Source organism: Trachurus trachurus (assembly GCF_905171665.1).
Source record: "Trachurus trachurus genome assembly, chromosome: 13".
Classification (NCBI taxonomy): Eukaryota; Metazoa; Chordata; class Actinopteri; order Carangiformes; family Carangidae; genus Trachurus; species Trachurus trachurus.
In genome coordinates, this window is record NC_139892.1 from 32,167,724 (window position 1) to 32,311,902 (window position 144,179).

General features: G+C 42.4%; 5 protein-coding genes across 10 annotated transcripts in view; 1 reads left to right on the forward strand and 4 right to left on the reverse strand.

Annotated features, from left to right (window-relative positions):
• Nucleotides 1–1,404: 1,404 nt before the first annotated feature.
• Nucleotides 1,405–68,189, reverse strand: stx1a (syntaxin 1A (brain)). Of its 3 annotated transcripts, none has more exons than XM_083984755.1 (10): nt 67,776–68,189; nt 52,995–53,072; nt 40,691–40,790; nt 22,225–22,299; nt 18,811–18,884; nt 18,520–18,628; nt 11,324–11,397; nt 11,095–11,229; nt 9,209–9,319; nt 1,405–2,240 (listed from the first exon to the last, which is right to left on the reverse strand). In XM_083984755.1, the coding sequence occupies exons 1-10, from the start codon at nt 67,803–67,805 to the stop codon at nt 2,148–2,150; spliced, it is 879 nt and encodes a 292-aa protein (XP_083840881.1). In that variant the 5' UTR covers nt 67,806–68,189; the 3' UTR covers nt 1,405–2,147. The 3 variants fall into 3 exon arrangements, with proteins under 3 accessions (XP_083840881.1, XP_083840882.1, XP_083840883.1); XM_083984756.1 differs by lacking the exon at nt 1,405–2,240 and adding an exon at nt 4,320–7,860; XM_083984757.1 differs by lacking the exons at nt 1,405–2,240; nt 40,691–40,790; nt 52,995–53,072 and having other exon boundaries at nt 8,835–9,319.
• Nucleotides 68,190–68,586: 397 nt separating this feature from the next.
• On the reverse strand, nt 68,587–76,271 carry bud23 (BUD23 rRNA methyltransferase and ribosome maturation factor). Its single transcript, XM_083984295.1, has 12 exons — nt 76,043–76,271; nt 75,831–75,868; nt 72,910–73,005; nt 71,410–71,492; nt 71,192–71,288; nt 70,993–71,089; nt 70,821–70,871; nt 70,644–70,729; nt 70,338–70,383; nt 70,179–70,240; nt 69,428–69,517; nt 68,587–69,247 (listed from the first exon to the last, which is right to left on the reverse strand). The coding sequence occupies exons 1-12, from the start codon at nt 76,088–76,090 to the stop codon at nt 69,193–69,195; spliced, it is 849 nt and encodes a 282-aa protein (XP_083840421.1). The 5' UTR covers nt 76,091–76,271; the 3' UTR covers nt 68,587–69,192.
• Nucleotides 76,272–76,781: 510 nt separating this feature from the next.
• dnajc30b (DnaJ (Hsp40) homolog, subfamily C, member 30b) lies at nt 76,782–79,589 on the forward strand. Its single transcript, XM_083985387.1, has one exon. It carries the CDS (start codon nt 76,800–76,802, stop codon nt 78,006–78,008), a length of 1,209 nt encoding a protein of 402 aa, XP_083841513.1. The 5' UTR covers nt 76,782–76,799; the 3' UTR covers nt 78,009–79,589.
• Nucleotides 79,590–82,988: 3,399 nt separating this feature from the next.
• Nucleotides 82,989–103,449, reverse strand: sh2b2 (SH2B adaptor protein 2; the record flags this gene model as incomplete). Its single annotated transcript, XM_083984544.1, has 9 exons — nt 103,281–103,449; nt 91,767–92,730; nt 87,908–88,009; nt 87,571–87,662; nt 87,106–87,206; nt 86,279–86,440; nt 85,960–86,162; nt 84,815–84,989; nt 82,989–83,332 (listed from the first exon to the last, which is right to left on the reverse strand). Exons 2-9 carry the CDS (start codon nt 92,697–92,699, stop codon nt 82,989–82,991), a joined length of 2,112 nt encoding a protein of 703 aa, XP_083840670.1. The 5' UTR covers nt 92,700–92,730; nt 103,281–103,449.
• A 9,949-nt stretch (nt 103,450–113,398) lies between these two features.
• Nucleotides 113,399–144,179, reverse strand: part of cux1b (cut-like homeobox 1b) — a 62,389-nt gene continuing 31,608 nt past the window's right edge. Inside the window, exons 6-22 of one of the 4 annotated variants that reach the window (XM_083985215.1) lie at nt 143,744–143,867; nt 140,428–140,504; nt 139,796–139,862; nt 135,042–135,090; nt 133,070–133,174; nt 132,352–132,540; nt 132,194–132,252; nt 131,829–131,871; nt 131,554–131,650; nt 116,952–117,155; nt 115,871–115,983; nt 115,622–115,738; nt 115,409–115,492; nt 115,240–115,296; nt 114,782–114,862; nt 114,629–114,693; nt 113,399–114,502 (exon numbers count right to left, since the gene is read on the reverse strand). In XM_083985215.1, the coding sequence (XP_083841341.1) occupies nt 114,454–114,502; nt 114,629–114,693; nt 114,782–114,862; nt 115,240–115,296; nt 115,409–115,492; nt 115,622–115,738; nt 115,871–115,983; nt 116,952–117,155; nt 131,554–131,650; nt 131,829–131,871; nt 132,194–132,252; nt 132,352–132,540; nt 133,070–133,174; nt 135,042–135,090; nt 139,796–139,862; nt 140,428–140,504; nt 143,744–143,867 (1,580 nt within the window). In that variant the 3' untranslated portion in view covers nt 113,399–114,453. Of the gene's footprint in view, nt 114,503–114,628; nt 114,694–114,781; nt 114,863–115,239; nt 115,297–115,408; nt 115,493–115,621; nt 115,739–115,870; nt 115,984–116,951; nt 117,156–117,206; nt 123,509–123,886; nt 124,152–125,616; nt 125,806–125,987; nt 126,276–127,043; nt 127,186–127,322; nt 127,874–128,000; nt 128,103–129,484; nt 130,286–131,553; nt 131,651–131,828; nt 131,872–132,193; nt 132,253–132,351; nt 132,541–132,929; nt 133,017–133,069; nt 133,175–135,041; nt 135,091–139,795; nt 139,863–140,427; nt 140,505–143,743; nt 143,868–144,179 lie in introns of those variants that run through there. The other 3 variants (XM_083985213.1, XM_083985212.1, XM_083985214.1) reach the window with 3 other exon arrangements.

Consider the following 144,179-nt stretch of genomic DNA (forward strand, 5'->3'; position numbering starts at 1 on the left):
CCCACAGGCCGTCACTACTAGCCTGACTCTCGCCAGACCCTTGTAGTTCCGCAAAGCTCCACCAGAGGCGCTACGCTCAGCTTCACACAAGGGTCTGGACTCGAGGCCAATGCAAACTTCTTCCCCGGAGCAAAAAATAATGAACCAATCAGGATCGCCGGGCGGGACTTTCTGAGGTGTGACGTAGCGCTGAAGCGACTGTTTGAGTCAAACAACAATGGCGGCTCGCAGTGAGTGGCTGAAGTAGCACGTCATTCAAGATAACGGACAAGTGGTTTATCCAATCACATACAAGATTTTTTTACAAGGCCCCGCCTTCTGAAATGAATCGCCTATGGAGCAGTCCCAGACCCTTGTGTGGAGCTCAGCGTAGCTTTGCGGAACTACAAGGGTCTGGCGAGAGTCAGGCTACGTCACTACAGGGTCCCTTTAGCAAGAACAAACTTAAAAATCATTCATCTCATCTGCCATCAACATCATCAACAACTCACTATGAAATCTTTTAATGTTCTTTTAAGGTCTTACTTTGCATTTATCTGTGCTATTCTGTATCTATCTGTTGTTTGTTTTATGTTCAAAGAAAAAAATCCACTGCTTTTTGCAGGGGACAATAAAGGTTTTCTGATTCTGATTCTGACTGACCTTTCCTTGTCAGGAAATAAAAACTTGTTGGCCAGCAGAAGTCTCTATTTCATTAATAACCAATAACAGCAACAGATCATTTCCACAACATAAACTCTCTATGTTGCAAGCAAAAGTGACCCGAGATTAAAGAAAAAGAAAAAAAGACAGAAAAACCAATGGCCACTGATAACACACCAACAATAAAGATATACTGACAGCCTTCAAAGTAAAAAAAAAAAAAAGACATCTGGTCCAGTACATCATGTTGTACAGGTTTAACAGCTCAAGTGAACTCTGGAGATAATGAAAGTAAATTGACACTGAAGGATGAAGACTGACTTCCGACTAAGAGGATGGACTTTTTTGTGCACTCTAGATAAGTGCCTCCTTGTTTCACTATTTTGGTCACACTATTTAAAGTATAAAATAACTGTGGTTACAAATCTAAATAACATAAAATAACCTCTCTATATAATTATGTAGCTACAATTTAACTCCCCATAACATTACAGTTACATCATTCTTAAATTATGGCATGGTTGTATTAGACTGAATTAGTTTCAGTGAAGTGGACCTAATAAACTGCCAAATGAGTATATTTGGTTAATAAAATTAATAGAATATAATGTTATATAGAACACACTGTGTGTGATACATTGACCATACCGGCAGTAAAATTCTGAGAATAGTTTAAAATTACCATAATATCCCTTTGAAGGACTGAGAGGAACATCCTGTTTTTGTGAACACAAATGCAAATCAAAGCACAAACTCTGAGTGTCATTTTCCAGAGAATCTTTACTTGAAAAAAACAAACTCCGAAACAAACCAAAAATGAACAAAACAACAACTCTAGAATAAAACAAACAAAACCGTGTCATCACAATACAACACAAAGGCAACAAGTTGCGTAGGCAACATGGTAACATGGTTGCAGTCTGTGCATGTCTGTATGTGTCGCCAGAAAACTGATAAGTCTTTCACAGGGCTACTTTGAGCTCATATTTACGCTTCTTTGACTCATTAAGTTCATTCACACAAATAAACAGAGTAGTAGCTTAACAGGGATATGCTCTGTTTAAAGCTCAGGATTTATAAAAAGACATAAAACAAGGTTTACAGACAAGAATGATCAACCCAACCGGACTAGACTCCATGTTAACAGCTTATTTGAACATACTGGCAGTGTTAGAGAGCTTTATATCTGTTTACACTTAATACAAAACAAAGACACAGGTGGCTATAAACAAGCACTCATGTTCTCATCTAGTGATTCACACTCGGCGCATTCAAATGTAGCTACAAATGAACACACACCTAAACCCTCGGTTACTTAGTTGATGCATGCATGCACTCAATCACACCCAACACTGGAGCCACAACTGGTAAGGCCAGATGAAATTAATTACCGGTACATTAGCATTGCTTTAGTGAACCACAAGTGATGACATTAGAAAAAGGTTTGGCAGTGTGATGAATCTACAAGCAGAATATCCCACATGAGTGCTCTCTTATCTCTCCCTTTAGCGATAGGATACAAACACTACTTTACAGTGAACTAAGTCATGCAGGGCTTTGGAAGGGAGGAAGAGGACATCAGACATCATGTAAGAGAGCTAGAAAAGATAAAGTAAATAAACATGTAATGAACGTGGCTTTGAAAACACTGCAGATTAGTGGCCTGTCACTTTGCCTGTACAACACAAAATAGACATTACAACTGAATAATTGTCATATTTGGAAGTTGGAATGTATTAGTATAGCGTCACATAGCATTTAGTAACTTTTTCATTCAAGAATTCACTTTTGGAAACATCATATCTTTGACAACACTCAACACTTTTTGCAGCACCACACATTTACAAAATAGCAACTCATGCGAAAACACCTCTGGCCCTGTACACTGTGTTTAAAATGTATCATACAGTAGGCAATGCACCTTGTGCTAAATATTTAATAGATTGCATTCATGAAAACTGGAAACTAAAAATCTGTATCTGCTCTTGTTTTGCTCTGTTGTGTGTAAATATGTGTTTAGTGTGTCTCTTAGTGTTACTGTGGCTGAGGTTTAGGCCAGAGTTCCTCCAACAATGGAAGCAATGACAATTCCCAGAACCACACAGCATATAATGATCATAATTTTCTTCTAAATGGTGTTAACAAGAACAGATAAACCATCATCCAGGCAGCAAATTGAGAACAAAGGAAGGCATGTTAGAAATATCACATCTGCTTCTTAAACATATCACAATATTTATATAAGAACAAAATGCAGTTTGGAGAAATATGTTGTGATTGACTTGAGTTGATGTTTGAATGTGGAGTGTGGATTACATTCAAAGGAGCTGCTCAGTTTTGCTATTGCTACTCAGCGTCAGTGTTAGCATTAATCTGCTTTCCAGGGTGGTAAGTTAAGCATCAAAGATGTTTCCATAGAATGAAAGCAACTTTTGTGTTTTGCCATTTTTTCCCTGCAATTTCTTCTTCTTCTTTTTGGATGTTAGCACTAACCAGCTAACTCCGTCCCAGTTGCCCTATCCCCTCACTTTCACTCAGTACGTTTACATGCAGAGCTTAATCGAGCTATGCTCAAAATTCGATTTTGGCGTCAAGTCGGACTTCTGTCCTTGTCTCAATATACATGCAACTGAGAAAACCGAATTACTGACGGGGTCCGCCCCCTCATGCGGCGTCAGCCGTTGTTTCAGCGGGTTAATGCGCCCCCCTGTCCTGTTGACTTTTCTGTCACCTCGTAAAAAACTGGATATAAACAACTTAGTAGCTTAATAATAAATGATCAACTGCAGTTCCCGACCAGACGCGTCAGTCTGGGCTGGATGCGCGCTGAGAATAGGATACGGGCTTCCTTTTTCCTCTCTCTCTCTCTCTCTTTCTTTTTTAATAAAACACTCTTGCTGGTCGCGCTGTGTGAAATGCATTGACTCGGCGCTGATGTTGGGTTTTTTTCTTTACTTTGCCGGGTTTGGGCGGCTTCTCTGCTCCACTTTGTGCCGTCTCTACTGTTGTGGAGCATGCGCACATGCATTGTCCAGTTATACTCCGACTAAGGTGTATACATGACGGAGAAAATCGAATTCCAATCGCATTATCTGGGTGTCTTAATCGGAGTTCTCAACTCCGATTTCAGTCGGACTAAGGTGTTTACATGCACTTCAGTTGTCCAGTTATAGTCGGATTAAAGCAGTACTAAAGAACTTTCAGTTTTGGTTGAGTTTGGCGGCGCCTGTGGACCAAAGCGGTAGTGTTTTGCCTGAAGGAAGACTCCATTTCCCATGAACACTAGCGTGAAGCCCTGTAAATATCCTGCATTAAAATTAACAGAAGACATCAAAACTAAGTTTCTGTTTCCAGTGGATCATTTCAAAGTGAAAACACAAACATAATCCATTGCTAAAGTGCCGTTTTGCCTGTTCCCTCCTTGTTGTGACTCGCAAAAGTGAAAGTGAAAGTAAAGTGAGAGCCGGGTTCCTACCATGCTCCTCAAAGTTGCTTAGTGCCAGTGAAGGCGATACAGACCCCCTCAGACCACGACAGAGGTGTCATTCAACTTGTTGTAAGTCGATGTACCATCACAAAAGTTATGAAAATATTTTATGAAGGTTGAAAAGTTCCTTAGTGTTGGTTTAAGGCAATAATTCGGTTTTTTCAAGTGTCATGTAAACGTACTGACTGTAGCATCCAGTCTTCCCTGAAGAATTACCTTAACATTTACCTCTACTTATAAATGCAAAGATGACTGGAGTTCGTGGCGATACCAGCATGCAGGCTAAACAGCTGTAAATGCTAACATTAGCAAAACTTACAAATAGCACCTTTAAATCAATTAATCTTTGTTTCCTGCATTTTATTCGTAGGACATAACAGACTCACATCATTTTAACACATACCACACACATGAATCATTAAGTTTTTAAAGCCACTGCGTGTAGAATATGGGAATCATCAATTCTGTACAAGAGGGCATTGCGTCAGAAAACCAGCTATCCCTTGAAATAAGATGAAAGAAACATATTATCCACAGGGATTGTTTGATTTTACTGTTAACACAGTGGCTTTAAAGCAACTTAACTTATAAAGCATGTACTTTGACATACATTCCTTCACATCCATAAACATCCAACATTCAACACTCAAATTATTTGTTTGAAATTTCTGGGAATACACTTCTTTCAACCAAGGGCTAGATGAGACAGTTGAATCAATACCATCCATATGGATGATGAAACCAGCTCTATCCCGTGGTCTTTCTAAGCTAACATAACTCTTTCAATCTGTGCAAAAACCCAAATATGAAAACATTTTGTATTGTTGCAGGGATTCAAATTAGACAGTAGTCTTTTTTATTCATTTTAGATAGATAGTGTTGTTGCCAATTTGTCCCTGTCTCCACTTGAGATACTGCAACAAAAAATCCCCTGAAGCTGAAAAGTATTTCCTTGTTTACACTACAATGATTGTGTCTAACATTCCTGATGCAACAAGTGCACACATGATGATGAATGAAGGTTAATAGTGATACGATAATTAATAGTGATACGATAATATAATAGAGGTTGAGGTTATATGCTGGACTATTTCTTGGAAATGGGCAGTGACTTCCTGGAATAACTTCATCAATGTAAACATTTCAGACAACTAGCAGAGACTTTAAATACTTAGCACACTACACCACAATCCATACATGACATGTTCATATGACAAGTAGTCACTTGTTGTATGACAAAAAATGAGTTCACATAAGAAAAACTAAATACCACAACAAAAGATGCACAGTTACAGAAATGTTTTGCTGTCCTTTCTATGTTTATCTTCATGTTTTATTAATTAATTATTTTCTATTTTCTATATCTTTCTTCTTCTTACACTATGGTGTCAATTGTGTGTGCATGTTCAGCCCCACTGCCTTTTTTATACTAGCAATCAAGAAGAGATGGTAACACTGTGACAGTGGATCTCATGGGCAGATGAGACAAAGAAGAGTTGTGGAAAAGAGCGGGGTTAATCAGGGACACATATGCTTGTACGTATCTGCAGTATTGATACGTGGACCACATTTATATCCACAAGCACTATGGTTAATCTGCCGAGTCAGAATTTAAGAATTATTCAGCAACACTAGCACTAAAGCTGAAAAATCCACACCAGTGAGATCAGTCTGCCACTGATAAGTAGAAACAGAAAATCACAGCATGAACTTCATGAACTGCATGGGGCAATGTTTCCCCCTAGAATGCCTGCAGATGGTGGTAGAGAAAATTGTGTTATAATGCAATGCCTTTTATTGGCCTTTTGTGTGGACTGGAGACAGACAACATCAAAGTTATTTTGATGAATGTAAGCTGCAACTAGGCAAGGCAAGGCAAGGCAAGGCAAGGCAATTTTATTTGTATAGCCCGTTTTTACAAACAGTTTGACTCAAAGGGCTTTACATGGCATCGTAACAACATCCTCTGTCCTTAGACCCTCACATCGACTGAGGAAAAACTCCATGGAAACTAGCTGGGACAATGACAGATTTGTGCAGAGGAAATACAATCTGGAAGTTCAAATATATCACAGACTGTGTGAGACCAAGGCAGGAGGTTAGCACACTGATGTTGCAACATCTGGAGAGCTGAGAGAAACTTTAGGTAAATGTGTTTTGCTGCCAGCCGCATTCCTTTGTCAGAAACAATTTTGCAAACTGGAACTACAGGGATGACAAGTGTGATGTTTAGTTGGGCAAAACCCTCTTAAATCGAAAGCAACTGGACTTAGTTATTTGTCTAGGAAAGACAAATCCTAGACAAATAACTAAGCCCAGTTGCTTTCGATTTAACCTCCTTTGAAAAAGGTTGCAAATCAACCACACCCAACTTGATCAACAAGAAGCTACGACCTACAGTACATATCATTTACATGCCACTTCCACACTACTGCAGACTTCTAGGAGACAGCACCACCAGCTCTGACAGTTCAGGGAGCTGCCCAAGAGTAAGAAGACCGAGATCAGCGCAGAGCGAGAGCAGGAGCTCCTTTCACTGGTTCAGAATTAGGCATTCCATTCCCAGGGTGGGAGAGTCAGAGACACACACACTCATGGCAGAGGGGGATGGCGTCACCGGATGCGGTTACAAGGAAGGAAGGTTTACAAAAACAATCTTGTACAGTGGAATAAGTAGTGACTCCAGAGACAGGAAATCTGTTTCCCTACAGTTATTAGGTCCCTAGACAATGTGAGGTGAAAGCAGCAACTGAAATCACAGTGTAGGTAAGACATGAGATCATACTTAAATCGGGTAACATAAATATTATTTTATTTTAATGTTGAAATTACATATATTAGGATCAACTGACAGCATAGAAATGTTATGCTTAATGCACACAAAGAGGGTTTAATCAATATAAAATATAAAGTTCAAGTTCGCAATAAAAATCTTTTTAAAAATTGGTGAATTGTACTAAAAACAATAGTTAGGAAATTTACAGTGCAATACATATTAGGTAATTGTATACAAAAATATTTGGTTTGTTGATGATGTTGAGTTAAACTGACATAAATCATTCATGTCTCTTTCCTGGAGGGTTTTGTGTGCAAGCCATTTCCAAAAAAAAGCAATTGAGATTTATTGGGGATACTTTTAGTCTATTGCCCAAGAAACAGTCCAGCAAATAAGCTCCTGTAAAAGCCATAACTTTATGTTTTTAACAACAGTTTTTAATGTTTTCTCTCACATCTAACACTTGGCAGAAAACAGGTGTGCATTTTCCCCGAAATGTCCAACTATTCTTCTTCTTATTGGAGTGTTCAATGATACAAGTATTGAAGAGGGTGACTGTTTATGACGTATATCTAGTTTTCACTCCTTCTTCCTCTTGACTGTCAATTAAATTTAGAAAAAGCATCTATTAAAAAAATGCATCTAAAGGTTCATGTTCATGTTAGAGTGCACAGAGACCTATAGTATTGGCTTAGCTCCAGACCAGCAAAGCAAGTCAAGCTCTCAGTTAATGAGAAGTTACTGACATCATTTTACAGATCCCAATTAACAATTCAACAGCCGAACAATTAGTGTTTCTATGGCAGTCATACATGCGTGACATTAATAGACAGCATCACGTCCTGCCCTGTCTGCCCTCAGTGGATTTCCGCAGGTCCTAACTGAGTCCAATTGTGAGGGAAATAATGAGGACGGTCACACATACTGCAATACAACCTCCTATGAGGATCACCTTCTGGACAGGGGGGATATGGGAGGGGAAACAAGAAGGCCAGAGTGTCAGATAATGATTCAGTGGACTTTGGAGAGACTTAATGAAAAACAGATGGAAAGAGGGAAAGAAAGGAAAAGGCAGAAGATAAGCCTTGCACTGTCTTTGAACCCAGCAGTGAACTGGGGTCATGTCATGTATGAAATTCCTTTTCCCTTTAGGTGCTGTTACAGATATTAACCAAGAGGTGGCAGAGTTGTTCTACTGTGCTGGAGCTTGTTAAATGAAGGAAGGAGGTGATCAATTTCAAAAGTAAGCCTGAGAGTTAAATGAGGAAATTAATACCCCAATTACATAACGTAAATAAAAAGCTGGGGGCAGCAGGTTGGCGTAGCTTTGTATATTAAAAGGAGGGGAAAAAAGCGGATACAGCTAGCCTGGCTCTGTCCAGAGGTAACAAAATCCACCTAACAGATGCTTGCTGATTATACTTAACATAACAATAGTGCCCCAACTACTTAAATCCTAAAATCCTTGTGTCTATTTCATGACAATATATTTTGGCTTGTCTAATTTTCACTTATTTATTTCACAACCTCTCATGTTCAGGTGATGTTAGGACATTACAGCTGTTCTGTGCAGTCTATACTGTACATGTGTAATCAAGAAAGCATCACAATTTGTTTCCCTTACTTGTTTTTTTTTTAAATTTTTAAATTGTTTCAATCTTTTAGATAAGCTAAGCTCTTTCTATGGTTTTTCAGGTAGGCCCTAACTCCACTTACTGTATTGGGAATCAATGTTGTAGACAATGTTGAATGCACTGACAACACATATCCTCCACATGCAGCATACATGACAGGCGAGCATGCACACACACACACACACACACACTAATGAAAATCACTGCACCACACTGTACACAGTACATGCAATGCCTGTGACATTACCTATCTTTAACCTGTGATAGCACGTTTGTGCACATGCATTGTTTTGTTGTGTATGTGACTCACCCTCCGGGCTTTACTCTGGTATTTTACCGCCTTCTTAGTGTCTGAAACTGCCCTCTCCACATAGTCTACTGAATGCTCCACATTGTACTCTATGCGGTCTATCATTTCCCCCTAGGAGAGGTTAGTTACAGAGGGGGTGTGGAGGACATGCAGGCAGGAAGAAGAAAGAGAGAGCCAGATGTGGAGGCAGGAGGAGGAGTGGATAGAGATGAGGGAAGTGGCGAGGGAAGGGATAATGGGTGAAGGAGGAGGAGAGAGAAGCAGAGATGGGAAAGGAAAGGGAGAGAGAGAGAGAGAGAAAAAAAGACAAATAATGGCATGAGAATCAGTTTGTAGACTGTGTGCATGCTGCATCTCACCCGTCTGCTGCTCTTTTTGAACTTTTTGCATTTCGGGATGCTCTCCTTTGCCTGATCCACGTACTCCTGAGCCTCCAGCACACTCCGCTCAATGTTGTTCACCAGCTCACCCTGCACCAAAGTAAGAGCAGGTGGTGTAGTGTGAGTTGGTACCACTTTTCATAGATGTGTTTTTATATGATAACTAGAAGACTGGTCTGATGAATGCTTAATAGCTCTTTTATTTAGAAACTTTACCCTGATACCTTGTTACATAACTTATCAAAAGAGCATTGTAGAGTCTAGACTGTATTGTGAAGGCTCTGAAAAGATACTAATAGATCTTTTCTTCTCTTTATTCATGTATTTATCCACAATTTCCTTCTTGCTGACACTTGTATTCATAATGCCAGCAGATGTCATGTTTAAATCAGCATTCATCAACAAAAAACACAGAGTAGAGTGACCAGAGTATTGTACATTCAGCATTAACCCAGGATTAAGTTTCCCTTTGAAAGTTTAATAAGAAGAACCAGTGGATACAATTCTCCATGTGTGCACTGCAGCAATTATTTCTCAAAGAATAAAAAAGAGAAGATGAGGAATCACAGGAAAATTACCTTGCCAAATTAAAGGGGGAGCGCTGTTCTCTGTTCTCGAAAGCTTAGAGTCATTGTTGTAGTGACAATTGAGGAAAAGAAATAGGGAGAGAGTTGGAGGGAGAGAGCAGAGCTGAGAAAGGCAAAATTAACAAACACACCACACTCATCTTCAATAATGTTACTCATTAAATAAAAAAAGGTTGGTTAGTTGAATTATTTGAATTTAAAGTATTCATAGGTGTGAAAAGAGAATAAAAGAGTAGCCTACATGCACAAAAATACACATTATATTATTTACGTAAAAATGATCTTTCCCACACCAACATTGTGAGGGAAAGCCTGTTATTGCATTGCGCTTGAACTGAAATTCATATCACTTACATACAACTATTTAGCTCCGTATTCATCATTTGGCATATGTTTTCTTTCATTGTGTTCTTGCTCAGATTTCCTTTTGCATAATTCAGACGTGTTATTTCTGATGAGGGAAACAGTTAATCTCTGTGGGGGTTCAGCCAACATGCTCATGCAGTCACACATGACAGCAGGTTTGCAGATTTATCTGAAGCTCTACACTGTACTGAGAAAAGAACAGGTAACTCATACACTTGAGAATTATCTACATACGTGGCTTTGAAACTACACCCTCACCCTCATCGATGCAAGCCATTAGCGTGCAGCACACACCACAAGCTAATTCTGTATAAATTGCAACTTACAAAACCAAACCATCTACAACAGTCGAGCTTTGTTGATAAATCAAAGATGTGATAAAACAGCAACTCTATTTAGTTGCCAACTCAGAAGTCTCAGATGTCAGATTCCCCCCCCTGTGCATGAACATAGAAAGTCTAAAAAAAAAAAGGTCTAATAGCAGAAAGTCCAAACTCAGATAATCACCTAATTCAGATCAACTGATGATTGGGCCAATAATTATCTGTCCCCCAGATTCTGTCTACATTTTGCGAGATATTTTGCAAACACAAAACCAGACGGAAGTGAAAATGCAATCTCATCCAACTTGGTTGGCAGATAGGACTATATTTTTACTAATTAACTCCACAGCTTGTGAACACAGTGTCTTACTGAACCTCTGAATTAGGCAGAGCACCTGCTGAAACCACAACTCTGTATCTAGTACACTGAATTAAAACTCTTTTTGTGCCTTTTTGTGTCTATGTTGATATATGGATAACCGGTTTATGGATACACAATTAGCTCTTGCAGATTTGTTTCCACAGATTTTGACTCGGTGCCAAATCACACAGCTGTAGGTTCTGAGAGAAAGAGGATCCTTGTTTTCACCTGGCTCTCCACCAGCATGGCCATGTCCATGAACATGTCGTGAAGCTCTCTGATACTGTTTTCCAGCTTGATAATCTCATTGTGCCGTGTCTCGATCTCATTCATAGCCTGCTCGGTGATGTTGTCCATAATGATCTAAGATGGTGTAACAGAGGGAAATGATTAGACAAGGGTTTAATTACATTAAAAACAAGCTTTGCATTTATTTTACATTTGTCGTATCACTCACCCCTGAGGTAAAGATAGCTGGGTTGTCACTCTCCAGCATGCTCTCCAGCTCATCATTTGTTGTGTTTCTTCCAGCTAGAAGGACAAACACAACAACACATAGTGTGCTCATGGTTGGTGTGAAGAGACTTACAAAGTGTGTTACTGTCATGAGTTAAGAAGTGTAGTGCAATGGTTTCCCAAACTGCAACCATTAGGAAACATGAAAACAAACTCACTGGATGATAATAATAGCATGTCTGTCTGAGGATTAATTAAAATGGGAGCTGCGTGCCTCCTTTTTCCAGAAGCTCATTTTCTCTATATCCATCTGTCTCTGTTGTCTCCACTTTAAATTCTTTATGCTTCCATGTCCCACAAAAGTGGATGCAATGGAAAAATAATTTGTGCCATAAGCCGGTGCATATTCTCATTTGCCCAGGTCATAGTATTTCAAAGGAGGTTAAATCGAAAGCAACAAATAACTAAGTCCAGTTGCTTTCGATTTAACCTCCTTTGAAAAAAAAAATTTGTGCCATAATTCATCTTGATCATCTATTGCACAAGAGTGATTACATAACAGTTATCAATCTACACCATAATGGCTCTCATGTAGATGACAACATGTGGTACCCTTCATTTTTCCTTTCTGCTGACGTGAATGTTAGCCACTTGTCCTGTTTTCAGCTTTCAACCAGGCATCTCAGTTATATGTAAATCCAACCTTAAGCACAAAGCTCAGTTAGAAATGGCGCTGTCCCAGGACCTCTAGCCTCACACTCTCAGTCAAGTAAACCTTTTTAAAAACATCTTAGTGTATTTTTATCCCACCCCATTCATTCTGTCCAGTCAGGTGTGATCCTTCATCCTGTGTATAAAACAAGTGTAATTTATTTTTTAACCTCTGTTAGAAGAAAGTATGTTTTGCACAATTCAATTTTTAATATATACAAGACTGGTTTTCTTTGCCTTTAAAAACATGCCCAGTAACCTATAAAGTGTTAAAAAGACAGGCCAGGTTCACATAGATTGGAAATATCAGTCATTTTCTGATAGCATCAGAACAGCCTGGGTCAGTCTGTACATATTCTTCGGTTGTGTAGCTATTTTTAGTAAAAAACCAATCACCTACTTATTCAGAATCTTATTAAGTTTGCCTCAATGCTCCACAGCCTCAACTAACTTTGTATCTCTCTTTCCACTGACCCTGCCTGTGTGACAGCACGTCTTCCTGCTCCTTCCTGCTGATGTGTGTGCTCCTCATCCATGTTTATTTCCCCTGGCAGAGTTGTCCTACTTCATAAACATTCCCCCACACCTACATTAATATCCCTGTATCTGAGCACTGTGTTCTCCTGCAGAGCTGCTTCTCTTGGGCTCCATTTCTGCCCCACTGTTACTGTAAGTCAAAGTCAGACCCTGTCAGCATCGTCTCCAATCTTTCCTTTGCACACTGTCTGTATGGCCATACAATACACACTTTCTCTTTCCTGTAACGACATCCCACAACCCCACAAACAGTTAGATGGTGTCCAGAGCTGAGCAGCTGGTCTAACTTCTCCCAGATGTTAAAGCTCACTGGCTAAGTCATATTCATGACACTTATGATCCCGAGGGTTTGTAGGAAAGAGAGACTGTGTGTTTCAGACAACACACAATAGAAAAGAAACGTACTTTACTTACATATAATAATAATAAATGTAGCAATACCACAATGAGGACATGCCCCACTAAAAGTTCCACATTCATAGTTATTATCTTACCAAAAACATGTAAGGACCAGCCTGTAGGATTTAATGGCATCTAGTGGTAACACTGCAGATGACAATGAACTAAAAATCTCTCCCTTTCCTGGTGTATAGGAGACCCTCCTATTGTTCTCTGCAGGTCTGGTGAATGATGCACTTCATTACTTTTCACACTGGTTTGTGGCATTAAGCTATTATCAATGTACTACAATTACTTTTTTCCCTCTCATCCCGTTTCATTTTTTGGATTTTTAAGGGCCCAGCAATGTTAAGGATCTTTCTTTATGAAAAAACAAGGAAAAGACGACAAAACTACTTCTGTAAGCAACAGTGGCTTTGCTACTTACAGTAAGTGTGCTGCAACAATGACAGAAACAAACGAATGCTGCTGTAACTGCACTGGAACTACAGCAGCTGTAGCTGGAGATTTTGGAGGCAATTACCAAACATCTCACCATGACCTAATCAGTGTGTGTGTGTGTGTGTGTGTGCATTGTGTTCAACACGCGTGATGAAGTCTGGTGGTCAATGTGGAGGCCTCAGTGGCAGAGCAGGTAGCTTGATGGAGAGTGATGATGGTTGGGAGTCAGAGCCAACGATGGCCTTCATGAACAGAATACTGATGAAGCTGCTCTGTAACAATTACAGAGGTGAGGTGCGTGCCCATATCATTTCTTTTTTTTTGTTAATTTCTCTTTACTTAGCACATCGTATCTAATTCAAACTTCATATCCATATCACACCAATGAATTTCATTTAGTGGTGGTTAAGTGGCCCCGCTGTTTCATTACCATGCTAAAGAATCTACTCGTGTTCAGCGATGACATTTTACAGCTTGACAAATGAGAGGATGTAGACAGCACACAAAGGCGTGAGAGACCACATTCACCACATTACTGTGATCAATTCCCTATTCTCCCAGCCTCTGTGATAATAAATACTCTCTCTGGCATTAAGGCTAAAACTATAACATTAAAGAGGGTCAGAGTTAGAGTTGAAGGACAGACAAGAGTGACAATGACTCATGGATAATTGTGAAGAGAAAAAAAACACAAGGCACTCTGGTGCTACCCAACCCTATTCATCTCACTTCCCACACTGACACACACACACACACACACACACACACGCTTCTCATTGGCTTTTTTTTTTTTTTTAAACCCTGACAGGCTCAGAGGGAGGCTCTTATTTGTTACCATGGAGACCCAAACCCTGAGAAGTCTAATATGAAGCCAAGAAGTCTCACTTCAGCCTCAGTGTTTACGGCCTATTAAATCATTCATACTTTGTTGCTACCAGTAACAGTATTATTTCATTTCCTTTGTTATGTAACACAAATGAAGTGAGACCCCCAAGGAACCGAGGGAAAAGGCAAAACCACACAAATGTTCACGCACGCAGAGCGAAAAGAAACGAGTCATTTTCATGCTTGTGTTCGCAGCAATTTCACCTACAAAGGAATGAGAAAAGCCTGCATGACTTATCATATTGATCGATCTGTTTGTCGTACAGGAACAATGCGTGTGTGTATATCTCTGTCTTTTTCCCTGACATTGTGTCTGCGTCTCTACCAGTGAAAGTAGTGTCTGCTGGGAAATAAAACATAACAGTCAAATGTCAAAGAGGCCCTGCGATGCCTGTGACCAGCATCCCCTCCATCCTGCTGAGCATATCTGTCTACTTGCTGCTTATGGAAATAAAGAAATAAATGCGTGATATTCAGGACTCTCAATCAATAATGAACTAAAATGTTACTGAATTGCTAATGCACATGATTTTAATGTGACGTGACAAAAGCTTTCCCGTCGAAGAGATGTGGCTGACATTTGGAGGAATCCATATTTACTTTTTTGACAAATGTACGACGAGACGACTGTCAATCTGTCAATTAAAGGTAAAGTTACAGCCAGGAGTTGGCCTGAAATCAGGGAAACAGTTAGCACAGCTCGGTCCAAGGGTAAAAAAAACAAAAAAAAATCAGCCTGCCAGAACCTCTACCGATCATTGATTATCACACGTCTTGTTTGTTTAACTTGTACCAAGACTGCAGTGTGAAAACATCACATGGTTTTTATGGAGGGAGGGTTATGTGGGTGTGTGGCCTACGTGCCAGACTATTTCTTGGCCGGGATAAGAAACTTCTTGGAGACTTCACCAGTTGCCATTCATGTTTTAACACTTAAAAATGTGGATGAAATAAAACCAGATACATAACATGAAGTAGTAAAGTTCAGAAACACTGGTAGGCTGGTAGACTGCTGGAAAGAGCGAGGCTAGCTGTTTCCCCCTGTTTCTGATCGTTGTGCTGAGCTAAACTAATCATACCCTGGCTAGCAAGTTTAAGTGTACCATTTTCTAAAATGTTTGAACTGTTCCTTAAAGTTAAAAAGCACATTAGGTTAAATATCATGTAACTCTGTTTCTAACTACAGTAGTATTGTAATTTAAAATAGTAGCCAACTGCTAATCGCTAATTCTTCAGCAAAGTCTGAACAGTGAGAACATTTTATCATGGTCATTTTAAAAAAAGTGATGGCATCAAAAATGTAATCCAAGTTACTTTTAAAAGACCAGAGCAAAACAGATTTTTTTTGTATAACTCTGAGAATAAGTTGCTGTTTTATTAGTGTGCCAGACTTTATATTTCAAAGATGTGACAGAAAATATTTTTCTTCCTTACTGCTGGGATATAGAAATCCAAAAGAATACAATGTAGATAAAGGCAATTTATATCTGGACAAGGGGTTATTGTAGGACTGGTGACCAGGCAAATGAGGGCAAGAAATAGCTGTTGTATTGACAATGACATGTTTCCAGTATGTCACCGTTTCTTGTTTCTCTGCATCCAACAGGTTCAACAGAGAAGCAGCAGAGGAAACATCAATAGTCAGTCTGACGGACCAGACTAGATTTCCCTGTGTGTGACACACTCTTATTGATTCACTTACAAACAAGTCAAAGGGGCTGGCACATCAGAGGCAACTCTCTTGCTATACAACCCTAAAGGAATTAAATCGTATTTAAATAGATTGGATTTTAGATTAAATGTATTCAGAGGGGAAAAGCTTTACTGAATACTTCAATCCTGTTCATTTCAAAACAAAAAAACTGCTTTTCTGTCCTGTTCCTTTGTGCTTTCGTTCCATCTCCAAACTCTCCCTGCGTATCTAATCCCTTCCTTGGTGACAGGTGATGTCAGCTAAGGCCTCCTGTGACTCCACCAGCTGACAAATCAAATCCAAATGGATGTGGAGGAGCTCAAGGAAAAAGTGAGTCAGGTGTGTTTAGCTCCATAAGGAGGTTTGGTCGAGCCCTTTGATTAACCTTGGAAAGTGTTGTGTACTGCGTCTGCTGCTCTTTTCAGTGGGACCACGTTGAGTTAGTAGATATACTGGGTGGAGCTCACACAGACTCAGCTGCATATGTCCAATCTAAAGTGACAGATGGGCAGAGGAAATAATGTCTACACCAAGTGCCCTGCAACACAACTACCTGCTCTGCTCTGCTAGTACTCCTTGTTATTCTGTTTGTGTGTACCTGCCTTTGTGTGTAAGGTGACTCTATGAGGATGCCTGTAAGGGCAGCTGGCTCAGTGCAGCCTGCTAGGATGCCGTGGGAGAGGCCATGTCAGTAGTCTGGTCCAGGAGCCCGGGGGCCTGCAGCTAATACCTATCAAATCATATTACAGATAGAGTGTGACACGAGTGAGAGGAGCTGCAGCAACCTGGCATGTGCATGCATATGGGCGTGGGTGTTGGTGATGTATGTGTTTTGGAAAGAGGTCTCAGTGTGGGAGTGGTTGTTTTGGTACAATACACCAGACAAAGTGAGAATAAAATATGGATGGGATGGACTGAAAATGTTCTGTTAACAAATCAATACAAATTGAATAAAGAACTATTTCTTTGGGTGATATAATAACAGCTGGATGTAGGTTTTATGTTATGTTTTCACTGGTGAACATTGTTTCATCTTTGTTTTTACACATTTGTACTATGTGTCTCACATGTTTTATACTCAGGTCTGTGTTCTGTGTTTCACTTGTCAGTGAGACAACTTTCCCTTTTGGGACAATAGAGTTGAAGCACATGGTCAACGTCAACAGGTTGGAGCTGAGGTAGTTTGTCTTCACAAGTCAAGATGAAGCATCTTTTTCCATTAATAATACATATAACAGACAGTGAATAAGTAACATGACCACAGGAGAATTAATGCATTTACGGTAAGTATTATGTGTGGTTTAATAAATCAAACTACATGTCAGTGCATCGGAGTGAATGAGCGACTATTTATCTAAGAGGGTTTCTTCCGCCAGAATCCTCATAGCAAAGTATTCAAACATCTAAACTGCAGAAAGGACTGGCTTCTCCTTTCACCACACAATTTTAACTGACTGAACAGTTGTTGTTAACTTTTTGGAAAAGTTAACAACAAGGGACTGGTCTTACAGTAGCGGTACATCTTCTCCTCACATCCTCATGCTTCCATCCAATAGACATAGTAACCCTGATACCGATCTACTCTGCAGAAGTAAAATACAGTAATTTAAACATTTTCTTTAAACGGTGGAGAATGTGGGTACAGGCTCTATCTTAGATAATTTATCTTAAAACTAACATCTGACAAAAAACGGCAGCAGGAGGAAGGTGAAGAGGATGATACTTGGGCTGAGGATAAAAGACATGCAGAGACATAGAGGTAAGGTTTTCTAATATCTCCTGTTTTAACAAGGACCTAGTTGACTGAGTAAAGCGATCATGAAAACCCATTATGGATGACCAAAGGTTGCACCTAATCGGCACTTACCTTTGCAGAAAAAATATATTGTAGAAAAAAAAAAGATTTGCACATTCAGTGTGTTCAGTAACCATTTGAGAGCATGTCATTTGCCCATGACATACTGCGTTTTGCAGTGGCAGACTGAAGCCCTGAGGGTGTGATCAGACCAGATCATATATGACTGATCTGTCAAACACAGGTCATCAAAAATGAAAATGAGCATCAAGGGCGACAGTTTTATCCCCTGCAGTGTGATTTGTGCGTGGAAGTCGCCCAGTGTGGCATCTGGGGCACCGGCGCCGACACCACACACCAACACAAAAAGTACCATGTCATGATTATTTTTCACCCTTGTTCTGCAGGTTTGACAATGTTGCCTGTTTCTCAACAGTTTTAATTCCTCCTGATTTGTTTCCCAGTCCCGTCTTACCTCTTCCTACACAGACCAGGAAGTGTGAAGCGTGTACTGTCAAGTGGCCAGGGCATGTTTAATGTTTAAGAGGTGATTGTGTAGCCTGACTTATGACGAGCGCTCACTGCTTAGCTCATTCAATCTGCTGGTATGCTCTCAGGAATCTCAACGTTTAAAGAATTTTGAGACACAATGCGTCTGAAAATAGATGCAGATGTTTAAGAAGCCTGCAGTGTTGAGATGTGCGTAGTTAGTTATGTGAGGGTGTGATCTACTCACTGATCTCCAGCTGTCTCTGAATGCGCCCCTTGCAACGCTCCCTGTAGTCCGACTGGGTGGTGTTGTATTCTGACATCACCTCCACAAACTTGCGAGACAGCGTGGAGTGCTACATACACAGTGGGGAACAATAAAACACAGCTCAAACCTACATGGTTTACTACACATTGGTTGAAGGCTTGTATATCCATTGTTGAACATGAGTTGAACATTAAATGCACGAGAACGAGAAAGCTCCACACAGACAGTAACATTTGGGAAACAGCTGTTGACTTTCCCTTCTGAACGCACCTGTGTTTTACGTATCCTCAGGTCAGCTGATGATCTGTTCTGCCCTTCTTCTTGCTCAATGATGTGCTGGATGCCTGGACAGATTCACAAGAATATCCATTCATTCACCCACCGACTAATGGTAACGCCTAACCTTTATCATCAAGAAGACAAAATAAAGTCTACGGCACAACTGGGTAACATATTCATGATTTAGTGTCCAAATGAGTTTTAGCAGTAGACAATGAGTTTCATAAAATCCAAAAGAACTGTAACAGGGATGTACTCTGAAACCTCATGACAATCTGAGAAATAGATGAGGAGATAGATACACTGCTTTATGTTGTGTACACAGTTCACATTTTGACCTGAGGGTGGTGTAGGAAAAAAGTTCAAAGGTCATCCAGAATACATCCATCCAGTCTCAGGAGACAATGATAATATATGCACAGTCAGTGAACGTCTTATAAATCCAGCCATTGGTTTTTGAGATACTCTGCCGTGTGTTTATCAAGTGAAGGACTGAACAGATGGTTGCATGAAAGAAAATGTTGGGGGATAATAATCACAATTGATAATCTGGTGGATAATTCCCATCAGATTCAATGGTAATCTGGTCACTAGTTGTCAAGATGTCTTGCTCTGAACCACAGTGTCTGACACAAAGAGAGAGAGAGAACTTAAAGGTAGAGTCTGTAGGATTTTCCAAAAAAACAAAATATAGACCTATACAAAAGAAATCCTGCTTAATCATCACCTATTATGTTGCTGTATAATAATATAAATATTAAAATATGAGAGTGCCGTTAGTGTAAAGAGCTCCTACATCCTTACATGGTACAAATATCAACTTGTCACGTCAAATCAGTTACTTGGATGGAGAGCATATAATTGGTGGAATGTGGATTTGTGGAAATGGCTGACATTTATTAAAGAAACATATAAAGCTGCTCTTTTTTTGGAGGGTTTATTTCTTAAAAAGATAAATACAACTTTTGCCAGATTGCTGCTTCAAAGTTACACCTGAGGAAGTCTCTGCTGAGCATAATGACATCAATTAATGAGACGGTTGATGCCAGCCCATGTGAAGAACTCAATCAAAAGCTGTCTCATCTGTATTCCCAATTCTTCTGTAATTTCCATGGGGAATAGGTTCATGTGACTTACAATGGTTCCAGCATCTGAAAAATGTGAGAATTCAACATAACATCATTCAACATAAATATCAGTGTGTCCTTTCATCTGATTCAATCCCACCATCCAGGGATACTTCATTTTTTAACATCAACCGTATATTCTTAAAATGTCACAGAAAAACATCCCTTCATTGCAACAACAGTCTACCACAAAGTCCATTATTATACTGTAACTGTTCCAGGAAAAGAAACAAACACATGTGCATATACACACACAAACACACACCCAGCAAGTGGTTACACAAAGGTATCCTGTGGCAACGACTGGTGTGAACTGGAGCGACACAGCTAGAGGTCTGTGATGTGAAGCCTGTTCTGCCTGAGAGCACTTGTGTCAAATATGTGTATCAATGTACGTACAGTATATGCAACATGCCACTGTTAGTCCAGTAATTTTAGGCCAAAAAAGGGGTCAACGTTAAACAAATTGCAACAGAAGCAAACTCAACTGATTTTGTATCCTCAACATGTCCTGAGTGAGGGAAAAAAGCCCCCAAGAATCCCATTAGGGGAAAGTTTCGAAAAACACCCAAACATATCCCATTTATACGCATATAAAAAATTTTTTTCACGTGAATAGGGTCAAATTTGTAACCTTTAGATATCTCCATGAAAATTACTGAGTTGATTACTTACATTAAGACAAACAAAAAATGTATTACAAGTTTTTTGAAATTATTTGTTAACATGAGCAAATTTGCATAAATCTGCATAAATCTGCATAAATTCCACCGTTTTGACGGCACATGTATATATGAAGTTGCTGTGGTGGTACCGGCTTGAAAACTGGAATGAGTTGACTCCATCGGTCAACCGACAAGTTGACCACTTTAAATTTCAAAAAAAAAATATATATATTTTTTCATTTTACCCTATTCATGTGAAAAAAATGTTTTATATGCGTATTAATGGGATATGTTTGGGTGTTTTTCTAAACTTTCCCCTAATGGGATTCTTCGGGCTTTTTTTCCCTCACTCAGGACATGCTGAGGATACAAAATCAGTTGAGTTTGCTTCTGTTGCAATTTGTTTAACCTTTTCTCATAAAATGACTGGACTATGTGTGTGTGATAGGTGTGTGTATCTGTGGGACATGAAGGATGACGGATAGAGGCAATTATCCTCTCGCTCTGCGATGAAGTTGTGTTCCATTTCTTGAAAGATAGTGTACAGGCCGACAACTATTTTATCTCCAAGCCATACTGGACACCTGAAAATGACTAATGTGGGGAGTTTTTCATGCCTAATGATTTCAGTAAGGGCATCTAAATAAAAAAAATAAAAAAATAAAAAAGCCAGAAGAGGAAATTAAAAAGGGATTAAAAACTGATGTAAAGCTTTGTAAATTGTAAATCAGAGAATAAGAAGATTATAAGACTCAAACATATACAGTATGAACATATGCAAATGCACAATGGATGCAGAAGATAAATGTTTGGGGGTAGACCATTCACACCAGTGTGAATAAAACTCGAGTGTGTGCTCGTCCATATGAATCACAGCTAACACCTCTGTGGCAAGTGACAGTAACCACTCTCTTAAAGAAGCAGTGAATGGTGTCTGTTAGCTGCCAAATGCTTTTCAGTTCATTGTCTACTTATGTCTCACTTGTATCCCTCTCTCCTTTGCTGAGACAGCAACACAGCTGTCCCATCACATGACAGACAAACAGCTGTGCAAGCGAGTCATGGATATAGAAATAAAGAGGGAAAGGGAAGTTAGGGCCTTTCAATATATAATTTTACACGAAAAACGACTTCAGTGATTAATCAATATTGAAAACAGATGTCAAATAGAAGTAAACAGAAAAAGTATAATCTTTATTTGTCATTGCAAATAAAACACAACAAAACTTTGTTTTAGCAGCAATCTAAGAGAGCTCAAAGATCAAAGAGCTATGTGTCTACGATTAAACTGACTGATGTTTTCAGCTCAGCTTTGTTAAAAAATCCCTCATAAAAGTAATTGTGTAAAAATACCAATCATTCGTCAGTTGGAACTTCAAAAAAATGAATGTTGTTTTCCTCTTTTATATTATTATGATCTAACAACATTTTTTGAATGTGGATCAGACTACGGAAGAAATAAAGTGTCTTGTTCTGGTAACTCGGACAGGCATTTGTCAGTGTTTGAAATTTTAATCAAGTTGAACAGAGACACACAAACAGTTTAATTTTATTCAGAAAAATCGTTATTAGTTGGAGCACCAGCAGCAGGAAAACAGAAGAACTGTACTCACTCTTTAATTTGGAGCGCACTTTGTTGGCCAACTTCTTGATGTCTGCCATAAGATCCTCCAGCTCAGCCTTGGTTTCTGAGGAGAGGAGAGGAGAGGAGAGGAGAGGAGAGGAGAGGAGAGGAGAGGAGAGGAGAGGAGAGGAGAGGAGAGGAGAGGAGGAGGGGCTTGTGTGAAAATCAGACGTAAAAACACACACTTGTACATGCTAACTTTGCACAGAAAAAAACTGTGAGACAGCCAGTTTTCACAGGTACGGAGTTAATACTGACACACATGAAACGACTCTGTATCTGTGCGAACAGAGACAAACAATTTATCAGTTTCATTCTTTCTCTTTTTTGCAGTGAGAGCATCTCCTTCAGTTCACTTTCCACTGTCCTCACTGTCCCCCCCACACACCCCCCCACACATGCACACGCACACGCACACACAAAGTTGAAACCCATATGGGAAGATGGGTACATGCGGGGGTGGACAACTAAGATGAGTTATTTTGGTGACCAGAGGAACAAGTGAAAGCAGCACAATCTGGGCTACAACAGGATGAACGGATTGTTACCAGCAGGAAAATGTTATCAGGAGGAGGAACTGGGCAGATTTCAATGATGACTAATCAAAGCAGCAGCTCTCAAGTTTGACATTCGGGCAGTGGAATATTTTCTCGTCCAGGAGGCAAAACTGCATACATACATTACAGCAATGAAAATAAATGAAAAAAAGGTAATTCACTGAGGTCAGAGGACATCTTGAGGAGACCTCCGCTCCTCCCCATGATTTGACTTGTATAAAAAAAGGACACATATGGTGGCCAGTAGAGCACATGTTTTTAAGTTGAGCATTTATTAAAGGGATGCTTGAAACAGAGTGTGTACACTGTGTTGCCCAAAGGCTCAAGTTGGTAGCTGTTTACACACATTTGAATAAAACACCAAAAAATCCTGCAAAGGAGCACTACATGCATAATTGGGATAACACAGGGATAACAGGAAACATTAACTCCAATTGCTCCCATCAACACTTCATCTGCAATTATTTTAAAGGAGACATATTATGCCCCTTTTGCACAAATTTAAATAGTTCCCAGGTGTCTTAAAGACATATCTGTGACATGCTTCGGTCAAAATACCCCAAGGATCAAACATCACAGCTCTTTTTATCCGCTCAAAACAGCCCCTGCTTGCCCCGCCCCACCCCTTCTTCCGGTCCCAGGTAGGGGTGGGGTTATGTAAATTTAAAAACTAATGACATCATTGAATGACAACTGAGGGAACAGCTCGTAAAACCACGTGGATTTCAACCTAGGGAGCCTGCACATTACAGATTTTTTGTCAATTCTCACATTTTGGGGGCCAGAAGGCAAGACAAACACCCAAATATATGTTAAAGAGCCTTCAAAAAGTGATATTTCCATATGTCCCCTTTAAAGTTGAAAGAATTTTAATCATTTTCAAGAGAAAATAACAAAAAGTTGCTGGTTCCAACTTCTGCAATTTGGCCCTACTTGACCCGCTCCTGGAGATCTCGTGAGAGCTCTGTCACTCCGAGCCCAGCGCTGATGTACTTTATCTGTGACCTGAGTAAATTCTACTATTTTGTACTACTCAATGGTACTTTCTTGGGATAACACTCTCCCCCTTCGTTAGATAGGGTGTGAAACACAGGTGACACTAGGTAACACACAGGGAATAACCTGAATATCTCGTTTGATCAGCTTTTGACGAGCTGTGACAAATTTTAATGAGCACTGTTCACATTTTTTTGACCATATTAAAAAAAAAGTGACAGATGTAACTGTGTGACGCATGAAAAAGGGAAGCATAAGAGGAGAGGCACTTCTGCACTGCTGACCACTCATTGCATTAGGTGGGTGGGTTTGTCAGACTGTTGGTTTCAGAGACTGTCGGCCACAGGTGTAGCAGAGGAGGCATCCCGACGTCTCGTTTGAAGCAGCTGAGCCCGTCACTGAGCCTGACCTTTGCTGTGCTGTTATAATTGTTGTGGAGTATGTGAAAGGAAGGAGGTTTCTGTCAGTGATTAAAACAAACCTGTGTCTGTAAAGGAGAAGACAGTTTTTCTCATCAGCGCAATCTTCAAAAGGCAGCGGCACTGAAGGATGGTTGGAGTGGTTGTCACATCATGTGGCCGTCTTGAAGAAAAACTGACACACTCATCCTTTTAATCTTTTTCTCCCTTCTGTTGCTCATTACAGCTACAGCCCAACCTGCAGTTTCATAATTATATTTTGCAGGCACTTCGGGTTATTACACATGCTCTGAATAAACATTTTATCTGATGGTGCTGGTCAGGAAAATAATTAGCTTTATGGGTTTCCTCTGTGGCTGGAATCGGCCACAGGGATGAGGATGAGGAGCTCGGACCTCCAAATGGAGCTCAAAGCTTCTCTACATTGAGAGGAAGCAGCACGCCTCCCCTTGGAGGTTTTCTGGGCATGTCCAACAGCGATCTTGGAGTAGACCCCAAACACATTGAAAGCATTATAAATCCAATTTAGTGTGGGAATACCTCAGGATCCCCGGAGAGGAGCTGGGAAGCTGGGGGCTTCTGCTTAGCCAGCTGCCACTGCAACCCTACTCCAGCTAAGTGGAAGAAAATGGATGGATATTTTGGCATCACAGGTACAAATCAAACTGCACTGAGCCCTAATTTGACCACATCTGGTTACACTTCATTTCAGCTGCACCAATTTGGCTTCCATAAGCACTATGAATATTTAATAAGTGGTTTATAACACACAATTATGTAGTGGAAACCACCATTTTAATTTACATTATACAATCTAACAATTATAGTTCATTAGCCATATTTCATATTCACCCAAACTGTGGTTTATTCATTGTATTGGCATTTTTATTTCAGTCACCACTTATGGGTTCTCACAGATGGCATAGTCGTTGTTGATAAATACATTAACTCATATTTGTTTTCAACTACATCATAATGTATTAAAATGTTGTATACTGCATATAAATATTAAACCGGTTGCTTATATAGTGTTGATTTTCAGTACAGACTGGGGAGAAAGTGATGCCAGGTGAGGAGAACAAAAAGGAGAGAAAGCAGAAAACAGAACGGCTTTCACACCAAGTCTCCCTCACATATTCTCCCTGGAGCCTTACGTGCCATTTTTAGAACATTGCAAAGGAAAGAGAGAGGCATTTATCATCTTAATGCCAAAAGAGACCCAAATCTCCATATGTTAACACGTTCCTAGGAAGCAAGCCACAATTACAGTAGAGACTGTCCTTTAAGTCCAACTATTCAATCATGCCGCCTTCAGAACTTCATCAGTGTGAGTTTGTCTCTGCAGAAGCCCAATAAGACCAGTAACAAACAGAGGAAGGGCGTGAGGGAAGACTTATAGCAAACATCGACACAATCTCATCACACAGCATGAGGAAGACGTCACCCACTGCTAGATGTTCAATCACTACAAAATAATATTTGCACATATTCTGTGACAAGAAAGAGGCTTAAAAACTGAGATAATCTATTTCTCTGCACAGTACATCTATAGACTACATGAGTATGGACTTCATGAAGGAAAACATGACTGGTACACTGAGCTGGAAATATAAAACCCAGTCAACAGAAAGCGGAGGGTCCACAGTGTGATAAACTGGGATAAATCCTCTAACCAGCTTGCCTGATAACATACAACTATAACAGCTCAGTGGAGATGGTGAACCTATTACAAACTGATGAGAACAGCTCTACAAGCTTTTAATCTACTTAACAGTCGTATTTCCATATCAGCAAACATCAGCCTGTGGTAGATCAGGGCTCAGTGGGACAGAGCGGTCGACATGCAGGGGCGCTAACTGATAAAATGACGTAATTTTATACCCGGATGCCAAACACAGGCTCATTTAAATATTAAAGCAGATATCAGTGGAATGTTTTTGTTAATATAAGTCCTAAATAGTCCTATTTTCCGTCAGCAATCACTTACATGAAGTATTTCAGCCTAAACACGAGTCTCTCCGTCACTCTGCTCTGCTGTAACCCGAGGAGAAAATTTTCCTTGTGGGATACAAGTGTTATCCAATGAGGAGAGAGAACGGCATGAAGGGCTGTGTGTGCAGCCAAGGGATGCGCGTGAATGTGGTGACGTAGCACGAGGACCAATTGATGCCTGACAAGGGCGGGGGCTGCTAACTCATGGTGCGTTCAAAGAAACTCGTACTTTGTGTTTTTCCTTCCTGTGAAGTCATACCAGTTCGATCTGGTACGAGTTCACGGGTCGGAAGTTACGAGTGGCCGTTATAGGGAACTTTCACAGACAACAGGATGGTAAAAACACGAGCTACGGGTTACCTGGAACGCTACCAAGTCGTAGTTGTGACTTGAAGCTGTAACTTACGGTTTCAAAAGCCTGCCTTGAACGCAGCATTAGCCGAAACGGCCGTGAAGCTGATATCTGCTTTAAATGGCTGAAACCAAGGAGTTTTTTATGACAATACTGTCTATTTTAGACAGAGTAGTAGACAGAGTGAGGATCATGTAAGATCACTGATCAGACTCAGGCCAGGAAAGTTGCAGTGATCCTATCCACATACAGTAGGATAGGATAGGATGCTCATTATTGTGTTTCAAATGGCCAAATTGGTTTTTGTCATTAGTTGACATCCGTATGCAGCCCAAAATCTGATTCAACATTTATTTACTTATCCTTTGACCTGTTTTGGGCTGAGCAGTTGACCACATCTATCTTTGTTCATTTTATTTGACTGAATGACCTAAAACTAAAAAAACAGAGGAGCACAGGGCAAACAGAAACCATGAACTTTACCTTTATCCCGTTGACCTTTTCACCACTGGTTTGTCAAAGATACACACAAAGAAGAAAACAGTGTAAATACAGCAAATCTACTGTCTTGCCTAAAAAAATAGGAGGAAACCATGAAAAGCCGAAGAGAAAAGAAATGTAAAGGTATGTTAAAATAACACCAAGATTAATATTAAATCAATGTGGAACATGGGGATAAAGAAAGCTAGAGAGCTAATGTGGAAAATAGTTTTATTTCTGCAGGCAGTTTCCTCTGTATATAATCGAATAAAATTGCATCTCTGGACAAAAACTTTCCTGCCCACGGCCACATGTGTGCAGCATACATTAGGTTTGTCAGGGTCAGACGCTGAACTCAGGTGGTGGGTTGAGGCCTGAAGGCCAAAATGAATAAACAGTGCTTAGTGGTGGATGTGTGTGTGCGTGTGTGTGTGTGTTGGGGACAATTGGTTAAAACTGGTTAAAACTGTAATTTGATTACTAGCTGTACTGGATGTATTTTTTCAGAATTGTTTAACAGTGTTTTGTGTTGTCTTCGCTTATCCACAGCTTCAGAAACGGTCCTTGTTACTTTACAGAAACGATTTGTTAGAATGGTTACATACTCTGAGCCACTTGCAAGTTCAGGTCCACTGTTTCAAGAACTTAATTTCATGAATGTTTATGATATCAATGTGTATCAGATCTGTTTATTTGTGTTTCAGCATAGAATGAATATTTTACCTGGTAGTTTCTCTCATATATTTATGTATAACAACCAAGTCCATAGCTACCAGACACGAAACTCCTCCAACCTCCACACTGCCTTCTTTAGAACTGCTCTTGGTCAATTCGTTATCAAGGTCCACGTCTCTGGAATCAGCTACCTGACTATCTGAAAAAAATTATTAATTTAACATCATTTAAAAAGGCTCTCAAAAAGTACCTCATCAGTCAAACCATGTACCATCAAACATAAGACAATTATTGTCATGTTTTTCTTTTGTCTCTCTCTCTCTCTTTCTCTCTTACTCCTTCCTTATGAGCTTATTCATTATTTTTGTTTTGTATTATTCATTTATGTATGTTTTTTTTTTTTTTAATTTCTTATTTCCTTATATTTTACTGTTTAATCTCTTACTTTTCTACTTATTTTTCATTATTGTTCAATTATTTTCCTAGGTTATTTGTTTTTAAATCTTTGAATATGTTGGGTGAGGTTTTCATATAAGCCCTCTTGGGTTTCATACCTCCCCTTTGCACATCCCAGTAATGTTGATTGTTCATGTTGTTTATTTATATGATATTGTTTGTGCTAAATAAATTAATTAAAAAAAAGAAAAAAAAAGAAACGGTCTCAGTTGTGTGAGCAGCCTCTGAGCTAACCTGCTGAGGTCATCGGCGCTGGCTTCACACCGACACAAAACACAAATGTCTACTTAGTTTTGGGCCATGTGTGTAGCGTGTGTGCGTCTGTGGACTGTGTGCTAAGGAGCTGGATTAGATTTCCCCCTCGTGTTTACCACACAGAGGAGGCCAACCTGCTCGATCAAGTGTCTATTCAGCCTCATTATTGGCTGTCTGAAAAGAGGAGGAGAACAGACACTGATGAATAAGTAGAGGGAGAAGTGAGAGGGAAGCAAATTAGAGGGCAAAACTGAGGAGTCAATTGAGCGGTGGCTTCACACTCCTGCCTTCTCCCCGCAGCTCTCACACAGAATCTCCAGGTCACGCTTGTTGCCATCATTAAGACTGTGTTGCTATGGCGATGTGTGCAGTCGGTCCTCTCGCCAGCATCAGATTCAAAGTGGAAGAGGCAACGAGAGAGCCGCAGAGCGAGAGCCAGAGATACGCCACGAGGCGGGAAGAAATGGGAGGCAATGTGGGAGCAAGAAGACGGTGCTCCCATGACATTTAATCCAATGTTTAATCCAATGTATAATAATAATTTCACTCTCTTTTTTAAGGATTACTTTCATGACCTTTTTGACTTCACTTCAAAGTTGTAAGTTAAAGGAGCATTATCGCAAATACAGCAGTAATAGCATAAAACAAACTGAAATATGCAAAAGATGGGTCGGGGGGAGCCATAACTAAATTTACAAAAAAAATCGCCAACAGTAGTGTCCGTGGGGCAAATGCAGCATTTGTCTTTGTTATGATCCAAGCCGGCGCGGCGCTTGCTGCGTTCAATTGCACTCGGAACTCGCAAATCCGACCTCCGAACCGGAAAAATGCAACAGTAAATTGTAATGTAGCAGTGTTAGGCTGCTCACAGTCACTGAATCGTCCCACTACGGTCTGCACGTCACACCAACGATCATACATTTGTAGGAGGAAGTTGCAGTTGCTGTTGTTGCCGTTGTTGTGGTTGTGCGCGAGTAGAGCTGCCGCTTCCACTAGCGAGTTTTCTTTTTCCTTTCCCGCGATTGCACGTTCATTCAGCCTGGTGAGGGAGGAGGAGGAGGGAGGAGGGGGGAGGGGGGAGGAGGGAGGAGGAGGGGGAGAAGGGGAGGACTAAACGAGGCTCCTCTCTCTCTCTGACAGCTGCCCGCTTGTTTATATCTGATATGCTCCGCCTGGCTCCATCTAGTGGCCGAATTAAGAATTTGGATTTGCGATAATGCTCCTTTAAGAGAACAAAACAAGAAAAATGTAGGGAGAACTCCGGGATAACTCTGGTGATACTCAATGGATTTACTGCAACAAAAAAATCAATGAAATCAACAAAACCAAGAAGAATTTATGCTACCAACACAAATCACCTGTAACCAAATTCTTATATAACTAATAACGTCTGTCACTGACTTTCATTGTAGTTCAGAAAATATTAAAACTGATAAACTAAGCTTGTGGTTGACAGGATACTTGGCTCTATGAACATGACACGTGATTTAATTTCAGTCTTCTCATGGTCCTGTCTCTGCTGATCTGATTATGCAGAATAAACCAGACTATTTCAAATTAAGATATACCGTAGGAAAAACAAAAATCGACACACGTTTCCTAAGACACAACTGGGATCACTTCTGCGGCGGCTCTCTTGTGCCTTTTCAGTGCATTAATGTGTCAGCGCTGTGGCCAAAGCTTGTTTACCGTTTTCAGAAATGTAAGAGTGGTGCATTGGGATGATAGGAGCTGATGACTTGCCTCTGTTCTCACTATACACTCACCGCACAATCTGACAATCTGCAGATTGATGTTGTGTGGTTTTGACACAAATTGTAAACCAGGATTTTAATAGACCCATCTCACACATGGAGACAGAACCACAAACACTATTGTCATAATACACTCTAATGGCTAACCCAAACCCTAATAAGTTTATTTTGATACATAACAAACACTGCATTTTTGCCATTACTACACTAACACACCACTCGTGTACTGTGAACTGCAGGTGATGCTCCTTCACTTCTACATTGGCTAGAAACTAAAGAATCCATTTGTTTTAAACCTTCAAGAAGACATGAAAACTAGAGAATAACTACAAAAGTATCCTTTAAAGAGAGAGACCCTAAACAAGTTTTTCTGTATTATTAGGTACATGCATGTGGCATATGACATCAACCACCAGGTCACACGTACGATTTGATTATTCCTGAATACAGTTATTCCCACAGGGGGCAGTTTACTGGGAACAGATTAAACTCTGTCATATTTGTCCTGACAAAATGAAATTGGAACAACTGAATAAATCCAGAGAAACAAAGCAGACCAGACAGGAACAAGCTCAGCCAGCACTTTACACTTTCAATCAAAGACACACACACAAGTTCCAGTTTTTGTGCTGGAGTTATCAGGCTGATGGCAATAGCTTTATACTTAGAGGTATTGATCTTATCACTATATTTCAGCAAGACATTGAATGAGGATACTTTGGTGAATGTCCTCAACTGAGCCATCAGCCTAACCCTGCACCTGAGGCTCAGTATTACAGTACATCGTCATCCTACAGTAAACGGTCTGTTTGCAGCATCATATCTGAGGGCCTTTGCAAACACAACTTGATTTCTCACGCACTGCCAACCTTCATGTCTACTGATCAGGACGATATATATGACTTCAGAAATAGAGTAAGAGAGCATGCTATGAGGATTTTGGAAAAGATTAAAGCAGAAGTAAGCAGAATTTTTGTGTTAATATAAGTCTTAAATAGTTATATCTTCCGACAGCAATCACTTATATAGAGTGTTTGGTCTGAAACACGGGTCTGTCAGTCACTCTGCTCTGCTCTAAGCCGAGGAGAAAACTTTCCTTGTATCCTACAACCTTTATCCAATGAGGAGAGAGAACGGCATAAAGGGGCGGTCCTCTATGTGTGTGCAGCCAAGGGATGCGCGTGAATGTGGTGACGTAGGGACGAGGGCGGGGGCTGCTAACTCCATCGGCTGACAGGAAGTTAGCCAAAACGACCGGATCGCTTACTTCTGCTTTAACACCCTTAGTTTATGGTTAGTTTAGTTTATTATTACGGGACAATGTACAATACCATTAATCCAGAACAGAGAAGAGATGGTTGTACCAGATTTAGCCACTAGGGCTAATTTCCATCTGTAGTCCCAACATAAAACTCACAATACAATCACAATAAAATACAGTTTACAGAAAAATACAGATCACAGTAAAATACAGGAGAAACCCAAGACATAGAACAACACATGGACGGCACAGAGGCAACACACACACCGCCGCCCAGTAGCCACATGGACAACAGGGGGACAGACATTGAAAACACAGACTTACATCTCCTCATTCAGAATAGAGGAACACAGAACACCAAAAAAGAAATAGTAGGCAAAGTGCAAGGTGCCCATAGCAGCAGGATGTTGACCGTCATACACTATGTGTGGTGGACATATCAGTAGGCTACAGTAGCTGTGTAGTTGACAAAGTGCAAAAGTGCTCATAGCAGCATTGTTATTCACAGTATTGATAGTAATAAATAAAGTGGTAATAAGTAAAACATGAAAGTGGCAACAGTGGCAGATGTAATACCAACAATGGTAGTTCTCAGTTACAAAAAATAAAAAGTTACCAACTATGGTAATGTGACAGGTATATCTATGGATATCAGAAGAAAACAGAGACAAAAAGTGCTAACGAAGAAGAGAAACAACCCAATGAGTCGGGCAGAGAGCCTGACAGCACCATCTAATGTTGGCAACTTTGATGGCAAAGGAGCCATTTCTTTGTAGTAAGATAGAAACTGCGATAGTTTTTGTTGGTCTTCAGGTCGTTGGGGAGACTGTTCCATTCACCAATGGCCTTAACAGAAAAAGCTGATTGGCCAAAGGTGGATTTTCGAAATGGAATTTTACAGTCTCCACACCCTCACTGTCTGGGTCAACTCTCCCACATTAACTTTTTGCTTTACATCAGCTTTAGCAGCAGCATTTATCCTCTTTATTCACACATTTAACCACTATCCAGTCAGCAGCCTGCTTCTCACACTGATAAATTGGGTTCTATTATTATAATGGCATAACGTGTGTGTGTCAATCTGATGTCAGGATGCCATGACACTGACGAGACACCGAGCCGATTTCTGCTTCCTCCTTTCTAACTCAGGGTCAATCGCTGTCATTGCAGTCTCTGACTTGTAGCCATTTATCTTCTTTCTCCATCTCACAGTCTGTGTGTGTGTGTCTGCCTCTGCTCTCTCTGTAAATATATCACCAGTCCTTTGTCTGTTTGCTGCGCTTATTGATCGTCTAGAGTCCAGGTGTCTGATGTTTCAGAGAGACTGAAACATCTGAGCTCATTCCTCAAACATTACAGATTATTTGCCTTAGTGCAGGAGTGATGGCGAACTGATGGTAGAGATAAAGTCCAGTCAATAATTTAAATAATAGGTACCATTGAAGTCCTGGTTATAGACTTTTAGACTTTGGACTTTTCCTTCACTGCATGATGAGCTCACAGTCACAAATAGAAATACAACAATATTGTTTCCCTAGTAGTAGGCAAATAAAATACAGTAACTATACAAAATAGCAGACAAAGACACTGCTATGTGCCCAGTGGACCGCTCTAATAAATAGTTGTCTCATACATTGTGACCGTATTTTCTACGGTAAAATTCTGGCAACCACAGCTGCCAGTATTTTTCTGTAAATTCTACAGAATTCTTTTTACATGTATTACTGTAGCCATTTTTTTTGTATATATTTGCAAGATTTATTTACAATATAATTCCACTGTATAGTTTAATTCATGTGTTTCACTTAACAAAAATCAGGACACATACTATTCAATAGCAGTGGTCACCTTGATCTCTTGCTACTACCCCATCTAGAGACACTGGACACATTGGGCTTAATCATTTAAAAATAGATTTTTTTTTTTTTAAGTGAAGTGTGATGATTTTACATCATTTGCAGGTCCTGACAGTAATCTACTGTACTACTGCATCTGTGAAATGTGATAAATGCACCACACCCCTCAAGGTGCATTGTTTGGCGCTGAAGAAAATCAAAACGGGTAAATTGAAAGAAATCTGTGAGTGTGAACTTTGAAAGATGTGAGCTCAGACTGCTGTGGGGGGATGCTGGTTTTGCTGTGTTAACTTATTAGTGGTTATCTCCAAGAGGCTTCATCAGTTCATGTACACATCTGACCATAGGCTAGGACTGGTAGCCTGGTCAGATGTGTACATGAACTGATGAAGCCTCTTGGATGGGAGGTGAAACGTCTTCCTAGACAAATAACCAAGTCCAGTTGCATTTGATTTAAATTTCCTTGAGATGACTATGACCTGGACAAATGAGAATATTCACAGGCTTCTTAGTGGTTGGTTGTGACTTTGACAATGTAACCACAGGACCACAATATTTCACCACAGGATTAAATAACATAGTAATCACACAGACAGTTATTATGAACCTCATTATGACAGTCCGGAAAACCCATATCTTCAAGCCTGAGGTTAAGCTGAATTTTAATGTGTTCTGGATGGATATGTTCGCAATCAAGCCATGACTATGTTAACTCTCATTCATCAAGACTGTTTCACCATTTAGACTAAATCACTTTCTGGGCTGCACATGTGACCGTTGTATCTGATTAAGTCTCCTGCTAACAACCTGCTTCCTCTCCTTAACAGCCTCTGTTTCTCCTGCAACGTCTTCCAAGACACTGTAACAGGTTGACTCAGAGCCAACATCACAGTGGCAGTGGCACAGTTACTTTGAAACTTAAAGCAGAAGTAAGCGATATTTTTGTGTTAATATAAGTCTTAAATAGTTATATCTTCCGACAGCAATCACTTACATAGAGTGTTTGGACCGAAACACGGGTCTGTCAGTCACTCTGCTCTGCTCTGAGCCGAGGAGAAAACTTTCCTTGTATCCTACAAGTTTTATCCAATGAGGAGAGAGAACGGCATGAAGGGCTGTGTGTGCAGCCAAGGGATGCGCCTGAATGTGGTGACGTAGGGACGAGGATCAATAGATCCATGACGAGGGCGGGGGCTGCTAACTCCATCGGCTGACAAGAGGTTATGGTGCGTTCAGGGCAGCCCGTAACTCGTGTTTTTCCGACCTGTGAAGTCATACCAGTTCGATCTGGTACGAGTTCACGGGTCGGAAGTTACAAGTGGCCGTTATAGTGACTTTCACAGGTAAAACAGGTCGGAAAAACACGAGTTACGGGTTGCCTGGAACGCTACAAAGTCCTATGTCGTGACTTGAAGCTGTAACTTACGGTTTCAAAAGCCTGCCTGGAACGCAGCATTAGCCAAAACGACCGTATCGCTTACTTCTGCTTTAACCTTGCCTCCCAACACTTGACATTTAATCTGCATCAGTGCAATAACACTGCACAGCTCTCAGTGACCGCTGGATCAGGAGCCACACGACAGAGGGCGTTTAAACTGATTTATCCCTGAGTTATCTTACTTTGACCGCCACTGTGTATCTCTGTGTGTCCTTAGCCTTGGACATTGTATTAGCTTCCCTTAATGAGGGACATTACTATTCCACAGTATAAGGTTGTGGCTCTACTGCCTATAACACTACATCAGCTCAGACAGTATGAGGGGGATGTATAAGAGAAAAGTGAAGTTGAGAGAGAAAAGAGGAGAGAGACACAGAGAAAAAGATGGCCGAGGGAGAACAAAGGGAAAACAGAGAGCTGGGGGAACTTACACAACACTTTCAATTTTTGGTGAAGAGTGGAGGAGCTTTGGCAAACCGCACTCGGAGGGTGGGAGCGCACTCAGCCAAAAAACTGACACCAGAAATAGTAACACTCACAGGCTGCAATTAAAACAAGCATCTCCAGTGCTGTGAGTGGAGGACTTTTAAGAGTCAGGAAAGATGCTCTTTAGAGTCTGGAGGCTGAGATGTCAGAGGAAGCAAACACGAAGCGGTTGGAGAAACAGGCTAAAAAATTTTGTTAAATAAACTCTCGAGTGTCAGACTTAAGGGGCTGATTCTCTGCATCTAATTACTGTAACTAGACGTCCAAGCACATTTGTAGTCTGGTGGTAGTGAAGCAAAAATCCAACTATGAGTTTTGGACTCTATTCTGAATTCATTCTGAAGGTGAAGGGCAACAACAACACTCATCATTACCTCACGGCTTGGTATAAGTTAAAAACTGTTTGCGTAACTTGTGGACTAATTTCCTGGCGGACGGCAACAGCTGCAGTTTGACATTACAACTGATTTAAAACTCTGCATGTGCTCTGTAGTGCCACAAGATTCGGGCCGTTTGTGTCAAATGCTACTGTACAAATGGAAATGGTTTTAATGCACAAACAAGGAAAGTGCTTTAAGTGCACTGGGATCAAACGTTTATGATCCCAGGACAGAATCACTGCTCAGATTTCCTCCCAAAGACACACAGATGAGGCTAATTAAATTACCCATGTGAATGTAAGTGTGAATTGTTGTCTATGTATCTGATGCCATGCGTGAATACAGTAGCAGGAGTAAGAGGAAGCAAGGTGCAACTCAGCAAAAAAACACACTGATAAAAAAGTGTTAACAGACACTGACGCTGGTTTTAACACCTTACATGTGCACTTAACATGAAGGGGAGTCTTCATTCACCTGTCCTGTCAAATGCATTGAGATGTCCTGCAGGTATTTTCAATAAAAGGTTATCATCACAAATCACAATAGTGACACTTTCTGTCGTCCTCTGGGACTGACTGGATGTACTCAGTTACAAAATACTACAACACGGACTGAGCTACACTCTCCTCCGTTGGGAGCATGATGATGGGTATCTAACCTGCGACTAAAGAGAGGGGGAATGGTGGTTTGGAAGAGATAAGCTGCACCTACAGTAGTTATCAGACTGCAGCAGAGAACTAATGTGGGAATTGACTGTGCAGCACTGTGACCTGTCCTCATCTCTGGGAGCTATCTGATACAATGCATCAGTCACTGTGGGACTCACGATTCACGAAGATTCATTTTTTAATACCACACTACTACAATGTTGATTAAACAGTTTTGATACCTGCTCCTCCTCTCCAAAGGCAGCGATTCATCTGATCAACCTCACGGTCTCCTGGGAGACGCTGAGTGTAAAGGCCACTGAAGCTCGTGCAGAAGCAGCAATCATCACTGACTTTTGACCTTTTGTTATGGAATCTATCAAGAACTGTGGCATCGATCAAAATAATGAGAGGCAATGCTGCACAGGGCCAGCAAACACCACAAACGAAAACAAATAATGCAATTATTTAATGGAAAATGTGAATTCAATCTTGTTTCTAAATATAAAGTGCATTTGTGTCTTCCCTTCCTGTCTGCATTAGAAGAATGTGCTCATGAGGAAACAAGGGTTCAATATCCATTATGATCTGATAGCTATTACCTAATCTATCATCATTACTGAAGCTACTACTGTACACCGCCGCTGAGCATGCCCACACAAACACACACAGACGATGTATATTGCAAATCCCTGGGGGAAATGTGCTATGCTTCATTTAGGAAGGGGCGGGGAGTGAACTGTGATATGGGATAATGTATAATGGAGGGGCCAAGGTTATATTACACGGGGGGTGCATGTGTGTGAACATGTGTGTGCGTGTTAAAATGGGTGCAGCGAGTGGGCTAGCATTAACCCAGTGGAGATCAACATGAATCGCCTCAGTCAGCGAACACAAAAGCTCCCACAGCAGAGGGGGAGGAAGAGGAGGAGGAGGAGGAGGAGAAAAGGGGGTCAGGTGAAGCTGGCCAAGTGGGTGGTGGCTGGAGAGATGTGATGTGGTTATGAAACCGATCAACTGTGGCAGACGGTAGGTTTACCAGATATACGTGTGTGTAGCTGTTATCAGTGTCAGCAGAAGCAAAAGCAAAAAAAAAAAGGAAAAAAAAGACAGAACACACAGGATATGAGGAAGAGGAGGAGGAATAAAAGTGATTGCACCGTGCCTTTATGTGAGCAGCACCTTCAATGTCATTGTGCAATTACTGTAGTTTTGATGACACACCGAGCCACAGAAATGTCACTGTTACAGCAGCAGTCAGAGAGGGAGAGACTTTGTAACACACTGCTTAGTTGTTATCAGCTTTCACACACCCACAACTCTATTTTCTACAAATTACATTCATATATAACAAATTTCCATCAGCCGAGATGGTATATCACCTAGATTATTCAGTGGCAATGTTTTTTTTTTCTTTACCAAATTAAAAATGTGAAGACTGGGTGTAAGACATAAATTAATCTGACTCCAGAGACGGGCTTTCATGTCAAGTCAGTGTTGACTATTTGTAATTTATGAAATTCAATTTGGAGCAGTTCATTTCCTCATTCAAACCGCACTGAACCTGTATTCCTGGGGTATTTTTAGCCTCAGTGGCGCTAAAGCTCTGGGGATGTTGGTCCAACACAATGGTCCAGATTGAAATAACACAACTAACCTACTTCTGCAAGTTGACATTTTCAGCTTTCAGTGAAATATCCTGACAGCCAATACACCCCTTACCATGAAATTAGGTACAGAGTGCAGGTGGTCAAAGGATGAAGCATTCACTTTCGTGCCACCAGAACTTTTCACTTTCTTGTGAAAAGACGGATTGGAACAGTTGGCACAGATAATTATGGTTCCCAGACAAATTATTTTGTTGACCTCATAATTCTTGTTCAAACAACTAAAGGATGCATTTGCCACTCAATTCTTTACAATTATGCACCTTCCTCACAGGATACGTTGTAATAATTAACACTCTAACTTGAGCTGACGCCATCTAATCAAAATTTCAATTTGTCCAACGCTTATGACCAAATACCAGCCAAACCAATGGAGGAAACTAAGAATTATAGCAAAGGTCAGAGGATCACTAAAGTTATTACAATTCCTCCTGAAGTGAACATGAACGTGTCACCAAAATCTCACTGTAATCCATGTTGGGACATTTCATTCTGGCTCAAAGACACAGACTGACCGATCTCTCCAGCTTGTGTTTACATGTTGCACTGAAGCAAGAGCATGTTTTCCCCCCAGACCCGTCATCTTCAACACACCCGATGACCTCAGTCTTCCCTCAAGGTTACCGTTTACCCGTCTGCCTCCCTGATCTATTCATCTGTCACACCAGAACCTTCTCCTCCCTCCTCACTCACACCTACTGTAAGTTCCTCTTCACGCTCCGGTGTGTTTTCCCTGTGAGCCTCCTAACTGCGTTCCTGCCCGTCTGCTCGTCAACCCATCTACCTGTGAGCCTGTGCTTTCCCCGTGAAAACTACTTCACTCAATGTGCCTGTGTGTGAGTCTACATTTGGGTCCACCTCCACCCTGCCTGTGCTGATAACAGAAAACCACAACACTTCCTAATCTTCACCCCAGTGCTGCGAGTTTACATAAAAAAACACTAATCATGCATTATTTGCCAGGAGCAGATATTGTAAGGAAAAGTAATTAGAAACACCGACAGTGAAGTTTTGCAGACACATTCAATGAAAATATGTTAGTGAGGTTTCTTTTTTTTTTTTTTTTTTTTTATTAATTCTCCCTCACAATTGAAACTGCAGCCCTGGATTTTTTGTGTTGCGATGTTGATATGAATGCAATCTGGACAGCATTATGTTTCCAAACAAAGTGTAAAACTCAATGCAGTTTAGTTGTATATGATTTTGAATCATAGGAGAGACACAGACACACATTCACATACACACACACACACACACACACACACACCATATAAAACATTGTTGGGGAGATAGAGCAGTTTCCTGGATGAGGCCATTCAGACGATTTCGAGTTCCTGGCAGACGGCGAAGAACACACTGATCTCCAAGGAATAAATGACCCTGACATCTAGATCAACTGATGGAGTATGTGCATTTACCAGGCAGACGCATGCAGACACACACACACACACACACACACACACACACACTGAGTATTGATTTCAGTCTCAAAGGAGATAGCTTGTGGAAGAATTTGTATCTTAAATGCAGCACCTTGCCTCATAGCTGCTCCACTCTGTGTGTCACCTGCACACCTCAGCTAGTTAGAGCGCTGCTGTGATCCTGCCTGCGTGCTGCTGCAAGCAGATCGATGCCTGTTCAGGGAGGTGCGAGGTAGGGAATCAGGGAGAGGAAAAGGGATGGTGGGGTCTTACTAGTAACATCCCCCTTGTGATCGGAGGGGTCTTGATCCCTGACATGAATAAGAGAGGTAGAAGTGTGAGAGAATATACAGTAGATGGGGAAAAAAGGAAGACTGGGTGAAGGAAGAGAGAAAAAAAATGAGAGATATGGCCGACAATGCTAGCAGCAGGTGGAGAGGTAAAAACGGGCATAAAAGTAATGGAGAGGAAGCAGAAAAGTGGAGAAAAAGGGACAAACAAGGATGTAAGTGTTCATGGTGAGAGTGTAAAAGCTCAAAATGACAGAAAGAACCGATTGGTTGAGGACACGGCTCTCATCTCGTGACTTTTATAACAGCCTGGATTTTTTTGCTTTTCTGTCAAACTGCATCCATAGTCATTCTTATCCTTTTGTTGAGTGGAATCTGCCACTACAGTATTATCAGGCTTTTTTTTTGCTGTTGCATATGTAATTACATATAAATAACTGATTTTTGGCTTTATTCTCTTTATTTTCTTAATAAGTCATTTCAGAAGAAAACATTGATGTTATCATTAGGGAGGTTACGGTGGTCTGTATGTCACAATTTAATCCAGAATAGGAAAGATGTAACAAATGAGAGAAAATACATTTAACAGATATAGCATTATATATAGCAGAATAAATCAAAGCCATAAATTACATGAATTTTGGGTTTTACATGAAGAAGCACAGATTCTAGTCTCAAGTAATCTTGTACTGGAGATAAACAAAATTCTTTGCTTGGATATTCCCTCATCTGGTGTGTTGTTGATGCCAGTGGAGAGCACTGGCTTAGATGTAACTAACGGTCGGATTTCAGAGTCCAACTTCAAAAAGTGTGCGACTAATTTGCAATGAATTCTGGGCAAGTCAATATTTTTTGCAAACTGAAAATCGTGGCTGAACGGTTTTTGCTGTGCTCACTCCAACAGAAAATCTTACCTTCTGTGAGACATCTACAGTTTTAAAGGAATTTTTCTGGGAGAAAAAATAAGCAATAGATAAATCATCCGGAAGCACAGTGCAGATCTGCAAAGGTCAGGCTGTGTTTCACCCCGAGAGAATTAAGCAAGAAGAAACAGAAAAGACAGACATCCTTACTCTCATCGGGGTTAGGTGAGGCGAGGATGGCGCTGTGCTTCCTCTTCACCTCTTCCACTTTCTCTGCCAGAGATTCGATAAAACACCGGATTTCTTCCACCTGTTATGTGTGTGAGAGAAAGAGAGAGAAAGCAAAAGGTGGTTTGAATGTGCTCAGTATGAGGCAGGATTAGCCTGAATGATTTCAATACAAGCTGATCTTAAGATGTTATTATCATGTTAGAAGAATGAAGAGGCCGAGTGAAGCAGGTTTATGTGAAAGTGATCAGAGATGAACATTTTAAGTCATGTATCTGCAGCATCATAAACACTAAAGGAATCTTATATGCATGTGTGTGATGTAGTAGTAGTAGTAAGTAGTAGTAAACCTTTATTTAACCAGGCAAGAATTGCTAAGAATACATTCTTATTAAGGCAATGGCCTGGTAGGAGGTGAAAGACCTCCTAAGGGGCAAGGGAGAGGGGGAGTGATATGTGATATGTGATGCGTGAACTCAATCCAGCTCAAAAAGCCACCTGCAAAAAGGTCATTTTAGTTAACAACAGCAGGCAGGACAGACTATCAGTCTATGTGCAGTGACAATGACAGTTTCCAGTCTTTATGCCGAGTCAAGTTAAAGGGATAGTTCAACATTTTGGCAAATTGGCCCATTGCCATAATCCCTATAGCCATAGCAGTAGGTTCGTTACCTTTAATTGTTGGTATAAGCTGTTTTTAGAACGGTGGAGCGGAGCAGCAGGCTGCTCAGAGCTACGCTACGGAGGCTCATGGGATTTCTTGGTTTCCCTCATCACACTCATCAAATACAAAATCCAAAAACTCCAAAACGCTTTCGTGGACAAGTTGTGACCTGCACATTCACCACACTATGAGATAATAACGGAACGTTATGAAACGGAGCCGTTTTCGAGGTAAATACAGGGTAAATACAGAGTCTGCTTGCTGAAAAACTGTCCCTGAACGCAACGCGCATCAGCGGTTTTGCATGAATTTACCTCTAAAAAAACTCTGTCTCGTAACATTCCGTTATTATCTCATAGCGCAAAGAAATTCCTTTAGCCTCCATAGCATAGCCCTGAGCAGCCTGCTGCTCCACTCCACCGTTCTAAAAATAGCTTGCACCGACAATTAAAGGTAACGAACCTACTGCTATGACTATAGGGATTATGGCAATGGGCCAATTTGCCAAAATGTTGAACTATCCCTTTAAGCGGTTGCAGACCGGAGCTTCTCCACAAAAAAGAAAATAAATGTATTTCTAAAAAAGAAAAAAAGCTGAACTATTCCTTTAACCACATGATTAACCACATTAAAGGAATCTGACCCTGGAAAGGCACACTGTACTTCACAGCATCATCCGCCCCAAAGATCCAGGGGAGACAATCTGCCCATGCAGTCCCCTCCTTCCTCATCCTCACTGCCTCCTCAGCAGCTGTACGGCCCCTTGCTCAGGTAACAGCTGGCCAAGCAGCTGGCCACATCTGCCAATGACTTCATCAATCCCTACTTTCATCTACTCTTGATCACTCTCTCCTCCTCTACACCTGCTCCGATACCGGCCAGTCTGTCCTCCATTGGTTCCTCCCTCTCGTACTGTACATCCGTGGTCATTCCCTCCAAGTGCGTTTGACGTTTCCACTGACTCCTCTGTCAGTTCTCACAGCTCTGCCCTCTCTCTCTTCCTCCAACCACAGATTCATGAGCTTTCCTCCTCTCAGCTTGGGTCATTATTCTCTCATTATCCCTTTAATTAGCTACTGATTGGATCTGTTTTTTAATAACAACTTAATTGTCTGTGGGAGGCCACTGGGAAGCGACCAGGCACTACGGGGTGCACAGCCAGATGAGCCCAGAGTTAAACAAATGTGAGACAGACAGGTGGTGAAGATCACGATGTTAAAAAGTAAATGAGTCAGCCACAAAGACAGGGAGGAGGAGGAGGAGGAGGAGAAGAGTATCGTGAGTGAGCAGGAGATGAAACCACATGAAGCTACCTCGGTTTAGAGACCATGGGCCCTAGTTTGCTGGCGCAGCGCAGGTGGCGCAAGGTAGCGCAGCCGGTCTAATGCAAGTTTCGACCAGCGCAGCCGAGCGCAAAGTCAGATTGGAAGATTGGCAGATCGCGCTGCGCTGAGATAGGCGTGGCCGCGCAGCAGGGGGAGGCGTCACAGATTCAGCTTGGTGCAGTGGAAGTTTCGTCCGAAAATGTCCCGCCGAGGTTGCGCTGAAAGCTCGCCACCTCCAACCAGGTCTACTCTCAGCGCAGGGCGGAGCGCAGCAGGTGCAGTGCAAGTTTGGCTGACTGACCTGCAGTGCACACACGTCACCAAGACCTCACAGGCAGATCTCCACAGTTCCAGACACATTTCAATGCAATAAATATCCACAATAACCACTATTTAATGCAACTAATGGAATCAACACGTGAATTTATATCTATATAGATTGTCCCGTCACATCTGACGTCAGATCAAAGCAGAGATCAAAGGCTGTGGCACGCATAATGGAAACTCCACCTGAATTAACACAGCAGGGACGAACTGGCACTGAAAAGCAGCTGTGGATGTCCCAAAAGCAGGACTGAGGGTGGATGACTGCATGTCGCTGCCGTGTTGAGATACCACTCTGCCCTTGTGATGATCGCTTTATTTATTTATTTATTTACTTATTAATTTATTAACGCCAGCGACCGCATCAGGCAGCCGTAATGAAAAACAAAACACAAATCTTCATCTCTCTTAGTCCACCACCACTGCCTCGGTATCAGATAGTCAGTATATAGCCTACTACAGTATACTCTCTATCACAGAAAAAAAGAGAAAAAAAGAGACGGACAGAGAGAGAGAGAGAGAGAGAGAGAGAGAGGGAGAGAGAGAGCGTCCTTTACGCGGATTTCATCCGTTACGCATGGTGTTTGTTTATCTTTGTCTCATCATCTTGCACAGGGTTTGAATAAATGTGAGTTTCTTTATTAGTTTATTAGTTGTTGTTTCTTATACTATTGGGCAGGGGTTCTCAGTGTATCAGATCAAACCTGATTAAGGATATTTGTATTATTATTAGTAAACTCATTGTTGGTCACTCTGAGCTCGGACCTCCGGGGAAACAGCTGTTTCCTCCGGGGAGAGGTTCGGCCTCTGGCGTCGCTGTTTCCTCCGTCCATGTCAAAGTATAAAATGACAAACTTGCAGCGCGCATCACCCGCCGCGCAGTTAAAGGTGAGGAGAGGAGCTCCTTTGATTGGTGAAGATCTGACTCGGCTGTGTCAAACCCACTCCACGCCTTTCTCTCCTCCTCCTGTCTCCCTTCCGCCCTCTCTCCTCCCTCTTTGCCGTTTGCGCCGGTGGGAGGGACGAGGGGAGGGATTGCGCTGGCGTAAGTCTGACTGCGCGGCCCACGAATCTTGCGAAATGGACCTGGGCCCCACCCCGTTGGCGTGGCGAAGCTGCGCTGACGTTAGACTTCACCTGGTCGACGAAACTAGGGCCCCATGTGTTGTGAGTCACGGTGAGTCTCTCAGCTCTCATAAAACATCAGGCAAATTTTATTGGCGTGGGAGAAAAACCAATATCAGACACTTCTGAGAAGCTCTTACACATTGAAAAATCAAATGAACACTCACACTTACAATCTTGAACTTGACATGCTCATAGATGTTTGTCATTTTTCTCTGGATCATGTGTCCTATCAAACATGCACGTCAACAAACTGGTGATTCTGTCACTGGCGAAAAAAACAACAATTGTTTTCCAGTTTGAAGTCATAACTTTTCTGGCAGGGAGGATGACTAGAGGCCTGAGGCAACAGTGAGCCAGTCTTGCTCTTGCTCACTTCATTCTTGCATCATCAGGTGGAAGATTTTAGGGGCATTGCTACACAATGTTAGAAAAGTATAACAAATGTAATGCTGCATATGCATGTTAGTGTGACAAATGCATAATAATTTTATTGACTTAATGAATTACTCTTTTTTTTATTTGCCTGAGGATTGCTGTCTGTAAAGTAGCTTTTTTTTAAAAGTGCTATTTCATTTACACTTCTTTATTACAATTAGTGCTGTCAAGAGATTACAAATGTGAGATTAATTAATTATGATCTGTAATTAAAGCAGAAGTAAGCAGAAGTTTTGTGTTAAAGCAGAAGTAAGCTATCCGGTCGTTTTGGCTAATGCTGCGTTCCAGGCAGGCTTTTGAAACCGTAAATTACAGCTTCAAGTCACGACTTATGACTTTGTAGCGTTCCAGGCAACACACTCGTGTTTTTCTGACCTGTTTTACCTGTGAAAGTCACTATAACGGCCACTCGTAACTTCCGACCCGTGAACTCGTACCAGATCAAACTGGTACGACTTCACAGGTCGGAAAAACACGAGTTACGGGCTGCCTTGAACGCTATTAAACTATTTAAGACTTATATTAACACAAAAATATAACTTACTTCTGCTTTAATATAAGTCTTAAATAGTTAGCCTATATCTTCGACGGCAATCACTTACATAGAGTGTTTGGTCTGAAACACGGGTCTGTCAGTCACTCTGCTCTGCTGTAAGCCGAGGAGAAAACTTTCCTTGTATCCTACAGTTTTTATCCAATGAGGAGAGAGAACGGCATAAAGGGGCGGTCCTCTCTGTGTGTGCAGCCAAGGAACGCCGTGAATGTGGTGATGTAGGGACGAGGACCAATAGATCCATGACGAGGGCGGGGACTGCTAACTCAATCGGCTGACAAGAAGTTAGCCAAAACGACCGGATCGCTTACTTCTGCTTTAATTGATATAATTAATCTCTTTTTTTAATCTCACCTAAAAATTGCTGAGAAAAGCCCTCAACTTGAGGTATTTTCATTTAAATTCATTACATTATTGTGGCTGATGAAAAGATTGATATATGACAACAACAAAAAAAGTAAAAGTAAAAATAAAACATCAGGTCCATATAAAGTGCTGTAAATTAACACATCAAAAAACAGTAAGAACACTTAATTTAGGCCTGGGACGATAACAAATTTTGCTGGACGATATATTGTCCCACAAATTATTGACGATAAGCGATATTATTGACACATTTTTTTGAGAACAAATTAATTACCACTAATATAATAATATTTCATAATAATGCAAGTAGACCCTTTTAAATGCGATAAACTTTTATTTCTCATGAGTATTTTTTTTAACCATTGTAATTGGAATGACAAGAACTTATAAAGCTACTATCCTAAATAAATAAAATAAACAAAAAATAATAAACAGTGCAGTGCAGCTCTTCTGTCCAATAACGTTACACACCTGAAGCTCCACTTTTCATTCAAACAAACTAATGTGACTTCCACAGATGTAAGATTTCATCAATGAGACTAGCATTTATCTCCTATAAAGTATTAAACCAGCCGGCGGTAAACCTCTAAAAACCTGCTGATAAGTTTTCTTAGTCGTTTTCTCCCCCAATGACGGAGGTTGACCGGCCCGTGAGCTGCTGCAGACGGCTGCAGACTGTGGGAAGCCCCGCTCCTCCTGCTCGCTGCTACCACATTAGCTCCAAAACGTCGGAGGAAAACTCCTCACAGGCGATATGTGGATAAACTGACCACAGACTGGGGGCCTAAACTGTGACTTTCTGGCATGAAAAAATATTAAATCTTTAAAAAGTGACGTGTTAACAGCGCTGCAGCGAGAATTACAGTAAAATAGCTTTTAGCTGCTTAGCTTTACAGCTAGCGCTGCCGGTTGCTGCCAAATGCATTCTGGGAAACAAAGATCCTGGATGACTGAAAAGAGGGTTCACTCCTTTCATTCTGCAAAACAAATGGCGCAGGTGCTGAGACCGATGCACAGAGTGAAGCCTCTTGTCATCCAGCCTGGTTGGAGGGAGAGACCAGGAAAACTTATGTGCGCATGCACATGGCGATTTATCGAGGCCGGGAAAACTATCGAGTTCATTTTCATTTATCGTGCGATTAATTGATTTATTGATTATCGTCCCAGGCCTAACTTAATTGTGTGTTTTTCAACTTCCACAATTAATCTCTCGTCGTCCATGGTACCGAGTGCCCGAGACCCTGACGTAGGCTAATGTTGATGTGGAGTTGTGATTATCTATATCAATTGTGTATTGTGTTTTATTTTGAATGGGGGCGGATACGTTGATTCTGTGTCGGATTTCCTGTCTGGTGCAATCGCGATTTAGTGACGGCTCTGTCAAAAATCGAAATGCTGCGGATTGATAAGTGTCAAACCGTGGTGCCTGGTGGAAATGCTCTCATTGATAAGAGTGGCGGCGGTGGAAAGTAGAGATTAAAGGGATAGTTCACCCAAAATTCAAATTTAACTCATTATCTACTCACCCTCATGTCGACTAAGGGCTGGGAGAAGTTTCAGAGTCCTCCGTGCCTTCTCGGAGTTACGGGGGGGTCCGCGCAGCAGTATTTGTCCATATAATGGTTGTGAATGGTGCTCACTTTTCTTTGTCCAAAAAGACCAAAAAACATCCAAATACCTCCATACTGCTCGTCTGTAATGTCCCTCTTGTATTGAAGCCCCGACATGAGAAATTGTTCCGCCGGTGAGATTTGCACTGACACAGGAAGAGCAGTGAACTGAGACACTGGGAGCTTCCACTACAAACAAGCTTGAAATATAGACTTATTTAATTTTTTTCAGAACAATTTCTCATGTCGGGGCTTCAATACAAGAGGGACATTACAGACGAGCAGCATGGAGGTATTTGGATGTTTTTTGGTCTTTTTGGACAAAGAAAAGTGAGCACCATTCACAACCATTATATGGACAAATACTGCTGCGCTGACCCCCCCGTAACTCCGAGAAGGCACGGAGGACTCTGCAAATTCTCCCAGCCCTTAGTCGAACTGAGGGTGAGTAGATAATGAGTGAAATTTGAATTTTGGGTGAACTATCCCTTTAAAAATCAGATTAACACGATTTCAGTCAGACAACTCTGAAATGAGAACAAATAATTTATTAAGTATAAGCGTTGCAAGCTGAAGCACAGCATAGGTATCCTTGAGCATGGCTGCAGCAGGTTTGGCATCAGGCTCTGTCTCAGTTATTCGTTCCCTGAATGATCTGGTTTGCCAGACATTACAGGGAATGAAGCAGACCCCCCGCAGGGGATCATAGAGACAGAGTCCACAGGTGGATGCTGGGGAGGAGGTGGGTTTGCCAAACCTCATGGGCGGCCGCAGCAGCAGCGAGATGTATGCAGAAGCAGCAGAGCAAAAAATAGCAGCGGCAGCAGCAGCAGCATAGCCAGGGACGAGCAGGTAAACTGGGGGGTTTAAGTAGCCCGCCCTGTTTGGAGGAGGAGGGCATGTGACTGATCAGCTGATCAGAATGGCCGCAGCTTGAGTTGTCTGCCTGAACTAGCTCCGCAGGCTTCGCATCATTAAAAAACATAATGCGCTAAACATGACTGTAATTAATGAATCGCAATTCACACGATAATTTGACACCCCTAATTACAATCATCATTAGCCTAGTTTACCACAAACTCTATGGCACAAGGCTTTGAATAGACCAAAAATCATAATTTTGAATTTCTAAATCTAAATCCAATTTTCTGAAATCCAATTTAGTTCAAGATATGATGGATACAATTTAATAAGATTTGTCTCATGATTGTCCCCGTATGTATCACTCAGTCCAAGAGACACAGATTTCAGTCTTGCGTTACTGAAACATCCACCAGCTTGTACAGCTCATCACCACGTAAGACTGAACAACCTCAACGAAGCATGACATTATGCAGACACACACACAAGTTTCTACTAAAGCTGTGAAGTCAACAGACGACATATGGAACAGATTCATTCCTACACTCCGAGTGTGGAGGTAAACAGCCCACGTCAAATGTCGTAACTGCTGTTAAACAGCATAGCAGAAGGCAAAGACTTCATCATAGCTGCCATCTGTAGCGCTTCATGTCACTGCTGATACAACAGGTACAAAGACTTCATCATCACTCACCGCCACTATGCGGATTCTGTCTAAATAAGACTACACAACAGAATGTAGCAATACAAAACGTGTGCTTACCTTTAAAACCGCCCACAAACATCCGCAGAACCCTCTGCCTCCTTGTTCCTATATTATTACTTGACTCATATGCTCTTTCGTAGTGGCCTTTTGTTTTCTTTTTTCCTGCTTTCCTCCTTATTTGCACGCAAAACTCACTGGTTGCGTCATTGTGTAACCTGATGATTGATGTCTGTCAATTGCTTTTTCCCTCCTCTTTTCTTTTTTTTTCTCAGATTAAAAAGCATCCAAAACAGGTGATGTATGAGTGACTTCAAACAGAAATAAAACACAGACAGCGCACAAATAAAACTGTGGTGGTGGTGGAGCTGGTTGAATGCCTACAGTATATGTGAAATAGGATTAGACATCACAAGTCGGCCGGTTTCCACTGAGCTGTTGAATGAGTCGCTGATGGTGAAGCATGAATGAAGCAGCTGATGCCAATCAGCTAATACAAGCACAACTTCGGTGCTCTGCTGCCTACACTAATGCAGTGATAATCATCCAGGGAGCACAGAGGCAGACGGAGCCCTGATAAGCTGGTCAGTCTTTATTCAAACCTTCAGCAGGGGTTACAAGCTCTGGGTCATGACTGAAAGAACAAAGCTGTGGACTGGCCTGTTAATGAGGGTTCAGGCAGTGCTCATAGACACCTGATTTAGTTGTAGTCAAAGTCCTCTGATGAAAATTAGTATTTCTTTTCGATTTTTGTTGGTTTGAACCGGAGACATTTTAGTTTATGTCAAAGTTTAATCTCAGTTTTGCCTGGATTTCTTGATTTGAAGCTCCAGCTACAACTTCTTTTTATACCATTGTTACAGGAGTCTCTCTAGCAGAAGGTGAGGTTCAGTGTTTCTGCTATGAAATAATACGCAGAGTGACAGAATAGACAGACTTATTTCCAGACTTGGAGAGAGTTTGAAGAGAACTGCTCATTAACGTTGCTCCTGTTTGCGTTACCACAGTTACCTGTGTTCTCCACTACAGAGCAGCAGGTATTTCAGCTTCACTCGCCTGTTCACCACAGAACTGCTCACAGTCTGGGTTTGATTTGAGAATAATAGTAGTGAGAATCCTTCAGCAACCATCTAGAGGACGATTTAAATGGATTCTGAATAACGTCACATCCATCGTACCTAATAATGTTACCTTATCCTACCTGCTTCCTGCATGTTTTCATTGTGTGGCCCAGCTGTTCTTGTCTCATTTTTAGTGGAGTGTGGATGAATTTAGCTCATAAATCTGTTTCTCCCAAGAACCATTAACATCACTTAACATTAGACGATGGTTCATATCATTAAAGGAAGCGCAATAGGTCAAGTGGCTAAATCCATCTCTGAATATACATTATTTAAAGGGATAGTTCAACATTTTGGCAAATTGGTCCATTGCCATTATCCCTATAGTCATAGCAGTAGGTTTGTTACCTTTAATTGTCAGTGCAAGTTATTTTTAGAACGGCGGAGCTTCATGGGATTTCTTGGTTTCCCTCATCAAACTCATCAAATACACAATCCAACAACTCCAAAACGCTCTCGTGGACAAGTTGTGACCTGCACATTCACCACGCTATGAGATAATAACAGAACGTTACGAGACGGAGTTGTTTTCAAGGTAAATGCAGAAACTGCTTGCCGAAAAACTGAGCCGACGGGAACGCCTACGAGCGGTTTTGCATGAATTTGCCTCGAAAACAACTCCGTCTTGTAACGTTCTGTTATTATCTCATAGCGTGGTGAATGTGCAGGTCACAACTTGTCCACCAGAGCATTTTGGAGTTGTTGAATTGTGTATTTGATAAGTTTGATGAGCCTCCGTAGCGTAGCTCTGAGCAGCTCGCGGCTCTGCTCCGCCGTTCTAAAAATAGCTTGCACCGACACTTAAAGGTAACGAACCTACTGCTATGACTAATAGGGATTATGGCAGTGCATGGCCAATTTGCCAAAATGTTGAATCCCTTTAAGACATTTGGGGAAACTGTTTTACTAATCATATAGAGCCTACATTGTCTGATTATGCAGATACCTGCAGGTTGTTTGTAAGATTTAGAGGAAAATGAGTTAGTTCAGTTATTTGTCCATACGTCTGTCTTTCGCATCATGATTCTTTATGAAAAATACAATATATTTCATCATAGCTCCCATTATTAAATGGTACTTTTTAAAGTCTTATTTTCATCACAGAAAATAAGTCTTCGATTAATACAATGTAACACTGGGTTCAGGAAAATCTCAGGATCAAACTCAATTCACATCACGTAATAGGAACCAGTTCAGATTTTTTGGTCACCTAGTTCGGCTGCTTTCTGGTCTGAGTCTTACAACCAACTGAGAGGCAGATCAAACACACATGGGAGGGATGGTGGGGCCTGGAGGAGCCTTTTTACATGGGGACACTGAGGCCACTATCATTGACTGGTTTCCACAACAACCTCTATGAGAATAACTATCTTGAAAATGTGTTGATCACTGGACAAGGCGAAAACATTTCCGTACGTGGTATATACTGTATTAGATCACTTGACAGTTCGGTCAGGACACGCATTCTACATTACAAAATGTAGACAGGCATTAGTTTCACAGTGTGTCTCTGCTCTGGAGCATATCTGCACAAGTGTGACACAGAGTTGTCTCTACGCTCACAGACACCACGGGAAGAGTGTGAGATACACAACAGTGAAATTTACATGAAGTCACGCTGAATGGAGACATCTAAATGCTAATGCAGGAGGAGGTGGAGGTAGCTTAACTGCTGAGAGGCAAGCGGTGGTTGAAAACGCCACTGAGCGCTATGAATGAGCACCGCGTCTATTTAGTGCTGCCCTGTTGCTTGAATTAGCGGTTGTGGACATACAGTATATATATGATTTAAGATGTATGCAGGGTTCCTACACATTTGAAATTTCCAAATTCCATACTTTTTCCAGACTTCCCGGTAAAAAAATTCAAGTTATTTGTAATATTTGAGTAAATAGATGTGCATAATATAAAAAAAAGCATGCAATTTATCGTTTGTTTTCATTAAAACACCAAATAATTTCCTGGAGATTGTAGCTAGGTACAATAGCGCATACAAAATAATTAACCCAAATAACTTCAGATGAGACCAAACCCAGATAAATATTAAGATTATTATTATTTCCATACAATAGTTTCCATTTTCCATACTTTTCCAGACCTGGAAATGTACTGTATAAAATCAAATCCCATAGTTTTCCATACTTTCCATACTTGCGTAGGAACCCTGTGTATGGAGCATGTGAATATGAAATGACTTCTATGCCTGCCTGAACAACCATCACCAGATCCCAATATTATATTCAGTATTTCAATAGCCTGTAGGTTATTTACATGTAACGGCTGCTTCCTGCTGCTGGTGTTTTCTGTCTGTATTTTCCATATGTTGACGTATGATCGACGTTGAGTCTTTCTCCCTTGAGCTATACAAGGTTTTTGTCACAGACGATTTAGCCCCTTTGATTGATGTATATGGATGTTTGTTTGTTTCACTGGTTCATTAAATATAAATGATATAGCGTGACAGTGGATGGGACATAATACATGATGATGAATATGGATTATATAGAAGATGTAACATGTCTCCCTCAGCCCTTTTCTTATTTGAGCTGCACTTTACCTTTAACCTATTCACTGAGGGAGATGTATGCAGCAGGCCCATTAAGAAGGCATTACAGAGGACACTTTACTCATGGAGAAAGATGTCACAGAGTGAAGTCAGCCTGGCCCTGTATGAGTGGTGATTCACAGCAGGTCCCCATCTCTCTGGAGAGGAGATGGCAACTGCCCCCCCCCCCCCGACCCATATCTCCCTCTAAGAGCCATGACGATATTCAGTTTGTGCTCCCAACACAAGTGCACATGTACAGGGAAATACACTTCCGAATGCATGGGCGGGTGCAGTGCATCTGTAACACACACACAAGACGAGAGACTGGGGGGAAACAAGTGAAATAACTGATGTGGACAAGGAGAATAAATGTCAATAAAGTCGTTTTGAGATGAAATAAAAATACATAATGATCTACGCCACACCAGCAACAACATCAATAGCTATAAATCATAGCAATGCTCCCCAGGGAAGAGAAATGGCATGAGATTGATTGCAGTTCTCTGAAAAAACCAACAGGATTAGACTCAGCATTGTGAGAGGAATGATACCCAGGCAGACTGTGGTGGGGCAAATGACCTGGACTATGAACCTGCTAATGTGAGATTTGGGAATAGTACTGTAGTGACGACTGTGAGGTAAACAAACCTGTTCAAAGAATTCGTCCATGAAGCCTTTATCCATCCCCACGGCGACTTCATCCTCCTCTTCTGCCGTCTCCTTCCCCTGAACAAACACACATACGATAAGAAACATGAACATCCACAGAAAATATATATTTACACAATAACACATAATGACTAGACCCTACCAAACATGTGAGGCTTTTTTTTTTTTTTTTTTTTGCATAGTTCAAGGTTAAAGGAAACAGTTTAATGCTCTACCCACCTCTCCACCCATCAACTGATTAGAAACAAGGAGCACTTAACGACACTTGTAATTAAACCCACAGGTCGAGTGATTAGCAATTTATTATTGAATTAGGACCTAGAGGCGGTGAAAACCTTGACTTTTACCACACACACACACACACACACACACACACACACACACACACACACACACACACACACACACACACACACACACAGATTACATAAACACACATAGGCAAGGCAAGGCAAGGCATCTTTATTTATATAGCGCATTTCATACCAAGGCAACTCAATGTGCTTTACATAAAGACAAAACATTTAAAAAAAAAGAAGCATAAGACAGAATAAAAACAAACAAAACACTAAAAACAGAGTTAAATGCAAGAGCAAATACAAGTAAAATAAAAGAAACATTAAAAAAGAAGCATAAGACAGAATAAAAACAAACACTAAAAACAGAGTTAAAAGCAAGAGCAAATACAAGTAAAATAAAAGAAACATTAAAAAAGAAGCATAAGACAGAATAAAAACAAACACTAAAAACAGAGTTAAAAGCAAGAGCAAATACAAGTAAAAGAAAAGAAAATAGATAAAGTTTTAAGTTCTCAGCTATAAGCACGTGAAAAGAGAAATGTTTTTAACCTGGATTTAAAAGTGCTTACAGTTTACACATACACCAGCATGTGGAGAGAGAGGCATGTTAACGTCTCAAAAGGGAGTAGTTCAACGTTATTTATTTGGTCACAAAAACGGCTTAATAGGCCTTTAAATGGTGTTTTTATAGGAGGGGGAAGCTGCCAGCATCCAAGAATAAAACTGCACAGTTGAGATGGTTCATCCTATGAAGTTAAAATGTCTCAAAGTTTTCAGTTTCTAGGCAATGATTCATTCTGAAATATGTGCTCATTTCTAATCACATATTAGCCATTACTCCACATTAGCAGCGATCTCATGTGGCTTCATCTCATTCATTCATCCACTGTCAAACTAATTCAATTCCCCATTAGCAACCCATGAGCTCTATTTGCTTATCAGCACTGTGGAGATGGAGTGTAGTTTTCATCTTCTTCTGCCTGAAATATTTCCTTCAATAACCTTAACCAACCATAAGGACTTTCACAGCTATTTGTAGCCCTAATATGATTTCATACAGGCCTACTGCATTTCCACCTCCTAACAACAAGTAGCTCGACCCTACATGGAGGGGAGGTCCATAATACTGCCCTTTGCTGCAGATTTCCTTCAGAAAGTTGTGAAGACAATATCCTGAGCCTTTCCACATTTAAAATAACTCTTACAACAATTAGGTCCAATTAATATTTAAAAACCCACCAAGAGTCCTATCAAGATTTTTCATGACATCCATATGAGTGTGCAGTCGGCCAGAGACACTTATGTGCACACAGTGAATGCACTATGGCACCAGGATGCAGGAAGCAGGAGAATCTTCTCCATCATATGATTTGCTGCTGCTTATTTTACATTAACTGTTGGTCATGAAGGCTCCAGACAAGTGAGAGGTCGATCAGCTGGTAAGTGATATCTACGTCTGTGCTGGTGAAATTACTGCACATTAGCAGAGGGCACTGCTTGTACATCTATGTTATACTGAGACTCCACACACACACAGACACAGACAGAGCAACATAGTAAGGAGTACTGAATGGTAATTCCCTTTGTTCAGACAATATGATGAACAGAAATAATAAAATTAATAATGGCTGTATTTGATTTAACTTCACTTTCAGGCTCCTGGTATTGTGCGTGCTGGCTCGGTGTCTTTACTGAGAAAAGAGCAGCACTGTCTTTAATGTTATTAGTAACACCTGAGCTTTTCCTACTACAAGTGTAAAAGTGCAACTGAACATAGAGCAAAAAAGACATAACACAACCCCAAATCACCTTATTCCAAAAAGGCACCCAGTTTTAAAGCATTCAAACATGAATATGCGCAATAATGTTTTGGCCAATACCATTCCCATTTTAAAAGCTTTTTCTTTGAGAGGAATCAGATCAATTGTCCTCTGACGCAAAATGTATTTTGGAGCTTGTGAATAACAGCAAACTGCATTAATTTGTGTCGGGTGTTTACAAAAACAGTTGGTTACGAGCTAATGCATGCGTGTTCATGTTTTCTCCAACACAGGGTCACTCTGTGGTGTGTTAGCATGTGATGTGCCGACACAGAGGGGGAGGACAGACTTCAGAGAGCTGGCGAGGCACCTGGCACAAGTCTATGTGAGAGGAATACAGAGCCGCTGTTATCACGCTAATATTATGTGAACCCACTCAAACTACTGTATATTTAATCTGATCTCTATAGAAAGTATTTTTTATTTATTATTACTAAAATTTGACTGTCCAAAAACAATGAAGTGTTTAATGTGCTCATATGACAGACACAATACCCAAGATAATGGATGTCATTTTCTTGTGTGCAATTTTAGACCAAAACTTCTATCAGTAAATAAAAGTTTGTTGTGGGTGTGGCAGTGAGGTGCATTTAAGGAAATGCAGACTATTACAAGCTGAGAGAAAAGAGGCAGCAGCAGCAGCAGCAGGAGGCAGTGGAGGAGCATAGAGGATGGAGACAAACAGGGAATCAGAATAAGCCCACAGAGCACTCATAGTGTGTTCAGTCTCTATATAGAGATGCTGTATCTCCTGCAGAGAGAGGAGGGCTTGGTCTGGTCTTACTTTGAGTGGTCGGTGGTTCACCCCAAACCTTCAATTCCCGTCCAGATCTGAAGCTCCTGCTGAGCCACTGAGCTGCTGAGAGAGGCCTTTGCTGCACTCAGCCTGCAGTGTTGGACTTAGCTGTGCACACACAGCATCTGCTCTGAGCCAGACACACAAACATGCACAGCACACATATAGTATACTACAGCGGACACACACAGGGAGAATAAGGCCTATACAAGCTGGTCCACATTACCCCATGCACTCTGCCTCTGGGGCCAGCACTCGGGTGAAACACCCCAGCAGGAGTAGTGGCCTGATTATGCTGTTTATTAGATTAGAGAGTTGTTCTGGGCACTACGCCAGCAGGGAGTCGCTCCATAAAGACAAAAGGCAGTGCCTGCACAACCAGTGTAAACAGGAGGAGGAGGAAATATAGTCCAAGAGTGAGCAAGACACAAACCAGACATCAAGTGATGTGATGTCCACACGGGAACAAGGAGGAGGAAAACCAGGGAGACACAACAGTCACTGTTAAACTGTAATAAGATGTGCACTCACAGAGCACAGCGTGTGTGATGATGTTTATACAGTCAGGTTAAATGTAGAGGAGGATACTCACACAAGTCTTATGCATACATGCTTTCATGTGAGAATACAGGAGGGAAGAGAGACGGTTCAAGTAGAGATGGAAAACCCATGTGGGCAGTGCTTTATTGTCCTTTTGTATTTCCATATTAAAGCAGACTTGTTTCCCACATCTCTGTATTACAGTCAATTTAAGCAGCTTCCTGCAGTCCCATTAGAAATGACTCATAAAAATCTGTGTCAGCTGCACTGAGGAATACTGAGAGCATAACCAGATTTATTATCATAACATATCCTTGTAACATTCATTATGGATGCATGCTCGCTTTTATACACACACATTTTAACATCGGATTATCTAGCTATGTTTTCCTAATGTAGACAAATGCAAAGATACAAACAATTGTTTTTTTTACTCCAATTGCAAAAACTTGCTGCTCACTGCTGAGGAGATAGTCACCAAGTGATGTTTCAGATTCAGAGTTAGAGGTTGAGTAGCTACGCACACATGCATGCACCATTCTTTAGCCCCTAACCTTTGCTATGCAGAGTTCATATTTCCAGTAATTACTATTATTACCAGTTTTCTACATGTAAATGGTGTGCGTGTCAACAATGTAATTTATATACACAGACACTCTCATTTCTACTTCTGAAGGCGCTGATAGATCCAACCTAATAACACAGGGTAAAGTGTGATAGTGCTACACCTTCCCATCTCTTTGATCCCAAACCATCCAGTGACTGAGGCAGCTAAACCTAATTTTAAGGCCCAGTTCACCAAAATGACAAAGCAACTTTATCTCACCATGATTCAGTTAAACTTTGAACAATATGAGAAAAATATCCTTTGTAATTTGGGTGAACCAATCCATTAAAATGAGAATAACGTTAGTGGCATTGTGGTATTACTGTATGTCGGTTATAGTCTCTCTAAGCAAATATCTTTCCTATTGTACGTTGAAATACCACTATAGTCTATAGGAATAAAGGACAAAACTATTCAGAAAACCAAGACAGAACAGCTCATTTTTTTAATGGTTACATTTACATATACCCAAAGTGCGTACAGTAACCATTATTCATTCATACTACATTCATACCGGTGGGGTAAGCTACGTCTGTAGCCAAAGCTGCCCTGGGGCAGACTGACGAGGCAAGGTGGGTAGGTGTCTTGCCCAAGGACACTATGGCAGAGACTGGGAGAGAGCGGGATTCAAACCACCAGCCCTCTACCTCCTGAGCCACTGCCGCCCCAAAGTCCTTACTCTTACTATTGTGATGCATAATTTGCAGGCCTGCAATATCCAATGCGAAAAAAAACTACCCCACTTTCACCCTGGATTTACTTGAAAATATAATTTTGCACGAAGTTTGGGCTACATCGTCTGATAGATGAGTGATTACACTAATTTTAAGACCCAGTGGGATCAAATTCAATTTTCTTTTCTGAACACCTTTAAGACTCAAACAGGTCTACCCAAAAATAGATACACATGACATACATACACACAACCCCACTTATAACAGCCACGGACATGCCTTCACCTGCTCCCTGAGGACCTTCACCACCTACACAACGAGACATCTACATTACTACACGGGAAACAGCTGGCAGCTAAATCTGGAAAATTAATTTTCACTGACATTTTAAGCATGAACACAGTCTTCTTAGGAATATTGGTTCTGCAGGGGTTCAACTGAATATACAGTATAGATCACCAGAATAATAATATTTCTGTAACCACAGGGTGATTATGTAACTGTCAAGACGTAATCTTCTGACGTATTGTCGTAGTCGGAGAAAGACGGCAAAAGCAACACAGCAAAAGCACAAACCAACACACAGACTGCGCTGACTGATTGCTCCGCTGGTCAGCTGACTGAATGACTGCAGCATAGGGCTATCGAGACAGGATAATTACACTACCAGGGAACAGTGTGGGTGACGAGAGGACACAGGAAGTGATAGATTGAGCCTCAAGACAAACCACCCAAATGTAAATCTCATTCACTTCCGTCACATTATTCTACTCTCTCTTCGTCGCTGACAACGCCGGGAACAGTCCTCAAAGAAAATCAACAAGTCTCAATCTCTGCTTCAAGGCCTTAGTGTGAATTTTAGCCTTTGGTTTTCAACTGGTGAACTAACTGCTAATTCCCTTTTACTGTGGGTCTCTTCACTGCAGGCAATTAAACACAGATTTAATTGCTCCTCTTTACGGGACCAACATGAACGGCCTCTTGGCACTTTTGGCTCCATCAGCACATCTGTTATAGCTATGATCTACGCTTCTTCCCTTGTTGTATTCTACCAGTTATTTTACCGGTGGCATTTTCTATGTGGGATTTTTTATTTGGTTTTGTGCAAATACACATATGTCCTAGTTCCAGCGGGAGACAAGATCTGGTCAAGGTGAACAAGATGGTTTTATCAGCCCAACCCGAGGAGAGCAGGGTTCAGCAGATTCACAAAGAGGGATGTGGGTGGGAGCGGAGATGAAGCACTGCCACCACAGCTGCTCCGAGTCAACGTGTGTGCATGTGCAACAATTCTTCCTTTGCATAACAATCCGCCTCAGTGTCCTCCCCCTTTAATCATCTTCCTTTTTCTCTCTGGTTTTCTCTGTCTGTCATTCACGCGCCTCCTCTCTGCTTCCTCCAGACTTCAGTTTCACTACAGCATCTTCAGGCCCACACAACATGGACTCAGTTACCTTTGTCTCTCTCTCTCTCTCCATCTCACTTTGCTTCCTTAACATTCATTCATCCGAGCAACTTGACACTTGTTTGATGTTTTAACAGGAAAGCCCCGGGACCTGATGAAGTACTTGGGAAAGGTCTGTGCAGTCCAGCTCTCAGGGGTCCTTACCAAGATCTTCAACCAGTCCCTGTCACAAGCCATCGCCCCCTCCTGTTTGAAATCAGCTACCATCACCATACCATTCCCATGAAATCATCTGTCAACAGCCCCAATGACTATAGACCGATTGCACTGATGTCCATAGTCATGAAATGCTTTGAGAGACTCGACGCCGACCACATCAAAGCCTCCCTCCCCCCCTCCTTTGATCCCCATCAGTTTGCGTACAGGGCAAACAGATCAACTGAGGACGCCATTACCACAGCTTTACACACTGCTCTGTCCCATCTCGAGCTCCCAGGTAATTATGTCAGAGTGCTTTCTGGATTCTGGATCAGTGACTTCCTCACAAACTGTGAAAATGGGGCCCTTTTGCTCCTCCACCCACACCCTCAGCCCCCTCCTCTACGTACAGGAAGGAGATCCAGAGGCTGACGGGATGGTGCACAGACAACAACCTGTCTCATAACGCTGAAAAAACCAAGGAGGTGGTTATTGATTTCAGAAGACACAGAGCAGAGCCGGCCCCCGCTTTGCATCAACGGGGTCAGGGTGGAGAGGGTCTCCACCTTCAAATGCCTGGGAGTGCAGATCACAGAGGACCTCACCTGGACAGCCAACACCACAGCCTTTTAGTGAAGGAGGCCCAGCAGCGAATGCACTTTCTGACACTGTTGAGGAGGAACAGCCTCAACCAACAGCTGCTCGTCACCTTCTACCGCTCCACCATCGACAGTGTGCTGACACAGAGTGCATCTCCCTGTGGTATTGTGGCTGCTCAGCTGCAAACAAAAAAACCCTGCAGAGGGTGATAAATATGGCAGGGAAAACCATCGACCGCACTCTGCCCACCCTGAATGACATTGCCACCTCCCGCAGCCTCTGGCAGGAGATCAGAAACCTCAAATCACGCACAAGCAGACATAAAAACAGTTTTTACCCCTGGGCCATCAGACTCATTAACCACAGCAACCATTCAAAATAACCTTGCACTATTACTGCACTTAAACACGACACTTTTTTTAACGTCAACGTGCAATATATATATATTTTTATAGGCTTCTATATTGATTTTTCAGATTCAGATTTTTTTTTCTTTTTTTTTAAAATGGGAACAGTACATATTGATGGACATTGACATGTAAATATGTGGGATTGTAGCCAAATGGCTAATTTCCATCCCCAGTCCCATTTTACTAACTGTATGACTGTACGTTTTTACTATAGTAACTTCTTTCCTGTGTGTGAATGCATGTGTGTGTCTTTGATGATGTCCTCTTAGCCCTGGAATAGACGTGGCACAGCAGATCTCGTTGCATGTTGTTGGCTATTTGATTTGATTTGATTTAGTGTTTTAACATTGTTGTCTCCTGAGGAGAAAAAAAAATCATGCATATATGTATTTTTAATCAAACGTGAATGATAGGCTTGATCCTCAGTCTCTTTCTCCTTAGTTCAACTTATCCCTCTTTCCTCTCTCATTCTTTCATCTCTCTCTGATCTCTGCCGCACTTAACATCTTTCTGACCTTTTATAGGGTAATCATCGAAGTAATGCCATTTAAACACAACTAAATACAAATTTACAAACTGCCAGACTATGAAAGGTTAAATAACGACTTAGAATGTGATAATAAAACGTCTTTCCACCCATTGATGATAATCAATTTCAGGCAAGAATCCAAATGTCTGCAGCCGAGATAACTCACACAGGGGCTGAGATGAGATGACTGACCTTTTAGACTAAATAGTAGATGCTTACTTCCAATTTGGCTTATTAGCAAATAATTGGCAGATGATTTGATTGTAGATTACATGGTGTTGTGGATGTTCATACACAAACTTGTCAGCCCTGGGCATGTGTGCAGGCAGCAGCGGCTGGTCAGCCAGTGTTCGGCAGTGCAGGAGTGGGTGAGAAAATGTCATAAAGCTCCAATTGAACTTTAATGACAGATCACAGGCAGAGAAAAGAGATGTGCTGTCACCGCTTTTGCCTCTCTCCATCCCAAGCCCTTTCCCCCTTATTCCCCTGTGGAATATATACGCAGCGCCTCACTCTGTAACCCGCTGACCATGAAGGATCGTGACAGCACCAATGCACCGCTAACACAATTATGTTGTAGATAGGGTTGAATGTAACACGGGGTGAGAGGCATGTGAAGAAATGGCAGGATGTGTAGAAAACGGATCATGGCAGTGGAAACGAAAGACAGGGAGAGAAAGGCCAACAGAAATATCAAAAGGGGGAAAGAGGCAGAGAGACATAGTATTTAATGTACATATATTTAAAGCAGAAGTAAGCGGAATATTTGTGTTAATATAAGTCTTAAATAGTTATATCTTCCGACAGCAATCACTTACATAGAGTGTTTGGTCCGAAACACGGGTCTGTCAGTCACTCTGCTCTGCTGTAAGCCGGGGAGAAAACTTCTTGTATACTTCCTTGTATCCTACAAGCTTTATCCAATGAGGAGAGAGAACGGCATGAAGGGCTGTGTGTGCAGCCAAGGGATGCGCGTGAATGTGGTGACGTAGGGACGAGGACCAATAGATCCATGACGAGGGCGGGGGCTGCTAACTAACGAAGTTAGCCAAAATGACCGGATTGCTTATTCCTGCTTTAAGGACTGAAACGAAATCAATCTCTGATAAGTAAATCAGTTATTTTGTCTGAGTAGTGAGCATAAATTTAGTTTTCCACAATTAAAGATAAAGAAAGGCAGAAAAACCTCCCAACTGCGAGAATGACCCTGAGAAATGTTTCACGTTTTGCTTGAAAAATGTCAGGGTTGACAGGGAAACTAGAACCAGACAGAAGCAGAAACAGCATGGAAATGCTGAAACAAAAAAAAACTTCATTGAACTCACAGAAGAACTCAGGAAAAGGCAGGAGAACAGGGCATGGGGCATGGACAACAGGACATACGCAGAAAAAAGTCAGGGACACGGGGTAACAACACAGACGACCCGATGAGTGAAAACACGGAGGTTAAATACACGAGGAGAAATAAGGCACAGGCGGGGAAATCAACACAGGTGAGACACATGAGGTAATCACATGAGGGCGAGCACAGGAAGACAGGACAGAAACTTCAAAATAAAACAGGAACTAAGAAAAAACCATGACAGAAAAATGCCTTAAAAATGTCGATATTGTCAATCAACTGTCTTAGTTCTGCAGAAGTTGACAGAGCAAAAATCATTTTCCACAGAAAAGAGCTGTTAACAGCTTCAAAAATCTACGCAGATGGCAATTAGGACTTATCTTGTTTTCCTGCTGAGTGGAGCATGAGTTCATAAAACGCTTGTATATTATATCATAAATCATTTTTACAGGGTAAATTGTGCCAAATTGTTTATTTTGGTGTTTTCTTTGGAAAACTTGTAAGTTGAAAGTGCTGTTTAAAGACAAAGACAGATTGAGCTACTTGGGGCCCTGTGAGGTCACTGACAGTTAATTTTGTTGTGAATAATGTAGGGAGATGTTCATTTCCAACAAGAAACTGTGATAAAGATGTGGCGTCTGCGCTGCTACACAACCACACTGCTGCCTTTGATTATGAGATGATGTGATGTGAAAGATGAGGTCAGCACATTACAAATTCAATTTTAGCAGCGGTAACAAAGATGACCCGAAGCAAATTCTCGCGCAACAGATGGGGAAGGTTTGATTACAGAAATGTGTTTACTTATTATAAGGATGTCTATTAGCTTCAGGGCTGCTGCTCTTTATGAACAAACAACAAGATTTTACTACACAGACGAAAACCATGAAACCAATCAGTAGTACAGAAATCATAAAAAATGACAGAAGTGACAACGCTTTGCTTATTTCATGCTGGATAAGGATTTTATACAGCTCAATGGACTCTCCATTCACACATTTCAAAAATAAGTATTAGCGGCCAACAGATACTGGATATCATTGCAACTGTCACCTCATTTGCAGAGACAGACAAGTCCCTGGTGAAATGCCAGATTGGTCACACTCATTTCAAGGCTCATTAATGCAATTATGCAGCTTATATGTGTTGATTAATAATGTGTTTGCAAGTGAGTACATGCATGCATGCACTTTTCTCATGGTTAAGTGACAATACAGGACTGTGTGACGGTGCATTTTACTGCTGCTTCATCAGCCCACCACTGAGTTTGAGGAGAAAAGCTCATCTGTGGGTCAGATTCAGAAGGAGCAGCTGCAGATCTAAGTGAAGCTTTGAACGAGGAAAAATAAAACCTCTGACTCTGTAGGATGAGTGTTGAGTTCAATAGCGAGCAAAGTGGCTCTTTACTCTCACTGTTCTTTGTGTCACGGAGGAAGTGTCAATAGCTAAGATCAGGTTCAAGGACAGATGAGAAAGAGGTAAAGACCTCAAATAAAGGGGAGATGGATGTGAGCAGACAAAAAAGAGGAGGGATAATGAAAAGAAAAGGGGAAACAAGAGGGTCAATGACACACACAGCCTCTGACTCAGTGCTCTATATCCACCCGATTAGTTAATGTGTCACTCCAACGCCAAGCAGTGACAGTCCCACCACACACACATAAACCTGCCTGAACCAATACTAACACCGTCTAACAAGGCTGCACAGAGAAGAGGGAGAAAAACATATGGGAGGACAGGAAGCCATCTGATAAATCACTGATAGGGAAAGAGCAAAGAGCAATAATGGAGGGACTCACCATTACAGAGAGGATGAAAGAAAAGAGAGGGTTGTTATTTAAGAGATGGAGATGGGGAAAAAAAGAGACAGATATAGTCAATCAAAGGACGAGACGGCGGGGCAAAAAAGACGGAGCTGATAAAACGTCAGGAAAAAATGAGATGTGAAGGCGAAATGGCCTGCTACAGGTGCAGCTTTCATAATGCCCATCTAAATAAATAACTCACTGCTGCGAAATGACAAACAATCGCATCTGATTGATAACTGTCCCGGTGGTGTGTGAAATCTGTAATAACCTAATCAGTATGTTCCCCCTTAGTGTTTAAGAGAGCTTGAAGAAAGCTGACGAATGCATCATATCTGCACCATCTGTCACTAAATAACTGCTGGGCCAACTGGGAGCGATGGGACGAGGTGAGGCGGAGAGGAGACGCCGCCTTATGACCATGTCAGTTATTGAGACTGGCAGCTTTAGGCGGCGGGTTAATGAGAATCAGATGGGCAGATACTGAGCCCTCACACACCTGTAGGTTTCACACTCACACAATGTGAGAGCAAAAACAAAATCACACAGACGCGCAAGGGGTGAGTAAAGTTGCAGCAGAAGTCTAGAAACATATGAAAGGACGCTGCTCCTACAAACTCTGTAAAGCTCAGTCCTCTTCTTGCTGCTCCTAGGTCTGGTTTTTTAATGTCTTCGTCACATGATGTTTGCAATTATCTTTAAAGTAAAGGGTCCCTATTAGAAGAAATGGAATACAATATTCAATCATAATTATGTTTTAATTAGTAGATAATCAGCGGAAACTAGGAAATGTGTTTTCATAGCTTACCCCTCGTAGCTTAGAGTTAGCTCTTGATACCGAGCGGCTTCCTATCACAGCAGACACGAATGGACATGTCTTTTGTGCTTTTGTTGCCTAAAGGTCACCGTAGTTTCTCCTACTTGCTTTGACAGGGAGACACCACTAAATCCCACTCACTGGTCCTTCAATTGAGAGATAAAGTATTCCTGCATGAAATACTAAAAACTAGTGAAAGCTCCAAAAATAACAGTTATGGATCAGGTATTGGTGAGGTGTCACTATCTACAATAACTCAATATCTTTATGAAATTCACTTGCAGACATCCATTGAGTCGCAGCAGGCTGCAGCCTCAGGTTGGAGCAATCCTCTGAGCTCGGGCTGTTCACCATAAAAATGAGAGTTGGGAGAGAAAAATCATGTTAGAAAATCTTGACACTGGATTTTGTTTGGATATATCATATCCACGTAAAGTTTGACTTGCTGTGCCTTAACATAATTAGGCGTTTCCCAAGGGACCCTACCAGGGGCTGTTTCCCTGGCAACATAGGGCACTTAAATCCCCACCGTTATAACGAGACGACCCCTTGAGAGACTCAAATTTCATTCAAAACTCTTAAGACGTATATATACAGTCATAGTAAATGAAACACCAAACCAGCAGCATGCGCGGCCTGTTTCTTGCCACAAATTTATTCAAAACCCACTTGTGCAAAATGTTTTAATTTTATGCCAATTCTTCCAGAAGAACCGCCAGCTTTTCCAGTTTGAAAACCAAAAAGACCATCGTTAGTCCGGCAATGGTACGTGGAAGCAATAAGACATGGGTTTGTGCAGTCAGCTGCACGGTTGGAAGTGATGTCTCAGTAAAAAACAGAACTATCAGTCATTTATACACAAGATTTAACATGTTTTGGCACAAGTAAATTTGCCGATGGCTGTGCAAGGAGCAAAGTAAAAACTATTGCCTAACTACACCAGGCTTTGGTTGTTGTATGCTGCAACCAAACAACTGAGACCAGCGTTAATGTCAAACTCAGTGCTGCTGGTAGAAACCCACTGAGATTTCATCACCAAATCTGTGCAGTGACATTTGCGTGAGCACAAGTTTAACATTTCTCCAAATTGAAGCTGCATCTCACAGAGCTGAAACAATTAGTAAATTAATTGATTATTTATCCCACTATGGCAAAATTAAGCATCTCAACTCTGAGCATTCAATGTGAGTAAATATCTTAATATCAGACAAAGGCGTTAGACAAAGACACAATCTCCTACACAACAGATAAAAATAACTCAGCTAATCAGTATTGAAAACAATAATTAGTTGCAGCCCTTTTCTATTGCATTATAGTTCAGAGCTGTTGAACAACTGCACATGTAATGCCTCCTACAGAGTTATGAAGTGTGGTCCAGACTCACCGAGATCCCTTCATGAGATTCAAGAAGCTGTAATAACTCCAAGCTTTAAACGGGAAACAATATTAATCTGGTGCTGATGGGAAATAACTGCCTGTGACTTGCAATTTACTTTGATTTTATTTGGTCTGTATTGCTTGAAATGGATCTGACTGGAGCCGCTCCAGCTGCCTTTTCTCAGACATGAAAGATGTGATCAAAAATAATGCAAGATAATAGAATCAGCACTGGCAGCTGATATAACATTTCTGTTGACCCCGAAAGGTTTTGGTTGAATATTGGTTGAGCTTTCTCACTGAAGCTGGTGAGGAAGATTTAGGCTATTTCTGTCTCTCTTGACAACTGCATCTTGCTTGCACTGCGAGGACGCAGCATGGCAGACTAGAGACACGCCTCTGCTGAACACACACACACTCACACACACTCACACACACACACACATATATAATTGGCAGGGCTGGGTTGTTTCCCTGGAGGCCAATTCATAGCTCGATCTTCACTGAAAACTGAGGAGCTGTAAATTGTTTCCCCTCTCTGTCCTCTGCTTAACTGCCAATTACCCAGATCTGACAATGACCACTTTACCTATCTCTCTCACACACATAGGCTACACACACACACAACAGCCAATATCAAGCTCAATCCACCAGCATTCCTATGGAGGATAACACTCAATGACTCCTCTGTATCTGACCAAACACTGTCATTAGTCAGCCATGCATCTTTCAACAGCATCAATTATAAATAGTTTTAAAAAACTATCTGGTGTGTGTTTGTGTGTGTCTGTAACCAGCTCAAAATGTAAGAAGTAAAGATTTAATTATCATGATTAGAGAATGTGGGATGGGTACTCTGAATCATTTATGTAAGACAGAGCTCCCTTTGCTCTCACGGAGCCCTGATAAAATGTAAAACAATTGTTATGTAGCCTACTAACCACTGTGCTGGGTGTGGGTGGTTTAAGGGTTGGATTTTTGGAGGGGATAAAACCGCCTGTGACGCGCAGAGGGTGGACATTTAACAGGTGGAATGGGCGAACAGGGACCAATTTCCCACTGCAATCACACTACTACAGTTCAGGCCTGATCGATCTCACACACATACACACAATTTGCTATTTAATAGCAAACTGTTAATAGAATAATTATTAAAATGCTCAAATTAAACAATAAATGTAAACTGAATGACGTTATAAATAATCCCATTAAGAGCAAAGTCTCCATCCTATAACTCCCTCTTGAGCTCCAGAGACTTCCTGTACAGTAGGCTAATTGAGACGGGGAGGGAAATGACTTTTACTTTGATGAAACATGTAAAAATCATTTGTCCAATCTACGTTTTACCCTCAGTCATAAACACACAGTAAAGCTCAGTATCGATGTGCGCCGGTCGCCGGTGTTACACCACTACATCTCAGCCTCCATCAGAGCCGAGAGTCACAACTGTTGCTCCATCAGCGCGCCCGGCTCCGAGCTCCCTCCTCACCACAGAGCAGGTGGCTGAGAGAGCCGCTGCAAACGACCAAACTGTTACTCACATGTTTAAGTTCTTGCATGCGGTCCTTCATGGTTCCCTGTTGCTCCGCGGAATAAACTCTTGTTCTCTCAGTTGGCGCTGTCTTGTGGGTGTTGGGTGTTTGGTGATGGAGCGGCGGGGCGGACACCACCGGCAGGATGACGCGAGAGCGACCGAGGGAGAAGGCGCGTCTGGCCGCGGTGATTTTCCTCTCCTTCGGTTTGGGTGCGGGGATGATGGGACCACTTTACAGAGCCTGGTGACGCGCATGAAAGGTAAGGCGAGGCCTTCCGCCGTTAACCCATTACACACCCGCAACTTCCTACTCAATCCGCACTAATTGGCCTTTTTTCCCCCTAAAAACCTTAGTCTCCTCTCTAAGTTTCTGTCAGCTCCGTTAACGTCTGTCTGACTGACTGCAGAGTGGAGTTACAGAGATATCACCCCGGGAGAGGTCTGTGGGTCGAGTGCTGAAATTGTGTTGGATTTGGTTATTGATTGAGCAGGTTCAGAGATAACGCCCAGGTGGATTGTGTTGTGCCAAAGCGCACAGCGACCTCTGTCGGACACATATGGTGCTGACTGGTATGGAGGAAGCAGGAGACCTAAATTATCCAGAAAAATTGTGCAGAATCAAGGAATTTAGACTTTAAATCGTACCTTATGCATCTTTCTTACATGTGTTTTCAATAGTCCTGAATATGAGGGTACAGGCGAGTTTCTAACAGCCAGAACAAATTAAATGACCTTATTAGCTTTCTGTTTGTATTAGAAGGTGGTCATGTGCTACTCTCCTGATAAGAATGATCCACATTAAAAAGGCAACATAGAAGTATAGTAGTACACAGTTAGTCTGTGTTATTTTATTTTACAGTTCTACTTACTCTATTTCTCCTTTTTATAATATTCATTACCTTAATGAACTGCCAAATTGTTCAGGAACATCACACACAATTACACACAAGTATTGGATATGTACTGTATGTGTCATTTTGCACATTTGCTGTACAGAGAAGATTTTGCAGTTTTACAAATGCATAGAAGTTGTTCAATTCTGTACAAAAAACTATGCAGTGAATTCAATACAAATCTTTTGTTGAGAAAACATTTTAGATAAAACATTAAGAGGCTGATGGGAAATGGAGAATTATGTTTCATAATTAATAAAAACTTAATGTCAACAGTGGGTAGTGCACATCCGCACGTGTACTTGATAATGTTCCAGCCGACATGGACATGGGGAGTGGAGAGTCTTTACCGCCATGAGAGGACTCAACCAAATATAAAAATGATTGACTGTAAGAGCATTTCACTCTCTCTCACATCCACTTGAATTAAGAGTGTAGAGAAATTCTCTGTTCTGCAGCTCCGGAGGTGGCCGTCCGTGTGCGAAGCGGCGCAGGCGAGAGCTAATGAAGGCACAGCTGCATGAGTCAGAGCTAGAAATGAGGTTTTCTCTGACGTCCAGTGTATTTTGTGTCGGCTCTAACCTCCCTGCAGGCCATCAAACACAAGGCACAGGGGGAGAGAGAGGGTGAGAGGGGAGCTGTCAGCGAGCGTTACAAAACACAACTAATCAGAAATGATTCAATTGAAGCTTGCATTATTTAGAACATGAATATTTCATTGCAGCAATATAAATAAATCCATTTGTTTGTCGTGTACTGTACATACCTCCCTTGTCTTCTCCTCCTCTCCTTCTTCTCCATGATCCAATCTCGTCCCTTCTTCGCAGATTTGCCTTTCATGTTTTTGAACCGGCATCTTCACAAAGACACAGTGGGGGTGATTAGCTTCATGGCAAAACTTTGTGTCTGAAAAGTTTCACTCACCCAGGCTCTTGGTGTAAGAGAAACCGGAACATCATTATGTGAAAGGGAGGAAAACCTGCCCGACAGTGTCTCCAGTCAGGCAGGACAACGACCCTTTGAGATTTCTCTTAGTCTTTTGGCTTCATCGAGCCAGGTATGACTGAACCGGCACCTATTATTGCCAAGACCAGCTTACTCTGATAACAGCAAGTAATAAACTAGAAGATTTTTTTTTAAATTTTAGATTATCTGAATCCAAGTACATTAAAGCTGCATCTAATAACAACAGTCAGTAAAAATTAAAATAGTGAAAATACTGTGCACACTTTCCCGAAACCCAGTGTTTCAAAATACTATCATAAAAGGAACAAGGTACAAATTAAATAAGAAAAGCAGCATATTATTGCACGTGAGAAGACAGAATTAGCAAATATAAAAACAGTAATACCATTGTTTAATCTTTAAAATAAAGCCCTCTAAGTTTAGTTCTAAGTTTATTCAATGTATCCTACTACTATTCAAAGATCTTTAGATTCACTTTGTTGGATACACAATCAATAAATATGAAACCTTCTTTTAGGGTAGTTGTTGACCTAGTGTGTCTCTGTCTTTACCTTTGTCCTGAATACTGGACCTGGTTTGAAACAGACTGGTTTGAAGTTTCTGTTCCCAATCCCTGAAAAGAACAAAACCAGAGCAGATATCATAATGTAGCTACAACAAAACAAAACATAATATTATCTACTGATGTGTTTGACTCCTTTGTGTCTTACTTTGGGAAGGACTCCTGTTACTCCAGCAAACAGACACAAGAAGAACCTGGAAATAAACAAAGTGTGTGCAAAAGCGAGAGAGAGCGAGAGAGAAAAGCAAACCAGGCAAATCATTTTAATGTGCAACAATTTATCACAGGTCTAATTTGACCAAGAGCGAGTCAATATGAAAGTGGCCCTGTTCTAATTAGTGTTGTGTTGTGAATACACTGGTACTAATTTCACAGGCTATTAAGGAGGAATCAATTGCGGGTGGCTGCAGCTCGACATGTCAAAATAAAAGCCCTGCTGCTCATAGGTACTTACTTTTTAGCCTTGCTGCTGTTCGGGTAGTCCACCACCAGGCCTCCACTGAAACCCGCCCTCATGGCCTGTGATGTGATCAGCTCCAGCTTTAGAGTTGGAAGAAGAAGACAACTGAAGGGAAGCACAAGACTCTGGAGAAAACTTCAGGTTTTACATCTACTGACTGAGTGTTTTTACCTGCTCTGAGTTCTCTGGATAGAGCTGAAAAACTGCACGAGCACCTCTAGACTGAAAGACAAAAGAAAAGCAAGGAAAAGTAAGTAAAGGTGTTCATGGTAAAATGTGATAAATGGGTGGATGATATTTTTCTCTTCAAAAAAAGGCAACAACAAGAGTGATAGGAACTTACCAGAGAAGAGTAGAGAGTGCTAAAGAAGGTATAAAGTCTCTTTGGAGGACTATGTGACCTCTTATCAGCATTGCAAAGCCACTGCAGGGCAGAAATACTGACAGGGAGTAAATCAATAAATACAAAGAAAGTGAGTCAGACATTAGTCCATGGAATTTTTTTTTCATATATTAATTCACAAGCATGCTTTGTTATCCACCTGATGCAACCATCAAAGGTGCCGGGACGGAAAGGCATCCCCTGGCCCATGTCCCCTAGTAAAAGGTCTCCTTCTGCTTCTCTGTCCAATGCAACATCTGTCACAGGAAGACAAACATGAGAAATAAGATAGAAATCTCTGCTTCAATTGATATTACATTCAGCTGTTTTTTGTGCTTTTTTTTTTTGGTTGAACGTAAGAGTGTCAGTCAGACTCACCCAGCATTGCCTTGCTGATGTCAACTCCCACCCAGTAGTGCCCCTCCTCCGTCAGGTAGTCTCCACTGAGACCAGAGCCACACCTGAGAGACAGACGACATCACACACACACAAGGTCACAGCGTAACTCTGGATATTATGTGAAAACAAAGAATAAAAACCTGGTGACATTCAGACAAAATGACTCTCGACCATCAAACTATCATCACCTCAAACAGAGCTTTTTCACAGTCACCTTTAGACTAAATGGCTTGCAGGGTTCCTACAGCTTAAGCCAAGTTACATTTAAGACTTTTAAAGATGTTTTTAATGCCACTTGAAATCAAATTTAAGACCGGCTTCACAATAAACACAAATGCAACCCCTCCCCCCCCCCCCCCCAAAAAAAAAAAAAAAAATGTCACCACATCTATTAGGCTACTTAGGGTTAGGGAAAATTTTACACACTTTCCTATGTGGTCCAAGGTAAAGTGAAATGTTTTTTTTTTAATTTATTTTTTTATTGTGTTATTATGTGTTCTGATGTTGTGACATGTCTATGGTGGTGAAACCAAAGATTAAAGTTTTCGTATTTGTATTCGTATTTGTGTGCACCAGCAGTGTGCGAGAGAGCGTCGCGACCGCCGTTTTTAAATGATGATTTCATTTAAGTGTGACAAGTCTGCAAGAAAGTACGAAATTTTTTCATACTACTACTTTTTCACTGCACTTTATTTAATGGAGAGGGAACAATACCTGATGTTCTCAGCTGTAATTGGTCGGCTAAATATAATCAAAAGGCTGAAAACCACAGGACATTTCTCCTTTCATATCTAATGGGTCTTATGAGAATAAAAAGTCTCAGTCTACTTTATATAATTGTGGGTCATAACTACTAGCTAGAGGAGTCCAAAGTGCTGCATAGTTTTTTGTCAATAATGTGAACATTTTCCATGTTGAGTCGAGCTGTAACTGTGCAGTGGAAAGGGGTGCAAAGTAATGGTAACTGGTAATGGAAACCCTGCTTTACATTGTTTTAACATATAAAAGAAAAGAAAACATTATTCTGAAGGTGTGAGGGCTTTTATTTTGCTGTGCATCACAATCAATTACATGTAGTGGAAACCCTGATGTTGTTGCCTTGTGAGTGAACTGCAAACACGGGAGCAGTTGGGGTGAAAGTGTGCTACGTCACACTTAATTTGAACATAACTGTTTCCATCCCTTTCAAATCTACCAAAACCTGGCTCTCGCGAGCATATTTTAGTTCGAATCAGGGGATTTTAGTTCGAATTATGGCGTTTCCATCATAACATGTGTGTCTGCCCCTGACTCTTTGAAAAATTGATTTAAGACATTTTAATGCCAATTAAGGCCTTGTTTTTAGATTAATGAATTCAATGCCTTTTAAGACTTTTTAAGGATCCGTAAGAACCCTGGGCTTGATAAGATTATATTTACTCTTGAGATCCGTATTATGTTCAGGTTAATCAGATTAATAGCACAGTCAGTGTCACTCACCCCACGTCCAGCAGGAAGCATGGCTGTCCCTCTGGCAGGTTCAAAAGCTCGACAGCTCTCTCTGACATCTGGGTCTGGATCTCAATCATACGAGAGCTGCAAGGCAAAACATTAAAGTAACAGTAAAGTAAAAACACTCTCACATGAAAGTTAACCTTTACACGTGGCAAACTGCAGTCAGATTTGGATTAGGTAATCTGTCTTTAACTTTCACTCTACAGATAGTCTGCAGCTTGTTATTGATAGGCTAGTGCAAAATACTGAAGCATACATCATACTGTAATACACATGTATCATTTTGTTCACCCCATTTCTATCAATGGATCACACTGCTCTATGTGTAAGAAAAAGAAAATGTTCAATAGCACCACAGATTCCAATATTATTCACTGTGTTGTGTCTTTTTAATCTCATTTACACTTCACTTTGATATTTTGTACTTGACTCATGTGAAGCACGTTCTTATTTGTACAGATAAGTGCTGTCCAAGAGATCTCAATTATACCTGAGGTGATCTGTTATTTGGCCAAACTTCTTCAGATATAATAATCAGGGATGCAAACGGGTCAGGACCAAAAAAGAGAGGAATTGTCGTGGGGGGGGGGGGGGCTCACCATTAACAATATCACAGAAAAGTCTATTTCCAGTAGTTCAACCCCAACCAAGTATTGAGTGCATATAGATGGACAGTTTTCAGAAGGCCAACATTTCTATATTAAAAATGCTTTAAAAAAATAAAAACCATTGCAATATTTCAATTTTGGAGATACTGATTTTTAGGTCTTCACTGAATGTTAGTCATAATTATTACTATTAAAATAAACTGAATAAATAAAGACATGGGATTTAACATCCCATTCAGTGTGTAATGGACATAGGCCTGGCCTATAAAATGTGTTAGTTTCACTTTAATTGAACACATTCTACATCGCGGAGGCGACGTCTCTCCTTCACCTCTGAAACGGGGCAGAGCTCCGTGGGAGACACCTGCCTGACACAGCAACGGACATGCACGGGGGGGAAAACGGCGGTGCCGTCGCACCGAATGCACGCGGATACGCGCCGCTTTGGGTAACGAGCGCGCACGTCGCGTCTACATTGGAGGTGAATAGGAAGGCTCTGGGACTGATTGACTGTGGACCACCACCAGTCTGATCAGGTCCATCACAGCACAGCAGCTGCAGCTCTGCCCCGCTGTCACATGACGCATATCAGCGCAATCTGTTTACATTAAACCGACATCAGGAGAATAATGAGAATTATGATTAAAAAATATATATATTTGTTTCGAATTTTGGCCCCTGGATCATGATTTTTTTGGGCGCATTCTTGGTAAAAAAAAAAATCCTCTAAAAAAAAGACAGTTGGGATGCATAATGTGTCTCATAACAGTATACTGTGCGTCACGTTATCGCAGCTCGCCTCATGGACCAGAAGCGACGGCGTTTGGCCTCAGACGTCTCGGACTTCCAGAGCAGCTACAGCAGCGTTGTGACCTCAACCATGGTTGATGAGAGCAGAAATGTTGTTGTAGGCCTGTGCATATTCTCATTTGTCCAGGTCATAGTATTTCAAAGGAGGTTAAATCGAAAGCAACTGGACTTATACTGAGTCTCCACACCAGATAGTTGGACCAGTCTCAGCCTGGTCAGATGCTACATGAACTGATGAAGCCTCTTGGATGAGAGGTGAAACGTCTTTTAGACTTTTTTTTTCAAAGGAGGTTAAATCGAAAGCAACTGGACTTAGTTATAATAAGTAAATAACTAAGTCCAGTTGCTTTCGATTTAACCTCCTTTGAAAAAGAAAAAAAAAAAATTGTTGTAGTGAAATTTTTTTTTGAAACGAGTGAAAACGAGCGCTAATTCGCGTATCTCGCGTATCTCGCGTTTGGTTGCGCGTAAAAGCTCGCGCGAAAAAAAAGCGTTCCTCGTGTTTGAGTGGGTCTTCCCACCAAACACGATGAAAAGGACGAAGACGCGAGGGTCCCGTCGCCATAAAAGAATCGGGTGTATTGCGTCGCAAAAAAAAAAGTCGCGTCTACCGCGTCTCGCGCCTAATCGCGTCTTTGCGTCACGGCCTTTTACACCGCGGACGTAACGAATAAACGGTGACGGTGTGAACGAACAACATAGAACAGGACCAGACGTGGCGTTGTTTCCTCTTTTCACCGACAGCTCTACTCTCCCTTACTTACACTAACTACTGTTATTGTTGAGGCCAGAGGATTGTGGGATTTGTAGTTTTGGACCAATCGCAGGTTGTGCTCTTTCTTTTTTGTGATTTTCCTGGTTCACACATGTTTTTTTTTTTTAGGGGCAAATGCGAGCGAAATGCTCGCCCATGGTGGGCATACGAAAATTTAAGAGCTGTCTTATTTAAGTCTTGAACACAATAATTCAACAAATTTAAGACATTTTAAGGCCTAAAAGTGTGTAATGGACATAGGCCTATATAATGTGCTATAACCAGAGACAACCATGAATGAGTTCGCCTCAGTTTCACGTGATTGTCACTGTCAGCCTGTTAGAAAAACATTTTACTGACCCCAGCTGAGACCCCCCCCCCCTCCCAAAAACAAAAACTCTTCGGATCTGAACGATTCACACAAGTCACCTAATTGGTCATGAAAAAAGCGAGTTTCGCTTTTCGGCGCGCTGTTTGCATCCCTGAATAATAATGGGAACACCAGCAAATGGGAATCAACATCTACCCGCACTTCTGCAGTCACAACCTCACTGGAGGAGGATTTACTACAGAACTAACACACCAGGCTGCATTAGTTTTGGCCAAGTACACGTTAATACTGAGTTTCCCTCCACCCGTGACATGACTGTGAACATGTGTGCTGCTGTTGTGTATCTACTCCACAACATCTCAGAGGCTGATGTGCTTCAACACACTGTAGCATCCAGACTCACTTCTGAGAGTACTTCTTAGCCTCCTCTTCATTGTAGAACTGCAGGGATGAGAGCACAAGATTAAAACCCCATTATACTGCTGCTGCTGCTGCTGCTGCTGCTAACTTTACACAATCACACTTTGCTCTTATACGGAAGTTAAATGTGTTTAAATGTCCAGACAGCATAGTTAGCATAGCAGCTACAGAAACACAATAAACCGAGGGACTCACCACGTCCGGAGGAGCCGTGTGCTCCGGCCGGCGGCAGCTGGACGCCATTGACCTCCCGGTGCTGGTGTCGGTGTCTGAAGACTGAGGATCAATTAATTTGTAATATCTGGTTATAAACCAGCTAAACGTTGTGGTGGAAGCAGGTCCACATGTGATGCTTCTTCTTCTTCGTCGGACTTAACACGAGAAACCCGATGTACAATACAATATACCGCCACCTGCTGGCTGCGTCAAACGACACAGCAAAAGATGTCATAACAAAAAAAAGAAAAGAAAAGAAAAAAGTAAAGTATAATATAATATAACAGAGAACAAAAACAGAAATAAAATATAATTATATTAATATACAAAATGTATGTTTACACTTTTCCACAAGTGTAGTTTACTTTAGTGTAGTTAATTTCTGAATTATTTAAAGGTGAAATAAGGTGAAAAGTTTTAAATGTATTGAGACCAGTCACAAATATAATATTAGGTTTGGGTCATCAGATTAAAAAAAACAACTTGTATTTTATGTGCGTTTAAATAATCAATGGGAAAGCATAGATTAGTCCAAAATGAATGAATAGAGTCGATTTCTATTATTAAGTCTATTAAATCTGTTCCAGTTGGGCCGTAACCTTTCCCCTGCCAAATGATTGGTCGGTGATAAAGTACTTCCTGTAAACAGTGGCTCTGATTGGCTCCTGGCCGTGTGACGTTGCCGGAAGCCGCCGCTGTGTTCCGGCCGGTCCCCCGGCCCCTTCTCCTGGGTAAAATGGCAGAGGTCGGTCAGCGGCTGGGCGGCGGAGTTTACCGGCTGTCCGCCCTCAGGACCGGCCAGGGCCGCCCGGTGGTCGCCGGAGAGAGTCCCGGGGGTCTGCTGGTGACCCGCTCCGTCGGTGACAGCCGCGGGAAGGAGCAGCCAGCCCGGGACGGACGTGAACTTCAGCCAGTGTCAGACAACAACACAACACAACACAAACCGGAGAAAGTTTCCAGAGGGAGGAAAAGCAAACGTCAACAGGTGAATGGACGTTTCTTCTGTGCCGCGTCTTTGCAGCTGGACAATTCATCCCGTTTCACCGGGTTAGCTCAACCTCAGAGAGCTGCCCTGTACCTGGCTGCAAGGCTGCAGCCTCTCCTGCAGGACAGGCTGCCGCCGCGCAGGATGACATGCTGGACCAGAGGAGCTGTCTCCATGCACCCTGACGCCTTCACGTCCCCTCAGCAGCTCCGAGCTCTCTGCACCGTCCTCTTCATGCTGGCAGATCAGGGATCAGAGAGGCCGGCGGGATGTGGACAGAGGCTGAGACGTCTGAAACTGCAACCTGACCCGTGTGCATCAGACCATAGACTGTATAAAGGTGCAGACTCTAGTAGGAGCTACAGCTGGAGGAGCGAGGGGAGCTCACAGGACACGTCTCTGCTGTACAGGAGCAGGACGGCCTACTACGACATCCTCAAGGTGACCCCCGCTGCCACACAGTCCCAGATCAAGACGGCCTACTACAAGCAGTCCTTCATCTACCACCCTGACAAGAACCCGGGGAGCAAGGAGGCCACCCAGCGCTTCTCTGAGATCAGCGAGGCTTACACCGTGCTGGGCAACATCAGCCTGAGGAGGAAGTACGACCGGGGCATCCTGAGCCAGTCAGACGTCCGAGGTGCGGGGAGACCGTCCCCCAAAGACACCTCGAGCAGATCCACGGGCTCTTCCCAGCATCAACAGCAGCAGCAGCAGCAGAGGGCCAGGCGCTTCTCACAAACCGGCGGCAAGACCATGTTTGATTTTGACGCCTTTTATCGGGCTCACTATGGGGAGCAGCTGCAGAGGGAGAAGGAGATGAGAGCCAGGAAGGAGCGCATGCAGGAGCAGCGGAAGGAGCAGCTCGGCAGGTGGAGGCAGGGGAAGATGATGGAGATGACTGTGGCGATGCTGCTGACCATGGCAGGCCTGCTATTTGTGAACCTCAGCAGGCCTTGAAATAGAAGAAGCAGCTGACAGATGTGTGTCCCAGTGGGGTCACATGTTACGACTCTCAGGGGGGAGGAGGTGGAGTGAGAGGGGTGCTGCTACCCCCAGACTGTTTTGCATGTGTTGCACAGTTTTTGACAGTTGAACAGGGTTATTTTAGTGCGTTGAAGGAAGGCTGGCTTTCTAAGGCAGTATTTAGACGCCTATTCATTATAGCCTATGTATCCACCCAAATGTGTAATATTGCAGAAGGGGAGTCACAATTGTTCAGCTCTGTCGAAAAACAACAGTTATATTCTCAGATGAGCAATGGATCAAATTATACGTACTGTCATCCAGGGGTGGGCGACGTAATGAATGTACTTGTTGATGTACCGCAGCTAGTTCAACGTGGGATCTGGTACGACCATGTCATGAACACTGAGTACAACATGAGTACACACATTGTCACTGTAACTGTTTAAAGCGCCAGAGTGAATGAAGACGAAGGTGGACAAGTAATACACACAGAAAGTGTTGAGCTTTCTTGTTGCTTTGAGCTCTGTGTTTTGAAGGAGTCGAAGTGAACTCGGCTGTGATTTGCCCCTTTTTTTGTGTGGAAATTTAAAATGGCTCCAAAAGAAACTACTGATGTTGTTTTGATTCTTGCTGCAGTAACTAGAATGATCAAACACACATTTATGCATATTTAAAGAAGGTTTCAAAATATTGTGATATGCTATGTAGCGTATTGTGATATAACTCCTTGTATTACAATATAGACTGTATATGGTACAACTGACAGTCACAATGTCTCGTATTCACACTGGCTACGAACTGATCTCCTCTGCTGTCATTGTCAGTGACGTTGGACAAAACCTCATGCTAAAATGCACAAGTGTTTATTCACACCTAATGCGAGGAGGCTTCAGCAACCTGTGTTTGACAAGTCTAATGTACAGTTTATCCTCCAGTTACAGCCTTTTTTAACAGCTCAGTATGGAAACAGTCCAAAGAAACAGAATTGATCACAGACTGCTGAAGCCTCATGTAACTGTCAGATAAACGTTTCAGGATGAGGCCCGTGGATTTTGCCCTGCGTGACTTACATAACGTAGGTTATGAAAGCTTACCTATAAATGAGTGATGGATTAAAAACCATACCACATAGGTTTAGTTGAGGAATCTCACAGTCACCCAGTGTCGGGGTGGTAAGATATTCTAATTCACATTTCATGGTTTTATAACATTTTATTTATTATAAGATTATAAATTATAAAATGTTGCTGGAAAAAAAACAAGAATCTGATGTGCACATGCAGGTTTAGTCTTTGTGCTGTCAGCATTTATTCTACCGGTTCTGAAGCTGCAGTGTAACTTACTTTCTATACTAAGTGACAAGTCTGAAGCCAAACTATGTTTGGCAGCATAATTAGATTTTTCTGTTCATCCTGCACAAATATATAAAAAAAATTCAACTTGACATGCTGAACGACGCACAATATCTCCACCTTTCCTTGTACTCTGCAGTAAGTGTAGAATTTGAAAGATAATTTGCCATCAGTAGATTAATACACTTGTTTGAGGGTGTAAATACATGTATGTAACATACATGAAGGATGTCACATCACGTCTGATGTATCATTAGAATTTGTTTATTTTATGTACATGAAGTGTATTTGAGAAAATATAATAAAATCATATGACTTTCCCTTGTTTTAATTTGTATTTACCAATGACCATAATTGTAATATTTTCCTTCTTCTGCAGCTTTATAAGACCTGACCTCTAGGGGGCGTCTGTGCACATCAAAATACAGTCTATGATCAAATGATCTCTGGGTAACAGCTGGAGGCCCGAGGGCTGCATGAGTTTTAACTCAGTGTGGGGTGATACTGATGTACAGTAAGTCCTGGGAGTCTCACACTGTCTGACACACATCTGCTTATTTCGTACAGTTTCCCTGAAAATGAAACAAATTAGAAATGTGAAATCCTATCAATTTTATCAATCTTTAAACTTACTGAAGGCATCAGTACAAGTCAAACTTTGACCTGTGAACCTGATTTAGTAGCTACCTCAGCTGTACAACGGTCAAATGTGTTTATTAGTGCATCATTTTAGAACAAAGACTGACTGTGTTTTATTTAACACAATCTGAAACAAGAGACTGACCACAACTCTTATTTTTACGATTGCTAAAGCTGCACTGAGGTCAAATTTACCCCCACAGAGCATTGAATATGTTTGTAGCACTAAAGCTCTTGACTTGTCTGAGCCTTTAATCTCCCCCGTGTCAGTCTGAACCTGCAGACCTGACATTTATGAGTGAATAAGTGCAGAAAACTTGCAATAGTCTGTTCACATTTTATTCACAGAAATATAAAGTAGTATGTCAAGTACATCACTTTGTACAAAATTGCACAGACTCTTCAAAACTCAGTCAGACAACAGAAAATTCAGCCTTAAGAAGTGTTACGAAAATAAAAGGGAGACGTGAGCAAATCTGTGATATGTGAAAGGGGCTGATGCAACAGACAGGTTTCACTGAGGATTTTTCATCAAGAAGAATCAATCAATTGTACATAAATAAGACTCAATAGGAAAAATGTAATTTACAACGGCTGAGGAATAAATATGTTTCAAAAATAGGATTCAAATTGGCACATGAACTGCTCCATCCGTTCCTTGACTGAAATTGAAATTTCACCTTCAAGCTAAATGGCCATGCTTGACAAGACAGGTGCTGAGTCCTGATGTTTATTCCAACTGAACTAAAGTGTTGCATGTGTTGTAAATACAGTAGCTGCTTGCTGTTTAGTATGCAGTCAGTGTCTTTTTTTTAAATAGTTTCCAGGTGTATCTAACATGCATTTGAGAAAAGGTTCAATATTTTGGGAGTAATGGTCATTTGCTGTCTTGCTGAGAGGTGGATGAGGAGATTGATAGCACTCTAATATCTGTACGGCAAACATGATGCTGTCATTAGCAGATGGCTAATTTAGCCTAGCACAAAACTTGGAAACAGCTAGCTGGGCTCTGTCCAAAAAGACAAACAACAAAATCCACTTACTAGCACTTTCAAAGCTCATCAATTTATGTATTATGTCGTGTTTGTTTATTCAGAGCAAAAACGAAAATGTAAAAATGACAAATCACCGTTCTACAAGGGGATAGATAGGCCTTTATGATGTTGCTAAAGGATCACAAACTCCTTGTAGTCTCCTGGCCCTAACCCTTACTCACAAAAAGGTTAATTTTGTGCAGACATGTTCGTGATGTGTAGAGGTGCTGGTGGACAGATCGTTTCCTTTATCCATTCAGTCTTTCTTCTTAACCAGCTGCAGGGCTGAGAGCTATCAATTTTCTCATTTAATTCAACTCTTAAGGAAACAAATACACATATATTCAAAATGTCAAACTTTTCATTAAACAAGATATTTTCACTGATATTTTGTATTATTATGAATATTTAAATTTCAGTTCAGTTCTTACAATAACAAATACGTTGTGGTGTGCAAATGAGATTTTCTTTATTTATTACTATAAAAAGCTTAATCTCAGTCTACTGTGTCAGCATTAAGTACATTTCCCTACTCAAGCATGGCCATCTAGTACCCTTTATATTACAAACTGTACCGTTTCAGTTCAGACCCACATGTTCACCTGCAGGCTGCACAAGCGGTACACAATAGCCTACTGCCACTTTTCTAAAAAACAAGTCCAAAGTCCCTCCCTCTGCTGGTTTTGGTATCATAATATCTCCAAGGCATTACTTCAAAGTGAACAGCGTATCTAATCTACAGGTTTATCGATATGATGAGCTTGAATACAGAACCAGCACCAGACGGAGGGACCCCCAAAAGCCATGTTTTAGAAACACTACTGTAGCACACCGATCATTGAAAAACATCTGGACTCTAATACACCACCACACGCTCAAAGAAATAACCCAGTATGACAGCAAAACGGGAGCAACACTGCCATATTTGTATGGGCTGACCTTGTGTTGTTCCTCCTCCGTTTCAACGTTTGGAAAGTGATTTATAACACAACATATGACGTTGATGATGTGTATGATGCAGCCACCAATAAAACAGTGAGAACAAAACCTTTTCAGTAGGCAGAGAGATATGCATGTTCAGTATGACTTAAGCAGAAACCAACAGTAAAATAATCACCTGCATTTAATTTTTGGGCTGTTGTGAGTATGTCAACATCCTCCTCCTCCTCCTCATCGCTATAGGCCACAGTCTGTTCAAGTCCAAGGTAATTGTCAGGCACTAAGACCCTTCAGGCTGTACATATTTAAGAAAAACATCTCCGGGCTAACACTAACACACCCATGATTGCTGCACTGATGTTAGTGTAGAGCAGAAACCCAGAGCAAGACTTTGTAGGGAAACCCCACAGGGACAGTGAGGATATCCGGGACAGACTCAAAGCAGCTTTACAAACATTAATGTGATGCTCTCAGGAGCTCTCGTGAAGCTCTGAGGGGAGGGACTGTTTCTTCGGGGTCATTTCAAACCCTCAGTCCGTCAGTGGGGTTGGTGACGCAGGCTCTGCTCCCAACTGTGGGAGCAAAGGGTGAACAGGAACAGAAATGGTCAAAAGAGGCGAATCAAAGCCACATGGCCACTGGATGACTTCCTCTTTTCTTCTCCGCCTACACTAATCTACATCTAATCTCCCACTCCCAACTGAACCTCTGCTTACCTGCCTGCACCTCTGTAAGTCTGTTTACTCACATCCTTGACAACTGAGTATGAAACAAAAGAGCCTGAGGGGTTTATCAGTGTGGACAAATGGCTTGGTGTGATCTCACCTCCTTTCTCAAATCAGAGAAACAGGAAAGTGCCTTGAAAACAAAAAACAAACAAAACAATGGGCGATCCAGTGATTTGGACCGTTTTCATCATGAGAGTCAGCAGTGTCCATTGTCACCTCCAACTTTCTGCATCTCATCCAATTCAGACAGACACACGACTGAACCCTGCCCTGGGTGGCTTAGTAGAAAGAGTACTGGTTCTCCACAGCTCGGGCCCGACGAGTCCCATCGGCGTCGTGGTAGTCCTCGGATGCACCACTAGAGGCCTCCAGCAGGCGCTCAGAGCTGTTGCTCCGGCTCTGCAGCCCCCCTCCTACTCCTCCTACTCCTCCTCCGGTACCTGGGTCGCTGCGGGAGAGGGAGGGAAGGGTGGTGGGTGAGGAGGAGGTGCTGGAGGAGAGAGGCGCATCAGGAGGAGGCCCCGGAGGCACTGCGATCCCAGGAGGGTGGAGGGCCGGCTGGGCTGAATCTGTCCGGCAGCCTGCGTCCCTGGGTGGGGTGAGGACCGGAGGCACGGTCACATCTGGAGCAGATTGTGAAAGAGAAGAAAGAAATCTTTTTTAATAGGCAAACACATTAGTAATATGAATTAATTTGTTTTGCTGATAATTATTCGTCGGTTTCCACTGGAGAGCTGTGAGGGGCTCCTTCATAGGGCAGCATGTAAACACAGGCAGTATAGGCCTCCTTTATTATCCTTTCTCTTGGTGGTGGGCAATAACACAGACAACACTGGTGCCAAAGACACGCCTGACCAGTGTATCAATAAAGCCTTTTACGCCCTGAATCAATCCCTCACTCTATGTGCATGTGAGTGAGTGCATGAGTGTGTGTAGGTCCAGCATCTAAGGAAACAGAGGGCCTCTTTGTGACCAGGGTGGGTTGGGCCCGGGGTTTCGGCCTGCATGCAAAACTCCTGTGGTATAATCGCCCCCTCACTCTCCTGTACAGGAGGGCATTCATCCCATGCCAGCAGAGCGAAGGGCAGGAGCAGCGCTAGTATGAAGGTGGAGGAGGAAGAGTAGGAGGAGGGGAGGGGCAGGTTCAGTGAGTTTTAGCAAGGCTTCCTCCATCTGTAAAGACAAAGCTCTGCTATCCATCAACATATTGAACTTCATGGACATTTATGATCTATCATCGTTAATATTTGGTGATCTGAGGAGGAACTGTCGCACTGATACGCTTGTGTCTATAAGAAACCACTGACTGTCAAGTTCTGCAAGTCAGAGGTGCCTGAATACGGACAAATGAGGCAGTTACAAGATATTAGTTAATGTTAGAACCTGGCATAACAGTAGCATGTACAGTAATATCAATCATATAGTAATATATCACTAATATCTCACAAGTTTTCAAATATAGGATAACATTAACATCACAAGGTATCAAACCAGGCTTTAAATCTAAAGCAATGTAATGAGAGGTGGAGGTAGATATACTATAAATCTGCTTATATATACACATAGTTTGTTCACTATGGAGCACTAACACATTTACTTTTCACATGCCAAATTTCCCACATCAGAAAAACATGTTTTCTCTTTGTTGTTCATGTCACAGTGGACATACATTATAGCCTAACCTTTGTATCTGACTGTCAAATATCAAAAAGCCAGTTAAGTTCCAGCTGGGCTATAATTATTTGAAACTCAACACTTAACGGTTCAGAGAGATATGATGGTGTGACAATGCTCCATTATGAACAACAGAAGGACCATGAAACTGAAGCAGCTAAGCAAAATGCAGCCGTCATCGATTTTGTTATTGTGTGGGTGTGTGCAGACTGGATGTGCCTGACTGACTTCCTCCTCACTCTCCTGTAAGTTTCCTTGCGCCTCATCTGTCCAAACAACTTTGATGACCTCAGGTTATTTCCTGGATCGCTCCATCAGACACCCCGAGCAGCATGTCTGCTGTTATTAAAGCACTAATTATGCATCCCATTAGTGCTGAGCAGGACGTAGGACTTCAGCTTTGCATGAAGGATGTGTGAGCGGTCGTGTACCTGTAGTGGAGCTCCGCTGCACTTGTACGTAGGAGCGTAATGTGATGTCAGCCGAGCCTCCGGATTCGAGGGGGATGGGGTGGGCGTGGAAGTGTCTCAACATGTCGGACACGGTGTGGAACCACAAGTGGTGGACGTGGCACTGCCCGTTCTCATTCACCGACAAGCGCAAATGCTGGGAGGTAGTAGGAAGAGGGGGAGAGGAAAGCAGCAGGGGAGAGAGGAGTTTGGGATTTAAAGGAAATGAGGGAGAGGTAGACGGTAAAAGAGAAAGTGGAAACGGAAAGACAGGGAGTTGCAGTGTGAGAACCGTGAGCATCTGATGCAGACACACCAAGACAGAGGTCAGGACTCTATCTGAGAGGCGTCTAGCTGTGGGAACAGAGCGACAAGAATGCCAAGGCTGACACCAGAGGAAGAGGCGGCAGCTGACACTTCCTCAACACCGCCGGCTGGCAGGATGCGATGTGCAAGGATCATGTTACATAAGAGAACACAAAACATTGACATTGGTCCTGCTGCGAGCTGCAGTGACTGCATCCCAAATGTCAAGAGAACAAGCCTGAGTGAATCCAACACTACTGCAGTGCAAGACTGCAGCTGGGAGGAGACACTGATGTATTTTAGAGCAGAAACAACAGGTTGTTTCATTATTCAACAACACACAGTTAATCAGTGACGAACTTTATAACTGATTACTTTTTACAAGCCTTTTGTTGAATAAAACAACAACATTTATGTTCCTATCCTCTCATCTGTTAGACCTTCACCTGTTTGTATTGTATTGTTCAAACAAAATTAATGAACTGAAATATTATTGACATTTTCTAAACCAAATTAAATATGTAGAAAAAGAAATATATACGTATAGGAGATAATTTGTTCCTGCTGCAATCGTTTTATATAACACTTGTTAAAATGTTTTTTGTGTTCATCTTTTTTGTGTCATTGTTGTGTGAGCTACTGGACTAACTTGAATTTCCCTGCTAGGGATGAATAAAGTATTCTCTATTCTATTCTATTCTATTCTATATTTGGAAATAATAAAAACAAAAGTTGCATCACTACATCATGTGTACAGGGCTCTAACATCTCCATCTCTCTGGACTGCAGAACGCTGTGTCCCATCTCTCTAATCCTCTCACCTTGGCTTTACCCTGGAAGTTGAAGGTGAGGACGTACTCGCCCGGCCGCGTCTCGCTCTGACGAATCACAAAGAGCCCGTGGCTCCTGGCCCCACCTGCAAGCACCAGCTGAGCTGCACGCACACGAGACAGTGTACCATGGAACCATGGGTAGCCCGCCAAGCTGGCATCACCGTCCGAGTCTTTCCCTCCTTCGCTGCCCCCTGAGCAGAGTCACACACACACACACACACACACACACACATCTGTGTTTTTATTTCCATGTTTATGAACTTTCACCAAATTTAATATTATTTATTTGGATGGAAAAAGCTATCACCTGCAGAGGAGTTGGAGCCCTGGGCCTCTGGGGACTGGAGGAAGCGCTCTAAAGGCATGTGGGACGGGTGCTGGGTGAAGGGAGGCTCCCTGCAGCGGACTGAGGGAGCGCTGTAATGCTCTGCTGCTGTAGGACATGGCCTCTCTGGAGCACGATACACACCTAAACATTTAAAAAAAAATACATTTTACACACATTAAACATCATTAAAGGGATAGTTCACCGAAAATTCAAATTGCACTCATTATCTACTCACCCTCATGTCGACTAAGGGCTGGGAGAAGTTTCAAAGTCCTCCGTGGCTTCTCTGAGTTACAGGGGGTCTCGGCGTAGCAGTGCATGTCCATATAACGGCTGCAAATGGATACCACTTTTCTTCGTAACAAAAAGACACACCAAAAAACATCCAAATACCTCCATGCGTCCAATGGACGAACCAGGAAGAGGAGCTTCCGCTACAAACAAGCTTGAAATATAGACTTATTAAATTTTTTTCGGAACAATTTTGCATTTCGGGGCTTCAATACAAGACGGACATTACATACAAGCAGCATGGAGGTATTTGGATGTTTTTTGGTGTGTCTTTTTGTTACGAAGACAGCTGGTATCCATTTGCAACCGTTATATGGACATGCACTGCTACGCCGAGACCCCCTGTAACTCAGAGAAGCCACGGAGGACTCTGAAACTTCTCCCAGCCCTTAGTCGACATGAGGGTGAGTAGATAATGAGTGCAATTTGAATTTTGGGTGAACTATCCCTTTAAAGTTCTGACTGTTTTGTACCAGTGGATGCTGTGAAGGGAAAACAACACAGTCTCTGCTCACCCTCGGACAGCAGCTCGCAGCTGCACGAGGCCACCATGGAGCAGTCTTTGGAGGCCTGACCATGAGGACACGACGCCAGTTCGATGTCATCGCCACTGTCACTGTGCACACACAAGCAAGGCGGGTCAGGAGAACCGCAAGAGCGTAACACACAACTCTACACACACATCCTCATCCTACAAACACGGACACAAATAATCCCTCTGTTTACGTGCCTCTGTTAACATCCACTATAACTCAGGCGGCTGAGGAGGAATGTTAGCGGTGCGAGCTCGCCCCATGTTTGTGCTCAAGCAATCTGTCAGAAACTCCACTAATTTGATGATTAATGACTGTGTGTGTTATCCCGACTCACCCCCCACCCACTCACCTTCCCCCATCCCCTTCCCCCTTCCCATCCACCCCACCCCCTCACCCCCCGTTCTCCATCTTCGGCCAACAGCAAATATTTATCTGGTGGTTTACCCTGGGTCCGTGCAGTCCTGGATGTCAGCAACCCAGGAGTTTTTCTGCAGCGAGTCGATGGTTTCCAGGATGTACTCTCCCCCGTTTTCCACCTGTGGAAGCAGCCAAACACAGCCATCACACACTCAGCTCTGTTCAAAGGGCACAGAACAGGGCAAATTCAGTGTTACTGTAACTCAGTAAAGGTGTGGGATAAGGCATTCACAAGTAGGCTGTTTTTTTTGTTTTTTGTTTTTTTTTCATAAAACTGTTTGTGAGTTGAGTGAATAGTGAGTTACTCCGATCAAGCATTTCAACTGATGCAGGTGCAGTAACTGTGTCTTTGTGCAGCTTCTACCTTAAGAACAAAGGTGTTGTCCTTGTCTGGCATCTCCAGTGGCATGGTGGTCCTCACCTCCACGATGGCCGACAGAGGGATGCTTACTTTGGGCTTTGAGGACTAGAAGCAACATGCAAACAGACATAGGAGTTCATATTAACCACAGTGTGTGTCCTTCACTTGATGTGATTACCAGCAATTTGTTAGACGAGCATTCATGACTGTAATATGTTTCACTATGGGACAGGGATTTGCTAAGTCCTAAGATAAATTCTGCAGCACCACAGTAGTTTGAACCAGAGTAGTTCTACTATAATGCTACACTATAGCAATGTTTTAAATGGGCTCTAAAATAAACTTAATTAGATCGTGTTAAAAGGGAAACTCTCAGTTTGAACTGGGGTCAGATTTAGTGTGTGCTTTACATGCCAAGATCACTGCGAACCGGTATTTTAGATGACTTCAGACTATAAACATTGATGTCCCTAAGAATCACACTGGACTGGAAAACAACACATTATTGTTTGTACGGTTCACAACATCTTTTTTGCTCTGGAAAAAATGCAAAGAAATCCGCAGTCTGGGTGGCATCATCAAATTAAATCCCTCTGCAGGCAACTGAACCACTTGTAAAAGTAGAAACATCATATTTTGCTACAAAAAAAGCCCTACATGGAGTTTTTAGTTAGTGGTACAGGTTTAAATACAACCTTTTATTTAGTACATCTTTATTGTGAAACGCACCCAAACCTCAACTCCTTTTCCTTCGCACATGATAATTAAGGGGCGATGTGCAGTCTGAATTACTGGTCTTAGCAGTAATGAACTACACCTCCTGTCTCCAGTTTAAATAACTCCTTCCAATAAAATAAGGGCCACACTAAAAGAGCGGAGGGGGAGAGCAAAAAGATGCAAAAAATAAGTCCACAGCTCTGTTTTCATGAAGTCTCTTATTTCTTACTGCGTTTTACGGTGATTATTCTTGCCGACTGACTAACAAACATAAAACACGAACAGTTTACAAGAGGGTGAACACAGGAAACAACCTGGCCTCAGTTTGCCCTCTGCAGAGAGTTGGATGCAGGCCATAATCTTAACAGATTCAAAGAGTGTGTTTGAGGCGGTTAGTTTGTGTGTGTGTGTGTGTATACGTATTTATTTCTGCGTGTGTCAGGAGAGGCTGACTGATGGTCTGGCAGAAGCTTATCAGCTGATCTGTCTGGAGTAACACTGTTCTCATCTTGATCTGCCTGTGCACTTGGCTGCCGTCCACACCCACATTGCTTTTCTCTGGATCAAATGTCAAAAACCACTTCCTGGTTGACCATTTCCTGTACCTCTCTACTGTGAGCAGCACAAATCCAGTGTCACTGCTCGGTAGATGCAAACCAGTACGAACCAGTGTACATGGCACTACCGTATGTTAAAAATACACGAATAGACAGCGTTGTTTCACCTTCAGACATTCAGTGTTAAATATCACTCTTTCTATTTGCTGTGACAATCAAATGACAAAAGCTATTATCTCCCACTTCCCTTGATGCGTTTTAGATCTTTAGAATATATGGATGATAATTCTCTGTGAGCTAAACAAATAGCCGATTTTTACATTTACATACTTTATTTGATCTATTGTTGATATGAAAATACTGATTAGTGCAGCTTTAAATGTTGATATTCAGTGCAAATGAGCTGGAAATCTGAGTGATAGGATGGATATATCTAAGTCTCCACAATAAGAGATAATTTTTCTCAATTTAGGTGAATCCCCAAGTCAAGCCAATAACTGTTTCAAAGTGTGTCTTTTATTCCTTTTGAAGAAAGCAAGGCATTTATGTCTGAACTGGGCTTTAAATTGTCTTTAAAGAGTCTTAAAACGACAAACAGAACACAGACAATAGAGGCATAAATTTCCCAGTTTAAAAAAAAGAAAAGAAGAAGTACCATTCCTGGGTTGTTGTGGTCGTGCAATAACTGTTTCTACATTCCTGGTGAACACAGATGACTGTAGTTGCTGGCACAAAATTAAGGAACCAGTAGCCATTTGATATCATATGTGCTCCACCCATGACTACTTCTTAAAATCTAGGCTAAAGACAAATATTTACCTTTTTATCTTGCTAACCTTTGTCCGTTCAATATTCATAATTGTGCATTTGATCCTTTTTTGTTAGTTGATGTGTTTCAGTATAAGGTACAGTACAGCCATTATTTTTAAACATTTGCTGTTTCCTTTCATTTATTTGAATGTCCTTTATTCACATCTAACATTATCAAAACTTGTTATGGATGCTGCGTTTGGAAAATAAACGAAACACACCAACAAACAGCCAAACAATACATATCTTTTTACATCTTTAGGTAATTTAAGATGTTTTATACTTGAAGTTGTGTCACTGAAACTCTCTGATGTTTTATTTAGGATCACAAACGGTCGGTTATTCTAAATAACTTTGTGTGGTGTCGTCTCGTGGCCTGCTGCTGTGTCATAATGCAGGCGGTTAGCATGCTGCAGTGTGCTGTCGGTGCCACGCAGCGCAGCCAGCAGATTGATGACCCTGACAGGGACGGAGCCAGAGCCAGTCAGCCGGGAGCAGGCAGGAGTGAGATTTTATGAGTCAGTTCATCTTTCCGACACTGTTGACTCCGCACTGTTGTGATTTGTAAGATCAGAATAGGACGGCGGTGATAGAACGACTCAGAGAGCGTCTGCAAGGCAGGCCCGTCGATGTGTGTGTGTGTGTTTAATTAATGTGTCATCAAGGATGTAACTGTTGCTCTGAAGCCCGGTCCGCAGCTGATCATCATTTTTCCCACATGTGGATGTTAATAGAAGGAGGAAACTGCTGAAGCACAGTTATTAAGTTTCATTTCATATGCCGCCCTTGTGGCTCTCACTGAGTTTCGGAGTGACTCACAAAACTATTTCGGGTCCTATTTTCAGTTTGTCATTGCAGCCAGTTTGCCAGAGATCAATACTTATTTTTTGCACATGAAAGGGAAACGTTGCGATCCCTTACTCTTAAAGAAATCAATGCAACCGCTTCCTCTTTCTCACACACACACACAAACCAGCTCATTTACCCCCTTCCTCCCACATCTGCCTCCCACCCCTCCTTACCCCACCTCCCTCCCCCTCTCCGCACCCTTATCCCCACATTCCCACCAGCCTTGATCAAAGGACAGTGGCAGATTTACACACACTCAGCTGCACAGCCTCACAGCCCTCTTAAGGTCAGGGGCAATGATCTGGAAATCCCATACAGACAAATGTGAAGTGAGCATACATGCACATGAGTGTGTGTGTGTGTTTATGTATGTGTGTGTGTGGTTAGAGTCAGGGTCTGAGGGGGCTGCATTGCTGGATCCTTATGTGGGATTCATCTAGAGATGGATGGATTGGAAATGTGCTGTCCTGCTTTTAAATAGTAACTGGACAAAATGACTTCTTCATTTCCACTTCCACTTCTCTGTAAATGTGGCTATCTGAAAAATTGATGACGACATTGGCATGTGCAGTGGGAACTGAAAAACCACAGCTTGGCCTGCATCTTAGCGTTAAGTCAGCGGGGAGCTTTAAGTTAATATTCTCTCATTTTCTCTTTGATCACTTGTCATTTTTGCTGTGTTTTTTGGATGGGTGGTGAGGTCTAATGTGTGCTGCACACAGGATGTAAAAAAGTGTGAACATGTTTGAGTTTTGCACTGTTGCTCAGATAAAATAAATGAGAGGAGTTCTGGGAAATTAAAATGTTCATTTTCACTCGTTCAGACATTTTTTTATCTTAATCAACTACTCGTTTTTGTTCGTTTGTTCATTCAGTGTGTTGTTGTGTGCTGCCAGACTGTTGCTCTGTGTCTGTGAGTGTTTGTGTACCTTGGGTGGGACGTAGAACTCCAGCAGGAACTTCTCCCCTCCCTCCTCCCTCTTGGTCTTCCTCAGCAGCAGGCGACACTTCTGCCACTGTGCAGCCCCCATACAGTTAGTGTCATCCGCCACCATGTACCTCAGCGCCCCCTCCCTCTGGATCTCCAGCAGCTCGGCCTTGTGGCCCTGAGAACCCCTGGGAAGCCGCAGCTTTTGGGACCATTTCTCCCCCCCTGAAGTCTCCCCTCCTCCTCCTCCTCCTCCTCCGCCTGCTCCCCCCGCACCATTAACCCTCCTGGCCCCAGAAGGAGCTTCGGGCTCGGGGGAGGCCCGTCGGTGCCACATCTCCTTCACGCCGTCCACCACACACAGGCTCATGTTCCTCAGAGAGAAGCCCTTCTTGAAGCGAGCCTTTGGGTGACTGACCGACACGTCCTCTGAACTGCGGGACTGTCCCAGAGCAGACACCTTGTGGGCCGGCTGGGGGCCTCGGGAGGCAGCGGTGCCACTGCCTCCCCCATCTATCCCTCCTCCTCCGCTGTCCATACTATCCAGGGATTCGCTGGAAGCCCCTGCGTCTTTGCGTCTCTGGTAGAGGTCGTGGCCGTAGGACAGGGGGCAGCCCTGGATTCCCAGGAAAGGAACAATGCTGTACTTGGGTGCTGCGTTGGATCCGTCTTCCCCCGGCGAGGACGCCTGGTTCTCCCGGGCCTGGGTCAGCGCTGCAGAGAAGCACTCCAGGAAGTGGTGGGCAAAGTGCTGTGAGAAGCTGGCTTCCGCACCTGGCGAGTTGTAGCACGGGTTCTCCGACAAGAAGCGCTGGAACTTGTCAGCGAAGTCTGCAGCGGAGGCTCGAGCATGGAGCTCACAGAACTCTCGCCAGTCAGGCAGTGGGCACGAGGAGGAGAGCTCCGGGCTACCGGGCACCACCGCTCCGTTCATCACTGGGCCATGCCAACCCACCGAGGAGAGGCTGCAGAGGAGGAAGAGGAGCACAGTGTCATTAGTGTGGATTTGTTCCTCCTGGATCAGAACAACAGAGGAGGAGTGAAAGGAACAGACTTTTTTCCCCTTTTTTTTTAAAGTATATTTTTTGGCACTTTTTGCCTTTATTTGATAGTGCATAGTGAGATAGACAGATTAAGATTAAGATTAAGATTACACTTTATTGTCAGATCACTATGAAATTTGTCTTGCGTCCCATGACGTCCAAAGTTTCACACAAATAATAATAAAACACCAAAAGCATACATTTACAGAAAGCATAAATGTTACCCTCAAACGTCACATTTAAAGAAAAACACCTCCTAACTCCATTCACAACATAACAGGAAAGGGGGAGGCAGAGAGAGGGGGAATGACATGCAGGACCGCTTTAACCACTGCGCCACGCACCGCCCTGAAAGGAACAGACTTTGAACCAGCTTGTGTCTACAATATTTACATCATGGTTGAAAATGAAATTAGAAAACACATGGGTTCACTGCTTCAACCCCACACACTGCCAGGAAATAATGAATCTTATAGCCTAGTAAAAACTGTTGCTACAAGCAGAAGAAGAACAAGCAGAAGTAACATCCTGTTTCTCTGTGGTGGGAATGTCTTCCCTTAGTAGAAGAGTCCAAACTCATCAACAGCTCCAGAATATGCGCAGGGTTGGCATATCATCGAAGGTTTGAAAATGAAATGACTCATCAACAGATTCAATGTGACACTAGATGAGAAAGAAATCAAGCAGAGAGCTGGGCGCTCCATCAGTTACCAGTTGATGCTTTCTGACAAGCATTGATCAGATTATCTGAATAATCTGTCAGAGCAGTTTAACAGCAACTTGATTGTGTAGCTCTAGCTTCTAAATAATTAGTATTTTTTACTAAAGTAATTTCAGTATCTTTTCTAAATAATTAGTATTTACTGTCCTTAAGGCCACAGTTGCGCTTGTCCATTCATCCGGTCATTCCTCTGCTCTGCCCTCAGCGTGTGTGCGCGTGTGTGTGTGTGTGTTTGCATGACTCAGCTCTGCCTCCCTCTCTTGGCCTGAGCAGTGCCAAACCACATCACATCACCGATAAAACTCTTTGCGCTCTGCTCTGCCACAGTGTCAGTAGCGACATCCAAGCACAGTTTTATACCCCCTTGTGTCTCTCTCTCTCTTGCTTCTGCACATCAATGACTAACACAGCAACATCAGTGAATTGCATCAGACAATCAAGCACATGTTGGTTTGATAATTATTGTCTGTAAATCACGCAGATAAAAGGATACCGTATGAGTGGGCAGGCTGCTGGGCGACGTACACACGGGGATGGCCAACAACACCCGCCCCCCCCCACCCTCCAAGCTGTGAAAGCTTATTCTCAGAGCTGCTGGGCCTCTCTTGGCAGTTCACTTGCAACATGCACTCGAATGTTTGCTTACTGAAATTGCACTCTTTACATCAAATCAGGCGTACTTGCATACGTTTTCACAGCAGCAGAGTTTCCTGGAATCTCTCCTGCAAGCAGCTTTATTGTCATTTTCAAAAGCATCAGTGTGGGTTGTCTTTTCATAAAGGATCAGCACCAAAAAAAAAAAACTTCCCTGACACATGCATTCAACTACAAGCCACTCTCCCTCTCTTCCTCTCATACCCTCTCCAGCAGATCTGAAACAAACAATATGCCAGATTAGAGAGAGGATACGATAAGGGAAAGTACCTCGTCTCATAGATAGAGACAGAAACTCTTGGATGCTGAGACCTGCTGTCAGATTTTCAGAGGACTGCTGAGATGAATAGAGACACGAGAGGGTAAAGGGTGAGATTAAAAACAAAAATGTGCATAGATGTCCCAGATGAATCTCTAGTACAACACTGCAACCATTTAGTTTCATTTTTATTCTTTTCTTCATGTGGTGTACAGAGGTGGGTGGGCTGGGGGGGGGGGGGTTGGGTCCTCAAATCAAGCTGTTCTGGATACATGGTGCATTTCTGAAATTCTCGCAGAGCTCTGGCTGTCTGAACAGTGAATAAACATCACTGTGTTGTTGTTGTTTTCTCTCATAATACTGGTGAAAGTCCAGAGATGGGAGCTCTTCTATAACCTGTCATTAGGTGACTGAAAGATCCTAATATATTATCACATAAAACATTAACAACAACAAGTCCCTTTGACGGGATGAACAGTTTGTTCACTGTGAAGGCAAATAAACATTGAAATCTGACTCTTATGAGCCGCGTCAAGACACAAGGTTAAATGTCACGGATACTTTTACTTTGTTTGAATAACAAAATGTGTCTGGAATCATATGAGGTAATTTACAGATGGTATCAAGTTCAATACTATAAATAAAATTAAGTTTCAGTGTAGTAATTCAACATTTAGGCGTTCTATTGCTAATGACAGTCTTATTAATATGGCCCCTTTTGACTAAGGCCACTTACCTTACGGAAAAGAGCAAAGCATTGGATCCAATATCTTCTTATTGATATTGATATTGACTGTTAAAAATACAGAAGGACTCAGGACTCCCTTGGTGATGACTTAACATTATAACTGCAGACCTTCGTGCATTTGTGCATGGATAATCTGGATAACAATTGTAGTGGTTCATTACCAAACAATAAGGAAAACACGAGCTAAAGGTTGTTTTTTTTTCACAACCTGGCAGCACAAGTCTGTTCTTATAGTGGCGCATAATCGATCAATATAGCATTTGAAAATGTTTTAAAAACCATTAATAAAGCTGTTAGTTGCAGCTTATAAACATTTTATGAAGAGTGCCTTAATAGAATTGGTTAATGTATGAAACTTTAGGCTTTCATTACACTTTCATTCATGAATCCATCACTTCATTCATCCAAACATCGATCCATTCATTCCTTCAGGCCACACGAGAATTGTGAGATAAACTGCTAATCACCAAGTGTTGTTTTAATAATCATCTTGCTCCCACTGTAAGTGTGTGTGTGTGTGTGTGTGTGTGTGTGTGTGTGTGTGTGTGTGTGTGTGTGTGTGTGTGTGTGTGTGTGTGTGTGTGTGTGTGTGTGTGTGTGTGCTGCTCCTGGCTGTGAGGAAGTCAATACCCATTCAGCTATTTTAAAAACCTGCACTGGGCCAGCTTTCCACTCATTCAGCAGAAAAACAACAGCACACGGTGAGGTGCACTTCTCCAACTCCTGCCCTTCCGCAAAGATGAGGATGTGCCTCTTCTCAAGGATACTGAACTGACTGTTCACCGCGCCCACACACTCTCTCTCACACACACACACACACACACACACACACACACACACACACACACACACACACACACACACACACACACACACACACACACACGCACACACACTCATTCACCAACCGCGTCAGCATGTAACTCAAGCCATGAGATGCTGGAGGAAGTGGACAGCATTAGGGTTTTCTGAGGCTCAGCAGACTGAGGCAAACTACATACTGCAAAGCACACGGGGGTAGAGAATGAAAGTGATTGACACAGACAGCAGAAACAAAACTTCTGTGTGGGGGGATGAATGAAGACAGAGCGACAGAGAGAACTGGGGACTAGAGAGAGAGTGAGAGGCAGTGGTGGGAAGTAACTAAGTATATTTCAACTTAATTCTATATACTGTAGCCTACATATTGATTATTATTGAGTACTTTTAGTCAATAATGCCACTGCAATTCAAAGAGAAACATTGTACCTAAACATGAATTTGACAGCTCCACCTGCATATTTCTAGGTTGTGTGTCCACTTATACGAATATATAATATAATATCATATTATAATGAAGCTGCATCTGACTGTAAATATTCAACTTATACATTTTTAAATTCACAAAATGCTTTTCATGTTTTAAACCTGCAATAACCGTTTTTTCGGCCTCTTATTGGTTGATATGTTGAATGTTGACTTTGTTATAGCCAACAGCTACTTATTTACACAACCACTATAGATACAAAGCAACATTATTGTTCATTTGGACTCTTTGCTTGGTGACCTGATGAATAAATAAGTCCAATATTCACTGACTTTTAGCTCTGTTTTTGGTCTCTACCGACTCCTGAGGGATGAACTGGCTCTTTAGCTGCTAAATGCTCCGTTACGTTCACCAGCTGGTTGCTATCTCTGTATGTCTGATGTTTGGTGCTGACTATAGGTCGTGTACTGTGGGACTTTAGAGCTGAAAACAGCTGTGAGCCAAAACAGTAAATTTGCGGCTGGCCAGCTGAACAATGAGCTGCGACCGGCTATAGGCTACGTTTCCATAAGGCTACAGGAAGCAGATGATTCAGGAGCTGTAGGTTCATCACTTGTTTTCACAGTGTCATTCGATACAGACTTATTATGCAAATAACCATCGCAGGTGGGATTAGATGTCAGTCCTAATACTTGTGTGATTTTACTGCAGTGATATTTAGCATGGAGGACTTTTATTTAGTATCTTTACATTCTGGCAGTGGTACTTTTACTTCAGTAGAGGATCAGAAGAGTATTTCTTCCACCGCTGGAGGGGGGGGGGGGCATGTTTTTGCTCTATAAGCCAGCTGCTAAAACAATCAGTGAGCGTGTGGAGGTGGAAGGGACAAGGAGAGCATAAAGAAAGCGAGACACAGTGCAGAGGCACCACGTAGATTCTCACATCCCCCAACTCCATTCAGTTGTTTGTTTTTTTTTCTCTTTCATTTTCTTTTGCTCCAGGTCCATCATGAGGAGTCAAGGGGACTCTGAAATGTTTAACTCCATCCTTCAGGCCTCAGGAGCCTTTCTCCTTCCTGTCCCTATCTGTTGTAAAGATCTACCACTACTGTGCCCCCCCCTCCTCCTCCTCCTCCTCCTCCTCCTCCTCCCCCTCCCGCTGCTTCTTTACCCAGGGGAGCAGGGCTGATATCTCTGTCAGATGGTTGGGAGTTCTGTCTGTAAGAGTAAACTGACCAGGGAGGAGGAAAGAGAGACATTGCTGCACAGGGAGAAGCCTGCAAAACACATCGTGCAAGATCCGTTCATTTCATGCAGGCTACTTTGCGTGTACTACTATGTACTACTAGGAGAAAGAGAAAAAGAAGGGAAAAAAAGAAAAAGATAGATAGATGAGTGGTGTTTACCGTTATTTTGTTTTTTTGTTTTTTTGTCATTACTATGTTTCATTATCTTTAATATTTTGAAACAGAGAATAATATTGGTGTTGAAGTAAGCCAATGAAATTTGTAACAACAGAGAGGGGCAGGAATTATAAGTTTTTTCTTCATCCTGCTCCTTTTCATTCATGATGAAAATGTGTACACAATGTATATGTGCAACTATGTGAGAACCATGAATGAAATAAATCAAAATGAAATGAAATGAAATGAAATATGTCCCTCGCAAGACTCGACCACGCAGAGCCGAGAATTACACGTGTCTGATTAATGCTGCGGTGTTGTAGGTAGTAATATAGAGCCACTGAGGAAACGACGTTCTGGCCAACAAAAACGGATGTAGCCTACAAGAATTTGTGTTTTTAAAACTGTGTGTACACATACTTTACCTCCGTGTACTTATAGAGATAAACACTGTACACGTAGTTTAACACACACACACACACACACACGCATACACACGTTGCTGCGAGTGGTTTCATGCCAGCAGCACGTCCTCAGCCCTCGGTGACTGGCTGATGAGGATGATTGGTGATGTTGTGCTCCCACCCCAGGGAGTTTGGGCCCAGCCATGTTTTCTAAGATTAGCCTGCTCCACAGCACAGCACACAGCTGGCAGCACATCCAGTACAGTACAGCACTGTACGTACACATCTTCAACTCTACATGAATCCATTAATTACGTGTTCTCGTTTATGATGTAAATACTGCACCAGTCAGATGTGGACCGAGGACACGTCAGGACATGAAGTCTGCCATGTCGGCGACACACACAACATATATAGATCCACTGTAAAACACAACATGTTGGGTACAGCAGGTTTGATCAGCAGAGCTTAAATGATTATTCGGTGAACTGATTAATTGATAATCAGAAAAAAACATTAAAACATAATTAGAATCAATCAATTCACAGCTTGAGTTTAAAATAAGCTGTCTCCTCACTGTCAGTCATAGTAATCAAAGACATTTCATTGTGTCTTTTTCAGAAATGTTATGAATGAAATGAAACAAATAATTGCAAATCACATAAAAACTGCCTGTAAAAAAAGATTCATTTGGGACTGCACCTTTTTCTTATCATTGATTATAATGACTTTTTTTTTTAAATTTTAACTTCACGCTATGTCACAAAAAGCAACAAAACACACCCTTCGGATGTGTTTTCCCAAACCAAAGAACTTCCATTACAAATAATATAAAACTGAGAAAAGCAATAGAACATATACGTAGATATACTGTTGCCATTGGTTTCATCAAATAACTAAAATGATTCATGTGAAATTGGTTTCACATTCATTTTTGATTCGATGGACGGTTGCTGAGTCATTAGAGCAAAACTTTTCTCTCGGCTTCTCTTCCCCTTCACTTGAATGGGGAAGTGATTCCAAATCTTTGATTGTACTGACTGACTGGTGCTGTAGATCCACAAGAGACAGCATTAACATCTGAGTAAAGCTGACTCAGTATTGTATCTGTGTTATATTGACATTTAACGTGTGACCTCAACAATCAGAGCTATAACGACAAACACAAACACCAACGTCAAGCACAGCACAGACGCATGCAGGTGACTGAGCAACATCAGCCTGTTGTGTTCTGCTGCTCCACTGAGCCAGGACATAAACAACAGCAGACACAGGAAGGAGGTCCCACTGACAGAAAGTGACTCACCTGAAGAAAGCAAAAGACAGATTATCACAGTAGACAACCAGGTGTGCGTGTGTGCGTGTGTGCAGATGCCAAGACAGAAAGAAGGAAACTATGTAAATCAGCCAACTATCACTGAATAAAAAAGGGATGATAGTAGTGAGAGCGGAGGCAGAGGAGATGTAGACACAAGATTTAAAAAAAAAAAAAAAAAAAAGTCCCAGAAGGTAGAGACTGGAGATAAGGAGGCAGAACGAGGGAGGAGCATCAGCTGCTCATGTGGTGAAAGGAGGAAAAAGCAGAAGTTGGGACCAGCAGCGGTAATAGACCTCCACATTGTGTGTGATGTGTCCACTTCAGAGCAGCAGGCCAGCGACCTTTAACCCCTGCTCCGATAACCTTGCCCCCTCCCTAATGTGGCTGAATGTCGTCTGGAGAGTTTCTATCAACGTGGACACAGGACCACCAACAAGGGGAGAGACTGCAGGGCCGATGTCCACACACACACACACACAGAGAGAGACACACACACACAGAGAGAGACACACTGACACACACACAGAGAGACGGTCCTGATTCAGAAACTGACAACATCCAGCTGCATAAAGCTACCTGTGTGTGTGAGCGTGTAGACACAGACTGATGCAGCCACAGATAGCAAACCAGACATGTTGAGAAGATGGAGAGCAAACATTCCTGATCACCAAACCGCACCTACACACACACACACACACACACACACAAACACGCCGAGCAGTGATGCTGCAGGTAGCGAGGCCTCATCATCATCACACAGATATTAAACACATTAATTAGCGTGTCCTATACCAGCAGGCTTCTCCTCTCTCTCTCTCTCTCTCTCTCTCTCTCTCTGGTGGTTTCTCTGGCGAGCAGTGACAATGTAAATATTGAGTGAGCGCAGGCGTCCATATGGCTGCCAGTGATAAAGGACGAAGCGCGTGGGAGATGCACATACCGCCACTGACTTCCATTTCCTGTCTCTCACCCACCAGGTCTAACTAATTTCACAGATGACCACAGGCTTCTCACAGAGACGTGTGTGTGTGTGTGTGTGTGTGTGTGTGTGTGTGTGTGTGTGTGTGTGTGTGTGTGTGTGTGTGTGTGTGTGTGTGTGTGTGTGTGTGTGTGTGTGTGTGTGTGCAGCAACTGTGTCCCTCACTAGACTAGATGGCCGTTTAATATGGTGTCACAGAGTGAAACTGATGTAAAAAAAAAAAAAAAAAAAAAAAAAAGGCCGATGATGGTTCCAACAGGGGGTGAACAAGACAGCCAGTAAACCTCAATACTGTACAGGGCTGCATCTTTAACCACCGTTTTTATTGTCTTTCAAAGTATTAAATCAATGATTATTTATCTGATTGAGTCAGACACAAATGTCAGAAATGATTAAATGCAGCAGCAGTGAGCCAGACAACATGCAGGAGTTTTTCTTTATCATACTTCTTTCAAGTTGTGCCTTCCTCCAACACACTTGTCACATTTTCAGGTGTGCAGAGACGTTTCCAATACTTGCAGTCTTTCAAAATTCTCAAAACACTAGAAAAAGAGACTATTTCCAAAAGCGGAAGTAGAGGTCTTAAATCTGACCAACAAATCCCAATTATTTTCACTATCACATAAAACAAAGCAAAGTTGAAAACCACTGAAAAGCTGGTTTGGCATTTTTGTAGGCCTACATTATTTTTCTCTTGATTGAAAAATGTCCATAAAAGGGAATCAGAATAATTTCAGGGTCAATTTTAACATGTGCTGCTTTACAGTCATACATGTACATGTATGAACAGCATGAAAGAAATAAAACAAAATCTGTGAAAAAAGTTCCTGGGGCCCAAGCCGACATATTGAATCTCCGAACCTGTTTTGTCTGAAAAACTGTGAAAAATGTACAAATCATTGAAAAGTTGGTTTGGTTTTTGTATCAACTTTGAAATAAATCACAACTAACTTGTATTTCCAGTTAAATATATTGTTTCAGCTCTGTAATAAATAGTTTTTGAGTTGCCTATAGTTCAACTCTGACTGAGACTGAGGCTTTTTTTTGTTGTTTGTGGTGACGTTGTGTTCGATTACATGACACAATAAAGTGTTTGTGCTATTTCGTCCAGTTCTGTGGCCCAGCTTGTATTTGTCACTTGATTTCAGTCAACTATGAATCGCAACACGTTAGTGAGAATCTTTGAGACATTCAGTTTCACGTGAATGTTTCAACAAAACAATGACCCTGTTGCAATATTACAGGCTTTAGTTATAGAAAATGGTAAATAACTAGGACATCACTGTGAGATCTATGTAGAGTATGACTCAAGAGGAGTGTTATAGTGATATAAAGCCCTATAAAATGCACTTTCTATTGTGTTTGCAGGGTGTTTCTGTTAGTCTGTCCACCCTGTGCAAAATATAGTAGAGATTGCGTAGTGGAGTCAGTCTGTGTCTCACTTAAAGTAAATAAGATCAATCAATGTAAAACTGAAGGAAATAAACACTCTATGATAAACCTGTGCCTTCGATCAGGTGGCCATAGAAATCATATAACGCAGTGTGAAAGATGCAATGTGTCGATATCACAGCATTATCAGATCTGCAGTGTATGACATATCTTTTGGTGGTGGTGTCTTGGGTTGTATGTGTTCTTGTTATTCTGTCCACCGCCTGCAGAGAATATCTACCTCTCTTTGAGCTTCGGACCAGAAATGAAGGATTATGTTCATTGCAAAACTAGATTTTAGAGAGATGCTGCAACATCTGAATTACAATACTGTATAAATACGCTTTATGATGAAAATAAAGAGCCAACACTATAAAATCACAACATGGTGTCAGAACAGCAGCTACAGCCAGGTAACAGGAGCATTATCTGAACATTATGGCTGCAGGCCTCTCACTGTTATTACTGTAAGCTTCATATTAACTGACTGTCTCGTGTATAGCCTACACAGAGATACATGAGAGAAAGTCAATAGCAGGCCTACGGGAGGCCTACTGCGGCCCGGTGAGCCTATTTAAAGCCAACAGTGGATCGTTGTGCAGGGCTGCGTACTGGACTTCATGAATGGGAATCGGCTGCAGCCTCCTGCTGAATGGCTGACAGACCCAGGTCCAGAGAGGAGCCAATGAATGGGAGCCTCCGCGCGGAGTCACGAGTCGGTACCCGGATTTCTTTTGGGTCATCTCGAGCAGGGCCTACACATCCCATAACATCCCATCATCAGATCACATCACACCACGGCGCTGGGCCGTCCTGTGAATGACCAGACTTTACTCCCTGAAGGCTATTAAATGGATTATCGGAAAAGCCCCTTTACCCCGCGACTCCCACCCCCTCCTCATCCTCCCCACTCCCCCCCCACCTCCCCCCGGTCCAGGAAGCCTCATCCTCGCTCTCAGCGCTCATCAGTCGGCTGCACTTGTTCTCGACCATAACCCGATTCACAACGCAGGATTCATCTCGGAGGCTGACTGTGGGGACGAAGCGGGTTAAACACCAAAACACAGCAGCCTCCTCTCCTCCTCCTCCTCCTCCTCCTCCTCCTCCTCCTCCTTCAGCACCAGGAGGTTTGTTGTTGTTATCCCCAACAAACCTCGATGCTGATGCCCTCTCCTGCACATCACCATCACAGGGCTTTGTACAATCTGTCTGCACACACACGCGCCAGGATGATGCAGGGTCCACACGCGCTAAATAAGAAATAAAAACGCAGCAGCAGCACCAGCAGCGGCGGTGGCGGCGGCTCTCACCTCAATACAGGACTGGTTTCATGACGCCGGTGTGTCTGGGATGATCCTGGCTTTGATGTGGAGGTGTTCACTTCTCAGGCCGTGAACATGCTTCAATTCCCTCCTCATCTGCTGCTCCCCTCTCCGGTCTATGCGAGCTGGCAGCCGGGCAGCGCTGCCTCCATCTCTCTGCTCGACGCACTGTGCCGCTGCCGCTGCCGCTGCTGCTGTGCCTCCTGCTGTCCACTCAGCCGACAAGCCGAGGGGAATAAGAAAGCATGCGACTTCCGACTGCAGTTTTCAGAATAAAAGCTCAAGTTGCTCAGCAAATGAGTAGCCTATGTGTATATAATACTGAAGCTGCACTATACACCCAAATGCACCGTATTACAGGGAACAAATACAGATAAATAGTGATTTCATTTTTTATGATCTATAGTTCTGTTTTTGTGTGTGAATGATGCCTATTCACAGACACGATAACTTCTTACTTTCACAATCTCATTAATTTACCATACAGTATACTTTGATTTGTTAGTTTATCCCAATGGTTTCAGTTGAAAAAAATTGTGGCCTATAGCCTTAGCTAGCTGCCATTACCATTCACTAATTTATTTTAACAAATCTAACCTGTCATTTTCTGTATGTATGGCTATTCGTTTATTTTGTTTCATATCATTATTATTATTTATCTTAGGTTATTTCAATATTTTCTTTTCTTTTGACTTTTCACCTTGACTTAGTTTTGAGGAAAGGCAATCTTTTTCTGTCAAAGACATTTTATGATTCTGTTTTTTGATCATTTTTCATATGTGACTGTTACCAGTGGAGCCAAACAAATCTTATCTAATCAGGGATGACAAATTCATCTGAGAAGATCATACATGTCTTACTAGCTCAATGCATGTAGTTAACAGAAAATGGATAAAGCAACTAGAGAAATCCCTTTGTCACACATTTTTTTCTTGCTGCTTCTTGGTTCATGAGCCACCTTTGAGTGTAGCTTCAAAGACTTTTATTTTGAAGGCACACTCACGTACAGCCATAGTCAGTGTCTCTCAGTCAGAATTGACCTCAGCTTCCTTCACTGGGTGTGTGGGCTTGTGTGTGTGTGTGTGTGTGTGTGTGTGTGTGTGTGTGTGTGTGTGTGTGTGTGTGTGTGTGTGTGTGTGTGTGTGTGTGTGTGTGTGTGTGTGTGTGTGTGTGTGTGTATCTCACTGATCTATTTAACAGCCACCATGACTGCCCTTAAAGGAGCCACGCCCTTTTATTGTTGCTATTAGTCGCCACTGAGACAATACAAGAGGCGCACACACACACACACACACACACACACACACACACACACACACACACACACACACACACACACACACACACACACACACACACACACACACACACACACACACACACACACACACACACACACACACACACCAAGCCTACTGAATGAATGAATGAATAGGTCAGACTCCTCCTGTGTGATTTTGATTCACTAAGACTGTTCTTTCAGACTGTTCCCCTGAAAACCGGGGGCCGGGGGATCAGGAGAGTCTCTCTCGAACACTTGATTACACTCCTCTTGATGTTGTTGATTGGACTGATGCTGATCAGTTTCCTCAAACATGTCACCTACCTCTTTACCGATGAAGAGGTGACGTAACCATGACATCATGCTAGACCTGAAGACAAAAACAACGCAGGACAGTCACAAAAACAAAGTAAAGAAGGAGGACGGTGTGCTGCCCCTGGTTGGTCAAAGATTTGAGTCCAACAATAAGGCAACATATAATGTGAAATTAATGGTTTTCTTTATAGATAATAAATCATTTATCTTGTGTAAATCACGGTTTTATGTCATTAACAAGAACAACGTTTGGGTTGCCATGTTATGAGGAGTCCAGAGTGACAATCTGCTTGGCTCTCTAGATCTTACATTCAATAATGAGACCTCCTCTCCATGTTTGAGCTACTTATCCTTGTTTGGCTTGTTAAACTACAGACTTATCAATTTCCCATTAAGTAATGAATTAAGATGCTCAGTTTACATTTAGTGGGCTGATGTCTGATTATATATGGACTTTAGACATGGACTTAACAAAGCACAAATGTAGAAAAACAATATAGTACATGAGAAATGTTAACATGATGGTAAAAAGGCATCTGTTTGTAGTTGCATTTAACAATAAGTTGCCAGGTTTGAATTAATAAATTCTGGTGTGACATTATTAGAGTCACTTGTTTCTAACAAGCCAAGTTATTGAGTCATCTTTGATTATATCCTATTTTCTGAATGTGCTGATGGTGGCAGTGGTTATGATGATGACAGTTATAAGGTCATTAATCTCTCCTCCTAAAATTGTCCTTTAATATTTCTAGAATGACTTTTTCTTCAAATTACCTCACCAAGGACACTCTGTTTTGATATCTAGCCAATAACAATATCCCCTGTGTGAGAGCTCAGGCTCAGGCTCCATTTAATACATGTTGTTTGGCCAAATGAGACTTTTCACGTGGCTCACTGATGTTTACCACTCAGTGAGAGGCTCTAGCGTAGCACACCTTCACTATAATCCCCTCTGAGAGGATTGACTCTGCGGCTTCCTGGTGGGGTTAAGGGCTAAAATAATAACCTGGTCAGGCTGCAGGCAGGTGGTGGTGGGAGAGGACGAGCTGCTCTAGTGGAAGGTCAGTGTCTCAGCTGAGTGTTTCCTCTTAAACCAGCAGCGCCGCTCCGCCTGCTTCTTGATTTTGAATTTGATTTGATTTGAAAATCTTTAATGTCCCCGAAGGGCAATTTGGTTTGCAACAAAAGTTCAGAGTCAACACAGTAGAGCTCACATAGCACACACATGATACAATAAATACATATAAATACATATAATCATCACAGATTACAGTACTGTACATCCTTCCCAACAGGTTTGCCTACAGCGTATTAAGGAATCTAACGGCAGACGGGACAAAGGATTTTAAATATCTGTTTGATTTGGCCTGACAAGGGAACGTGTACCTCCTCTTAGATGGGAGGAGTCGAAACTCTGCATGAAGAGGGTGGAGAGGGTTTGCCAGAATGGCCCTTGCCCTCTGAATGGCTCTGACCTGATAAACATTATCAAGGTCATTCAAGTTAATGCCAATTGTTTTTTGGCAGAGTTTGACCACATTCTTCATCTTATTCTTATTTGATATGCTGAGGTTCCCAAACCAACAAATCGTTGCAAAAGTTAAGATGGACTCAATAAAAGATGAGTAAAACAGTTTAAGAAACTTCTTATCAACGTTAAAAGACCTCAGTTTCCTTAAATAAAACAACCTCTGATTTACTTTCCTGCAGATGGCATCGGAGTTGCTCTCAAAAGACAGCTTCTGGCCTGAGCCGTCACACTGTGATCTTGTTTTTCCAAACTCCCTTCTAAGCAGCTCTAAACACTCCATGCAATCATTAGAAGTAGATCAACAATTACACAAAAGCATGTGATGTTGCCAGGTTTCATTTGAACACAACAGATCATCTCCTGTCTGATAAATGTGGTGACGACACAACATCTGAAGATGTGTTTGTGTAACTGTCTGAAATAGAGTGAAACACATATTGTGGTGAAATATTTACTTATTAACAATAACTTGACTGACTTGGACGTTTTCCTGGTGCTATAACCTCTCAGCCACTTCAAACCTTTGGACTTAAAGCCATTAATTCTGAATCCAACAACTCCTCAACAGCTCCTTTTAGGCTTTTAATGTGAAAGACATTGATTAAAAAAGAGCTCAAAGCTGCTCTGAGGATCGTCTGACTGTCTTCCTGTGACTTATGTGACCCATAATGGAACAAAACAATGTTCAGTCTAGCAGTAATGATCAGACTAAAGTTATCAGTGACTCAGTGGTGGTGGTTTTCTTATTTTCACTCTTAAACCATTGACTTTAACACACAGCAAGAAAAACACAAAGGCCTGACTGCAATGCTTTAAAATTAGATAACAGATTAAATTATTTCCATTTGGATAGTATGGTCAAAGGCGTTTGAGGAGGAGCCACTTTTGTTTCTTTTATTATCAGTGATGACTGTGATGATGACGATAGAAGCTCATTATTCTCAATTCAAAACACAGAAAAGAGCGAGGAGCCTAAAAACTAGAAGAGACTTCTGCTGTGAAAAGCCTCTCTCTCTCTCTCCCTCCCTCTCTCCCTCTCTCTCTGGAGACCCTCGCCCATTATTGATCCTCAAACGCTTCCTGCCGGAAGGATGAATTGACAGCAGCCTCGAAGGGGCAGGGGCCACGTCAAACCTTCTGCTCATCCACAGACCAGTCACTGTCTGTCCCACATCACCTCTGTTTTTTTTTTTTAGTCCACTTCGATGTCTCTGTCCAACCATCGACCTCACATCACATTGTTCTTTTTTAATTCCTCCCATCTCTCCACTAAAGGTCATCGTTTCGTTTTCAGCCCCTCACACAATCTTTTTCATGCCTCCCTCTGCACAGACCTACAGTAAAGTGCAATTCAATGGCAGAATAGGAACTCACAACGTAAGACTGCACACACAAACAACACAGCCTCCTCAGAGGGCGCCATCGATCAGGAGTTCAACTATATACTAAATTTAGACTTCAGGGGGGGTGTGGGGCAGGAGCAGGTGGGGGGAGCGGAAACACAAAAGGAAAAAGAGAGAGAGATGGTTTTGAGTTGATTTCCTGTGAAAGCATCTAAAGTGGTTGGAGTGGAGATTGGCCTCCTGGGGCTGTTTGAGGATCAATGTGTAAGCAGGCTTTAATAAGAAACTGGCCCCCACTGTCTCCAGACCAGGAAAACACACAACTGAAGTGCACAGACAACTCATCTAACCTTTGGAGATGCTCTTGGACGCTGTACCATGGCTGTGTTAGTGGAGATGTGTAAAGGTGCAGTCAGCAGACATGAATTCCTGGTGGACAGAATGATGATGACCCACGGAGAGCATCATGAACTCGGCCTGAGAGGGAAGAGAAATACTAGAAATGAAGAAACTGAAGGTGAAATGATGCAGAAACAGGAACAAAGTGACATTTACCTGAGAGGAGGTGCATGACAAGAAAATGTGGAGTCAAACCAAAACTCTTCACTGTGGGGGTGCGTTCTTGAAGATACTGATGGGTCAGTGACATAACCATCCAGTCGATGTGACAGTGAATGTAAACGCTTATTAAACATGGAAAAACTGCACAATGGTTGGTAATATTTGGACACATGATCTCTCTCTCTCATAAAATGCTACAAATTACTGGACTAGGAAAATATGTGTTCATGTATGTGATTGGCCAACGCAGCACCTTGGTAGGCAACATCGTCTTGCAGCAGAAGAGTGTGGTTGAACATGTGCATCAGCAGCAGCCAAAGTGACTCGATGTTTTATTAAACAAAGGGCTTGAATGCAGCCTAATCAATGCCAACTACAACTACACATCAGGAAAACTTTGCTTTTGTGTCTCTTGCAATGTATGGAAGTTAATTCTAAATCACCAAGTGACGCTTAACACATTTCTGGCTCAAAAGCATATATTTAAAGGGTTTAAATGCAGTAATTCATACTGATAAATATTTGATTTGGGGGGAAAAAAATCCCCCTCTTTTGTCTTTTTAGCTCGAGCGACTTCACCTCTCTAATGGTCTGTTTGACCACTTGTTCCCTGGAAAGAGGTTTCAAGTTAACGGGTTCTTCTCTGGCCCATGTCCCATCTCTCTACCAAGTTTGGTGCAAATCAGTTCAGTACTTTCTGTGTATTACACCAACAAACAGACACCTCCAACACTTACAGCTTCAGACTTGACAGCTTGGAGGGCTTTTTCAATCAGTTGAATGTGATGTATAAGGCATTATCAAATGATTGATCAACTATTGATATTTTAAAGCCTTTAAAACGCTTATTGATAGAAAGTTACCAAGTTACAAACAGTTATTAAAAACAGTAATATTTACCTAGAAAGCAAGTAGTAACACGTTTGTGTTTGCAGTTAATCTAAGGTCATTTGATTGAAAACCATTTGTTGTGTGCATAAGTTACCAACTATTGTCCTTGGATGGTTCCCAAACCTTTGCACATGCCACATTTATGATTTGAAACAAGGTTTGTTTTTGATGTTTCATCCTGTGCAAATAATATGTAATTTGATTTAGTGCATAAAATATCCAATTCAAATAATGAGCAATTCGCACACAAGCCGTGGTTACAGTGTCTGGGTCAAGGGACAGTTGCATGTATAATATTACATATTACTACATAGACATTCCCACTATTCGAATGTGAATGATATGGGTTTGGAAAACGTTCTTCTATTGGACAAACACAAGTCTTTTCTTCCCTGTATGCTGGGGCACTGACTGCTAACAGATCTCATCACACTGTGTCAGAGGTGCCAGTCTGCAGCTGAGTCACACCAACTTTCACTTGCAACTTTCACAGAGGTGTCAGGAAATATGCATCACTGATGCTCAGACAACCCGTCGGTGAAGAGTTTTGTTTCTGTGCGTGCTTTTCGTGTCGCCCTGTACCTGAGGTTACGTCTCTCTCCCTGAGCAGGCGGGAGATGATGCATGGTGTGTGCAGTAATGTCATCCATGCGACTCTGGAGCTCGGCCCAAGATAGCACAGTAAACTGCACCATCAGTGACACCGTAAACAACACAAGGAAACAACAGCAGGAAAGAAAACACGTCACAGGAGAGCCTCCGCCAATGAACTTACATGGTGCATCAGGAAACACACTGGACAGAGATGGAAAGGCAGGTATTAGTACTGCTCATGTTGTGTCACTATACTCCTTTCAGAGACATTCATTTAACAGCTTAAAGCCACTTTCCAAATGAAGATTAATATGAACATAGATGAATCACCCAAAGTTAAATATTATGCATCAATATTAACCATCTATGTAATCTCTCTTTTGATGGGAGCACTGGTAGTTGGGGTCATGTCATTGCTGGATAAGGCAGTGCCCCCATTTGATAAAGGTAATAAAGCATTGTATTTCATTAAACATATGGATATTTCTTGTTTGAGATAATATTGACCATGCATGAACAAATATACTGTATGTTCCTTTGCTAAAAAGTTATTTAGAGGCAAATAAATGGCCATTTTGGGGCAGTTCACTTTGTCAGTCAGACTGAAGGTCAACCCCAGCCACAAACATGTGGCATGTTTTATTGATCCAGAATTTATATGTTGTTTATAAGGAATAAGGGAAATCTTAACCATGGTTTATTGAGCTGATAAAGAAGGTCTGGGGTCTCCAGGAGCCCATAGAGAATATCACAGTTAGTCCAGTTAAAACTGAGGCTGTGAATTTTACAATTTGAATATGTTCATTTTGTGTTTTTTTCCTTCTTTTTTATGACCGTCGATAAAGATGATCGAAATCCAGCTGTCACTCCCAATCATCTTCCCCGGATGAGGTGAGAGGGGGGCAGAGCGGGCAGCAGACCTACTGTAGGAGAGGTAGGGGGCGCGGGGGTCATAACAGACACTCCACATCCGGACTGGCTGATCCAGGGTCACGTGGCCGAGTGATTCAGCCAGACGATGTCAGAGCAAATCAGAGCGCAGTGGGAGCATTCAGCATGGAGCCACCTGACAGAGGAGGACTGTTTCCATGGTAACGCTCCTAGGGGGGTGGGGTGGGTGGGGGGAGGTGATGAAAGGGGGTGGGGTAGGGGAGGGGAGGGGAGGGGGGGGTTAGACCAAATGCATGCAGAGCCAGAAGAAAGATAGAGAGGGGCAGGGAATTATGGGAGGCCAAAGTGTTAGTGAATGGTTTATCCAAAATAAAAATGAATGACACCACCTCCCAAACACACACACACACACACACACACACACACACACACACACACACACACACACACACAGGGAGAGAGGAGAGACTCCCACGCACTCTTTGTATCCATGCAACAGTCCTCCAGTTTACGGCCTGAGCTACTTAGCAACACAAAGGAGAAAAATACTGAATGGTGTGTGTTAGTTCAGTGAAAGCACTGAATGAGATTTTCACAGCCACAGAGAAATGAATGAGGAGGAAGCTGCTGAATGGGAGCGATGTCTGGGAGGAGAAGAAAAATAGAAAACCTTACTTGCCGAACTAAAGCAGGATTCATAATAATGATCAGTCCTCTCTCACCACCACTGATCTGAAAACCACTGGAACCATCTACACTTATCAGCATGAAAAAGAGGTTTTTGCAGATTTTTTTTATCACTATAATAGTGCTCACGGAAGTCTGCTCTTTTTTTTTTTAAATGCACATTCATACTGTGAATTTCCAATAACTGAGGTTAACAGGTGGTTTTAGGCTTTTCTTACTCACTAAACAGCACCTGTCCACCTGTCACAGTGGATCATATCACTCACAGGCCCATATTGTTTATGGAATATCAAAGCCAAATATAAAGTTGCTGATGTAGACATTTGTTTGTATTGATTTCATCAACTTAGTTTTAGATGAGCACAAAATCTACTGGAATCCACCTTGAAAACATGAAAAAGCTGCACAATTAAATAATAACATGTAAAATGTGTAAACGTTGAAATGTCTCATGTACTTAAAAAGCTCTAAATGCCCAAAATATTATAGAAAAAACAACCTTTGCATCCTAAGGTGAAGCAACTTGTTCCTGCTCGGGGAACATACCTTTGTAATGGTGTGACATTCACATGGATGCCCCAGTATGAATGTTAAAAAGACACTGGAATATGTATGGGACGGTTTGAGTTCAGAAACAAAAGCCAGCAGGGAAAACAGATACGGTGATGCAAGCAGGCAGAGACAAGGGAGATGACAGTCAGAGGAATCAGCTAAATAATTCATGTTCATAATAAAACATAACTTTACCGCCCTCTACTGAACCCAAGATGGAAATGAAAAATTCAGACTATGAAAGAAAGATGAAATAACTTTTCCTCTTTCTCCGCTTCACTCACCGTACGACCAGCCTCCTTCACCGCAGGGTGACTTTTGCTCCCAGAAACTGTCTCAAAATAAACATGACGGAACTAAAAAAATAAAATAAAACGCTGACCCATCAGTGTGCTGTCATTAAAGAAAGCTCTCGGGCCAAGGATCAATCCTGGTGAAATGACCCGTCCAGTGCAGTAAAAATAACATCAGGCCATTAGGCTTACTTAAGACCTTTGTTATTCCACAGATGGAGGTTGTTAATATTTATGGAACTGTTGACGGGCAGCTGGAGAAGCTGAGGCCAAGGACATGACGGAGAGAGAGAGAGACGAAGGCTGAGGGTGAAGTAGAAAGGTGTGTGAGATCCAAGGTGGAGGTTAAAGCTGAATGGTGCTCTGGGTGAACAGAAGGAGGTAATTGTGCTGAGATAGCTCAGGGTCTGTTTTGACCGATAAGCAAAAAGGGGCTTAAGATAGGAGGACGCACATGTGTCTGTCTGGTTGTATTTAATGGCTGTGAACCGAGGTGCTCTTTAAGAAGAGGCCTTTCATGAATAATGCAGTCTAATTCAGTCATACTCATAGATGCAGGCAGCTCTCAGTGGGGCCGCTCAGGCCCGAATCACTGATCAGCACATTCATTCCCTGTGTGTGTGTGTGTGCGTTTCTTACGTCACTTCCACCTCCTCCTTTAGGGTCAGCTGTTAAAGAGACCCAGGAGTGCTGACCATCAGCCCACATTAGTCTCTCTTCCATCATGACTTATGTTAAAAAAAAATTTAAAAAACAGATCGTTGTAATGTCTGTTATTGTAGAAAAAAAAAAAAAAAATCCAATGCAAAGCCCAAAACAAACAGGGAATCAACTCTGGCTCAATACTTCAGGACTCATCGTCCTGACTAGAGCTCTCAGCCCCAGACACACTCACTCTTACCGACAGACAACATAAACCTTTAAATGGGTTATGAATAAGTACCTACACACTGTCTGTATGTTTAAAAGGTGGAGAGCTGTAGTTTCCGGAAAACATAATGAAGTTGGAGTAAATATTGCATTTAATGGGAACTATTTTTAGCTGCAACAGATAACACATGTCATTAGGATGATTTTATTCATGTTTTGACAGCAAGAAAAAAACACATGTATGAATATTCATCAAGTCTCATCTCAGAATGACATGACCTTGCTGCAGTGTGCAAACCTATTCTGTTTAATGTCTGTCATTCCCAAATCTTAAACTGATCATACATCTCTCCACACACTCTTAAATTAAAATGATTTGAGGAATTTCTTTTTACTGCATAGTCTTTATTTGGAATATATCTGTAATATCAGTCAGAATGAAGGAGTAAGCAGGTAAACATGCACAGTAATTTGTCTTAGAGGAAAATATTAGTATAGAGTCAGTAACCACTGGTGTATTGCTTCTGTGACCCTCATCTGAGGAGCAGTTCGTCTTTAAGAGTCGTTACCAGTAACAAGTTGATTTATCCACAAATATTTAAAGTAATTTAAACTGCACTTATCAATTAATGAATCATTTTAGTCACTTATCCCAAAAGGAATGAAAAACAATCCTATTAACCTAACTACTAAATGTATTGTTCCACCACCAAAACCTCTTCAAATAATCACCTTTCTCAATAATCTGCACTATAAAGTTGACAACCTAACATAATCTTAAAATGTTAAATATATTACCATTAATTTGATCAACCATCGACCTTGGACCTGTGTTTTCTGATGTTATAGTTTTTACTGCTGAGTGTTGATCTGTCTCACGCAGTGATTTCGTTATAGCTACACAATGACAATAAAAGTCTTTATGGTCTATTTCTTCATTAATTCAATTCCCCATTTATTCTATATTCCAGTTAAACACCCACCAAACCCACACTGTGGTCCCTTTGCTATAGGAGGAACTAAATAATAACTTCATTAAATCTGTGCAACAACAGCCCCAACAACAACAGCTACTTATGATTGGCTTCCACCAAAATGTTAATCTAAGAAAGAAAAAGGAAATGAAAAGAGAAGAGAAGGAATCTGTTTTGGGTTCGATCAACCCTTTGATTTACCGTTTACAGCCCTAAACTGCCCCCTAGTGGTGATGGTAGCTACTGCAAGAACAACAGCGACGCTCTCATTTGCATGAGCACATTTAGGTTACATTTTATATGCAGGACATGCAGGTTGCTGAATGTCGGGAGCGGCTCCGTCTCACAGGGACGAGGCGATGTTACAGCGGGGCGGCTTAGAGGTTTTGGTCGTTCTCATGGAAACGGTGGAGGTGGTCAGAATACCTTGGAGGCACAGAGAAACGGAGAATATTCAGGATAGGAATTTGTAAGGATTAAACAGATTAAAAAAGGGTCATGTACAGTTCATAGTATGTGGTGTGGAGATGTAAAGCCAAATGTAACGCTCACTTTTTAGCGCAGAAAGCTGAGCAGTCTCTGCCGATGCTCTCGCTCCAAGCCGTCTTGTACAACACCTGCAAAAGCACAGGTGACGACGGTTCAGTTCAGTTTCTTTAAAGCAGAACGAGTAGAGCTATTGAGATTTATACCAGGAGGCCGTACCAAGAAGACCAGGCAGTGCAGGAACAGGGTGTAGAAGAAAGCAATGGTCCTGGCCACCTTGTTGGAGAGGATCACACGTCCCTACAGACACACAAACGTAAAGATTAGGATGTAAGGATTCATCTGTATCACTCATACTTTACTTCAAAACTGCCTGGTAGACATTTCTTTATTTGCTTTTCTATGTAGGCCTATCTTTCCCAGTTTGTTCAAAGTTTTTAGATGTAACTCATTTACCTTTGTGTATTTTGTTTATTGTTTTGTACACACATAAAAAAAAATTAATTGTGAGACATTAATTGTAATATTGTATGTTCCCTGAAAGTAACTACTGTATTGTAATTGCTCTCACAAAATAAAAATAAAAAATAAATGTAAAGATTAGATGAGCAATAGTGCCAAACTCGTGAGGTGTGTATGTGTGTATGTGTGTGTGTGTGTGTGTATTTGAAGCCTACCAGGCTCAGAGTTGCCTTATCCCAGGGGCTGAGGCTCAGGTATCGGCGCTGACGCTCCTGTGAACACAGGGGAGTTAGCCTCCACAAAAACATGTCTTTTTTTTTTTTTTTAAACTAATGACACAGGGTGTAAAAATGTGTGTATATTCAGGGTGTGTTTCCCTTTCACCTTCTTGCTGAAGGAAGCAAAGGGATCCAGTCTCTCCTCGTACTGGGAGGAGTAGCGCATCACAGTGTCGTCACTACCTCCAGCCTACACGACGCAGCAGAGAAAACAGGGTTCAGATTCCACAAGACCAGCACGATAACAAAAACACACAGTCACGCACGGAGAACACAGTCATGCAGACACACACAGACACACAGAGGGGGGGGGACACACTTTGCTGGGGTAGCTCTGCAGGAATTTGATTTTCTCGTAGAGTTTGATGTTGTCTGCTCTCAGGCTGTCCAGTTCGTTCTGCAGCGCCTGCATGGTCTGCTGCATGGAGCGATTCTCCTGCAGGGGACAGAGGAAACAAATGGATGAGAAATTAGTTCTCCTAGAAAAAGAAAAGACACAGGAATAAGAATATACAGTGTGTGTGTGTGTGTGTGTGTGTGTGAGAGGGAAAGAGAGATCGTGACTCACAGCTTCCAGCTCTTGGTTGCGGGAGCGGAACCTCTCCCTTTGGCTGGAGATGATGGAGAGCAGAGAGTCCATCTGGCCCTGAGGAAGCTCCGGTTGGGGGGTCACGCCTGAACCTGAAGACCACACAGATAAAAACAACTTTGGTGCCATAATTCACTTTTCTCTGTTTACGTACGTATATGCATATTTGCTCACAGACAGTCGCTGTACGCTCGGCAATATTTTGAAAATGGCTCACTTTTATTAACAGTTTAAACTAGAATCTGTCTTGACTGGCACATGTTAAGGGAAAAAAACACTTTAATTCCTCTTATCAGGTTAGTTTGTTGTATTTAAACAGACAACTCCCCCTGCAGAGTCTCCGCTCAGCAGGTTTACCTCATTTCAATTAGAGAAGTCCTGCTGTCGACAAGTCAGACTTCACTATTTTCACTTTTATGCCCACGAGGAGTGACACAACATTCATGCGCTATCACCTCCACTAGAACAAAGACTGAGAGAGTCTGATTCAAAGAGTTTGTTTAATAGTACTGATGCTGTTGTTAGAGTCTCATCTTTCAACACAGAGGAAGTTTTATGGAAGATGTGACTAAAATGGAAAACAAAAACAAGATGTTGATCCTGCATATTTAAATAGCCTAAACTACATAAATTATTTGTCTGCCTTCTTTCATAATGTTTTATATTCAGTAGCACAGGAACATAATGCTTATGAGTGGACTATAAAAATGACAGAATTTACTGTTAAAGGCCCCAAAAACCTATTTTCTCATTTAGCTTCTTCCGAAGAGTGATGGTTTTAATATATTTTTGATTAGGTCGCAACATGCAAGCAAAGTGAGCACGGCTTAATTGGAAAAAATGGATGTTACACAAGTATAGGAAATAATTTAAAATATTTATCAAAATAGAAATAAATAACTTGATTTAGCAGTTTTTTTTAAAGGTCATGTGAACCGGTTGAGAAACCTGGTTTCACAAATATGCACGTGCACAACAAAAGACAGACAGAGGAGGCATAAAAAAACAAAAACAGCCTCGAGGTTCCTGAACTTTCGACTACTTTAGTCCAGGTACATACCAGCAAACATAGCAGTGGCCTCTTTGATGGGCTCTGGGATGTTCTCCATGTTGGTGACCTCCGACCCGTCTGCGTCGGGGCGTGGCAGGGAGGACATGGCCTGGATGGTGCTCAGGTCGTGCTCCAGCTTCAGGATCAGCTCCTTCTGCTCGGCGCTGGTCCGCACCGCGGAGGAGAACTCCACCTGCAGCTCTGCGTAACGACCTGTCGAGGGCAGAGAGGAAACATGAAGGTAACCTGCACATCGTTTTTCATACGGACATGTTGCTTATCTTTGGATTTTACTTGTATTTCCCACAATAACTCACCTGCAGCAGCTGTAAATGGCAGAAGTAATCCAATATCCACATCAGTGAAAAACCCCAGTGGGATCTTTTCTGTCCCACAATCCTACTCTACTTATATCCTACGACTCTGTTTCTCTGAGAATACTTATTCCACAGTTCAACAACATTCAACATTCAACATTTCCATCAAGAGTTTTGGCAAAGAAAAAAAAACTACCACAGCACACTTTTAGTATTTGTATAAAAGAGATTTACTTCAATTATCACACCTAGGGTGCATGTGAATAATAATGATGATGAATCAAATGTCAATCATAACAAATACATTGTGAACGTTTCATACAGTGATATTGCTTTTCAATGTTGTAGAAGGGACTGTTTTACAGTGCTGAGAACAAACAACATGATACGTTTAGTAAATAGAAAGATAAAGAAACAATGATACATGAGGAAAAACGAAAGGGAGGGAGACCCCGAAGGACAAAAAAGCATCTCAGGAGTGACAGAAGTGCTAGGGAAACGACTTTCAAAAAAACATCTTTACCATCCCTTTACAGTCATGCAGCCTTTTGTACTACAACACACACGTACGCGCACACACACACTCACAAAATAAGCAGTGGGAGAAGTTATGAGAATTATTACTTCCACATTGTTGATGACAGGTTGGACAAAAAATCATCTAAAAACACTCTGAACTTGCTAAAGCCTCAACAAGCATCTTAAAGCTTTCCAAAAGTGGGTGGGTGGGGGGTAAGGGAGATGGGGTGGATGGGGGGGCTGGGGTTTGAAGATCTCCCCAGGTCATTTGGTTGTCAAGACTACACTGTGGTTTTAAGCTATAGGTGAATCGAAGCGACAACACTAGGTAGCAACATAGAGAAAACTGTCAGCAACCTTTCAACAGAGGTGGATAACTATTTCACTATTTGGCTTTTTGCTTCCTCTTTTAAGTCTTGTGAGTGTTCACTGAAATGGTTATTGGTCCAGAGTCGACCTCTGGGCGTTGAAATTGTACAGTTGAGCATGAAATAACTGAGAGGATAAAGAGGAAAATGGTTTACAACTTAAAAACGCGCTGGAACCAATGAGAGGTGAGCGCAAAAAACCACAAAAAAACACGTGAGTAAAGTGGAGAGGGGGGTTAAAAGGATGAGTGTATTGTGCTGTATTATGTGTGTATGTATTACTGAGTGTGCTATGCATACAGCACCACTGATTCGGAAAGTGTTTCCTTACAAAACCCACTTCATAAGATATATTCTAAAAGTATTACAAAAAACATCTGAGGTTTTTTTTCTTTTCTTTCATTTTTTTTTCCTGAATATGGTGACCAGTGCTGCTGTTCGGGCTTCCATTACAACTAATATGTCAAATGAATAACCACTACTTCAACAGATCATACAGTAAAGCTTTACGACTTCAGAAAACATGATATGATATACAGCATCTGTTACACCTTTACAATGTTATTCAACAGTGTATAGAATCATCTGATTTAAATTTGTAGAAAAATATCTGTGGATCATGGAAAAGTCCTGAATCGTCCCTTCTCTCCTCCTGCCTTCAAAACAAAAGCATACTGTGACAATAGTGAATCAATAGCTACTTGATCGACTGTATTTACATGTCTCTTTTCCAAATAACCATTAGAATTGGCACACGTCATTTATCAATACCTGTAGTGCCGTTATTAATGTCACAGCAAACCTGACACAAACAGAAAAATACAAAATGCCCTATGAATAAATTCAGTGTTATTACAGTGTACGCTGTTTCTGCATGCTTCCTCCTTCATTCAATGCTCTGGCCTTTCGCTGCTAGTCTTGTTATGTACAACGTAAGAAATGCATTGTGGGAAAACAACTGTCTGAAATAAGACCCGGACCGAAACGCGCCTGCAGGTCAGTCATCATGAGAATGCACGAGTTTGTCTTCTCTCTCTCTCTCTCTCTCTATTTTTTATTTATTTTTTACCGTTTCACTGCACTCCAGCAATTATATACAACCCTGTCCAGAGAGCTGAGCAAAGTTTGACTTTTAAGTACCACTACGAAGTGTATGAGAAATAAAGTTGGATCAAAGACGTCGGACAGATTATGAACAAAATCGGGTGATATCTGAAGTCTACATCTAATGACATCACTAGTTTGGTGCCCTGCTTGGCAGTTAAAGGCACAAATCTGATGATCTCACATGGTTGAGGTGAGTTGATGGATCTGGCTATAAAATGGCTAATGGGTTAAGTGCTTATACTTTACAGTAGCTATTCATCACCATAAAACATACTGTGGTTGTTCAGTCCAAGCAGTCCGACAGAAGGCAGTAGGCCTTCGGTATTCTGCAGAAGACAGATGTTTCACATCAGTCGTCCACAGGAAGGGCCAATGTTTGAGGAATTTTACAATAATTAGATGCATTAGAAAATCCAATTTTAACTAATGCGTCTAAGTGCAGTGCAATGAGGTTATCAGTATCTTTTGACAGGCTGCCAATACGTCTGGATGTAGATTCAAGGAAAAAGGGGGAGGCTTGAGGATGGACTGAGGAGATTTTGGATAGAAACCCAAACAGGTATTTACTCATAATATCTACATCTGTACAGGACAATGTCTCTCTGTCACTCAGTCTTGTGTAGTTTCTAACGAGGGGCTGCTGTCGAAGAATGCAGTTCATGATGTAGAAAACAGGGGTACAGCTATCTCATGTTTTCGTTGTTTAGTGTTAGGGTGTGGATAGGAGTCTGTGCTTGGTTCACAACCACTTTTTAAAAAAAAGGCATACATTTCCCAGGATCCCCGGGACTGTACTTTTTGCTGTAGTGTTTACAGACCCTGTCCTAGGTTAAGTTTTCAAAAAAGATCCTAATAAGTGCTTTGTTACGGACTGCAATAGAAATTCTGCATAATCATAGGCTGGCTATCTCTGTTCAATCTGGCATAGCACACCTTCTAGCTGGTACACACTCTAATCTCAATTTGGCAGATATGACCTCTTTCAAGTTAACATGTGTTCTCAAGTTCAGGTAATTTCATTTGACCTATTTGACAAAGTGTATACATTTGGACCTGTTAATTATGTTAACATGATTAACGAGTGGGCGAATTCTATCTAAAAGAAAGCTGCATGCCCTGCCGAGCGTTAGTGTTTGGCTTGCCCAAGAAACAGCCAAAAAAACAAAACAAAACAAAAAAAACAAAAAACATTATTGGAGAATAGAAAACAGGAAAAGAGATATGCTATCATATATTCACTGATCTTGATATGTCCTTTGATTCTCTAGCTAGCAATTTTAAGAGCATAACTGTTGTGGTAAAAGCTTTATGCTTGCGGGAGCATGAACTGTAGCAAACACATTTTTTCAAAGCTATTGAAATGACACTAAACTTTAGGATTCATGAATATACAAACAAATGAGAACTAGTACATCTTTGTAAATATTAACCAATACTGCCGGCAGTCTATACGTCTAATAAAAATGTTACTTGCCCTCAGGAACAGTATAATCCCTTAAAAAATAGACAACTCAAATGATAAGACATTAAATGAAAAATACAGCACCTATAAATAAGCAGAATAAAAACCAAACTATAAATGCAAAATAGCAATAAAACCAAGCTACAGTAAATCATAGTATTACACTACTTTGTGAGAAGATTAATGTAATGGTAACGCATCAAACAGCTTAAAGAAGGGTGTCAGTTGTGCACTAGTAGTGTGTGCAAGTAGATACGAAATATGACCCCACTCATTGGAAACACTGAACACTCCTCAATCGCACGCACGAGTGCACACGCATGTATTGACAAGCATGCGTGTATGCACCCACGCTGACGCGCGCACACACACACGCACACACACACACACACACACACACACACAAAGGGGAGGCAGTGGGCTGACAGGCACTGAGGGCTTGTGTGGGACAGGGAGGAGGTGATATGCCTTATAATTTGTAGTGTATACAGTAGAATTCAATGCAAAAGACTTACATCCCTGGATACAGGAAAGACTGGAGGAGAGTGGTAACTACTCACACCAGGATTGGGGTGAATTCACTTTGACGGCGATCAACGGAAAGTACAGATTAATCAAACTCTGTACATTGCAATTCATTCGCTAGAACCCATTTCTTTCAGTCAAGATTTTCATTAATAATAATAATAATAATAATAATCTACTTTTTTTAAATTTAACTCTGAGTGAATTGACCTCGACCCTGACTTACATGCAGGCAAATACAAATGCACACGAGACGCACGGAACAAACACACGGTTGACGCACGCACGCACGCAAACACACACACGCACGCACACACGCACACTCTTCCTGATTTGGCCTATAAAAAGATGTGTGTTTGTGAACAGAGAAAATTGTCGGTGGTGCAGACACACACACACACCCAGCAGCTCCAGTGCCGGGCAAAAGCTGTGACGTGCACAACCTAAAAAAACAACAAGAGACACGTATAGTATCACCATGTCAGACAGCTACAGTACTACGTGAAATTCATCGTATCGTATTTCAACAATGCAACATTATTCCATTCTAATTTGTTTTTTTTTTCTTTTAAAAACAGTAACTTGTAATTCTCTTATTTTCTGTTCTTATTTTGTACTAATTAAAATGCTTCCTAAAATTCCCTATTTTGTACTCTTTAGAGTCAATAGACTGTGCAATCTCTTATTGGCAACCAAATTGCAATATCAAAAAAAGAGATCATCCTTCATCCTTAAAAGAAGGGTTTAAGGAGGCAAAAAGAGGGTTCCTTCCTTCCTTCCTCTTCAGATGAGTGCGTGTATTTGTGAGGAATTAGAGATCCTTCTGGCCATCACATGGCTGTCAGCAGGATAGGTTATGGGACACAACAGGTCAAAGTTCGTCTTTCTTACATCAGTAACCATGGCAGCTCAGCCGGCGGGCCTTCCACTACCCTCTTAAGAGTGTAGGAGTGAGATAAAAAAGAAAACATGCTGCCATTGAGAAGAGAACATACAAACACACACACACACACACACCGTTTTTCGATGTGTATACACTTACACACCCACACACACACACACACACACACACACACACACACAGGTGCACACTGACACAACCCCTAACATACAAACACGCACACACACGCAGTGAGTGAAAAAGGCAAAGGGTTTGTAACAGTCACTCTACAGTGTGAAAAATGAGGCGTCTCACTGAGTGAGGGGAGGTTTGTGGACACTTGGGAGGTGAGAAGAAGAGCGGAAAAAATCTCCTTTAAGAAAGTGAGAGTTCTTGTAAGAGAGTTCCTGTCTCTATCTATCATCTATCAGTGTCTATCACTGTGACAGCTGCTGTGTCAGGCCTTGCCTGTGTTACTGAGTCCAGGTTTCAACCCCAGCTGCGGGTCAGACCCCAGCTCAGGACTAACCAGTCTGGTGCACCAGTGGCTGGTGATAGGGGAGGTACAGCAGGGCCGGAGGCCAGCAGGACGGCTAAGTGCTTTTCTCAGTACAAAAACAAAACTCAATTTAAAAAAAAAGGAGAGACACTTAAGTTCTCTTATTTTGTTCTTCTAGGTATTCAGTAAATCTTCTTTTTCAGGGTTTTGCCAACCACTCTTTGTTTCTTTCCTCTTTTCGGAAAGCTTCTATGTAATAAAAATGGCTGCTGAGCTTGACTTTGGCTGTGTCCACTCTCCGACTGGAACAGAGCAGGAGGGGTCCAAGGTTAGAGGTCGTGAGGTTATGAAACGAGAGGGATGAAGGATGGTCAGGGGGAGCTAGAACTCCCACTCTGAGGGATCCTCTTTGCTGGCAGCCTTCTCCAGCCTGTGGATGATGTTATTGAGATTGGCTGCTTTCTTCTTGCGCAGATTGTTGTCCCTGGGGTTTCTGGCAGGGCCAGAGGCTGGGATGTTAGTACTAGAGGCATGGCTACTGGAGGACGCCTCTGTGAGGCTGAAGAGCCCTAGTCCACCCTGTCCACAGCTGGAGCCCGGCCCGGATAAGCCTGAAGTGGTGCAGTCTATCTGAGCAGGGGAGTTATTAGAGCCCCCTGCCTCAGAATCAGCCTCCATGTCGTGGTCTTTGCACGCTCCTCTGTGATCCTCCAGGCCCAGGCCCAGTCCCTGGCGTGTCTCCATTGTGCCCTCAGATTCTGTCCCGTCACAGCTGTCCCCCTCTCCTGATTTGGACCCACGGAGTGAAGGAGATCCCCCCTCACTGCCAGGCCCGACCCCTCCAGCTGCCTGGATCTCCTCTATGAAAAGCTCTCGCCGGATACGTGACCTATTAGAGACACATGGGTTTAGTCACACTGCTCAAACTATGAAATTATATTTGTCAAACACAGCACATACTTGGAACCACTTCTCATCATCTCAAATTATTGTTTATCTGCACTGATGTCCTTTAATATGGAACAGGGCAGAAATAACAGCCTCTGCTCATTGTGGTAATTTCTGAGACAATGTCCAAAATAATCTACAACATAAAAACACAAGATTTGTCATGCAGAGTGAAATACAGGAACCTTTCCAGGGAGTTCATTTTAATACAGAACATGTTCTGGTCTGCAAACCTTTAAATATTCCATGTGTGTGTAACAATGTAACAAAAGTGTATAACTGTCTGTATAGAAGTGGATCTCTCTTCCACGTGCTGTACCTGTAATTATGGAACCAGTTGATGACAGTACTGGTCTTCAGGTTGAGCTGGGAGGCCAGCTCCTCAATGGTTTTGGGGGAGGGATAAGGTTTCTGCTGGTAAGCCTTTTTCAGGGCCTCCTTCTCCTCGGGGCCCAACACCACCCTGGGCTTCTTCAGGTGTTGCTGCCCCGGGCTCTGGGAGCCCTGAATGTAATCTGTCCCCATCAAGGCCCCATCCACAGAATGGCTATCGCTCAAGGAGCTCAGTCGCCTCTTCATGTAGGCTGCAAGACAAGAGGGGGAAAAGTTTGGAAATGCTTTTATGAAATAAACAAAATGTGAAATTTGTCTGTGTTCATATGCAAAGAAAATTTGGCAAATAATATTTATGTTAAGTAGAGCTAGTGGCTTCAGTGTCAGTAGTTATATCAGTGCTAAGCAGCAGACAGCAAGAAGTAAACCTTTCAGACGTTTCATCCAGACTGTCTTTCTGATCAGGATTCTGTCACAATGGATGTTCCCTGTTTGACAAACGCGTCTGACCCGGAAACGATGTGTTACCTATTGTGCATTGTTAACGCCGTTTTAACAAAAATAACCCTGGTAACATCGGCGGCCACTAGGTGGTGCTGTCGCCTTAACTCAGGCATCCGAACAATGGAATTATCTCTTCCATTTTACAGCAAACAAGCAGCAGCACCGTTCACTCGGGGCACCAGCAGCTGAAAATGAACAGCTCATGGCAGCTTTGCATGAGGTTGACATTTTCTCAACCCCAATACACGCTGCAAGATATATTAGTGTTGCAGGAGAAAAAACCCCTCAGAGCAAGGTTAGGACCACTCTGAAAGTTGTGTGTTGCCTCACAGGCTTTGTACCACAAGGGTGAGAGGTCAAACTATGGTTACTCTAGACTAGGTCCATGTCTTTCCTCTGGGCTCCGCTGCCAGCCAGGTCTATTCCCCATCGCTATTTGGATGCATTACTTTGGGGTCAATAACCTAAAACGAAGCTGAATGGACACTAACCCCTCACATCCAACCCCCCCGCCCTGAACACGCTGGTGTAAGGTCAGTTTTGTTTTTTGCCCTTGTGTGTAGTTTGCGATATCAGGAGGGGTGGAAGTGATCCTGGGTGCCCGTGCCCACTGGCAGGTTCAAATACGCGTCTCGACGGAGAGAGAGGGAGCTTGAAGTGGGCAGCGAGGGGTCACTGGGAGGCAGCGGGGAGGGTGAGGCCTCTTGGCTGAGCCGATGCTTAAACGCTTTGTGCACACAGAAGGGGGATGAACGCGGGATGATGGAGTGATGGAGCGGGCTGCGGGTTAACAAATGGTAAAAATACGAGCTTATAGACACTGATGATCATTATGATGATAACGATGATGAAGAGGAATGCTGATGACTGTGAGTAAGCAGGCCCCCGGCGGTCCCCTAGCTGTCACATCTAATACAGTATGTGATGTCTGCCGTCCTGATTGGTACTGACATCACACCAAGATGACTGTGATCTGCACAACATGCTCTGCTGTCCTGCACAAAGGATACTGGGAGTGCAGATGTGCATGTAAAATTCAGAGGCTGCTGTTTGTCTTTTATTATGAACGCATTTATAAACTAAATGCATACCTGAGCAGATAACATGAGGGTTTTTTTTTGTTTTTTGTTTTTTGTGGTCAGGATTGTGTTCATTAGTTCTGATGGCATGCTGCACTGTCTAGGATGTGTGTCAACTTCCTCTACTGCACACCTTTTTTCTCCAGGCGTTTCATGTCCATGAGTTTCTCCACACTGTGTGGGTCCTGGAGCCAGAGTTGCATGCGGACAAAGGGCTCCCTGCCCTTCAGGCTGAGCTTGTGCCAGGGTTTGGGCCTGGCCAGCAGGTCTGAGACAGAACCCTGAGTCAGACCCAGGATAGTCTCCCCAAACAGACGTTGGCCTGGTTAGGAGAGAGAGGGAGAGGAGGGGGGGGCGGATTGGTCATTTCTGAGAACTGATTCAATGGCTGAATAATTCACCAATAAGGAAGCAAGGGGGGGAAGGGAAATATCTCATAACTTAAGTGCACAGACTGCAACAAATGCAGCGGGGAAGAGTAAATATGACCCCTGTGCTTCTTACCAAGGTTGTTATCAGTCAACACCTCCTTAACCTTCTTAGTGATGGCATAAGTATCGAGCTCAGGAGACATGGCGACCATCTCCTGGATGCTGAGACCCGAGTGGCCGGGCAGAGGCAGCGGGGTGCCGGGCTGAGACTCCCCACCTGAGGGATCCTCAGACAGAGGTTTGAGACCGGAGGACTGCGAGGCGAGCGGATCCCCGGCGAGGCCGTTGACAGACTCCTCAGCCGAGCTGAGGGGCGACTCGGGAGCGGGACTGCAGCTCGCTGATGTCTTGGGAGTACCCTCTGCTTGAGCAGAACAGACAGGGCGAGAAAGATCACAGGTTAGGAGACGTGTTACTGTGTAAGAAAACAGTTTCATCTCCTCTTCCTGCTGGGTTTGGGAGGGACTTCAGTCATATTACATCAACTAATTTAATTCCTGTTAAACAAACAGCAAAGGTGCTTAAGTTTTCAGTTTGAAGCTTTTTTGGCTTCCTCCTCCTATTCCTTCATCTCCCTGTCTCTGTCTGTGTAGTACTGCTGTGCAGCTCAGCAGGCTGGAAGAGAGCAGTCATGAGGAGCTGTCAGTGTACATTAGCTGCTGTTTACACCCCCAGAGAGAAAGAGAGAAAGAGAGACACGCACTCGCACGCACACACACACACACACACACACACGGAGCTGCCATCTGGCGCTGCAACACTAACTTGTCTATGACATGACAAACCAGCAGCTTGCTGGCTGACACTGCCACAGCACTGGGGATGGGGGGATGGTGGGAGGAGAGGAGAGGAGACGGAGGAGGAGGGGGGGAGGTGTGGGGGGTGAGGGGGGTTGGTGAGTGAGAGGGAGGAGGAGGAGGAGGAGGAGGAGGAGGAGGAGGAGGAAGAGGAGGGGGGTGAGTGACAGACTGACAGTAACAACTAGCCACTAGCTCTAATCAGGCTTTCAGAGTAATGCTCTAGCCCAAGGAGCCTGGTTGTGCGAATCCAGATACTCGGTGCTGGTGTGTTTGTGTGTGTGTGTGTTTGTGTGTGTTTGTGTGTGTATGTGTGTGTACAATTTGTTTACCTTGGTTCTGGGCTTGCTGGATGTGTGTGTTTTGCCCCTGGTCTCCATTGAGCCACGGCTGCATGCGGAGGTATGGCTCTCTGCTCCTCTGGTTCAACTTGTTCCACGGCTTGTGTCGAGACAGACTGTCACTCAATATTCCCTAAAACACACAGCAGGAGAATGACTCAGACATGCAACCGCCACTGTAGAGTAAAAAAAAAAAAAAAAAAAACCCCACTCATAAAACAGGAAAGAGCAGATAAAGCACACACGAGGCCTTTGTCCCCCCCTCCTCACCTCTTTGGAGTCCTCCTGGTGGTGGTTCTCCTCTCCTGTCTGGCTGGTTATGTTCCTGCGGGTGTCTGTGTGCATGTTGCTCCACCACTGCTCCCTCCAGTATCCCACCCCGGAGCTTCCGGAGCGGGCCGAGCCATCCGAGCCCCGGCCCACCCGCAGCGCTCCGTCCGACATGGACATGTCGATCCCTGAAGAGGACCTGCCCTCTCTCTTCACGCTGGTGCTGAAGTCCAGCACCGGAGACGGGGACGAGGGCGAGGACAGGAGGGAGCTGGGGGGCTTCTTGAGGGAGAGCGCCAGGGGGTTGTAGGGGGGGAGGGGCGCGGTGAGCGGAGAGTTGAGGAAGTCCCTCTGAGATAGCGACGCCGAGGAGGAGGAAGACGAGGCCTTGAGGATGGGCTCCAGCGCAGCCTGCTGGGCCTCCATCTCTCTGCGCGCTTGCTCCAGGATGGATCGGATGGCCTCGTCCGATCCGCCCCCCCCTCCGCTGCCGAGCCCGCCCCCGCCCCCTCCTTTCAGTCCTGTATACGAGGGTTGAACATGGGACAAGTCTGTGGAAGGAAGGGGAGGGGAGGGGGATGAGAGACTCAGACAAAACGCACAGAGCCACAATCTATCATCCTCGCCGCTTTGACTGCTCTGGAAATGAGGAGAAAAAAAAGAAAAACAACGACTCACCGGCTTTCTGCACCTGCAGCTCTCTTTTCGCCTGCTCCAGAATGGACTTGATGGCCTCATCTGAACCTGCCTCTGGGGTGCGGACGCGGGCGGTGATGTTACCTGGAGGGAGAGGAAGAGGGAACGGGAGGAGATGAAAAAATCTTGTGAGATATATATATATATATATTTTTAAAAAAAGTAGAGATAACCAACTACAGAGCAGGTAAGAGGAACAATGACGGCGCTCATCAGGACATCCAATAATTACACCATGGCACAGCACAAAGAACAACATTCCCACCGCTGAGCTACGAGGCGACTACACTGGAGGGATTGTCATAATTTTCTCTGGTCCCTTCGGAGCTCAACACATGCACACGTGCTACAGGGTTCCTACTGTAAATGCTCCCCACAGAATAACAACTACCAATAAAATCCCTAAATACACATGCTGGCTTTTCCTCTGACGCAAGTCTCTGGAACTGTGCGGTTACCTTCAAGGCACATTTATATCTGTTTGCCTAGCCCGCAAATTAATCAACGCCAAAAGCACGCACGCACGCACACACACACACACACACACCATAGATAGGTTGCACCCCAACACAAACATGCCACACAGACAGAACGTGCTAGAATCTCTGCGTGTGAAGGGGGACAGACCTGTGTGTGAAGCTGTATCGGAGAGGGCTCTCCGCTTCGGAGCATCCTGAAACACTCGGCTAAGCTGGGGCTGGCCTGAGCCCTCTGTTAAAAACAATATACCACACACTATGTTATAGCACTTGTGTGTTTTGTTTTTTTTCCTTTTACAGCTAGACTATATGGTGCCCTGTAATGCTCTGCAAATACATGGAATGTGTGAATACTTCCATCCAATGCAAACTGCAGTTCCTTAAATGCATTGATTTTTTTGGAATGGTTGGAAAACAACCTCTGTCTCTAAAAGGAGCATTGAACTCCTACAAAGACTGACTAGTGGGGGATAAATTATTCAATAGTACATATTAAACAGGGGCATACGAACTGCCGCCTTATTTTATTTTTTTAACACAGACTGTGTCTTGGACTAGGTGGTAGATTGCTATATTTATTTGTACCACTGAGACCACCTTCAATCAGAAATGTCCTGATGCGTTAACAAAAGCAGGCCCGGCTAATCGAATCTCCCCGTAGTTAACAGTACCCCTGCCTTCCTCCTGGTTCCCACCGATCAATATTATTGATGTGTGAAAGGTTTCTGTATTGACCGCAATGGCTAGGAGAGGCTCTTGGGATCGGTGCGTGACTAGGAACTCACTCAAAACACACAGGTGTGGCACAGGATGGGAGTTAGGAAAGAGAAAGAAAAATAAAAAGCTAGTCCATATTGACAAGCTAATCAATGGCTCTGTGCAGGGCTGTACACACACACACACGCGCACACACACACACACACAAACGCAAGACGCACACGCGCTCCCACACGCACGCAGAGGCGCTTTAAAGACACACAGACTCACCTCTCTGCCGTCCCTGGATGCTGCGCAGCGCGAGGATGTTCTGCTCGTCGGCCAGGAACTGCCTCATCTTGTGGAAGGGCTCCTTCCCCCGGATGGTCAGCTTGTTCCACGGCTTCGGTCTGGCCAGGATCTCGCTGACCGAACCCTGGGACAGTCCCAGCACGTAGTGGCCGAACACACGCTGACCAATATTGTGCTTGATCAGCTGCTCTTTCACCTGCCGGGCGATCTCCGCCGTGTCCATGTCCTCTCCGTCCAGAACGCTCCCCGTGGTGGCGTCGGAGTGGCTGGGCGACGGGGACGGGGCGCTGCCGGCCGTGCTGCTCCCGTTGACGGGGGCCATGTCTGGGCTGGCCGGAGGCGGCTGAGGGCTGCTGGCCGCCAGAGGGATGGCAGCGGAGGCGGAGCCGGGGGTGGAGGTAGGGATGGAGCTGAGGGTCGGAGTGAAGGGGGTGAACAGTAGCGCCCCGCTGGGGATCCCGGACGACTCCTGCAAGGCTTTGGAGTAGAAGGTCTGGAGCAGCTGCCTCTGGATCAGGGAGTTCAAAGCCATCTTACCACCCACCAGAGGGAACACAGGGGAGTAGAAGTCCTGTCCAATGCCCGTAGGAGTAAAAGGGTGTGTGTCGCCGCTGCTGGTGGTGGTGGCAGTGTTGAGGGGGTCCGTATGAGTGCGAGACAAGGGGAGCTGGGAGGAGGAAGGAAGAGAGATAGGGGGAGGAGGGGGCGAGGAAGAGGGATCGCTGGGCATGGTCTCCTCCTTGGTTATGGACTCTTCTGTCCCTTTTCGCCCGGCTGACCCTACAAGAAAGGTCAAACACACCATGCATTATGGGGGAGTCAACAAAAAAGGGGTTCCAAAAAGAGGGAGAAGTAAATAACAAAAGTTGTAAAGTTATCCGATTCCATGTCTTTTCCAAATTAGTGAACTTTATTTTCCTTTTTTGCCAACCCCCCCAGACAAAGTGCCCATGCATTTGTGATTTCAACCTTTCTTGTAAGCCACAGCCTGGAAGAAAAAAAAGGACAAACAAAAACAATCGACACTGTGCCACTTAGGCAGGTTAGCTTGGCCCATGGCTCAGTCTCTCTCTCTCTCGCAGGCAAAGTGGAAGTAAGTGGACAGAGTATAATTATGTCCTTAGATAGCCAATACACCTTGTGAGTCCTCTTCCATGTTGCTGGGATGTGTTCCTAAACACTGATTTATTCCGTCGTAGATGCACAATCATAGTCTTTAGTTCATAAAAAATACATCCAGGAGAGAAATCAGAGCAATAAAACTTTGAAAAACAATTTTTATGGCTGAACAGAAAACAGATGCATGCACCAACAACAGAGACTGAGCAGCTCTGGTGACTCAGAGTAAAGGCCTTATTTCACTTCTTCCCTGAATAGTCAGACTGATTAAATTTTTACATTCACCCAAAACAAATATAGACATTAACTATATTTTCTCAAACCATGTAACTCCTAGAATCCATCTTGATGATAAGTGCTGGGAGAAATATTATTCTAATGCATAACCATTGAGACTTAACATGATTAAGTAAGACAGTAAGCTCCCCTTACTGTGAATGTTAATCAATTCAAAGCTATTCAACTATTCAAGCCCAAAGCCATGACATTTCAAAACCATAAACACTGTTGCAGAGGGCAAGAGTCCTGATGTAGGGGGCATTGTATGGTGTCCTCATTTTTCTGTAGTGTAATTTTGTTACTGTTCAGGTTGACCTCCTGCTGGGGCGTTCACAGACACCAGAGATGCACCAGAAAGCAGCAGCAGCAACATTTGTGTACCACGGTAAAGTTTTGCGTTTCTTTTGCACAACGAGGACCCAGTGTTACAATGAAATCATCCCAAAAACATTCAGAAATGGTTTAGTATTCTCAGAGAAAAAGAATCTATATTGCATACATAATGGTATGTATGCACTACCCTGATACTGTTTCTACTCCTCACAGCCGTCCCCGCACCGCATCCGTGAGCTTTCTTTTTTTTTTTTGCTCACAGCAAAGAACCCCGCCCCCCTTATTATTATAATTAACTTACGTTTGGACAGACTTACCGCTCAGCTCAGTGTTGGCGATGCGCAGAGCAGCGCTCTCAGATTGAAGAGTACGGTTCCTCTCCAGCAAGAGCACCTCTAGAGGTTTGGAGGAGTCCTGATCGAGAGGACAGGCGGAACGGAAATCAAGGTGATGCTTTTTCAAAATTACTCCAGCCTCCGCCTTCAAATATTTGCTTTTACAAATCTCATTTAAAATTTTATTCCACAGCTCGAGTACTAGCAGTTAAATCATGTTTGTGCTTGTACACATTTCACCACGTTGTCACTTTTACCTGCACAGAGTCAGATGTTCCAAACTCCATAGACTTGAGGATACTGGGGAGAGGAAAACATATTTTATATATGAGTCCTGACAGAGACCCATACACTGGCCTGTCTATTTCTGTCTCTCTAAGGACAAAGAAAGGATAGTGGGGCAGTGAGTGAGAGAGACAACGTACTCTGTGAAGCCCCAGACATGCAAGCTTCACCTTCATAAGGGCACTCTATTGAGTTACACATCTTAAATGAAGACACGCATCTTTTTAATATGGTTAAAGACATCAAACGCATGCAATAAATAGCTCTGTGCTGGACACAGAAACACACCCACCCACACACCCACACACACACACAAATGACTCTGTGTCCTCCTCACCTCAGCTCCTTCTTCACCTCCTCATAGTCAGCTTGCTTCTGCAGTTTCTCCTCCAGTTCCTGTGGATTTCCATGTCACAACGGGTTGAAAATGTGATCAAGATGAATAAAACAATGCAGCGATTCATTAGATCTCTATCTGCTGTGCTCTTTCGGTACCTTGAGAATGGCAGTCTTGCTGCTGAGCTGCTGCTCCAGCTGTGCGATCTGGGAGCTGGTGGTCTCTCGGAGTTTGGTCAGGCTGGCCTGCAGTCTCTGGACGTCATCCACCAGCTGGGCGGTCTCCCTTTCTTTGGCCCTGAGCTCCGCCTCCAGACTTGAGTGGGATGCCACCTCTGCCGCCTGCTCCTAGAGGCCAAATGAGGACGGCAGTTTAATCTAATGAGCAAACTGAGACCTTACAGCTATAAAAGTATTCATAAAACCGTAATTAGATGTGACGAAAAGTCCCCTTCAATTAGTATTCTTAAGGCAGACAGAAGCTGCTCATTTTCATGTCAAAAGGCCTCCTCCTTTAGATCAATAAGCAGTTGTAATCCAGTCACCACCCAACAATGAGGACTCGGAGAACCCGATACCTCGGTGCAGCAGTTAGTCTTTAACTAAGTCAAACATCTGCGATCTGTTGTTTAGTCCAATAAATCATTTAATCAATACACCATCACTTATTGACACCGTGGCAACCTTTTCTTGGAAATCAACAAATCAATTCATTATATCAGACTCCACTGCCTGACCTCTCTAAGACCAGATCCATAAATTGAAGTTTTCATCGGCCTTCCACCTCCGGCAACAAAAAAAGCTAAGCTGATCTTTAGACTATCAATACCTCTTTGTCAGCCATCCAGTGAATTAGTGAAGCGGTGAAATGTGTTACCGTGTCAGGGTCGGCCTTGGCCGGGCTGCCGAGCTGCTGGGATTGGTTACTCAATGACAGCTGCTCTCTGAGTGACTCCGCCTCTCTCTGAGCTGCTTCTGCTCGCTGCGAAGAAAAAGAAGAAACATTAAAGCAAAAATGAACTTGTTGAGATTCTTACAGTTTTATTTTGGTTCACACATACATTTTATCCTGTCTAGATTTTCCAAAAGCTTCAGAGGACAAGTGAAAATATCTATTTAATACAAGGAGATGGAGCGTGAACAGAGCAATCAGACTAAGAAAGTTCAAGTTTAAGTGCCTTCGTTCCTCTTATTCTAATACTTTCTTATGGCGATTTAAGAATCTTTGGCTGGTGTTTGGAGATGACACAGTAATTGTTATCTCAAAGCTGAATTCACTTCACTGTACAGGCGATGGGCAAGTGGCAAAAAAAAAAAAAGCAACAAAAACACAATCAGTTCGAAGAATTATTTTCCAATACACCATCTTCTTCTGCCAGCCAGCTGCTTCTCGGTATGAAAAAGGAAGCTCATCCCCTCCCAGCATAAACAAACACTGTATACAGAGTGGAAGGAGGGCTGAGAGAATGCAGAGTAGAAGTGTAGGATGACGGCCAAGGGTGGATTTTTCCTTAATTGCAAATATTAAATTAGTCCTGAGAATTGAGATGATACCCGCTGCCTTGTATTTATGGCCAAGCTGCCATGCTCCAGTTGGGAATCATCTGCAGCATTGGCCAACTTGCCATCATTAGGAGTTACAGGGAGCCGATTCCACAGTGTTCCTAATTGCAACCATATTGAGAGCCGTTATTGACTGGGTGGGAGTTGGACTGCTAGTCGCAAAAAAGAGAAATCCTGTTTTCCATTTTCTCCTTATAAAAGCATATAAAAAGTCTGTGACTGAGCTGGAGGCCATGCTGTCATCCTCTGTAAACCTCAAATCAGAAGTGTGAATAGTGTGTGTGTGTGTTTGTGTGTGGCATTATGGTTGGAGTGCTAACCTTTAGGCTAATATTAACATTACATGCCTATGCTACCCCTTTAGCCACAAATCATACTCTTGGGCTAATAATGAAAGTTAACAACAATGACATTAACAGATACCACAGGAATATTTACAACACAAGGGCAGAGGGCACACTGGGGGGGCTTCTTTCAGCTGCTTGGGTTTAGTAGGTGTGTAATAAACATATAAAACAAACAGCAGCTCTCACAGTGATAAGCAAGTCGTTGTTTGGGAGACACATTTCACAGATTGTGGGCAGATAAGAATATTTGTATTTCATAGGATAAAGATTTGAATGTTCTATGTTTTTCTTGTTGTAAAAAAAAAAAAAAAAAAAAATCCTATTAAAAAAATAAATAATGTTCTGAGCCTAACTCAGCCCCTAAGCCTGCTGTTCCTATTGAAGATGTAAGTCTTTAATCTTAAAAACAATAATAAATAAAAAGGAGCAAGAATATACATTTTTAAAAACCTAAATAATTTCAAAAATATCTGAGCGTGGTGCCTTTTAACAAATGTTACTCAAACAGGTATAAATAGTGTATTTGCTGGGAACTATTTTCATTGGGTGCTCTGGTGGATATCTACGGCAGCAGGACTGAAACAGCTGGGCATGTTCAGCGTGATGAAGGAACATGTCACCCAGTGCAACAGCGTGGCTCATGATGTGTTTTTAATAATTTGGACAACAGTTGAGCTCAGGGGAAAATATTCATAAAAGTAGGACAGAATCAGTGCTGACTCTGAAAGAAAAAAGAAAAACACTAGACTAGATACTTTACATGAAAACTACTTTCATCTGTATTTTTTTTGTTCCACCTATGCAACAATTTGTACGTTTTCAAAGTGCTCAGCTGCTTTGACCACATTTATATAATCAAACTCATGGAGCTTGGTGTGAAGGATGATTTGGGGCGATGCTGTGTTAAAATGTGCAGGAAGGGTGTTTGAGCAGCTTTACCTGATTGGCTCTTTCCAGGTCTGTCATCACCATCTCAATCTCATCGGCCCTGAGAAAAGACACTCACTGTTACTCCAGAGAAACACACAACACAACGGAGCATGTGGCAGTGCTTAAAAGGGACTCGCTGAAATTACAGCCCACAAATAAAAAACAAAGAATGGATAAATGGATAGACAATTCCCAGGAAGAAAAGTACACTCTGCACACAACACGTGTGTGCGATGGTTCAGAGAGCACACATTTAGAGAATGCCATTGCCGTGTCCATTAAGCTACTGTCTAAATTTCACCTTAATCCATTGATTGTGAACTCCATAACCCAAACAGCTTGTATGTGTGCGTGCATACATGTATTTAAGTGTGTGTGTCTGTGTGCGCGCCTATGTGTGTGGGTGTGCACATGTAAGCCCCTAAACCCAGGCCACACTAAAACAGAGGGATTACATTAATAGAGCTCTAAGTCCTAATACAGCAGACTAATCTGCTATGAAGCTGTGTGATTGTGTCTGACTAATGGTCTGGATGGTGGCCATGGTTCACTTCTCACTTGCTAGAGGTCAGACAGCAGGAATACATCCCCATAATACCACCTCTCATTGGACTTTGGAAAAATAGTTTAATGACTCAGTTTCATGAGTGATGTGAACACCTATTGCTTTTATGCAAACAATGACAGAGATGTGGTAGAAACACTGGGACCACACAAAACAACAGAGAACCGCACACGATGAATAAAAATGTTAAATTTTGGGGTTCTACACTATGAACTGGTGGATTGTCTGAATACGATTACTGTCTGGGCTCATTAGTCATCATTGTGTGTGTGTGTTCTGCATTCACTTTTCCATATGCGGAAGTTACAATAAGCTAACACGTGAAAATACACACAAAACCTCATGGCTGGTGTTCTTCAGCGCAGTGCTGCGTATGCACGCATGTTTATTTAATACATTACTCACTGATAATACGTTGGGCGGCTTTGAGAGCCAAGATGTGAGCACATATGTGCACTGCTGCGTGCATTAAGACCTTTTGATTTCACTGCAATCTTTTGATAGTGAACCCAGTAACCCACGCAAGCTTTTGTGTTTGTGTGTCACAGTATGAGAAACAGTGTTATGTCCCATAGGCTTGAGTACTACTGATTTGAATGTGTTTAACAAAACAGACACAGTTGATATTAGGTCAACGTTGTGCCACAGGCAATGCAGCAAAAAGAATCAGATGTGGGTGGGAGAGCTTTTCACTCTCCGCTTTTATTCTTTCCCTAACAGTTAAAAGGATCTAGTATGCATTTAAGCAACATAATAGTACACTACCTCACCAGCTTTTATCCTGTCTTAAGCTATATTGTGCCGGACCCACGTGCACGCTCAATTGTGCTCCCGCGCGCACACACACACACACACACAAATGTAAGGTCAGTGAGCCAACAAGCCAGAAAAGCTTGTAATGGAGAGCGTTTATGGGTAGTAATGCAACCCAAATACACCACCGCTCCTGCTCCAAATGTGATCATTTAATCAAAGTACAGATGCACAAAGTCTTCTTAAATAACCTTTGGATTTGGCTGTATTTGGGAATTATAAAGGCAAAGCTAGAGGCTGAGCTAGAGGCTGAGGGCCAAAGCAGATCACAGGGAAGGGATTTTCTGCATATCCTGATACAGTCAGTCAGTCGCTGGGCAGGGCAGGAACTGTCCATGGTTAGCCAATGCGCCCAGTGGAATTAATTCATCAAACCCTGAACAGCACAGGGACGGTTCTTCGGAATAATGAAGCCTGATCTTATGCCACCAAAAAAAAAAGAAAAAGAAAAAAAAAAAGGAAAAAACACTTGACAACAAAGCTCCATGCAGCAGCCACAGGGAGGAGCTATGGAGTAAAATGCGCAGCTGCACTGGAAAGACACATCCATGCACATAGACAACACACACTCACACTCACACACACTCTTTTGTACCATGAAAGCCAATGGGTGCACCCGGTGACATCAGTGAGTACTGTAGGACTTCTGAAACAAGCCCAGAGCCTCTAAGCTGCTACTGTACTTCCTCCATCTCAGACAGGCCTTTTCATCTCTTATCATCTTCTCTCTCCTGCTCCTCACTCAACCGCTTTTCTCTTCCAACCCCTCTGCCTGCCTCCATCCTCTCCCCTCAACCCCGTTCTCCCTTCCCATTGCCCTCCACTTTCTCTCCTTTCATCTTTTTTTTTTTCCTCCCCTCTCTCATCTTTTGCCCTCTCTTCCTCGGCCTCTGTCCTCGGTGCCAGCAGGATATTCCCCTGATTTAGATTTTCATTTCCCTCCTCTATCACACTCTTATCCCCTCTTCCTCGCCGTAGCCTCCAGCCCCTGGCTCACTTTTTGCCCTCTAGCTTTCATCATTCCATTCCTTTTCTTTCCTTGGCTTTCTCCACATTGCGTTTTCACAGCGTGTTACCTCGGGGATTTCAAGGAGGCTTAAAAAGAAGCTAGCTGTGAGAGTGTGTCTGTATGTGTGTGTGTGTGTGTGTGTGTGTGTGTGTGTGTGTATATATATATATGTTGTGCGCCATTTTGTGTTTGTGTGTGTGCTTGAGATGGACACAGGAAAGAAAAGCCTATTGACTGTTGCCTAATTATCAGCAATTAAATGGTTTTCTCAAAATGGTACCAAGCCTTTCTACACAGATAAGCAGCGCACAAACATACAGAAGTGTGGGCACACACACACACACACACACACACACACACACAGCATCCTGTGGGGCGGGGGATCAATATATCATTAATCTTTAACAGGGACTAAACGGGTAAAACGTGGCCAGCCAGACCCTCGCAGCGCCGGCACAGAGAGGGGGCTACGCTACATCTGCAGGCCCGCCTCCCGCTGAAGCTCACACACTTCGGGCACTGCAACATCGACCAAATTCTCAGAGAGTGTGTGTGTGTGTGTGTGTGTGTGTGTAGTGTGTGTGTGTGTGTGTGTACGTCCAACCGCGTCTGTGTGTGTGTGCCTGTGTGTGAGTGTGTATTTTAAAAGGCAGATTACCCAAATGCAGCAAGAGGATGGGGGATTTGTCACGCAATGTCCTCCTTAGTGGAAAGTTTAGAGCAAGTGAGTGTGTGTGTGTTTGTGTGTGTGTGTGTGTGCGTATGGCTGTGTTTGTGTGAAGAAGAAGAAAAAAAAGTGCATGATATGGATGTCATTTGTGTTTTTGCAGAGCCAAAATATATGCAGTCAAAGGGTTAAAAGTTGTGTTCAGCCAAACACTGGCGATTTGCTCAGCCAAGCAGTAAACGGGGGAAGGACTCCAAGGACTGGGAGGGTGCAGGGTTAGAGAGGGTTTGTGTGTGCTTTAAAGCGTTGCATTAAAATTTCAGATCACAGCACGCCACATAGTCAAGGACCCTGACTGCCTCAGGCTCACGAGTGAGCGAATGAGTGTGTGTGTGTGTGTGTGTGTGAGAGAGTGTGTGTGAGAGAGTGTGTGTGTGTGGGGGGGGGGCATGTGTTTATTAGCCTCTGTAAGCAAATGGAGCCTACTATATGTGTCTTTTCAAAATGCGTTTTCTTCTGACATAAAAGGAAGCGACAAGGACGGGAAAAGGAAGGAGGAAGTGTAAAGACACGAGTAAAAGAAGAGGAGCAGTGCAATATAGTCACAGGGAGAGAAAATAAACAGGATGGGGGTGAGAGGTGTGTGTGTGTGGGGTGGGGGGGCTCTGATAGACCATGAAACCTATTGATTACATCCATTACACTGCATGTAATATCTTCCTGTGGCCTTTCCTCTTACACTCACAAACGCAAGGCGCAGGAGATAAACGATAAAGTGTGGGAGTGGGGGCGGTAGAAAAAGTGGGGGAGAAAGAAAAGTGTTGTGAGGATTGGAGAAGAGGAATTGATCTGTTTTTAACAGTCAATCAATTTAACAACTCTGTTAATGGAGAGACAGTGAGTTTGGGACATGGTAAATGGCGTAGGGGAAAACCTTAAAAGCTAAGTTGATACTCTGCTGTACTTTGTGTGGGTGTGGTGTGTGCAGGATGCCCTTGACCATCTTGGAGAGTTCACATTTCAAGGAAGGAGCTATCAGCTTTTGAAGCACACCAATTACCAATAAATCACAAGATAAGAAACGCTTCGTTTTTTTTTTTTCCTTTTTCAGAATTTGAAAACTTTCTGAATAGGATGCTCGAGTAGTTCTGGTTGCAGTGGATCCACCCGGAGGGAATGAGGAGTGTGAATGTCATAAAGTGCCACTTCACAGTGTGGAGTGCTGACATGGAAAAGCTTCTGTTCTCATCCTCGCCACTACTATAAGATCAATAATGATAGATGCCCACAGCTCAAGTAATTGAAGCCACCTTATCTTACAGGTCCTGTTAGAAGCCTTTGTAGCTTTAAGACTGAGATTTCAAAGTGACCCTCAGTCACCTCCCCTCTCTATCGTGACCCTGATGAATCACCGAGAGCTACAACACAGACACACACACACTCTGAAAAAAAAAAATCTCTATTTTGGTGCTCTGCCGTGGCTGCAGAATGCATTACAATCCCTGTCAGTATTTACAGTGCGTGGGTAATGCTGGGATTTGGAGGCTGTTGAGCGTTGTGGGATACAATCCAGCTGTTAGGGAGAGAAGGGGGAGTTTCCAGGCAAAGGATATTCACTAAACAGGATGATTATGTCAGAAACAGACTATGGAGGAGCCAGAGGGGAAAAGTCACCCACAAACGCACACATAGATCAACAACACACATACTTTGCTGTGGACTCCTCGTCATATTTTGTCTTCAAATCAAAGAGCTCGGCCTGAGTTGTTTCGAGTGCTGGAAAAGACAAGAAGAAGAAGTTACTCATAAGTTTTCTCACTCCAAGTCAGAATTAGCATGAAATACTAGTCATACTGTTATATTTAAGTATGAACACTATTTTTAAAAAAGGTCAAGAAAACACTCAAAAGCTTACAATGAGCTGCACTCTTGTAATAACACACCATTTTCTGACAAAGTTACAATCGTTTTGATTATTTGACATGATAAATTTCTATTTGCTTTTGCCTGTGCTTTTCTCACAGGATTAAAGTGATACTTTTGGAGTTATTTATTTATCTTGGCCAATGTCAATCTGATGAAACCACACCCATCTAGTCCAGATGAAGCAGACGAGGGTTTGGAGTGTTTCATTTTAATAAATAATCATTAGGGATGTTTTATTTTCCCCCTCAACTTAAGCAATGAATGAACATTTAATGAGGAATATTTGAAATCTGAAACAGGTTTTAAGAGGCTTTAAATCCAGCACCACTTAATTTCCAGTGATAAAAGCTGCCATTTTATTTGAGCTGGCTTAAAACAGCACCGAGGTCTGTTAAAAGGCCGAGTAGGCTGGTACCTGTCTGTAGGGACTGGGCCTTGTGTTCAGCCTCCTCCAACCTTGAAGACATGGAGTCCTGGCTCTCCTGGAGTTTCCTACAGAGGCAGACGGAAGGCGAGAAAAAGAGAACAGGGAGCAGAAAGTCACAGTTAAGAGAGATACTGAGTCAGTAAATCCTGGGTTCACACTTTGTGGCAAACTGCAACTATTCTCTATTTTCCCACCATTTCTGAAGTGTTTTCCCCACTAAAATCCTCCCAACACAACCCACTCCTCATTAAGCAGCCCTATTAGGCAGGAATGTCTGGCCACTGGGGCACACACACTGCAGCCAGGGGGAGAGAGAGAGAGAGAGGGAAGGAGGGAAGGAGGGAAGGAGGGGGGAGAGACAGGGAGAGGGGGGAAGGAGAGAGAGAGAGAGAGAAAGAGAGAGAGAGAGTGTTGGGTAGAGAGGGGGAGGAGGTGACAGAAACCACAAGGATAAAATAGATTCATTCTTAGCATATAAAAAGTTGGGCTCTGCTGAGAAATTACCACTGCGTGTAAAAACATCAATAATCTAGCACAAAGACGGTCTTTATGGCACTCTTTGATGCCCCACTTCTCCACCAATCTCTCTCTCTCCTGTCATCTCTATTTTTCTGCCCTCTACTTCATCCTTTCATCTCGCTCTCTCTCTCTCTCTTTCTCTCTCTCTCTCTCTCTCCCCTTCCCTCGCTCCTTGCAGGGCAAAATGCATCAAAGGTGCCATCCATTTACTGCCCCTCTCAGACACAGGAAGTCGGCTCTCTGCAAACAGGAAGGGGCCTATAAAACACTGACGTGCAGGAAATACAGTCGGACAATTGATCTTCTACTGTACGTCTGAAAGGGGCAATGAGCTTTAAGGCAGCTTCACGCAGCAAACACCGTGACTGACACCATGGGAAAAGTGAGGTCTGTAATGTGCATTTAATATACACAAATCTTACAAATCAATTTAAAATGGGTCAGAAAACTTCACTGAGGGAGCTTTTCTCAAGTTTTAATGACTATTTGCGGTTTGTTTCGTCTGCGATGTTTTGTATTTAGATGTGTGTTCAAACTAGAGGCATGTTAACCACGCAAATTACTTTTTTTTTTTTTTTTTTTTTTTTAAGAAAAACCAGGGCAAAGATGTGAAACGGTGATCCTATTCACACAAGCAAAGTTGCCACAACGACACCGTATGCAATGTCCAAACCACACTACTCACAAAAAGTTAGGGATATTCGACTTCTGGGTGAAATTTATGGAAAATGCAAAAAGTTCATGCTACAATTATGTTATATCATGAAAGTAGGTAATTTAAGGAGAAGTATGGAATGATCATTTCTTCATCTCAAACAATTTATTGAAACAAAAGCTAACAACAGTGGTGGGTATAACCACAACAAAAAATGTCCATGTCTCAATAAGTTGTCATGTGGCCAAACAACATCCATGTCTCTGTCTTTCTGTGACTCTTCCAGTCTCTCTGTGTCTCTGTTCAACCTGCTGCTGATGACACTCTGTTGTTAGGTGTCGTCTCGTATTGAAGACGACTGTTTCAATACAAACTGTCACTGAACCAGAACATTTAGTGGTGGATTCATGGATCAGACACTTGTTGTGATTTTTGTGGTTAATCACCTTGTTATGTTATAATACTGAGACATTGAACAGTTGGACATGTGCATTCAAAGGTTTAGAGAAGGTCAAATTAAGTTCACCTGTAAAGGTTACAGTGCATTTCAGGTTCATTCTGAAATTTCATCCAAAAGCCGAAAATCCCTAGCTTTTTGTGAATAGTGTATTTCTGAATGATCGCTTACCAGTGATGAAAAATGGAAGAATATTTCCTTTACTTTTTTAAAGCTTTTCTTTTGAAAATACATGGAGCTTCTATCTTTTCTTTTTTAATGATGGATAATTTGTTTCAATCGTTTAGAATTACATCTGAATCCTGTACTTGTTTAAAGTTGAAATACCACTTTTTATACAGAGACACTAAAACTACACATTAACATGGCTGGAGATATTCTCCACACTGTGTTTTTGCTGCACTGAATTTGAGTCTATTGACTGAAAGGTTTTGCTCGTCTTTCACTTCCTCTCTAAGTTACATCTAAGTTATTACATGTCAATCAAAGCCTTTAACTCCTGCTCACCCACAGTGAAAACGCTGCCTCTCCGAGCCCCGAGGCTGCACCAGCTAATCATATGAGTGCTCATCATTTTGACTCCATTTATCCCTTAAATTCAAAATAGGAGCACATAGTTATCCATGATAACTACGTTTAGGATTGGCAGTTCAATTTTCCACCTTGAAAAAACTAAACTGAATGTGGCTTCACATGATGATTTGAAGTGGCCACCTTCACATTAGTCTGGATTAAGTGAGCAATGTGGGAGGAGAGGCGCCAAAGTCTGTTGTGACGTGGAACTGTACGATGGCTGCATCACAGGCAATTACTGTAATTGTCTTTATGTTGAACGGCCTGCTTGCAGGGGATGGACAGTATCAGTATTGCAACCCTTGGGGCATTGAACCTTTTCCCCATTAAAATCCTTGTAGGAGTTAATACATCGTCTGAGTAGTTAGAATAGTTTATTCATGTTCCTAAAATATCTTGTTGCAATTTTGAGTTGACTCAGTGCTGCCACAGGCTTCCTGTGTATCTGGAAATCACACACTTCACACAAAATGCCTATGAAATGGGTTTGAAAAGGAAGTAACCTATTAAATCAAAGTGAATTTGAAAGAAAAAAAGTGACACCTATGCATAATTTTTATCTTTATAGTTGTGTGGTGGGTTTCTTTCAGTTGCTGCATATTTATAGTTGCAGTGAATTTCTGTGGCGGCAATTATGCTGAACAAAAAAGGCCAAAATATATCGTGGTAAAGAAAGAAAATAGGAATGAGGTGTTGATTCCCATCAAGGCAAGAATGGCAAGCGCCAGCATGACAAAAAATGCTGGCATTGTCTTTTATGTAGGTTATTTTTCATTCCTGCATTTATCTGGAAATGGAAGGCAACGTCTGAGAAAAACACAAGAGTTTGTTGATTAAACTGATATCTATGGGGAACAATCTAAGGACTGTTAGCAAATAAGAAATGATTAAGTCGTGAATAGCTGCGCTAAATAAAGTCAGAAATCTTAAACCTATCATCCAGAGATTAGAATCACAGCAGTTCTGCCTGAGGGCAAAATGACCCAAAGGTTTAAAGTGTCAAAATAATGCAGAGGTTATTACTTGAAACACAGCTGCAGCAGTGCACGCACGCACACACACACAAACACAAACACACACACGGGGGCAACAAGTTATACCTCTCCTTCTCTGCATAGTCGTTGTGTAGCTGGAGCTGCTTCTCTTGGGCCAGGTTCTCGGCTTGATTCTTCAGAGACTGCTCGTACTCACGGATCTTCTCCTTCAAGGCCTTAATGGTCACCTCTGGAGGAGGGTCGCCACGGAGACACAGAGAGAGCGTTGAGAGACGAGACATGAGGCATTAAAATAGAGGCAATTTGCAAAAATACATAGAGAAAAAAGCCTATATGGGGTTTGTGGGATGTGATAGATGGCGGCGATGACGATAATGCTTTTGACGGGTGAGTTGACCTTTACTTAAGGAACAGCGTTTCATATCCTGCATTCTTCCTCTGTCAGCAGCACAGACGCAGACCTTGGCCCCTGTGGCTCCTGCCTAATCTTTACATCCAGGCCTGCTATAGAATATTCACCGTTCACCAACTGTAGATATGC

Bases quoted from the DNA above. Each gene is read 5' to 3' on its own strand.
- stx1a (XM_083984755.1), bottom strand. From the start codon at position 67,805: ATGAAGGACCGCATGCAAGAACTTAAACAT. The intron at 40,791-52,994 runs GTTTGTTTACCT...CACACATAACAG, and splicing joins TGGACGAATTCTTTGAACAG to GTGGAAGAAATCCGGTGTTT. The intron at 9,320-11,094 runs GTGAAAACAAGG...ACTTTGGTGCAG, and splicing joins CCATGCTGGTGGAGAGCCAG to GGTGAGCTGGTGAACAACAT.
- bud23 (XM_083984295.1), bottom strand. From the start codon at position 76,090: ATGGCGTCCAGCTGCCGCCGGCCGGAGCACACGGCTCCTCCGGACGTG. The intron at 71,493-72,909 runs GTGAGTGACACT...TCTGTCTCTCAG, and splicing joins TGCTTCCTGCTGGACGTGGG to GTGTGGCTCTGGTCTCAGTG. The intron at 70,241-70,337 runs GTAAGACACAAA...TGTTCTTTTCAG, and splicing joins TAACAGGAGTCCTTCCCAAA to GGATTGGGAACAGAAACTTC.
- dnajc30b (XM_083985387.1), top strand. From the start codon at position 76,800: ATGGCAGAGGTCGGTCAGCGGCTGGGCGGCGGAGTTTACCGGCTGTCC.